General features: G+C 41.3%; 5 protein-coding genes across 6 annotated transcripts; 2 read left to right on the top strand and 3 right to left on the bottom strand.

The window, feature by feature from the left end:
* The first annotated feature begins 368 nt into the window (after window positions 1-368).
* On the top strand, window positions 369-6,106 carry LOC143290112 (uncharacterized). Its single transcript, XM_076599400.1, has 3 exons — window positions 369-1,649; window positions 4,698-4,817; window positions 5,138-6,106. Exons 1-3 carry the CDS (start codon window positions 369-371, stop codon window positions 6,104-6,106), a joined length of 2,370 nt encoding a protein of 789 aa, XP_076455515.1.
* Window positions 6,107-28,531: 22,425 nt separating this feature from the next.
* On the bottom strand, window positions 28,532-45,097 carry LOC143290444 (ankyrin repeat and MYND domain-containing protein 2-like). The gene is made up of 11 exons (XM_076599878.1): window positions 44,955-45,097; window positions 42,375-42,439; window positions 41,062-41,200; window positions 40,001-40,174; window positions 38,563-38,648; window positions 36,964-37,172; window positions 35,650-35,785; window positions 35,192-35,317; window positions 34,677-34,749; window positions 33,783-33,872; window positions 28,532-32,870 (listed from the first exon to the last, which is right to left on the bottom strand). Exons 1-11 carry the CDS (start codon window positions 45,016-45,018, stop codon window positions 32,749-32,751), a joined length of 1,284 nt encoding a protein of 427 aa, XP_076455993.1. The 5' UTR covers window positions 45,019-45,097; the 3' UTR covers window positions 28,532-32,748.
* A 327-nt stretch (window positions 45,098-45,424) lies between these two features.
* Window positions 45,425-74,973, top strand: LOC143290443 (uncharacterized). Its single transcript, XM_076599877.1, is given in 22 exon segments — window positions 45,425-45,476; window positions 53,143-53,210; window positions 53,795-53,869; window positions 54,497-54,604; window positions 55,341-55,385; window positions 56,049-56,136; window positions 57,757-57,786; window positions 58,724-58,875; window positions 59,223-59,433; window positions 60,168-60,308; window positions 60,536-60,668; window positions 62,444-62,691; window positions 63,082-63,162; window positions 64,083-64,859; window positions 65,217-65,480; window positions 66,181-66,282; window positions 67,477-67,882; window positions 68,676-68,756; window positions 69,288-69,388; window positions 69,859-70,528; window positions 70,530-71,404; window positions 72,852-74,973. Coding segments are annotated over 21 exon segments (4,815 nt in total). The 5' UTR covers window positions 45,425-45,476; window positions 53,143-53,149; the 3' UTR covers window positions 73,018-74,973.
* Window positions 74,974-77,712: 2,739 nt separating this feature from the next.
* LOC143290442 (zinc phosphodiesterase ELAC protein 1-like) lies at window positions 77,713-92,466 on the bottom strand. Of its 2 annotated transcripts, none has more exons than XM_076599875.1 (9): window positions 92,241-92,466; window positions 90,685-90,800; window positions 88,918-89,106; window positions 87,807-87,901; window positions 85,689-85,784; window positions 84,813-84,912; window positions 81,950-82,130; window positions 80,052-80,146; window positions 77,713-78,785 (listed from the first exon to the last, which is right to left on the bottom strand). In XM_076599875.1, exons 1-9 carry the CDS (start codon window positions 92,323-92,325, stop codon window positions 78,663-78,665), a joined length of 1,080 nt encoding a protein of 359 aa, XP_076455990.1. In that variant the 5' UTR covers window positions 92,326-92,466; the 3' UTR covers window positions 77,713-78,662. The 2 variants fall into 2 exon arrangements, with proteins under 2 accessions (XP_076455990.1, XP_076455991.1); XM_076599876.1 differs by lacking the exon at window positions 92,241-92,466 and adding an exon at window positions 91,592-91,907.
* A 16,543-nt stretch (window positions 92,467-109,009) lies between these two features.
* On the bottom strand, window positions 109,010-117,875 carry LOC143290189 (uncharacterized). Its single transcript, XM_076599505.1, has 4 exons — window positions 117,840-117,875; window positions 113,745-113,881; window positions 111,540-111,962; window positions 109,010-109,604 (listed from the first exon to the last, which is right to left on the bottom strand). The coding sequence occupies exons 2-4, from the start codon at window positions 113,866-113,868 to the stop codon at window positions 109,183-109,185; spliced, it is 969 nt and encodes a 322-aa protein (XP_076455620.1). The 5' UTR covers window positions 113,869-113,881; window positions 117,840-117,875; the 3' UTR covers window positions 109,010-109,182.
* Between the last annotated feature and the right edge of the window lie 13,072 nt (window positions 117,876-130,947).

Here is a 130,947-nt window from a genome sequence, read left to right as displayed (position 1 = left end):
ACACATACACACACACTGATCCACCCACCAGTATCACGTTTGTGATTATTGACTGTAAGTCTGTTGCAGCTTTTTCAACCATTTACTATCCACAATGATTTAGCAACTAGCATCATCAGAGTTCAGTTACTTTTCGTGATAGCTGCCCTCTGTGTTTGCAGGTTAAAAACAGAACTGTTGGACTGATGTGGACTCCAAGCTACCTCATAGTATCGCCTTGGTCGGTCATCCAGATAGGTGTCTCAGCCATCTGGTTGACTTGGCAGTCATAATTGTGTTGCTGGCGTGACGTCACCTGTCAGTTCTGTCCCATGCAGGGACCAGGTAGAGTTTTTTATTCCCTGCTGTTCTTTTCCTGACTGGCGCCAATGAGTTACCCGTGGTTTGCCGGTGCTCCAAACAGCGTGTCTGTGCTGGATAATGCTGCACAAAATGGCTCCCTCACACACTCCCCAGCAACGGTAGGTGGGGGCACTGACTCCCCTGGCACCAGTTCCCATCATGCTTCAGGAGCAGCCAGCAGTTTCCCGTCGACGTCACCATACTCTGCTCTGAACACCACAACTAGCCAGCATTCTTCAGAGTCTCACTCTCAGTCACCTCACGGGCTGTCCCACAATAACCCTTCCTCTGTTCTTCCCTCCTTTGGGGAAAACTCCCTCCAACAGCATTTGTATTCAGCATCTGGTCGCTTTGGTCCGTTCTCTAGTGAAGGGGTGTCGTCCTCTGATCAGACCTTTTCTTCTCCATTTGGAATGTCATCTCAGATGTTGTCTCAGCCCTATTCAATGCGATCTCAGGCCTACCCAGGAATGCCTGGGTATGGTGACAGCGGTCAGCAAGACATGTCTCGGCTCAATGCGTACAGCACATCCCCATATAGCACGCCTGGTTTGGAGAACTATTTTAACCCATTTGAGAGTCGGCCAGGAGCTAGCCAGTCATCAGAGTCTATGTTTAGTGCCACAGACAGACTAATGAAAGCAGACCCCTATGAAAATGGTGTCCCCAGACCTCCCACCAACCCCTGGTCACAGTTTGGGGCTGACAGTCGAGATGGGCTCTACCTCCAACCAGGATACACCTCACATGCCATGGGTCCGTATGGGAGTCCCCTGGGATCCATGTTTCACCCCAACCCTCACTACCGCCCCATGGGCTATGACAGCCCACATTTCAAGCCTGACATGACAGATCCCTATGGTCTTGCATCGTCAGCAGTGGGTCCCCGGTTTTCCCCACCCCAAATGATGTACAACCGAGACAAGAAGTCACCCAAGAAGCCAGACTCCTCTCCAATTCCCAAGCCTGCTACGCATGTGGATGATTCTCCCCCTGTGCCGAATAAGGCAGCCAAGTACTTTTCTGAGAGAGGGATTTTTGTGTTTCACCCTCCTGACACAGGACCGGCAATTGGGCCATATGCCAGTATGATGATGAGTGTCGCTGACCGCTATATAATGTGTCAGAAAATGTTGTGTCAGAGATTGTCTGATGTTGACCTGCCGCCCAAAGTGACTTACGTCTACAACCCTCTGGAGTATGCCTTTGAGACGCACTACAAGTTTGTGAAAAAGTACTACAACTCCTCAAAGAGAATCCTCTTCCTGGGAATGAATCCTGGGCCATTTGGAATGTCTCAGAATGGGGTGAGTTGTTAAATTTATAAAAAGTTATACATGTGTGCAAATTTGTGCTCAGTGACACATTTGTCTTGGGTAGTACTTCTCGTTGGTACAATGGTAGTACTTGATTAAATATTGACTGATTATTTGTTTAGTCTCTGTCTGTTGCTGTCAGAAAACTTTTGTCTTTGTTGAACTGAAAGCATAGATGAGAAAAAGGGGCTGATTTTTTTTTTTTTTTTTTTTTTTTAACTTGAGTCTAAATAAAACAGTAAAACAAGTTGTTTTTCTGTGCAGCTGAATGACACTTGATTAGTCATTGATAAAAAACTTAACATGTTCAGAGTTAACCTGTTCTGTCACTGTAGTGTTCATCATAGTATATTGTATGCTTGGATCAATTCAGTAATTGCTGTCATCTTTAGTTAGTTTATAGATTTCTCAAACTTATAATTATTAGTTCTGTGGAGACCATTTTCAAGCATTTTCACTCATAAAATTTGTGACAGTAGCCCCCACAGTTGATTAATTATTTTCTAGGAATTTGGTTATTTTCTCTTTATTATATTAGTTTTGTTACTGTTGTGTTGCACTCTTGGTTTTTTTTTTCTCTCTTAAGGCTTAAGTCCTGTTATTTTACATGTAATGATGTTATGATCTTTGGAATTGTATTACTATCCATTTAGATAGTTCATCACTTGTAGTTCATTGGCATGTTATTGTGATCATGTCTTTAAGTTATGAATTACTGTACAACCTCTGAATTCTTTTTTTTCTTTTTTTTATAGTCTTGTCTTGATTGTGTAGTTTTTGATTGTTTTCTATCCCTTCTCTAGTTTATATATATATATATATATATATATATATATATATATATATATATATATATATATATATAATCATATATTGTTTGAGTGTTGCTTTTCTTTGTTGTTGTTTTTTATTTTTGTTTGAAAAAAATGTAACCCATATATTGATATAAATTATAATATACAGGTCTTAACATTTTTTTTTAATCCTTTTGGAAAGAAAAAACACAAAAGGAAAGGAAGTGTACAAAATGGGGAACTCCAGGCACATCTCTTGGGCTTCTGGATTTTAAGATTCTGTAACACATTTTAAATTATGTTTTCCATGATTCTGTGAGGTATCTGGTGAGTTAAAAAAGATTGTTTTAATTTTTTTTTTATAAATTATATGGCCAACATTAATTATTTCAGCTCTTAGTTTTACATCAAGTTGTCAGATAATCTAGTAATGGTGATGTCAGAGATCTGTCATGAGGTGTTACAGGTCCCATTAAAAGAAGATAGTGATAATTTGATATTTTATTGTTTTTTTTGTTTTTTTTAAATAGACGTTTTCATCAAATTATGCGAGATTCCATCACTTGTTGAGAATGAATCATCTGTGTGTGTGTGTGTGTGTGTGTGTGTGTGTGTGTGTGTTCATCATGTGTGTCCTTCTGACTTCTCAAATATTTTTTTTCACATTTTTCCTTTTCCTGTAATTAAATGTATTCCCTTTCTGTAATAGATGTAGTAATAAGCAAGGACAGGTTCACAGTTGGAAGAATAGGCCATGCCTAAAAATAAAATCTTAATCCTTGAGTGCGGAATGTTTGGAGTTTAGACTATTAGAGTTTCTCTCTGTCTCACAGTCTCTGTCTCCCTCTCCTTACCTCAATGCCTGGCATGCTTCACACTTATCTAGTCAAAGTCATAGTCAGGTTCAGAGAAATGGTGATCAAGAACACAAGGATTGAAAAAATACTAAATTGGAAAAGCTTTTTGCATACATATATATATATATATATATATATATATCTTTCTCTATGTATATATAAATTTGTATTTCTTTTTATCACAACAGATTTCTCTGTGTGAAATTCGGGCAGCTCTTCCCAGGGAGAGCGTGTTGCTACACTACAGCGCCACGCTTTTTTTTTTTTTTTCCTGCATGCAATTTTATTTGTTTTGTTTTTTTCCCATCGAAGTGGATTTTTCTATAGAATTTTGCCAGGAACAACCTTTTTGTTGCACACGGGACCTCTGTTTATCATCTCATCTGAATGACTAGTGTCCAGACCACCACTCAGGGTCTAATGGAGTGGGAGAAAATATCGGCGGCTGAGCTGGGATTCGAACCAGTGCGCTCAGATTCTCTCGCTTCCTGGGCGGACGCGTTACCTCTAGACCAACACTCCACATGTATGTAAATGGTATATATCACATTTAAAGAAAAAACTAGACGAGAGTACGTTAGTAGCAGTAAATGGTATATTATGATATATTGTATTTAATTATGAATAAAGTCTTGCATGAGACTGAGAATTTGAATTTCTTCAGTTAAACTTAAAGTAGGACTTGATCCAAGAGTGCCAGAATGGTATTGCATTGTATTATTATTCATTGTTACAATAGATTTATCAGTGTGAAATTCCTGGGAAGAGCATATTATCACAGTTCAGTGCCACACAGTTGTTTTTTTCCTTTTCCTTGTAAAATTTGTTTAGTTTATATTGAGGTGTAAACCTGTTTGGTGTGCAGGTGCTCTTAGAGAATACTGTAATTTGTAAATATGCAGGGTGTGCAGATTCCCTTTGGAGAATATATTGTACATTATATATGTTGGATGTGCAGGTGCCATTTGGAGAGTATTGTAAACATGTTCACTGATCAGTCAATCAGTTGCCCTTTGGAGAGTGTTTTAAATGTGTTGGGTATGCAGGTGCCCTTTCAAGAGTGTTCTAAACCTGTTGGATGTGCAGGTGCCCTTTGGAGAGAATATTGGATTTTTTAACATTTTGTGCAGATGCCCTTTGGAGAGTATTGTATTTTAAACCTTTCTTTTTGGTGTGCAGATCTGTGCCCTTTGGAGAGTAAATTGTAAACGTGTTGGGTGTGCAGGTACCCTTTGGAGAGTATTGTAAACCTTTCTTTTGGGTGTGCAGATATGAGCCCTTTGGAGAGTATTGTAAATGTATTGGGTGTGCAGGTGCCCTTTGTAGAATATTGTTGTTTTGTGTGCAGGTGCCCTTTGTAGAGTATTGTTAAGATGTTTGGTGTACAGGTGCCCTTTGGAGAGTGCAACATAGTGACGGACTGGATGGACATTGATGGGGAGGTGTCCAAACCTGTGCTGGAACATCCCAAAAGACCTGTCATGGGCATGGAATGCAAGAGATCTGAGGTAAGTGTTAAATCAAATTAAATCAAATCATGTTGTTTATGAATATAGCCCAGCTAACCACAAAGTGGCCAGTTGAAGAGAACCCAAAATAATGTTAATACAATAAGAGGTCATTGAAGACATATGACATATATATATATATATGAATTTTTGTTGTTACTGTTTTCCAGCATAATAGTTTTGATTGTAATTCATTAAGTGATCAACTTATCATTTTTAGCACTTAAAATGTTAAATTATGCAAATGACAATTAGGCAGATCACTTAACTGTAGATTTTACCATTGCACATTGTCTCCATTTTGCTGTGCACATCTCCAGGTCTCTGGAGCTCGCTTCTGGGAGCTGTTCCGCCGGCTGTGCCCCACAGCGGAAGGCTTCTTCAAGAACTGTGCCATCCACAACCTCTGCCCCCTGGCCTTCATGACGGAGACGGGCAAGAATGTGGCCCCGTCTGACATGCCGGTGAAGGTTCTGCGACAGCTGGATTCACTGTGCGACCAGACCTTCCTGGACGTGGTGGCACTGTTCAAGGTGGAGCATGTGATCACCATTGGCAAGTATGCCTACACGTGTGCCCAGAAAGCGATGACGTCACACAACGTTCATGGTGTTCAGCTGCACTGTATGATGCACCCCAGCCCAGCCAACCCTTCGGCCAACAAGGGCTGGGCCGACATTGCTGAGAACCAGCTGCGGGAGTTTGGTGTCTACAATATCATCGCTGTTAACCCACAGCCGCCGCCTCAGCCTCCACAGCCTGCGCCCCAACCCCAACAACAACAGCAGCAGCAACAACAGCAACAACAACAACAGCAGCAGCAGCAGTCGCATCAGCAGCATCAGCACCAGCCGCACCACACCCCACCACATCAGTCCCAGCATCCACCGCAGCCGCCACCACCACATCAGCCTCCGCAGCATGTGCCGCATCCTTCACACCCACAGATGGCGCCACAGCACCACCTCCACCAACCTGGGCCTGCACCCCATCACATGTCCCCCCACCCCAGCGTCCACGGTTACTCTGGCAACCCATACGCGCACCAGCTCTCTCACCCCCACATGGCCCACCATCTTCCTCCCCCTCACCCCAGCACTCACTATCCCCTGCCACCCCACTCCCAGCATTACCCTGTGCCTCATGTGTTACAAAGCACAGGGGGCATGAACCCTGTCCCGGTCGGTATGGGGGGTGGGGGGGACATGATGGGGGACGGCAAAAGGACTCATGACATTATGGCCGATGCCAACCACAGTCAGAAGCGCACCAAGCTGGAAGAGGCATGATCCCTTTCTCTTTCTCTCTTCCTTCTTCATTCATTGTCTGTTGCATTTTGGTCATTTCTTTTTCCCACAATCCGTCACACACCTCTCATTCAGTCATTGGCACCTGTACATTTTGTTTGTGTTATTGATTGTGTACATGTGCCTGTGTGAGTCTTAGTGTCCATCTTCTTCTGTTGCTTTTATTCATTTCATCAATATCACTGTGAATGTCATTTCATCATGAATACAAGCATAGAGCCTGTGAAAGTCTATTGAACAGTGTCTTTGTCTTATATTTCACTTTTAATTTCATATGTCTGTGTTTGACTTGATTTCGAGTCTGTCACAGTGTTTTGTCTGTTTGTCCTCTTCTGTCAGTCTGTCTTCTTTAAATAACTGTATTTTATTTTTAGACTCTGTTTTGGAGTGTCTGGCTATGTATTGTCCTGACATACCTTTTGGGTAATTTTTGATTTGTGGTACTGGATCTTCTGTATCATTTCAGTTTATAGTATAATTATACAGTATGTAGTTCCAAATTTTTGCTTAAATAGATCTTACACATAGTGTATAATTTCAATGTTAAATACACAATTTGACCTTTTAAAGTAGATTTTACTTCAACAGGGTAATTGATTCTGTCATTTGTCTTGCACACAGATCAGAAAAAAAGCAAATGACATGTTATTTTGATACTCAAAAATTCAGATATCAAAAACATTTTTTTCTTTGTTGTTGTTTATTTGAAAGTTCACTCAATACATCAAGGATAGTAAAAATGAAAAGCCTGTATCAGATGTTTTACTCAATTATACACAAATCAATATGCTTTTTTGTGTAATATTACTAGTAACATCCAACTTTATTATCAAAATCAAATCACAACTCAGTACTGGTGAAAATGGTAAATTATGAATACATATGATTATGCACTCACTGTGAAAACATGAACAAATGGGAGGCTGTTGTAAAACTGTAACTGTATTATAACTTAATAAAAGATTTTTAAAAAGAAAGAAAATATTTCTTATAATGCATATATTTAGTACATTTTATTGAATACTTATTTGTTGTATGATTACATCTTTGTTTTATTTTCTGATCACTGTGATTGGAAATGGACAGCAGATCTAGTCTTGATGTTATCGATTTATTTATTTATTATAATATTATTGTCATTATTATTATTGTTATTTATTTATCATTATTTATTATCATTTTGTCAGCTACAAATTACAATAGAACTGTCTGATTAATTTGGAAAGAAAAAATTACTGCATATGGATGTGTCCTCTCCTTTCTCTCCACTATCTCTTCTCTTGTCGTTCATCATTTCATGTGTGAATGTAAAAGTTTATTCCTCACACTGTAATTACAAACAAAAACCAAGGCTGAACCGCTCTTCTCACGACTCCTGTCTTCTCATATCATTCATTTGTCATTATTTTGTGGATGTAAAAAAGATTTTTTAAAGATATTCCTTACACTGTAAGTATAATACAAACAAAAACCAAGGCTGAAAGTTTGAGTACATCTACTTCTGTATGTTCTTTGCTGTTCTTCTGTGAAAAAGAGTGTGATCAATGTAAGATTCAAATGCTTTAACTGGTCACCTTGTTCTGGTTATGGTAAAAAAAAAAAAAAAAGTTTTAAAGACAGAAATCAATAAATTGAAATTCACATAAATTTAGATATCCTATCCATAACTTCATTTTTGTGATTTATGTGTATTCTGTTTCTGCTGTTGATTTTTTTCTTATAAATATGTCCACCTCCCCCAAAGAGTTTTGCCTAAGACTGTAGTAAGAGTAAGAATATAATGGTGGTTTAATCTGTTAACTTAATGACTTGTTCTTTGGAGTTCTATTCCAGTGGATAGAAGATGATTTACGTTGCACATTTATTGACTTATTGTTATCATTTCTGGGTTTTGCCCTGTTATAAGTCGTAACGTTTGTTAATTTCATTTCAGTGTGTGATGCTTGTGTGATCACTTCAACTCCACGAGTCCATGGTCACTCTTAAGCAAATGGTTCTCTTGCTGAGGATGTGTTCTGTAATTTACTCACTATATTGTTGTTATTTATTTATTTTTTTAATGACATTACATTTTTTCATATAACAATGGACACACACACACACACACACGAAAAATAATATGAAGCAAAATAAAGTAGATTTCTTGTCAGCAGAAACAAAAATTGGAAAAACATGTAAAAAAGATGATATTTTAATCATTTGTAAATAAATGTTGGTGTAGGTTGTTTTGTTTCTTTCTTTGCTGCTTTGTTTTGTCCAGTTTGTTCCATGGTTCATACACATTTCTTTGTCTTCTTAAGAATTTGTTCCCCCCCCCAAAAAAAAAAACAACAACAAAAAACAAAAACAAAAAAAATTGCCATGCCTTTTTTTTAGTTCATAAAAGTTTTAAGAAAGGATTCAGGTTTGTAAAAATATGATACGTCATTGTGGCTCTCTGAATAACTGAAACAAGAAATTATCAATGTGCATCATTTTTGTCAGTGCTAAAGCACACTAAGGCTGTCCTCCACCAGAATTGAAAGTAAGATTGTAAAGAAAGAAAAAAAGATTCTGATATAATTTTTCTTTCCGAAATCACTGTTCTGATCCACGAAGATGGCACTGATTAAAGCAAGGAGCAGAAGCAGGAACTCCGAATATGGTGCCTTTCAGGGTTATCTTTTTTTCTCTCCCTTAACTCTGTAAAGAGTCACTAGGCTGCTGCACAGAAGAACTGTTCACCAGATTCCTCCTGGTCTGTCGGCTCTGTGTCATAGTCTGGGTCTCTCACTCTCTGCAAATGGTTCCCACATTTTTTTTTTTTTTTTACAGTGTTGTCAGTTGATCAGTTTTTTCTGTGTTACTCTCAAGGTTATTGGATTTTGTGTTACATTGTCATACCACTGTGGGTTTTTGTTGTTGTTGTTTTTTTTTTTTAACCATTTGATGACAGCAGATCTTCATATGGTCCAGAATGCTGCATAATGGTTTGGCACACTTATATGATTAGTGTATCTCATTGTTTGCTATGTTGAGATAATGTTTTAACTTACAGTTATATGCTCCTTTATAATCTTTTTATTTTTAAGTGATGCCTCCTCTCAGTTGATGCTGTTCATAGCTTTGTGAAGTGCAGAGCCAGTCTTTGTTCTGTATGTATACGGTATTGTTTTGGAAAACTCGTGAGTTCAAGGCTACTTAATTGTTACAGTTAATGTATTATGGTCATTGTTTTATTTAAAACAGAAACCACCAGTTTGATTAACTGTATTACATATTGCATATACTAACGTATTGCACATATTTTGTCACAGGAAAGCATATCTTGTTGCAGACAGGAAAAGGGAAAGGAACTATACAAAAAATAATCATACAGTTAATTTCAGGACTCCTTAACATTTTTTGTTTGAGGCCAATACTGCTTGGGTCTCTGAGGTAAATCTTAGCCGCTTGGTGCACAGGTTGCAGGAATGGAAAATGGCTGCTGGAAAAGAGGGCCCACAGAAGGGAGGTGATAATTTTAAGGTCACTGGCTGCTGCTGCTTTTTTATTTCTCTGCCTGAACGGAATGGAGGCACCATAGCAGAATCGGCTATTCATTGGGGCTTCTGATCCAGGGTTCACCAGTGAACAGGGTTCAAGGCCCCGTTTCAGCTTGGTGTTGTTTCCATGGGAAAGGCACTTGGAATGATTTTCATCACTCCACCGAGTTGTGGTTCTTGACTTGGGTTGAGAAAGATTAAAACTGTGGAAGGAGAGGATTTGGTCCCATCTACCCATGCTGGGTTCTAGACACAGTGGATGTGAATTCACTGCCCCAGTGGCTATAGAAGGAAATGGGACTATTAACCTTTAACCTTAATCCTTACCTTAATAACCTGAGTAGTATTTTGCACAGGACTGAAATCAGACCCCTGCTGGAGTCTGTATAAGTGGGTCTTAGTAGGTATGTCAGATAAACATTTTAGGGAAAAGATGCCCTGTCTGTGATGGTTGACACAAAGTAGGAATGGAAGAGAAAAAGACATTATCAAGCAGGTAGAAAAAAACTAGAGACTAAAAAGTAGTGGTTTTTTTTTTGCCAACCCAGGCATTTACTTTCTCTACACTTACTTTCTGCCCAGTATGCCATCTGGCATGTGGTGGTGTGTGTCCATCGAGATCGATGATGACCATCGTTGTCATCCAGCTGGGGGATGGGGGCAGGGAGGTGGTGGGGAGGTCGGGGGGGGGGGGGGGATGCTCATGAATCTATCTGTGAGTGCGCAGATGGCTGAATAGTCCAATCTGCGCACGAAATGTTCGCTGACAGTTGGGGCAAACAAAGACAGGCATATCATTGCCAGGGAGCTTGTTTGCCCGTGACTTTCTGGCCTGCCTCTTCTGAACAGCTGCAGCAGTCCTGTTGGCCTCGCACAACTTGGCACCTTTGTGCACAGCAGCGCGCCATTTGTCACGGTCCACTGCAGATTCCTCCCAGGAGTCAGGGTTGATATCAAACGCTTTCAGAGAGACTTTCAGAGTATCTCTGAAGCGCTTCTTCTGACCTCCGTGTCATCTCTTCCCTTGTTGCAGCTCGCCATAGAAGAGCCTTTTGGGCAGCCGATGGTCTGGCATGTGCGCCACGTGTCCAGCTCAGCGAAGCTGGGACTGCATCAGGATGGTGAAGATGCTGGGAAGGGTGGCTTTTGCAAGCACCTCCGTGTCTGAGGTCCTGTCTTGCCACTTGATGTTCAGTAGCTTCCTTAGGCATGTTGTGTGGAAGTGGTTCAGCTTCTTGGCATGTCGTTGGTACACTGTCCAAGTTTCGCAGGCGTACAGTCGTGTGGGGAGAACTACTGCTCTGTAGACCTTTAGTTTGGTCTCAAGACCAGTGCCTCTTCTGTTCCAGACATTTGCATAGAGTCTACCAAAAGTTGCGCTTGCTCTTGCAATCCTGACGTTCACTTCATCGTCGATGGTCGCATTTCGTGACAGTCTGCTGCCAAGGTATGTGAACCGCTCCACCGCACTGAGTCTCTGACGGTTGACTGTGATGTTGGGCTCAACGTGGGGTTTCCCTGGGGCTGGCTGATGGAGAACTTCAGTTTTCCTCATGCTGATGGTAAGGCTGAAGTTCCTGCTGGCAGTGGCAAACTTGTCGACTCTTGAGTTGCATGTCAGCTTCAGATCCAGCGTTGAGAGCACAATCATCAGCAAACAAAAAGTCTCTGATGATGTCTGTCATGACCTTCGTTTTTGCTTGAAGCCTTCTGAGGTTAAACAGCTTGCCATCTGGTCGGTACTTTAGGCCGATTCCAACATCGCCATCTCTGAAGGCATCAGTAAGCATTGCAGAGAACATGAGGCTGAACAGTGTTGGAGCCAGGACGCAGCCTTGCTTGACACCATTTGTGACAGGAAAAGGAGCAGATGTTTCGCCATTGTCCTGGACTCGAGCCTGCATGCCTTCATGGAATTGGCTGACCAAGGAAATAAATTTCCGAGGGCATCCGTACTTGGCCATGATCTTCCACAGTCCCTCTCTACTCACGGTGTCGAAGGCTTTGGTGAGGTTGACATAGGTGGAGAACAGATCAGCATTTTGCTCCTGACATTTCTCTTGCAGCTGCCTTGCAGCAAACACCATGTCGGTGGTTCCGCGCTCTTTCCGGAATCCACATTGGCTCTCAGGCAAATGACCTTGGTCAAGGTGTGCTGTGAGGCGGTTTAGTAGGATCCTGGCAAGTATCTTGCCTGCGATGGAGAGCAAGGAAATGCCCCGATGGTTATCACAGGCTTGCCGGTTCCCCTTTCGCTTGTACAAGTGAATGATAGATGCATCTTTGAAATCCTGGTGGATCGTCTCTTCTTTCCACATGAGTGAGTACAGCTGATGGAGCTTCTCAGTCAGCACAGTGCCTCCATCCTTGTAGACCTCTGCTGGTATGGAGTTTGAGCCAGGTGCTTTGCCACTGGATAGCAGACGGATTGCTTTCTGGGTCTCGAAGAAGTGTTGGCGGATCATCCAGTGCTTCGTTGATGGGGACTTGTGGGAGACGGTCTATGGCTTCATCATTTATGGAGGAAGGGCGATTTAAGACATATAGGGCAGTAATGAAGAAATGCCACTTGTCTGTTTTTGGACAGCCTCTTAATGGTTCCCTAGGTGTGCTTCAGGGTCTTCGAGCTCTCCTTCGACTATTCTGTACCAGGTGTTCTTTGGTTTTCATCTCTTGTGTCTACCTTCTGGTATCCAGTGAAGGGCTGTCTGGGTGATTTTACCTTGCTCTCTTCACATGGTGTGTCCACTCCATTTCCACTGCCTTCTCATCATGATGGTCTCCATGTTCTCTTGATTGCACTAGGCGAGCAGTTGTTGATTAGTGACAGTATTGGGCCAGAAGATTCACAGGATTCTTCAGAATCAAGTGGAAGGTTGGCAGCTTCCATCTTTGTTAGATCACTGTCAGTTATCCTCCAGCATTCTGAGCCATTGAGCAGTGTGGAAATTTTCCCCACTCTTTTCCCACATCTTTGTGCGCACATCTTTAAATGTAATTCCAGCCCTCATAAATCTTTTGTTCCCACACTTACTCATTTTGGACTGAATTATATTATCATGCACATTTTTAGTTCATTGATTTATTGTGTTGGTCCTGTTTTGTGCAAAACTAAAAGATCACATTTTCAAGATTCTGTTATTGGACCCTGTCAGAGGTGCCTTGGCAGAGTTGATAGGGCATTGGACTTTAGGTCCTATGTTCACTAGTGGTCCGGAGGCTCTTTTTTGCAAGGTGTTGTGTCCTTGGGAAAGGCACTTTTCCCTGATTTTCCTCAGTCTACCTAGGTGTGAATGCCCTGATGGCTGATGAAGGGCTTTAGTTTCACTCACCCTACCTAGGTATGAATTGGTACCAGACTGTAGCGGAAGAAGAGGATTGGGTGTCGCCCTGGACATAGTAAATATGAATTTACTGCCCCTATGGCCATAAAAAGATATTGGGCATTTAACTTTTACCCTGTGTTGTGTGAAAGATCATGTTTTGTGACAGGGCTCTGTCAGTTAGCATCCATTCATTTGAGTGAGCTGAGGTTGGGAATTTTGTGACATTCTTTCTTCCCTCTGATCTGGTTCAGGGTTTTGCCTTCTTGGCAGTTTTCAGGCCAGCTTTTGTTTCGCTTTGGCCCAGCTCTGCATATTTCTGTTTTCAACACTAATGTCCAGTTTATCTGCTGATTGAAAGAACACTGTATCCAAATCACAAGGCAAATTGTGGATATGATTTTTTATAATGTTAATTAATCTCTTAGTCTTTGTCTATGACAGTCTAAGACTGAATGGACACTTTTTTTTTCAGTGCTTCAGAATTTTTTTTCCATATTGGATAGGTGTTCTGCTGACTGTGAAATATAGCAGTGTCTCTAGGGGAAACTCTTATTCAGTGGTTGGAATGGTTTTTAAAAAGATGATATACACATAACCAGAACAAACAATGATAGCGATTATAATTGAAATATTCACCTCTCTCCTCTCCTCTCACTTTTATTTCTTTTGTAGGGATTCTGTTAAATTGTAAGATTATGAATGATTTCATGCCTGACCAAAAAAAGCCAAGTCAAACAGGATTTTTTATTTTTCAAGTCTGTACTTAAAACCTACGTACCAATGGTTCACCGTTCATGTTTTGTTCCGTATGGCTCATGATGCGGACTTTGTTATAATCATGCAGTGTTTGTGCATGCATTGTGTTTCGTAATTTGTGTGTGTATGTATCTGTCTTCATCAGTATGTGTGCTTGTGTTTGAATATATATATATATGTATGTGTGTGTCTGTGTGTATATATATATGTCTGTGTGTGTGTGAGACACATTCCATGCTGTTTCAGCCTGTTTATCATAAGTAGGCCTTGGATATACCATCTTAAGAAAGAAAAAAAAAACACCCAGAAAAGTTATATGAACCAAAGGAAAGTGATATTAAAAGAATAAAGACAAAATGAACCCCCCCTTCCCCTTGATCTTGCTGAAAATGGAAGCATTTAATGAGGGTACTTGTTAATTTCAGCCTATCAAGCAATCAACTGAAAGGTTATTTTTGGATCTAGACCCTTCAGTCGCAATGAATAAGACAGAGTCACACATAGTAAGGTGATAGTCATATTTTGGTTTCTCATATGTTTGAAGCTCTTCTGAAGCCCATCCGAGGTTTCAAATTTGTATCATCTGTCACTTCTGTTATTTTTGACCAAGGCTTATATATTCAAGCTTTTCAATCCATCAGCTTCTTACACTTGTTTAAACTAGTATTTTTAGCTGGTGTTCCACCAATCATTAGTTGCTTTCAGCTAATTTTAATATTTGAAAGCTGTCAAACATCAGAAACTGATGTTCAGACCAATGTCTTCTCAAGCTCAAGAAAACCAGTCTTAAACATTCTGTTAACCTATCAAGGCATGAGAGCGTGTTTTGCTGTTTGTGGCTGTGTGTCGTACATCCATGCAGGCAGGGTGTGTCGAAGGCAGGCGTGCTTTGTTGACTTTGATCTCAGTCATCATTTTGGGGAAGAATCTTTGCTTTCCTTTCATCATTGTGTGTGTGAATGTACACATGCACACATGTGTGTGTGTGTGTGTGTGTGTGTGTGTGATGTTATGAAATCCTTTTTGATATGATGAAATATCTTTTTTTTTTTTATAATGATAAGTAATCTTTTTTATGTCCCTTGAGACTCAAAAATTTTTTTTAAAGACCACACAAAAGGGCAACTCAATATTGCGTTATTACATACAGTCTGTATGAATAAAACGTTACAGTTTTTATTCCATGCTTGTCTATGCATGGAGAGCACAGGAAAGTATACTGGATTGGTATCAATCATGTTGACCTCAACCACATTTTTTAACCAATGAAAGACACTTGAACTGTCATGTGTTGTGTTTGTGAGTGTGTGTGTGCGTGTGCGTGTGCGTGTGTGTGTGTGTGTGTGTGCTGTTTTTGCCATCTGTGTAATGTACATAGCTGTTGTACAAAAGCAACTTAGTAGAACTGTGTAAGATTTGGTGTTGCCGCCGTTTTCTTGTGTTTGAATATATATGTATATTGTGAATATTGTAATGCATTTCTCTTTTTTTTTTCTTTTTTTAATTTTTTTTATTCAAGTCCCAATTACAATGTTTGAGGTATTGGAAAATCTTTAAGTCCCGAAACAGAGCTCTTTGGGAGCTGTGAAGGTGGATAAAGAGCTGTAGCCTTCAGAGGCTCCAAGACTTTGCATATTGTGAAATGATTTGTTTGTGAACTAATTAATTAATATTGTGTGAGTGCTTGTTGACTTTTTTAATTATTAACCAAGTTTTTTTTAAATGTGTAAGCTTGAATACCTAACAAAATTGAAGTCAAAATCCATGCTCAAAGGCAGCTGTCAATCCCATATGCTCGTGTATAAAGAGTGCGCAAGGAAAGAAAATATTAAGAGGGAAGGAGAATTAAGGGATATGCCATGATGAGTTAGGGGGGTGAGTAAGAAATGTTGGTATTTGGGGACATCGCTGGTAGTGGGTGTGAAGGTGCAGGAAAAGGGAAAGGAAAATGGATGGGAAGTGGAGAGGGAGAAGGTTGAAGTGGATAGATTATTATAAGCTTTGCTGCAGTTTTTCTGATGACATTTTTGTTTAGTTTTGTTTTTTAATGCCAAGATGATGGAGTGATTCTGTTAGTGTCACATTCTGACCAGTGCTCAGTTAGATTTATTTGTTAGACAATGCAGAGGCATTTTTGTTGTTTTTGTAACTTTTTTTTTCAGAAAAGGTAATGTTTGCATTTAGTTGGAAAAAATATAATGTGAAGCAAGTATGCAGATATTACATAACTGAAAGTCAGAAGAGGTGATTCTGGAAAAGTGGAAACACTAGTGGTATTCATCTGTATGAAAATGGTTGTAGACTTGTTTATGTGTTTTCATTTGCACACTTAAACCAGTCATAACAGGTGCAGAATTAGTTGTTCTTTATTTTTTGTTTGCCAGACATAGTTGTTTATCTGTTCATTTACGTTGAGAAAGGGGATTCAGACGAACTATTACTATGTCTAATTTTTTCATTTAGGCAATGGCTTAGGGACTGTTTTGTTCCCCATTCTCTACCCCTGTCCCCCTTCTTGTAGCATGGAATGTGCATTGTCCGCTTCATGGCAGTATGTTTTTATTTGTTTTACTGGAATGATGATTTTACATTTGTTTTACAAGCACTATGATTTTATACAGTGATACACCAATGAATAAATCATGAAACCATAAGGGTGACATTTGAAAATTATTTTTATTTCTTTGAAATATTCATTTACTTCTTATTTTATTTATTTATTTTTTTCTCAAGGCCTGACTAAGTGCATTGGGTTATGCTGCTGGTCAGGCATCTGCTTGGCAGATGTGGTGTAGCGTATATGGATTTGTTCGAACGCAGTGACGCCTCCTTGAGTTACTGATACTGATACTGATTGGAAATCCGAGCTTCTTTTTTTGCTTTTTGTTTTTTTGCTTGGTTTTTATGCTTCATAATTTAGCAAGTTTATTTCTGTGAAATACATCACATTGTCCTTCATGTTAAGAGTGAGATGGGGTTGATGATGGGGAGGGTTGGGAAGGGGAGGTAGATTGATAGGGGAGGAGGGTTCAAGTACTACATGGTAACTTCCCGTTGGAAAGGGTTCTGTTTTCATATGATGGACTTTTCTTTTTTTTGTGTTTTGTTTTGTTTGTTTGTTGTTGGATTTTTTTGGTTTTTGTTTTTGCTTTTTTGTGATGCTGTGAATAAATTTTCTAGTGCTTGATTAAAGACCTCCTTTGGTGTCAGTAAGGTCCAAAATAGGAGCACTGTGATTGTGACAGACAGTATTCTTTGACCTCCACCCCCAGCCCCTCCCACTTGCTTCCTTCCCTCTCCAACTGCCCCCTCCCTCCTTCGCCCATCTTCCCTCTTTACCATGCTGGCATCTTGTTCTGAGTCACTTCCATACCTCATCTTCTGATTCCAGCTCCCCATGTTCCTCCACTCCACTCTGTCGCTGTTTTGAGCTGCATTGATTTATTCATGTGCTGCTGTGTTAACACTGTGTCTGTTGTGCTGTGCAAAGTATTTGGTTGGTGGACTGTGTACCTGTACTGGTGGTCTCTCCTCAGTTCTGCTTTTCCTTTTTCCCTCAGGGCTTCTGGTGAGCTTGAATATCAATCCCTCTTGCTTTGAAAATGGTAAGGAAGTTCTCCTTTTTCATTGAGCACATCTCTGGGGCATTCTAAAATAAAAAATTTGAGAGCGAACACATCAAGTGATAAAAAGAGTGGAAAACATGTATTGGAGACTTAGTCAAACGTTAGGATCATCAGCTGCAAGAACAGTTCTTTTCTTTCATCACTTCTTGGCACAAGAAACCCAAATGATTATGACTAAAAGGTATGCCTGCCTTTGAATGTGTGTTGCAATGCAGACCTGGTTAAAATGTGCAGTATCGGAATGAGTTGTACGGAGCCGTCTGGGGTTGGTTAAAGAGACCCTGCTACCCCATGATATCTTCAACTTATCAGAAGCCCTGCGCCCTGACTGCAAATTGGCACTTCTTTGTTTTTGTGTTTGTGAGTGAATGCCGGTTGACTGGTTTGTTGTTCTGGTATCTGAATATTATCATTGTCAGAAAATTAGTCCCAGAGTATTTGTCTCAGATCCAGAATGTTGTGAAAGCGAAATGATTGTTAAACTGTCCCTTCACTGTCTTACCTTCCTGCCATCTCCTTCTGAATTCCCTTGGCAATAAGACATTTTATCAGTGGAGCATTTATTATATGACTGCAATTTATACCATGTTGTGAGCATTATCATGTACATTGTGTCTCTCACATGTCTTGTCTTTAGTCTGTGTGTTTTTTCGTGGTGAAGTTAATGTATGTTTTACAGTCCTGATTTGGCTGTGTGCAGTCAGCTGGACTATAAGCAACAATGTCAAATGTCAACCAAGTTTTAGCAAATTTATTCTAAAATGCTGTGCATGTGTTTTTTTTTTTCCAGATTGCCTTTGTGTATATAGTATCTTTTTCAACAGATAATTTTACTTGTGTGGATGTAAGTGTGCTAGATTCCGTCTTGCTACCTCTAAAAATGTTTTTGAAGTCATTCCTAGATAAGTCCATGTATTGTGACAAATGTTAAGTGTACCTGAAAGTTGTACTGTTGTTTAAACTGTAGGTATTTTATGAATATAACAATAAGGTGATTCACTCATTTTTTATCACAACGGATGCCTTCCGTCACTCCGTCACAATTTTTTTTTGTGTCTGAAATTTATTCTGTGTTTGTGCAACTGCAATAATCCTACAAAGTTTAAAGGGAGCATTGCAGTTATCGGTTGTTGTTTTTTCTCTCTCTCAACTTCTGTGTGTGAAACAATAATTCAAGGGAACAAAATGGATTTATTTCTATTTTGTTTGATCTTATTTATTTTTAATGCATTATTAATGTGACAAATGTTTGTATGTGTGTTATTTTGTGATGCATAGGAATCATAAAATTTTGTTACCTCTATTCTACTTTTTTGACATGTACCCTGTTTTGTTTTTTAAAATCAGCCTCCCTGCTAAAGTAATGATGGAGATGTATATTTTCTGCCGTTTGTTTTCCAAAAAGTGAAAATGAATGTTCTCTTTTTTTAAATGATCTGACCAGGGTATGAAAAGTTAAAGGCATTTGTATCAGCAGTGGTACAAAATGTTAAAAGTGACAAATTGTATATATAATGTATTATGTACATGTACTTATTTGTGTTGTGACAAAACACACCATAAGTTTGGCTTTGTGTGCTAATGGTTGTGTGGACAGATCTGTGTCGTGTGAGCAGTGGCTAACTTTTTGTTTAATTTTTCTCCCAGAGACTTATCTGTGTGCAAGAGAAATAACATTTATTATTATCTATGCCATTTTCACATCAGTTGGATTTTAGGATTTTACTGTAACCACCATCACTTGTGTATGTTGTATAGAGAATCCATGTGTGTGGACTCCTTTGATGATCTCTTGTTCACTTTGACCAGAGCTTGTTGGGGGACTCAAAGTTCTCAGTTATCAGAATTTATGGAATGTAAACCTTTATTTTATTTTATTTTTTATTATAGCAGTCCTGGAGTAAATACTTGGTTGTGCAAGCACTACTGACATCCATTTGTATAGACATCTTTCTTTCGGGTTTTTAGTTGGGTTTTTTTTTTCTTAGCTACATTTGGCAATATGTCCAGTTGTGATTTTGTCTAAAGTTCTGACTATGAAAAAAAAAAATCCAAACCAGTTTACCTCTGTCTTACTGTTTCACTGTCTCTTGGTCTCCGTCTTTTTGTCTGTCTCCCCTCCCCCTTCCCTTTGCTACAGCCCTCTCTATCTTTCACCAAGTTATGTTGTTACGTTTGGTTTTGACTTCATATGATCATTACTTTTTGTGAGTGGAATGAATGCTATAATTATTGATTATGCAATTGATGTGTATTGTAGTCTTTAAGGATATTTTATTCATGGCTTTAATGTATATTTTTTTCTGATCATTTATGCTCAAATTGAATCAGTTATTTCATGTACACAGGCTTTTTTTTCAGTTGTGAAAGTGGCATTTTTTTCTTCTCTTTACAGATCGCATTTTGGTTCTTTTGTGACTTGGTACAGCAATAGTGGGGAAACCAAATAACTCGAGTTTGATTTGTCCAGTGGACCAAAGCAGCATCCTTTTTATTTATTTATTTATTTATTTATTTTTATCCTTCCAATGTATTGTTTGGGTTTTTTTGTTTTTTTTTTTTTTTTTTTTTGTATACCTGTATGTGTGTATGTTCATCTTAGTTTCTTTCCTTCTTTCTTTCCAGGAGTGTTTTCCATGTGTTCCCTCCTTCCAGGCAACACCACCATAGTGTTGTGCTGTATCTGGAAAGAAACTGTCTTCCTATTTGTCTTCATTCCATTGATTCCTCTTATTACAATAAGGCCCATACTTTTACTGTTTTCCAGATGCCTGACTCGTTGTTTTGGTCTGTCCTTCTTTTTGTAGCCACACTTTCCATCGTTATATGCACGAAGATTATGCGCAAAAAAACAACCTCAAGACTGTCTCATATTTGTTGTGTTTGACAGTTTGTCTTGTTTTTGATCAAGGCTTTTGTGGGTCACAGTGTTCACGTCTGTTTCATCTTTTTGTCCAAAAGTTATAGAATGAATGACATGGAAGTGTTTGATTGATAATTTGTTTTCAAGGTTTACAAGGATGCTTTTTTCCCCTTTCTTTTTAAAAGAAATTATTATGAATAATCAGTGCATTATGGAGTGTTTTGAACTGTTGATGTGTGTACATGCGCGTGCGCGCACGCGCGTGTGTGTGTGTGTGTTGGCCAAAGATGAAATGGAAAGTTTGTTCTCCACCTCATAATGTCATTCACAGTACTTGAATCCGCAAAAGGATTTTTTGAAACGATGCCTAGAGCCAATCTCCTCTAAGCAGAACCAAGATGTGTACAGTAGGAATAGCCAGGCAGCAGTATTTTTTCCATTATTATATATTTTTGAAATGATGGATATGCACGTTTGAAAAAAAAAGAAAAAGAAAAAAGAAGCCACATGCTGTTTTGTTATCAGCAGAATTATGATGAGTGGGACTATTGATACACCATACACAGATTTTTTTCTTTTATCATTATAATGATCGACAGGTCCTACTTGCTAAATCTTTTCCTCCCTGTGTTTTTTTGGCTTTTTGTTTCTTTTTCTGTGAAAGAGTGTGTGTGTGTGTGTGAAAGTGGAAATCAGAGATGTAATGTTTAGTGACAGTAGTACATCAGTGTAAAATTTGGTCGTGTACCTCAGTGTAATGTGTGGTGATAGTACATCAGACCATGTGGCAGCATGTCAGAACTTAAAGAAGTGGTAGAGTTATTTTTGGAACAGTACAGGGCACAGGTTTGAGCTTTCAGCTGCATTCTCATGTCCGGCGTCACTAAAGTCTCCATTGTTTGTGAGGGACTTGCACCGCAGGACGCAGAGTTTATATTGTTTTAATGTTGTGTTTCGGGAAGGAGGCTTTTTTGGGGGAGTGGGAGGGCTGGGTGGATGAAAAAATGTCATAATGATACTTCTGGCAATATCTCACCATTTGTGTTGACAATGAATCTGGTAAAGGTTATTAATTCTTTTATTCTTCTTTTTTTTCTTTTTTCTTCCATTCCTCTCCCTATCCTTTACTTTCCCGTCACTCTGCCACTCATCACCCCCCTCCCCCTACCCACCCCACCATTTCTATCTTGGCCTTTGTCTCTTCTGAAGAGTTGAGTTTGATGACCTGTTGGCTGATGCCCATAAGATCAAGTTGTTCCAGTTTTGGGTCTTGATTCAGTGAAGGTTGTGGGCTCAAGGGGGTGGGTCCTGGATGACTGTTTGGGTGGGAGGTCCATCTGGTGTTCTAAGGAGGTTGTCTGTTCTGTTTATTTGAGCCTTTTGTCTCTTTCACACCACTCACCCCCTCCCCCCCTCCCCCGTTTCTGACTCTCTTCTCCTCACCCACTGTCTCTTTTGATTCTGCCCCGTAGTCACTCTGTACCTCAACTTTTTCCCTGTCTCTCCTCCACCCACGCCCCGCTCTCTGTCTTAAACCATATCTTTCTCTTCTTTCCTTCTCTCCTCCCCATGCATCTGTCTTCTCTCTCTCTCCCCATCCCTCACCTGTACTTGGCTACATGGGATTAATAGGGATGATCAGAAGGAAACAGTCTTTGGGTATTGATAAAAGAAATAACTTCACTTGTATTTCAGGTAGTATGGGGTACACTGGATCTACTTTTGATCAGGAATTGTTTGTTTAGAGAAAGGTACCTTGGATTTGTCAAGCACTAATTTGTAAACATATATTTATTATATAATGGAACCCTTGGATTTACATACTTATCACTGGCCAGAGTGCTGTTCATTCACATTAAATGGGGACACATGAATTACACAAGTTGTCTGATACTGGTATGTGAAACTACGTTTGTATCAAACTGGGGTACTTTGAAGTTGATCTGCCATGACATTGGTCAGTGAATTGTGTTTATTTATTCATTTATATTCATTTGGGTGGGGCTGAATTTGTCTAACATTGATCTGTGAAGTATGTTTCTTTGTATTACACATGGATATTTGGATCTGTATGATGTCAGTGATAAAGTGAGTCAAAGTGTGTTCATTGATATTATAAATTTGGGTGTCATAGATCTGTCTCACATTGGTCAGTAAAACTGTGTTCATTTTGTCATTGTGGGTCAGTTAAAGAGCCAGTCCATTTCTTTCCTTTTTTCCTTAATGTTGAGGGGTCTGGGGGGCAGGAAGGCTGGTAGTGGTAGTTGTTGGCAACCAATCCCAAAGATTTATGTTAACATTTTGAGACATATTTCCTGAACCAAGTGTGTTAATTGGTTGATGTACCATATGACTGGGGCTGGCATGGCAGTTGGTTAGGTGTTGAACTACAGTGTTAACCAGTGTTCACAGTTTGAGGCTGCATTTGGCTTGGTGTTGTTTGGGGAAGGCGCTCTGTTCAAATTTTCCTTACTCTGATTGGGGAAGTTTAAAACTGTGGAAGGAAGGAAGGAATAGGGCCCTGTCTACCTCAGCCCTTGACAAAGTGGATATGAATACACTGCTCCAATGGTCATAAAGGCTGTAGGTCCTTTAACCTTTAAAGTTAACCTTTCAAAATGTTCATGCATGAACGTCCACAAAGAAAGAAGTTCCAGTATCTCAGGCCTTGTTTTTATTCGTTCCCGTCCTAGCAGTCAATGTTGCTCTCAGCCATAGTGACTCAAAACAGTTTTGGAAATATTTACCATGATGGGTTTTTCCTACTATATTGTGTCAGCTGATGACGCTCAGCATTGTCCAAAGTGTCTTGCTGGTTCCTCAAAACACATTATGAGACATCAGAGACTAACTTGTTCAGGCTTCATTACTTTCTAACTTGTGTTAGCCCTTTACCCACAAAGGAACAAAGGCCATCAATGACTCTTCAATCAGACACAGTCTCATGGCTGTCCTTTCTGCATGTGTCCAGTTGGTCCTCTGTCTCTTTAGCTCTGCCTCAGTGTCTCGCCTCCATCTGTTCCTGGGCCATCCGCTCTTTCTTCTTCTCCCCTTTGGGTTCCAGGTCAGAGCCTGGCACATGATTCTGGAGATGCTAGATATATGCACGGTCTCCAATGCATGTCATTATTCTGTGGTCCATGCCTGTTGTAGACATAATATGTCCCTGTGTGCCGAATTTTGTGACTCCACAAACATCTTTGGTCCAGAATTCTGGTACTCGCAGTTTTCTCTGAAGTGTTTTCTTACTTGGAACTTACTTGATCATTTTGCAGTCATCTTATGAAAGGTTTTGAGGTACAATGTGAAGAGTGTGAAGAGTTAAGAAAATTTTCTGAAAACAGCTGAACCCAGTGACTCGCACAAGTAATATCTGCACTTCTGTTTACATTGCTAATGGAGATAACCATCGCACTGATTTGAATTTATGTACTTTGGGGATAGTATATGCATTGCACTTCTGATCCAGTGATTTGGTACAGTGTATTATCCTTGGAAAAAACACTTATTTTTCCCCACTCCACCCAGGTGTGAATAGGAACCTGACTTTGGTTGTGGAATGTTGAAATGGTACAAGAAGAAGATAGGGCCATGCCTTCCTATGCCCAGTCCTAGACTTTGTGGACATGAATTCACTGCCCAGATGGCCATAAAAGCCTATGGGACCTTTAACCTTAACCTTTGAGGGGAGGGGGGGCTGGCGGAGGGGGGCGGGGAGGGGGGGGGGTGAAAGTATGTACTGATAATCAGGTGAGATGGGATAGGAAGAAGGAATCCAACTTGTATAACACAGGAAATTATCTCTGTATGAAACATGTAGCTGCAAGAACAAAACTGTTGTGATGGACTACATTTTTGTGTGTGTGTGTTGTTTTGGTTTTGGGTTTTTTGTTGTTGTTTCACGTTTTATCTCATTATTTTATATTGTATTTACTTCCTCTCAGTGTTCTTGTCTCTTTTAAAAAAAATATTTATTTATATTAATTTAAACAAAATAAGATTGGATTTGCTTTCCCACAAGGAGAGAGCAGCACTACCATTTAACCCCCTTCTTCTCTCCCCCCATCCCAGCCCTTGTCCCACCAATGTGATAGAATTTTCAGTTCATTTAGCAACTTTAGTTGCTGATATTTTCCAGTGTGTGGAATGGAATGAACGAAGACCATCTCCCATTTCTTTTACTTTAAATACCAGGTTCAGATTCACCTCCTTTGCGATTTAAAAAAATATATTTCTTTACTTTAAATCACTGACTGGCAGGGCTGTTTGTTTGTTCTGTATTCAATCCGGTGTTGAGGATACCCTCCATGGGGATGTCAGAGGCTCTTTCAGTATGGGTAGCATTGCCATTAAATTCTGTGCTGGAAAGATACACTTTTCTTTCACTCTCTTTGTTTCTGGCCTTTTCCCTTTCCATTTTGTCTCTTGATGTTGAATTTTCTCCCAACCTGGTCTATCACTTTTTTTTTTCTTTTTTTTCGTCTTTCTGAAAAGCATTGAATATTTTTTTTTTTGGTCTTTTTCTGTACCTAATAACTGGGCTTTCTTATTTTTGTTATATTCTTTGGTTTGTATTCCATTTTTTAATATATAAATTTATGTATTATGTATGATTATGTTTTGTTGAGGATTTTGTTTTAATCCTATCACAAAAAAAGAAAGAGAAAAAAAGATTGGATGCTAAACATCATGTTTAAGGTTTCTGTGCACGAATATGACTGCACTTGTACCGAATTTTCTTTTCCAGGTGTGTGTGTGTGTATGTGTGTGTGTGTGTGTGTGTGTGAATTATTTTTTTTAATTTTGTTTCCCTTCAGGTTCTATGGGATCAGATCTGACAAGTGCTGATAGGGCCCTGTGTGGTTGGCTGGGCAAAAAGCATCAGTGATGAATGATTCAGTGTCAAGGCTTCTGACAAGGTCTAGCTATGACAGCAGGGTGAAATTCATACAATCAAAGAGTCGGAAAAAGTGGAAAATGAGAGAACCATTTTCGGGGCTTAAAAAGTCTTAAAAGGGTATGATTTGCCCTTCAGGGTGTGGAAAAGTCTTAGAATTTTTATGCCACCTTTGACAGGTACCATTCTACAAAGAGTTTATTGCATTGTTGAAAAAAAAAAAAAAAAGAAAGAAAGAAAAAAAGAAGAAGAAAAAAAAACAAAAACCCACCACCACCATAAAAACAGAAAAGAAAAGAAAAAAGAAAAAGTGATGAAGATTGGACATAGATACCAGGATATCCACCGACTTCTTTCACAAGTGGTGTCACAGATGAGGTTTTGATTCAATTTGGCTTCATGGACAATTTTTAGCCTGGTCTGATGAAGGTCTGGAAACAGTATGGAATTTCTGTGTGGTCACATCGCATCTGTGGGACCCCCCAGTAGTGGTGACACTGAAAAGTGGCTGATTCTTGGTCAGTTCTTTGTAGGGAGTGGGAAGGAAGAAATACGCAATTTTCAGGGCTGATGGTTTTACGCATACACATTTTTATATAAAAAGATCACAAGTACGCAAAATGTTGACAGGATATTTTAAAACAAAAAACCCCACTGGGTGTGTTTCTACAATTGATCACTGTTTTCAGGCAATCCTTGTGGTATGTCAGGGTATTACATACTGGCAAAAAAAAGTGTAGAGGGGCAAGGCTTTGATCAGCTTTTTCTTAAACCTGAATATATGAAAATGCTAGAAACCATGATTCTGTTTCTTTTATGCTTTGGTTTTTATAACTCTTTATTCAGAAAACTTTATATATATATATATATATATATTGACACCAGAGAAACAGCAGGCCAACAGCTTATATTGTGTTCAATCATGTTTTATACATTCTTTTTTTTTTATGTGTGATATCTGAATCAACATGTAAGGTTAGAAAGGAACTACTTTTTATTATTTAAAAAAAATTTTTTTTTTTACATTTCCTGTTAATAGGTAAATAGTTATTGCCATATGTTTAGAAAAAAAAAAAAATCCCCACTACCACCAAGAAACAGGCAAATCCTTGCACTGGATTTTTTTTTTTTTTTTTTGGGGGGGGGGGGGGGGGGGATGTTGAATGGACTCAAACCATTCCCTTTTTGTTTCTCCTTTGGAATTAAAAAAAAAAAAGAAAAGTAAATAAACAAAAACATGGAATATCTAGGACATTTTGTCTCCCTCCATCCCTATATATACCATTCACATATATTCCATGACATTTGATAGATATATATATACTTAAAAGAAAACCTATCACACACCCTAACATACATGCAAGTACACACACACATTTTTACTTAAAAAACAAAACTATCACACACTCTAACATACATGCAAATGCACACGCACACATGTGCACACACACACACACACACACACACACACACATTAGTGTATTCACACAAAGAAACCAGTTGAAAAAAAATGATCACATGGTGTCAGTGGAAAGAAAATCGTGAATCTCAAACTGAGACATCTTTTGTTGAGGCAGATGGGGTACACAGTTCATTGTCAATCATCAGGTTCTCTTGATCATTTCGGTTTTGTTCTAAGACGACAGTGAACATTTGTCATCCAAAACATGGCATCAAAGGTATGTTGACCACATTTGGGTCATACATTGATCTACAGAAGTGTTTGAAGAGAGGGGCATTGCATTTATTTTTATATGTCTGTTTCTTTCTTGGGTTTTGATTCATTTATTAGTGACTGTGGTTGCAATACATGGAAGTTTAATGGAACAGAGGAAAGACCACTTTTATTGATTATTACTGTTTAAAAAAAAAAATATATTGTTCATCTTAATTGTGTGTGTTATGGAGATTTATGTGTGTGTGTGTGTGTGTGGAAAGAATGATGAAGGTGTGGTGTTTGCTTTTTAAATAATGAAAGGTTACATTCAGTGTTTTTTTTCTCTGAAGAGGCATATATATTTTTTTCTTCTTAAGTTTTATACATAATTGGAAGCGTTTTAAATTGTTCTCTACAATAAACATAACCTCAGATAGGATGTGTTCAAGGAGTGATTGTTAACAGGAATTCTATTTTCCTGACCAAAAATGCCTGTTTGTGTGGATATTTTTCCTCTCTCTCTGCCACATCAGTCAAGGATTTTTCCTATTGGAAAATGCCAGAGTATCTTTTCTTTCTTTTTTTTTTGCCATGTTAACAGGGGTTTTCCCAATGGCAGAATATTGTGATCGTGTCTATTTTCCTTTGTCTTCACTTCGCTGTGACATTGCTTCTGTTCTGTGCAAGGGTTTTGTGGAGCTATGCGATACCTCACCACATAAAAGGTGTGGTGGAGGATATTTCTCTCATGTGTGTTACATCAGAATGTTGGTTTGACATATGGTGTGTGTGTGTATATGTGTGCACATTTACAGGGGTCAGTTGTTATTATCATGTCATTATGCACTTGTAGCATGGAGAGATCTGAACCCAGGCTCTTGGGCCGTGTAAACTACCTGATTGCAGGATCGACGATTTGGAATCTCGTGAATTTCTGATTTTTTTTTCATTTTTTTTTGTTTTTGAGACATGTGACAATGATCAGTGTCTTTTGCTGGTGTTTTCTGTTCCTAGCTAACCAGTTGATGTAGATAATCTTGTTTGGTTTTAATTTGTCAGACTGTTCCCCAGCCCGCCTCTTCCCCAAATGAGTGGTTGTGTGTTGCTTTCCCCCCTGTTTAATTCTCTTGCCTGTCGGTCTGTTTACCTGTCGGTCTCTCTCGCTCTCCGAAATGACTTTTGTGCACTTCTAGAATGTTGTAGTTATACCAGTGAATGTCAGAATTAGTTTTACAGTAACTGTTAGACAATAACTTTACAAACTGTAACGTAAATGATAATAAAAAAAAAAGAAGAAGAAAAGAAATGGATTTAAAAAAAAAAAAAAAAAAAAGAGAAAGAGTGTATGTGTCAAAGTGTGTGTGTATGAATCACAGTGTGTGAATTTTCAGGGACAGCTTTCTCTGTCTGTCTGAATCTTTAGTACATGACCCTGTGCAGTTGGCTGGACTGAAAGCAACGAAGTCAAATGACATGGGTGAAGAACTCTACGTGTGTGTACTGCTCTCTGCTGCAGGAGCTGTACTCTTGAAATTCCAAACTCCACATGGACATTGTATGAAAGAATTATTCTTGTCTGTCTCATTAAAAAAAAAAAACTTCTGACAAATCACACTACAGTTCTGAATTAATTGTCTTGCTTTCTTTCTCTCCCAGACATGTTCAAACCCTAGGCACCACGATCACCATATCTATCCACAAGTGGAAAGGAAAAAACCCCCCAAAAAACCCAAAATAAACCAACAAAAAAATGACAGGTGAATTTCACAAGATTTATTTCACTTTCATAAAATAACACCAGTCCAAGAAAAAAATACAACAAAAAAACATATCAGTTTCAGGCAAATCACAATACAGCAACACTGACTTTTTTTTTCAATTCTGACAATAGAACTTCCTCTGTAGAAGTCTGAATCACCAGGGCAAAAAAAGGATTTGAAATAAGACTTAATCACCAGTACAGTATCCCTTTTTCCTTTTCTTAAAACAAGAGAGGTAAATGTTTAAGGGTACAAGATACCCACTTAATCAAACAACACAGAAATCAAAGGCTATCTTACAACATGACCTTTTTAATCATTTAGTTGCAACTAAGACCTTCAACCTTGACTTTTCCATCATGTCCAGTCACTGTACAAAGCAACAGTGATAACGAAATGGAAAAATCCAAGCTCAATCAAACTTCTTCCACATCTCCCCCCATAACGCCATGTTGTGACCTTGAACTCTAACCTCCTGATCTTCATTCTGGACATCAATGTTACCGTTTTTGCCATGACCAGTCAATGAACAAAGTCTGACAGAGACTGAATACAAAACCATTTCTCATTCCTAAATCTTCTCTTACAAACATCATATACATTGCAGCAATGTTGTGCTTCACAATTAATTTCAATATAGATCATGCTGTCATCATGGTTGCTCACTGTACCAAGTCTGAAAACAGACTTTGCTCGATCTTTTTTCTACTTTGGCAAACAATTATGACCACCACTGAACTCTCACCCTGTTTTCATCATCACAAAAGGCATGACTGGAAAGGTCTTACTCATACCTACCATTCCCACAAGTTTGGACCCTAAAACACTTGTTTCTGCCAAGAAAATTCCAATGTTAAAGTTTACAACAGACAACCAAGACTGGGTGATGACAGACTCACCTTGAATACAAAAAGTGTCACAAATAAGGATATACAACAGTATCAATGAAAGATAAAACAAAATAAAACCAATGACAATAATACACCAAACAGATCATTACCAAAAGAGAATACTCAAGAGGAAGAGAGGTTAGAGGTCCCACAGCCTTTTAAGGCTAAGGAGGCCCATTCACACCTGGATGGAGTGTGGAAAATCAAGAGTAAACTGACTGTCCCAAGGATAAAAACCATCCAAAATGAGGCCTTGAACCCTGATAACTGATGAACACTGGATCACTTAGTCTAACAGCTTACCGGCCACAGTGCCCTATATTTATTGATACTCAAATTAGTCAAAGCAATAATGATACAAAACACAGCATAGTCAAATGATCAAGACTACTTGACAATCACTAACAAAAATAACATAGCAAGGCTTCTTTGGAGTTGGAGCAAAAAACAAAACAAAAAAAAGCAAGCTATAAAACTTTTTTTTTAAGTAGATGAAAAAAAAATAAAAAGAGAGCATAATATCCAACAAGTTTAACTACAACAACAGAAAGTCCAAACAGTACAGGACCATGTAATGGAACAAAATAGTATTAATGAACAGTGGAGAAGAAAAGAAAGAAGTGATCATCTTTCAGTAAAGGATGATCTGACCAATTTTAAAGAATACTGAATTAAATAATAATTCCAACAAAACCTCCAGAGAAAAAAAGACAAAATATATCACCATACATCTAATCTTCAGTGTTTTGTAACTGGGACAGAAAAACTTCACATACCTTTCAGATATATATATATATATATATATATATATATATATATATGTATGTGTATATATATATATATATATATATATATATAAACAAATAATAAATCCATTTTTGGCCAAGTCAGAAAACATAATTCCATTTTTACAACTTCATCCAGTTCAAGTCTTCAACACTTGCTCAGATTGCTTTGAGGAACTTGGCCTGGTCCTTACTCTTGCACACCATCCACACAAATGTGTATGTGCCACACCCAAAATGATTAAACATTCACTATTCCACTCAAAGTGTTGAAACCAGTTCAATTTGAAGCTAGCAGATCGAACATGCAAAATTCAAGATCCAACCAAGACCTAAATAATTGTCATGAGTATCTAGTGACAAAGAAAATGGAACTGCTTTGCTTTCAGCTTTAAAATGCTGTTTTTGTTGTTGAAGTGTATCAATGCCACGAAGCCTTCTGAATTTTGATTGTAATAGGTGTTGTCATTCTGGTAGTAAAAATCAATATGACATTTCCAACTGAAGCAAAGAGTGTGTTCCGATCCTTAAACTGTCATATCATGTATTTTTATTGATTTACATACCAGCTGATGTACACCTGCTTCAAAGGCACAACTTCAACTTGCCTGTGTGTGACCAACAGTTGCTATTGTACATGCCAGAGGACATAATGGGCGGTGAGTGTGTGACAACAAACTCGCAAAGTGCACTCAAGAAGGGCAAGGGCAAGGCCTCATTCTTACCCTCGCTTGAGCACCCCGAGCTGCGTGTACATGCTTTTAGAGACAGGCAGGAATGAGACTCAGTAAGAATGAAAAACACACACAGGGGACCATTCACTCCATGACCAAGCCAACAACATGCTTCCTCCATCTAAATGGAATCCACAAACCACATCGCAGCAGTTGTGAGGGCAGCAAGAAGCTGAACCCAGAGCTGTACCTGAAGTGGTAAGCATTTGACAACAGAAGTATGCTAACAATAAGATGCCTGACAGTAACAAGTCACTTTCATTTAAAAGCCCAGTGTGCTTCACTAACGCATACAGCCTCTGCTTCGGAGCAGGTCCAATTCGCCTATCACCATTTTGCCAACTCTTGATCGTGTGGCCACCCTCATCAGCCTTGCCAGAGTTTGACTCTTTCCTGTTTTGCCTCTCTCTCTGTGTCAAACACACACACACACACAGTCTTGTTTTGCCTACCTGCCACTGATGTTTTGCTTAATCAGTCTCATGCACTCTAAGACAAACACATACACAGAGCAACTGAGTACAAAGGCAAAATGAGAACTGGGAATAAGCAAATCGAAATCATGGGTACACACAGAGTAACCAAGTACAAAGGCGAACTGGGAATAGGCGAATCAGAATCACTGGTTTTGTAATACATAGGCAAACTGGGAATATGTGAAACAGGATGATACCTCTCTTTCTTCAGAAGCCCTTCTGACATTCCCTCCCTAACTTGTGAAAACAATCTCTTCTGGTATGTCTGTCACACATACACTGAGTGCGGATAGATAAAATAAATGATTATTTCCACCATCACTTCTTATACTTCCAGTGCTGTTTTTAAATTCTTCAAATGTGTTTATCAACTGGCACTATGTGTTAAAACAGTCATCATATGCTGAGCAAACCTTACATATGACTGAAATAAGAAAAGGCAATTTTTCCACCTCAAATTATGTTTAATCTAACAATACTTACTGTGATCTTCTGGTGAACCTTAAACATGGCTGATATAATAAAACTATACATTCTTTTTTCTTCTAAACAAAAGAATAAGTAACAGATTGATCTCTGTTTGACTAGACAAGATTACCTCTAAAAGAATTTCCTTCACGCGATAGTATTATCCAAGTCCTGATGTTTCCCATCCTCCTGTATATATATATGCATTTCTACAAACACATTGCAAACCACCACATGACACTGATACTGGAAAAACACTGAACATTTAAAATTATACCATAAAAAGTATATATCATTCTGCATTCAGAAATAACAAGAACACTCAAAATTCCCGTCAGTGCAGGACAACAAATGAAATGGCAGTCATGACATGTTTTTCTTTGCAGCACCCTTGTATTGCCTGTAATCTGTTTGCCATTCAGTCCAAATCATATGATTTACATGACAGTCTCAGCCCAAATTCCCAAGTCCATCCAAGTCAGATTACTTGCAAGATAGAACCTCAGTCTCAAATTCCCCATTCCATCCAAATCCGATGATTTGTACAGCCTGAATACCCAATTCAGTCCAAATCAAATGATTTGTACCAAAGGATCTAAAAAAAAATTCCCGATTCCTTCCAAATCATCAGATGGTATACAGACAGAATTTCAACCCAAATTCCCCTTTCTGTCCAAAGCATATTCTTCGCAAGACAGAATCTCAAGCTATGATGCCAGAAACATTCTGGCCTGAATTTCTGTCCAAATCAGATGTTTTGCAAATAGGATCTCTAGTCAATTCAAATCAGATGCTTTGCAGGACACAAATCTCAAGCTACAACTTCAGAAACTGTGATATCGATCTACTTGTATCCTGGCTGTCAGGAATCATTCACACCATTCTCCCCAGACTCTGAAACACCCTCCTTCTTCTCTTCAGACTCTGGAACTCCATCCTTCTGCTCTTCTGTAGCCTGCCCATCCCCCTTCTCACCCTCCTTGTCTGAAAAAACAAACAAACAAAAAAACAACAAAACAAGAATCAGTTCTACCTGTTACATATTCATACTGCTACTAAAAATAATGCATACTGACGCTCACATGTCCCAAACAGGGAACTTGAGGTGTTTACAATGAATGTTTTATATATATTTATACATGCATTATTGTACGATATACCATTCACGAACATGGACACACACACACACATTAGAAGTCCGAGAAGCACATCAGTCAATATGTTCGAAGGCAGTAAGGAAGTGGTGCGTTTGAAGAGACGATTTTCAGTGCATGCATGTTGGCTATGTTTCATGCTTCCGTTATCCACTGAACAATGACAGTGCTATCAGTTGTAGAACCTTTACTGTGTATATTTGATCATCTGCATGTGTACACATACAAATGGAATTAAAGCATTATTAGCAGGATTGCAGGTGAAATTCAGGCTGCTCTCCCCAGGGAGAGCATGTTACTACAGTGCATTGCCACTATTCTTCCCCCCACTACCTCCTCCTCCGCCTGCAAGTGCATTTCTTTTTCTGTCAGTTTTCTATGCAGAATTTTTTTTTGTCCTTTTTGCCAGGGACTACCCATTTATTGCTAGGGGTTATTGCTGTGGGTGCATTAGGTGCATGCTACAAAAGGGACCTCAATTTATCATTTCATCCGAATGACCAGCATCCAGACCATCACTCAAGGTCAAGTGGACGGGGAAAATAATGGCAAATGTGGTATTTGAACCTGGCCATTTCCTAGATGGATGCGTTACGAATAGGCCACCACTCCAACTTAAGTTAAAGACTCTAACCATTCACCTATTGCACCCTCCACAGTTAATGATCAATTACTTTTTTCCGTTATCTTGTCACAGACATGCTGGTTTCCCAACAGGCATGGTGGTGTGTTATGTACTTACCAGTCAGCTGAGCTTCCTTCATTTTGGCTTCCATTTCTGCTCTCTTTTTCTTCTGTTCTTCTTCTTCTTTCAGGCGCTTCTGATATTCCTCTGGATGAAAAACACACCGCTGTCATTGGTCAGATGGTAAAGGCACAGATTATATACACGGAAAAGGCAGACAAACATGGTAAAGGCACAAAATAAACACTAGGCACAGAATAAACATAGAAGAGGCACAGAATATAATAAACATGGTAATGGCACAGAATATTCATGGCAAAGGTACATACAAAGTAAATAAATATTGAAAAGGCACAAAATACACGTGGTAATGTCACAGAATTAACATGGAAAAGTCACAGATTTTTCATGGTAGGCACAAAATCAACATGGAAAAGGCATAAAATCAACACAGTAAAGGCACAAAATAACAATGGTAAAGGGAAAAAAAATATGGCTGACATATTCAGTCCTAGATTTTTCTCTTGGCTTTTACATCTTAACTTACTGGTCGACATATATTGTTGGTAATTGTGTATGCATATACCAACATCCCACTTCTTTCTCGTTAGCTTGCTGCCATTTTGTTCTCTTCACATCATCAACATCATCATCTTATGTTACTTTAGTTTTCTTCTTAGATTCAGAAAATTGCTGCCATTTTGTTCTCCTTTCATTATCATCATCTTTTTATGTCACTTTCATTTTCTTCTAACATTCTGAAAACCAACAAAAAAACCAATAAAACACACAAATCAAAATAGCCCCCCCACCCCCTCCCTACCCTTTCTTGCATGGTATAAAATATAGATTCCCCCCCTTCCCCTCCCTCCCTCTTCCCCCCAAAAAGGAAAAAAGGTGGGATGTGGGGTGGGGGTTCAGGGCGGTGGGGGTCAGAGAGGTTAACAATACCTCCAATCTTCTTGCAGAACTTCTTGTGAGTAGACCAGTGCAGCTTCTGACAACTCTGACTGCAGTAGTTAGTCTGCAAGACACAAAAGCCAACACGGAAATCATGTTCACACAATAATACTAATAACAATGTTAATTTACATAGCATCTATTCTCTAAATAGGGCTCTAGGCACCTACATAAGAAATGCATGGCTCAACGCTCGGCTTATATCTGAGACTGACATGCCAACAGCAAAGTGAGAGGTGTATATCAACCGTTTATCCACTGCAGAGAGAGTGAGTGGGGATGAAACTTGGGCAAGACAATCAAATTCTAGCCCAGACAGTCAGGACAGCAACTGCCTCCTCTCCTGTCCTGACAGTCTTAGTCGGACACAACTATCATATATAACAATGAATTATTTCCACAGAGTGCACATCTTGCAAATGAAAATCAATGCGCAATACACACTCCTCTCTTGCAGAATTGATGCACTAGCACCACACACACAGAAGGCTGTTGAGACTACTCACGTATTTGCAGGCAGAGCAAGTCTTGGTGGCTTTGGGTTCTCCGCAGGTGGTGCAGGCATTGTCGTCCTCAAAGGTAGGGCCGTACAGACCCGCCACCATCACGCTGAGAGCCGACGAACCCTCCCCCTGACAACATACACACACACTAACACTCTTTTTTAAACTCTGTGCAACTGAACAGTGTAAAGCTTATTTGTACCCCAGCTGGTTCTTACCCTGGGGGCAAATCTGGCCCAGGGGTCATTCGAGGCTAGCCCAGTAAAACCCAGCAGTGGGGTAGTCTGAGGCTATTACAAAAAACAACAACAAAAAAACCTTAACAAAATCAAACCCAAACAAAACAAACTAAAACCAAAGGTTCAGAGGCCACTACACATAGAACCCCCCCTGCCCCTCCCACCCCAAATCCACCACCCTCCCCTTCCAACAACTCAAATGTCAGCAGTCTCCTTACTCACAATTTTGACGGGTGCAATCTGACGCACGAGGTTCTGCAGCAGCTGAGACTCAGGGTAGGGGAACTCCTTCAGTGCTTGACGAATCAATCGATCCTGCTTCTCTGGAAACCCGTCTTCTTCACGCCCCTTCACGAAGCTGTTCACACAACAACAGTTTCAGTTTCTGAAGGAAGTGTCACTGGGTTAGGACAAATCCATATGTGCTACACTACATCTGCTAGGCAGATGCCTGACCAGCAGCATTACCCAACACACTTAGTCAGGCCTGGAGCATATGCATATATATGTGTATCTATCATAGTGGATTAATATTCTTCTCCAGAATTTTGCCATAGGACAACAATTTGTTACCATGGGTTCTTTTTTAGTTCACAGAGTGCGTGCTGCACACAGACTTTAGTTTATTGTCTCAACTGAATGACTAAACAGTTTTATTTTCCAATCACACACAGAGGAAGGGACGAAACTGCAAATCAAATCCAGACCCTAACAGACCTGTTTTGGCAGATAAAGGTTAATCATTCTGCCACTTTCATCACTTAACAAACAACATTTGGTATGAGTACCATTGCCCTTCACATCCATGGGGGCAATGATTCATATTCACAGTATCTAGGGCTTGGCTGAGGAAGGTGGGGCCCAACCATCATCTCCTGCCTTTTTAACCTTCCCCAACCAGTCAGTACCCCATTCAGAACTCATTCATACTAAGTGAAGTGTGGAAAATCAGAGTAAAGTGCCCTTCCTAATGACACAACACCATACTGAAACAGGGTCTCAAACACTGATCTCTGGATAAGAAATCCAATGTCTAAATAATTATATAATAATTATCATTTGTATATTTACTCATCAACATTATTCTTAAAAAAAAAAGACAATAAAATGCGGAACCGAACAATGGAGATTTTTTTTTTCAAACCCAAGCAAAACAAAAAAAAAAGATTAAAAAAAATAAACAACAAAAGAACCTTCAAAACAAAGAACCACAAGAACCTCTTGGCAACAGAAAAGAACTCTTCGGGAGGAGGAAGGGAAGGCTTCAAAGTAAAGAACAGGGAACCTATGGCCAAGACCATTCTGCAGGGAAAAGTGCAGGGAGCAAGGAGAAGAGGAAGGCAGAAGGAGAGACCTCAAGAGTGGATAGGTCAAACCCTGAGTCAAACAGTCAGAAGGATAGACAACCACAAGGGATGGAGGAGGCTGGCAGCCAAATGTGTGGTGCCTCCATGGTCTACTAGACAAAGGAATATATGGATAGACAGACATGAACCTCTTGGTGACAGACTTCAAAGTAAAGAAGAGTACTCAAACCTCTTGACAAATCCATCGAGGGTGTCCTCAGAGTCCTTCATGGACTTGCTGGCCAGACGTATGATGGCGGCGTAGTAGTGGCACTTGATGGCCTGCATGTCGTTGGTGTCTCGGGCCTTCATGTTCTTCTCCACAATCAGGTCCAGCACCTTGCCCACCTTGTACGACTCCAACACCAGCTCTCGATTCTCCTTCAGGTACAGCGCCACCTGCCAACAACTGACGTGTTACGTGTGAATGAACAGCGCCACATGCCAACAGGCGTTGCGTTATGTGTGAATGAACAGCACCACATTCCAACAGGCGATGCGTTATGGGTGAATGAACAGTGCCACATGCCAACAGGCGAAGCGTTATGTGTGTGTGAACAGTGCCATCTGCCAACAGGCGATGTTATGTGTGAACAGTGCCATCTGCCAACAGGTGATACAATGTGTGTGTGTAAACAGTGCCATCTGCCAACAGGCGAAGTGTTATGTGTGTGTGAACAGTGCCATCTGCCAACAGGCGATGTGTTATGTGTGTGTGAACAGTGCCATCTGCCAACAGGCGGTGCAATATGTGTGTGTGAACAGCTCCACCAGCCAACAGGTGATGTTACATGTGTTTGAACTGCACACAAGGTAGTGCGTGTATGTGTGTGTGCATGTGTGTAGGGGTGCTTCTGCACGCTGGTGTCAGGTTGTGTGTTTTTAAAATATACTTTTTTTGAATCAGCATGTGTGTGTGCATCCATTTAAAGGTGCTTTTGCACACCAGTGTCAGTGTGCATGTTTTAAAAATATTTTCAAAGCATTAATCAATTACTTTTAACTTTTTATTATTGTTATTTAATCTTATTTTCATCATTCAAGTATTTGTTGTGAACATTTTTACATCATCATTTTTCTTGTTTTACATAAACCTGGTGTAGGGTCTCAAGACATGGTTAGTGAACTGACTTCATGTGAAGATTAGGCATCAGCCTTTCTTTCTTTCCTTTTTTGGAATGCGCATTATTATTATATCAACCCGTCCGCATGATCCACACCTCCCTGAAACCGAGACTGAAATCGACAGGCAAAACAACAGTCACTGCCGTTTTCAGTTTTTCTTTCATATATGCGTCAAAGCATGCATACTGATCAATATAATTACACCACATATGGGAATAAAAAATAAATAAAAAAAGAAGCAGATGCCTGACCTATGTATGCTGCTCAGGTCTTGAGAGCCTGCCCTCAGCACTTATAAAACATTTCTGTTCTGCCTGCCTTCATGATGATCGTTCTGAGGCTGCAGGTTCTCAGGTTGACATTCAAGGCTGGTTTCGAAACCAGGGGAATATGGGTCCAATTTTAGCAAGGTTTTTTTCTCCAGGCAATGCCAAAAGCCAGACAGGCTGACCAGCATCAAGACTTCGCCTGTATGCAGTATGGGAGGGACTGTCATGAGTGTACTTGTGTGTACGTGTTTGCATGTTTGTGTGTGCACACACTTGTCTGTGTATGGTTTACTTGATGCATGTATCTTTATAAATGTGTAACCTTTTATTGTAACTCCCTGCCTGATAGATGTGAGCATCAATCTGCTTTATTACACTACTGTCCTCATTATTACCTTCACAGGGTTCAGGTTGGTCATGTTAATCAGCATGAGTAAAGGTGTCAGCAGTGATGGGGGTAGCTTGGGTTCTTTCTCGAACCCTGCAATAACATCAAAGGAAATGTTCTAACTAAAATTACGTTTAAGTAACATACTTACCGTGACCCACTAGTGCAGACTCCGGCAGGGGTCTGACATTCCTGTCCTGTGCAAACTACTATCTGCCTATGTGGAGAAAACGAAAGTAGCTACGGCCGATAACCTCCCAGAAGTAGGTAACCTTGTGTTTTTTAACAGCATGCACACACAAGACACACACAACACATACATTCACATTTCTTCACAAAAAATTGAGTGATCAAAATGTAGTTCTTACAGTGTACTGCAACAGCTGACATGCCAGTTGTGTTCTTTTCACAGCAGTAAAATCACAAACTCACAAAGGTTTTTTCATCAGTCAACACAAGCATAAAATTCTTCAGAATTAATCTCTGACTGCTTAGTTCAAGTTTCATGACAGTTAAAGGAAAACTTACAAACACACACACTTGCACAATTACTGGGTCTGATTTATCTGTCAAAATCATTCCCATAGACTGGGTTTGCTGGGACATTTGACAAGAAGGTATCAGACCTGTACAGTTGTTTATTACAGACAATTCAAGCCCAGTGATAGCTTCAACAGTCCATGAATAAACATGACCCCTACCTCAAATAAATGTCCTCTTCACAAACATCTAAACCTCTGCACTAAATATTTCTCACAATTGTTTATATCCCAGCACAATGACTCACTCTGTATTGTGACATACTGCTGCCCTACAAACTTTTAACAAACATGTGAAACCATGACAAAAAACAAACAAAAACCACCCTACTTCACTTTAACTTTCCAGCCTGACCATTCACTTCACACTAATTTTAACAAATAGGTATACAGCTTACATGATTTTATACCCAAATAATCTTCACTCTGCAAAACAGCATACAAACACACCTAAATTTTCACCCTTTTAGCATGATCATTCACTACACATAGATTTTAATTCATAGAGCAAATTACAGACCTATATAAAGCTGGCCTGATTTTATACTCAACATCAAATGCAGTAATTTACCTTGCGCAACACTCAAACACACTCTGTTGCCCTGTGCAACAGTGAATGATTCCTGCTCATGTTTGGCAACACTCAAATACTGCGTTACCTAGAGCAACAGTGTAGGTTTCCACTAATTCCAGCTCATGTCTGGCAACACTCAAATACTCTATTACCAAGAGCAACAGTGTAGGTTTCCAGCTCATGTTTGGCAACACTCAAATACTGCATTACCTAGAGCAACAGTGTAGGTTTCCAACTCATGTCTGGCAACACTCAAATACTCTGTTACCCAAAGCAACAACGTAAATTTCCAGCTCATGTTTGGCAACACTCAAATACTCGGTTAGTATTACCTTGAGCAACAGTGTATGTTTCCAGCTCATATCTGGGGAAAAAGTTGTTGATGGCTCGCACACACTGGTGCTGTCCAACAAAGGCCCCCATCTGGGCGGCCGTGCGGTTGACGGAGTTGGTCTGGTCAGTTTTGGCTCCAGCCTCCAGCATCATATTTGTCACCTCCACGTTTCCTGACATGGCAAAAATGGTGGCTTTGTTTTCAGGTCTGGTTCACATCTGTTATTGTCAATATCTACTTCATGCAAAACTTACCTGCCTGTATAACTAATTTTCATTTGAATGTTTAAAAAAAAAAAAAAAAAAAAAAAAGCAGTGTTCTCCCATCCAAAACATCCTAATCACTGCTGATAACTCAAAAAACAACACACACATACAAACCCACTATAGACCACTAAAATCTATATTATCTATCATCACATAATCATCTCTGAACATGCAATGAGAACTGCCATGCCCTTCACATCCATGTTTCTGTTGTTACAATCCTGCATTAAACTGTGACTGTCGAAAAGTTCTTCCTCAGAAGTAACATGCTCTCATCTGTTTGGTCTTTCATTCTTTGTGTTCCCATCAGTTAAACATCTCCAAAATATATCATGTTGAGCTATATACACTTATTGTTTCCATGCAGAGAAAGTAGACTTGGTCACACACACATATCATTAGCTGTAATGGCTAACACACTTGTGACTTCAGGGAAACAAAAAAAGCATTGTTCCTCATCAACAAACCGCAAACATTCCTGTGGTTGAAAACAAAACAGATAAACACATACAAAAAAAAAAAAAAAAAGACATATTTTGGTGACAAAGAGTCATTACAAAAGCTTTCACTTGAACAACAATTAGCTGGCAACTGATGGGAAGACTGTGGAAGTATGAACAGGGAAAAAAGATCTTATTTGACGAATGCCTCAAGTTGAGTAAAAACAGCAAATGGAAACACACTGTATGTAAAAACATCTCTTTTATATTTTCACAGACAAAGCAATGATCTTTGCAGTTCACCATTTGGTAAATCATAGGCAGTATGAGTTGTTAGCTTTGAGGCCTCTCACCTGACAGTGCACAAAAGTGCAAAGTGGAATAACCGTTTTCATGGAAATATGCATTGACATTGGCACCATTGTCCAGCAGAAACCGGCAGACGTCCGCTCTCCCTTTGAAACAGGCATGCTGGAGAGGGGTCATTCCAGTCTGCATAGAAACCACACAAAGGCGCCTGAATGAAAAGGAACGCTCCATCAGACGACACACCAACATATTTATCTAAATAAGATGAATTCTGAGAGGAGGATGTATCCAGATGATGATTTCTGAGAGTGGGATGTATACAGATTAAGTCTGTATTTCCAGGATTTTTACTCCATCCCTCCATTAAGCTTTAAGCGGTTGTCTGGGTGCTAGTCTTTCACATGAAATGGTAACTGAGGTCCTGGGAACAGCATGGATGATATTGATACTTATATAGTGACTTTCCTTGGTCAGAGACCAAGCTCTAAGCACTTTACAATCACAGAGTCATTAGCACAACAGGCTGCTTACCTGGGTAGAGCTGACTGACAGCTGCCTTTGGATGTTAATCATTTGTTTCCTGTATCATTCATTCAGTGGCACACAACACCTACTCAATTAGACATGTAACTTTTTATCTGTATGAAGCTCGTATTTTTCCCTGCTTTCAAACAAGTTTGCTAAAAAACATTCATACACTAAACCTTTCAGCACATATGAAGTCAGTCTCCTTTTTAATTTAAGTACACAAAATTTTGTAATGTTTGGGCTCCGTTCAGGCCTGCAGGACAGGTTTTATTTTATTTTTTCATTAGCAACTAGTGATTTCCTAGCAGTTTCTGGTAGGCTGATAGGGCTGGGGCAAGGCCAGACACAAAAGTGTTATGTTTAAAAGTGATGGCCTAGAGGTAACGCGTCTGCCTGGGAAACGAGAGAATCCGAGCGTGCTGGTTCCAATCCCGGCTCGGCCGCCAATATTTTCTCCCCTTTCACTAGACCTTGAGTGGTGGTCTGGACGCTAGTCATTCGGATGAGACAATAAACTGAGGTCCCATGTGTAGCAAGCACTTAGCACATGTAAAAGAACTCACGGCAACAAAAAGGTTGTTCCTGGCAAAATTCTGTTGAAAAATCCACTTCGATAGGAAAAACAAATGAAACTGCATGCAGGAAAAAACACGAAAAAATGGATGGCACTGTAGTGTAGTGACGTGCTCTCCCTGGGGAGAGCAGCCTAATTTTCACACAGAGAAATCTGTTGTGATAAAAAGAAATGCAAATACAAATACATTAAACTACATAAGAGTTATCACTGCAAATGAAAGTATCAAGAATAAACTTTGTATGCTAAGCTCACCTGGTCCAAGCAGTCAATATGCACATCTGGCTCCTTCAGCAAGCTGGCAATATCCTGTGTTGTACCTGAAAAAAGATAACTGATGCTTCAGGTGTGGATGTGTACAATTTTCTCCTTTCAAACTGGACAATGACTTACTCAAGTTACTGCTATTGTGCTGGAATACTCGAAGTGAAAAAACAATTTACACCAAAATAAACAAAAAGACACACACACAAAATCAACCAGTTTTTAATGCAACTTTACAATGAAATCAACATGAAAGTTCAGCTAATGCTGGAGATTCAGTACCTTTCCATGACTGGGAAATTTATTACTTTTCTGTATAAAATAAATTAAATAATATAAAACATAATAATAATAGTACTCCCCATATAATGGGCTCTAAGCGCTTCACATGAAACCAGTACATATACAATAGCGCATAATAGCATACCTCTGCACATGAAAAAACAACACATATCAATTATCATGTATATATATCTACTACACCGAGACAGTTTCAGTGCAAACTTCAGATCTATATCATATGAACAATCACACAGACACACACAAAAGATGCCGTAGTTGTGTAATTAAAGATGGTTTTAGTAAAGGGTAAAGTGGGGTGGGTGGTAGGAGGAAGAATGCGAACTGAATTAACTATGCTTTATTACATCTAAAGGCCTGTTTGAACAGGTGAGTTTTCCAGTTTGTAAAGAGGACAGTGCTGGAAAGTGACAGAGATCCAGAGGAAAAGAATTTCAGACAGACGGTGCTTGATACTGAAAGGCCCTCTGGCCAAATGTCTTTGAAGGTTTCTGGGACTTCAAGCTATTCAGAAGACCTGAGAGAACAGGAATGGGTGTAAGTATAAAAGACAGAAGATAAGATGGGGGAGATCTTTCAAAGTAGCAATAAGCCAATATGGCAGTTTTATGCTGAATTATGTACTGGTCGGGTAGCCAATGAAGTCAATGTAAGACTGGGGTAATGTGATCCTTTTTTCTTTTTTTTAAAATTTATTTCTGAAAATGATTCTTGCAGCACTGTTCACAATCATTTGAAGGAATGACAGTGATGACTACAAATCAAAAGGCAGACCAGCAAGTAGTGAATTGCAGCAAGTAGTGAATTGCAGTGCTCAATACAACATACGTAATTATGTTTAAGAAACAAACAAGCTGAGTGGTTGCTTCAATAGTTAGATATGGTTGAAACTTGAATGGTATGGATTCTCCTCAGTTGGATGTTTGCAGTTTTACATAAATTACTGACACGGCTGTACATGGACAGAACAAAATAAAAAAAATGTACCCAAGTTTCTGACAGAATTTTGAAAGATGATATCAGCATTGCATACAGGGAAGGTATTGTCTGAAATGTGTCTAAATGCAGACTTACAACAAAGTATGGCTTCTGCCTTGACGTCATCAAATTTAAGCTTGTTTTTCAGCATCCACTCTTTTTCAGCAACAATGCATATCTCAATCATTTAGTGGAGGATAGCAGAAGAATTTAGGGAAAGAAGTTTTAGTGAGTTGGGTGTCATCTGCAAACTTGTGAAAATTGCATCAATGTTGTCTAATGATGTTAAGACAGTGGTTGAGTGTACAGACTAATTACAAGTACAGTAAGTATTACTACTGGTGAGATAATCACAGACAAATAAATGTAAATACTTCAAGTCATTGCTGCTTAGCATATCCCAACAGCTTGCCAAAGCTGTAGACAAAAAAAGTAAAACTTCATAAACCCAGAACCACACCCCCCATAAAAAGAAAAAAAAGAGTATAAATCATATGCAATACATAGTAACATACCAACAATGGCAGAAAAAAAAATATGCATACACAAATTTAGAGCATCTGAATTTTTGTGTAAGCCCTGCATGTCACTTTAATCCTCCCCTTTCCAATTTCCCACCTCTCATCCCCTAACTAGATCCTGTGTGGTAGTTTGGGATCAGTCTTTTGCATGAGAACTGAGATGATAACTACAGGTCCCTGTGCATCTTTCACTGAGCCAACACAAAAGTAACCATGGCAACAAGGACTGTCCCTGCTGAAATGGGGGAGAGGGGGGGCGGGGGCGGTTAAACTTAAAACTCAAATGAGATTACTACTGATTTACCCCAAGTATCAAAATAAGAACTTGTTCTGTATTCATTATTGCACTACTGGTATGGAAGAGCTATGTTAAATAGTATAATAATTTTGGCGACTTAAAGAAGGTTCGAGAAGAATAACAAGGCGAGAGGTAGCTGCATTTTAAGACGAAATACGAAACAAAAATCATGACGTGTGTTTTACGCAAATCTTTATTATTTTCTATGGCAGCCGGTCCGAAGATCTAATGCACATTTAAGGGAAGGTGGGTTAACTGAATGGAAATAGAAATAGTTTCCACGCTGACAATGCGAATGAGAACAACCCTTTTCTGGCAAATCTGGCCATGCTTTCCTCTGGACGTTCTGGAACCGAAAGTCGTTTTGTGTTCTTCTAAACACTGGAAAGCCAAAAACGAACATACACGATTTACCAGTGCATTTATATAGAATGCAAGCTGTGATTCCAGTCTTACAAAAAAATTGGCAATTACCTTTTTCGACGGCATCCATTAATTTCTGCTCAGATTCACTGAGCTCCCCCTTCTTCGGCGCCATGTTGAAGACAATGCCAATGCCATGCGTTGGGGGTCTCTAGGATAGGTTCTTTCCTTCGCAAACGAGTCTACTTTTTATTCCTTTGTAGACCACCTTTGTATATTCTACATACAACAGATATCTTGTTTTAAAAAATGAAAGCAAATTAAAAAAAAGGACATGCTTTTTGCTTACATGTTCTCTGGATTGAGAGTATACCAGAAGATTTCATTGACATTTTGAGGGTGTGACACCTCTCAATAAAGACTTAAAAAGATTCGATCAACTATAAAATGTTGAATAAAAGCAAAATAAAAATATTATACAGTCATCAATGTAAACTATTCATTGTTAAACATCATACGTCGATTGAAGTAGATGAAAATCATAATAATCTCCAAAGACTTTTTTCACTTTTACACAATGGGATCGTCCTAAAATGTATCTACATCCGGCCCGGCTAACGCCGATGCTTGAGGGTAAAGTTGACAATGCAATTTTGGTTTTGAACGTTGCATACTGTGTATTGACCAGAACAGATTTACAGTGACTTTAAAGGTGGAAGTGTGCATATTTTAAGCATTGGTGTGAGTTAAGAAAATAACTTGTCGATCAACGTATTTCGGTATGGTTTTTCTTCAACTACCTTTTTAGTATCGATCCACGATGGCATTTTTTTTTTCGGGTTACATCAGGTATATAGGCCAACATGCAAATTCAACCGAAAAGCCAAATTCAGCTATAGAAAACAAATTATCGGAATGGGCAGTTCGCGATATCACGATTTACTGAGAACTTGTGGTGGGGCTTCTCTTGCTGTGCCGGTTGTCGGCCATGTGAGTTTACCGGAGTTACGCGACTTCGGCCAATGAAACCGAAGTTCATCAGAGGAACTTCGGGGATCTGTCCATGAGCTAATCTTGAAATATTCCCCTTTTAGTATCCAGATTTCTGTGACCTATTGAAACGAACATTTTCGTGAGTTTTGCAATGCACCTAAAGATGACATGTTGCGTGTAACTTTTCATTAAGGCAACGCGAAATGACCCATATGACGAACCGACCCTTGCCATCTCAAGCCGCCATGTTTTTGTTTTCCATTGCGTTCCATTGCGTTATTTTCCATGCCAAAATAGTTGGACCGAACGCAAGCCCGCGCAGCTGAGACATAACACTAGTATTTCCATGAGATACTAATGTCTTTGGCTGAGGAACACCCAAGTCAGTCATCCCATGTCGCGATTTCCGCCGCGGTGCGCGCTGAGAGTAGCTAGCGAAGCGGTCGGGCCGTGTGTGTTAGTGTGCGTGCGTGTGTATGTTTTTGTGTCAGTGTAATGCCTGATAGGGTGGGATGGGAAGAGGAATGAACTCCTTGCATTACTTTCAGAATCGAATAATCATCATCTTTGCGTTCGACAGCTACGCAGTCAGGGTCGAAGTCCGAGGGATGCCACAAACTCGGACGTCCGGTGAAGATCGGCTGCCGCCCCCCAGAGCTTGGTGTTGAGGTCAGCACACCCAGGCCAGGACTGCTGCCGCATCTTCTCATACAGGGGGCAGTCTTGGAGAACATGGGATGGGGTCTGGTCAGCCTGGCTGCAATCACATAGGGATGTGGCTGCCACTCCAATCCTCTTCAGGTGTGCTCGGAGGCCACAGTGTCCTGTGCGAAGGCGGTAGATGGTAGTCTGGTGTCTTCTCTCCAGTGTCCTGATGGGATCTTGGTGTGCCTGGTAGCCTCCGTTCAGGGTGACCCAGCCTCTTCGGAAACTGCTGCGGAGGAGAGTTTTTGCTTCCTCATACGTGGCAGGAATGGTTGGCTGTGTGAGCTGGCTCACTTCCTTAGCAAGGTGGTCTGCACGCTCGTTGCCTGGGAGGCCTACATGTGCAGGCACCCACTGGAGGGTCGTTGGGGCTGTTTGGGTAAGGGTTGTGAGGGAGGCCTTAAGGGACTGGATCAGTGGACCAGGATCAGGAGAGTCAAGGGCCTGGAGTGTGGACATGGAGTCAGTGAAGATGGAGATGCTGCCAAAGGGCTTTCCACAGGAGGAGAGGAATTCTGCTGCTGTTATGATGGCCAGGACTTCAGCTCTGAAATTGGAACAGAGCTTTCCTCCAGGGAGTGCGATGCTGGTGTGCTCTCCATCGGGAAATCTGACGTAGACACCACTGCCTCCGTTGTGCGTGGCTTCCTCCGCTGATCCGTCCGTGTATATATGGGTCCAGGAGCTTGCTGGGTAGGACTCCTCTATCATGGCCAGAGTCAGGATCTTGAGAGTAGCTGGTTGCTGGTCTTTGGTGGTGATGCCAGGAACTCTGAGGCTGATGGTGGCCTCTATCTCTTGGTCAAGCCTCCAGTCAGGCAAGGCAAGGTCAGTGCAAGACTCCCCTTTTGCCGCCAGAACATCGCTGTGCTGTGCTCAGTGCTTTATACTGGTGGTTGAGGCTCTGACGTTTGAGACGGTTCTTGGTGGGCTGCTCCAGTCTGTGGTGTAGGTGATGTGAGGGCAGTCTTCTGAGCTTCTCTCCCTGCATCAGGACTTTCAGGTCGCGTCTTCTCTCCAGGGGCTCAACGTTAACAGTTTTCTCCATGTCATGGATCGGTGTGGACCTAGTGGCTCCAAGTATGAGGCGTAGTCCCATATTTTGGACTTTGTTGAGCCGGCTCTTGTTGGTCTTGGAGGCTGTGCCCCATGAGGTTGAGGCATACTCCATGGTGGGTCTGACCGCTCCCATGTAGACCCTGGTGAGAAGCCTGCGGTCTGCTCCCCAAGTTGTCCCGGCCAGCTTCTTCAGCAGGGCTAGCTTGCGGATGCCTCTCCTCTCCATCTCCTCAATCTGGGGCCTCCAGGTCAGGTGGGTGTCCAACCTGACACCAAGGAATGTTGGTATATTCGTCTGGGGCAAGACCTGTCCCTGGAGCTTCAGCTTGACTTGCTCGTTGGCGGTGGAGAGAGAGAAAAGTGTTGCGTTGGTTTTTGTGGTGTTGAGCTCAAGACCCCAGTCTTCTGTCCATGTAGCGATATTGCTGACGACTTCCTGAAGCCGGTAGGAGGCCGTGCTGGTGTGTTCAGCGGATGTCCATACTGCCAGGTCGTCTGCGTGCAGACTGTTGGAGACGTGCTTTGTGATGTTGTCTCTGATGTCGATGATATACAACAAACAATTTTGGGGAAAGCACTCCTCCCTGGGGGACACCCTCACGTAGCTTGACCTTTCTGCTGTGGAAGCCAGAATTGAATCGAATCTGAATAGGTCTTTATTAGAGTACTGCGGTCACAAGGGGGGGGGGGGGGGGGGTACATTAAAAAAGTACAAACATGAGCAAGTCCTATAGAAAAGAATCATTATACTGTATCTGTATACAGTATAATTTTAGAAACATGCATATCAGTATACTTATTAAAAAAAAAAAGAAGTTATATAGTAACTTGTGTATGCGCACACATATGCACATTCACTCACACTCACACACACACACACACACACACTGTATGTTTGAGCATTTCTCTCTCTCTTTCTATTGGTTACTAGTAATAGATCGGAATTGACAATGCATCACTTAGGATTCAGAAGAGTTTGCACAAACAATTTTAATCTGTCCTTAATGTCATGAAACCCATGGAAACAAAGTACACTTTGTTCTTAGCTGCCCAGCATTAAGAAATATATGCCAACTGTGTATAGATCCCACAGACTTATAATGGTGGACTAAACCTATTGCCGCACAACTGAAGCAACACAGCCGCTATGTTGTTCCCGGAGGTTGCGCACTGGCAGTGCAGTAAATTGTGTGTGTGTCACTGTCTGTTCTGCCTCTCTTTCTCTTTCTGTGTGTGTGTGTGACCACATTCCAGGCCTGTGAAGCAACACAGCCGCTATGTTGTTCCCGGAGGTTGCGCACTGACAGTGCAGTAAATTGTGTGTGTGTCACTGTCTGTTCTGCCTCTCTTTCTCTTTCTGTGTGTGTGTGTTTGACCACATTCCAGGCCTGTTTATGACTTCCCTTGTCTCTTTGATCATTGCGGCCTCGAAGCCTGCCTCTCCCTCTGTGTGTGTGTGTGTGTGTGTGTGTTTTCTCTTTGAATGTGCGGAGGTGAAAACAAAGGACTGACCACCTTCTAAAAGGCCACTGAAGATGGTTTTATGACCATCCCTATCTCTGTGTCCATGGCGGTGTCTCTTCTTTCTCAATGCAACAGCTGGATGTTTTATACACACATACACACACACTGTCACTGGCACACACACACACACTTAGACACATAGGAATGCAGTTAAACCACACGAATCTTGACATGTTCACACACACACACACACACATTCCATGAGAAAGTTAAACATTTCAAAAGATTTAAAAATTCGGCTTATATAGGGACAGACAGACAGACAGAAACAGTTAGGGAAGAAAGGAGACAGGGGAAGAACGGGGTGGACAAAAACAAGCTAAAGTTCATTGAAGACAAAACTGAACTCCGCCGTTGGAGACCTAACTGATCTTAAGGCAGCAGAAAAGGACCCAGTTACATTTGGCCCTGTTTCAGTAGCATTTCAAACATGAGCCAAATACCTGGGTGTATATCTCGATCAAACCTTGACCATGAATGACCAGGTTTCATTCTTGTGTCGCTCATGTAATTGTAATTTTCATCTATGAAGGCTAGCCTCAGTCAGACCCTACATGACAGAAAAATATGGCTCAGTTGGTTTCCTCTTTTGTCCTGTCCAGACTGGATTACTGCAATTCCACTCTTGCAGGTTTACCATCTTCCTCCATCAACAGATTACAGAAAATTCAGAACAATGCTGCACGACTGGTTCTTGCCAAAAAGAAATCTGATCATGTTACACCTCTGCTGAATCGGTTACACTGGCTTCCGATTGAGTCCCGCATTCACTATTAGTTAGCAACACTCGCCTTCAAACATTTTGACAGGTCTCTTCCATTGTGTCTCTCCTCTGTATTGGAAACATATGAACGGCACAGAACATTAAGATCCAGTTCTGAAAAGCTGCTTAAAGTTCCAAGGACTAATCTGAAATGCACTGGAAATAGGTCTTTCAGAGCTCAGGTTCCCCAAGTGTGGAACTCTCTACCTTCATCTCTTAGAAATGCCTCTGATCTACAGTCCTTTAAGTCAGATCTGAAAACTTACCTTTTCCGTAAGCATTTTTGTTCTGGGCGGAACGGTTAAACCAAGGTATGCCTGTTAACAAGTATCTTTGTACTAGTATTTTTGTAGTCCTGTTTTAATGCATTGTGTATTTTATGTAGTTTTGGTCTTAGATGTGATGGCATTTTTTCTATCTTGTTATTTTTAATGGGCGTGTGTGTGTGTGTGTATACATGCATACATGCGTGCATGTGTTTGTGAGGGTACAGTGCTCTGGTACGTGTGTGTAAGTGTGTAGGCATGTTAGTATGTCCGAACAGAATTCTGTTAGAAAATAAGAAATATCTTAATGCTTTTGCAATTTTGTTTTTAGTGCAGTTGATATTTAATGTCAGCGTGTGTGTTTGTGTGTGTGTCTGTAAGGGAGGGACATCTATATATATATATATATATATATATATATATATATATATACGTGTGTGTGTGTGTGTGTGTGTGTGTGTGTTCTATGAAATGCATTTTGTTTTAATCTAAGCCTTATTTGCTTCATAGCTTTTATAATCTGATTCATCTCTTAAGTGTGCTTTTTCATTCATATGAACACACACTGGATGTTTTCCATTGCCAGATAGCAGTTGATGTGTTTTTTAAGGCATGGTATGCCTTATAGTCAACTGGATGATGTAAGGTGCTTTGAGCAGCATTGGTGCTGGATATTGTGCCATAGAAAAACTATGTATTGTTATTATTATAATAATTGATATCAAATCAACAGTATCAATGCATGTATAGAAAAGTGCTAAAATATCTTTAAAATCTACAACAAGCACACAAGTCTTTCCATATAGTTATCATTGAGAGCAGACACACACACACACACACACACACACACACACACACACACACTCACTCACTCACTCACTCACTCACTCACTCACACACACTCTCTCTCTCTCTCTCTCTCTCTTTAATAATTAAAATGTCCTGAACTGATACAGTAGATTACATGTTTGAAGTGTCAGTGCTTTTCTCGTTTCTCTTTTCCATGAAACACAACAAAAGAAACTTAACATGATTGCATCCAGTCATATCAATCTACAGTCAACGATTCTCTGTCTCTGTCTCTCTACCCCCCCCCCTCCCCCCAGCCCTCCCCCCACCTCTCTCTCTCTCTCTCCCTCCGCATCTTCACAAGTCATTGTTTCAGTCATTCAGGTTGTTTGTGAGGAATTCTGAAAGTGGCAGAGAATTGTGAAGAAAACATTAGCTCAAGAAATTGCAAGTGCATCCCAGCATACACATATTTGCTTACAAGTACTTAGGGCACAAATACGCACACATAACATGGCATTCATGCGCACTCGAGCATGTTTAATGTAAATACATATTTCTTGCAATGCACAACGTATTTCAATTTAGAATAAGTGATGTGTTTTTTTTTCTTGTCTAATCACTTTTAAAACTTTTCTGTTATCTTGGACAGTTATACCTACGTGAACAGATAAGTGCACACACACACCGTGACACACACGCGCGCGCGCGCACGCACACACATTATACACAATAAGAAGAAGAAGAAGAAAACAAATTTTTCTTTCACTACACATTGTAGAAATAAACAAATAATCAAATGGAAAAGGCTCTTCTCTTTCCGATGAGATGATATTCCTTTCTCTCTTTCTTCCTTCGAAGGTTTTCTGGAGCAATTAATGGCAGTACAACACGGCATGTTCTTACTTTCGCTTTCTCGCTCACTGAAGTTGGGCTAATAATGGCTGTCGCGTGCGAGGGACGGTCGCTTCAGGCGATCACGCACTGAGCCTTAGGATGGCTCGGTCCGCTCTATATACATCCGTGATAAATCCTACTGTAAACATATGCATCTCTGTTAATTCTGTCAATATTTTTGTCAAGCGGTACTAATGATTTAACATAATTTTTTTACTTTTTGTATGAGGCATTCACTGTGATTTACACTCACAGAAACCACTAGTAATAAAGTAGTATTAATTAGTAAGTAGGTCATGAATGAACACATGCTATAATCTATATTTGTACTCTTTTGTTTATGTTGATTTACTGAATAGTATTGATTTCTGTGTTCATGTGAACCCTTTCACTTGGGGCTGAGACCATAATCTGAATTAATGATTCTGATTATCTCTCCCGCATATATATATGTATATGTGTGCACATGCACACACACACACACACACACACACACACACACACACACACTCACTCACTCACTCACTCACTCACTCTCACACACACACACACACACACAATCAAAATGAACCTAGACAGTGTACTGAAACCATCAACCTCTGCATGGTGCAGGGGAATACAGTTTTTAAAATGGCGATAGATTAGCATGGTACACTACAGACTCTTCAATTTGAAATAACATGTGATTGAATCAACCTTCAGATGAAATGGAACAGATACATAACTGAAGAGTACACTAACTTAAGATTTTGCGTCTATAATATTGGTCACTGTTGTTTTAGGTATTGGAAATATAATCCAAATGATAGGGATCACACTTACTAAATGCATGCATCATTGCTGATGATTTTTTGGACCTAGCAAAATGACTAATATTTGACTGTAACATCCCCACCTGCAAAACTTCTGTCAACATACAGAAGAGGAAAGAGTCCAAATAACAGGTGCAGTGTTTGGCTCTTATTTTTCATACAAAAAAATCATTAGGATTAATCACAAAAATGAATAAATCAACAATCAAAGTAGGCAGTTCATTTTCTTGGTAAATAAAAGTCTTACCCTTGCTTTGGAAAACAACAAAACAAAACAACAACAAAAAAGACTTGCTTTGGGAGTGAAGCTGTTCATACTTTATTTTTTTACCATTTTACTTTAGTTACATATGAACCTGAAGTGTCAAGATATATGTGTTTTGAGTGAAGCGAATAATGTTACCTTTTTTAGAATTCAGATTTAAAAACTGTTACAGTTCATATAGTTATAGTAAAGTTGTCATTATATCAGTTGCTTTGGAATGTTTCAGGTAAAATATGGCAGTGCCAGGATTCCGACCCCGTTGTTTCTTTGATATCAGCATTGGAGATCAGCCAGGTATGAGTATCGGTGTTGATACTGGCTTTTCAGAGACCTTTTATTGACCGCTGTTTCTAGTTGTTTCGTATCAAGTCTTATATTCTGCTGGTCTCCACACTCCCTTTTCTATCCCTCTCACCCTCACACACACACACACACACACACACACACACACACACACACACACACACACACACACACACACACACACAAAACAACAAAACACACTCAAACATGCACACACAGAGATTTAGTTGTGTGTCTTTAAAAAAAACAACACACAAATGTGTCATTGAAATTCATCATACACACATTTTTCATACCATCATGTGAAAGTGATTTGATGTTAGTAAAATAAAGAAGAACCTGTTGCTCACTACTGAGAAGAAAATTTCACTCAAACTATCAAATTACCAATGTTGAATCTGAAATTTCATTTTGCTTGTGTGCATTTCTTGTAGTTATGAGACTAGAATAGTAGTAATAAAAACAAAATTGTGCTGTTAACGTGAAGAAAATAAGTCAGTTATACACTGTAATTAAGATAAGGTCGCATAGTTTAGCTTTTTCATCATGCTTTTCTGCCTTGATTGGTCTTTCAGGGGGAAGAATCATCTTCGAGCTGTTCTCTGAAGAGTGTCCCAAAACCTGTGAAAACTTCAGAGCATTATGCACAGGTATGTACAGCTCTGTTAAGGACATCTGCCTTAGCTAATGTTGCCATATTTGCTTTAAGAATTGAGGTGGCTTAACAATACTTTTCAACGGTTATAATCGGTGTGCATTTTTTATTGTTTGAATACAACATAAAGTGCTCATGTGCAGAAATCCATTGGAGAATTAGTAAATTTAAGCTGTGATGGTGTCTTCAGAAGAGGCATCTCTCCCTTGCTTTCTCCCCCCCACCCCTGCCCCCCCAAATCCCCCACCCCACCCCCCAACCCCCTCATTCCCTCTCTCTCTCAAGTTTTATTTTTAATCAACTGTCTTTCACACCTAGACTTTGTTCACATGTCACACTGTCCACATCCTATTTATCAAGATAAAAACAGTGTTAAAAATAGATCAGGACATGACAAAAAAGTATTATGTCAAACATTTTTGAATGTCTACTGAAGATTAGTGAAAGACTCATTGCAGAGACTCATTGCATGCAGACTGCACATCCATGTCTTCTGTGGACATTTATATATATTTTAATATATATTATTTTGCTATGGTTAACAGTCTTGTTCGCAGTAAAGATAGGATCAGAAGTGCTGAATATTTGAGCTCAGCATTTGTTGTCTGTCTGCTGTTCACAGGTGAGAAAGGCGTAAGTGACAAGACAGGAGAAACCCTCCACTACAAGGGCGCCCCCTTTAACAGAGTCGTCAAAGATTTTATGATCCAGTCTGGCGACTTTACTAAAGGTATGTGCGTCATTCAACTCATCGTTGGCCCTTTGTTAAACCCCATGACTGCTTCTGACTAGTATGCTTGTTAGTGAAGGGTCACACCTTACTGAGCTCAGTTCTTATATCACTCTTGGTAGCTATGAAGATGCCAGCTTTTAACCCCTTGACTACAGATGATGGGTATGATTGTCCGGAAAGGGCTGTCACCTTACTGACATGAGACTGAAATTACACGTCAGGGTGTCAGTCACCGTTCTCTATCTGGAGTTGTTTTGGCTGGGTTTGTTTTGCTTTTGATCAGCAGAATTAGTTAAACCATTTAAAAGTACACAAAGTTCAGCAGTCAAGGGGTTATGTAATATTTTATATCTAGATTGTGCACTGTATTTAGGGTTACAACCATACAGGCCAGGTTGTGGCAGATTCTTTTGAGAAAAAAAAGTGGGTTTTTTTGTGTGTATATGCATGTTGAGCTATTAACATTTTCAAAGAAATTGTATTATGTTAACCATTGACTTAACTGAGTTGATTGTTTTCATTGGATGTGTGTACTTTACTTCTTCTGTTCCTACATGTTTGGTTTGAGTGGTGATTGTTTTGCAGTTTGCTGACTTGGTGAGATTTTTCCTTCAATTGATTAGTTGTGGGTTGATTTCAAAATCATTATATTTGTTTTTGAGTAAAAACAACAGATTCTGTAACTGTAAAAAAACCCAAAAACTAACTAATTCTTTTCTTCATTTTCTTGCAGGTGATGGGACAGGGGGAGAGTCAATATACGGAGGGCACTTTGCTGGTAAGTGTGTATTTTTGTACCTTTCACAAGTTTCAGAATGTAACATCTAAATTTATGTTAGTAATTCTAATAGTATCCATCATTATTATTGTTCCTTTGTGTTGTTCATGTACACTGTGAAGGAAATGAATGATCCAGGAGTGAAGGTCAATGAATTGTATTTGATCGCTTGCCCTCTCCACCCCTATTGTTTTTCCTGCTGTTGTTTTTCTTTAATTTCAGACATTTAATTTTGACTTGCAATTTCAGTTGCCTGACTTGGTATCAATCTAATCAGACCATTTGTGATGTTTACTTATCTATTTCACCGCAAACTTTCTGTGTGAAAAACACTCCCCAGCACCAAATATCTTACATTCAGCGCTCTCAGTCACACAACTAGGTTCATGTCAAAACAACACGATGGATTTGATGAGTTCAAATTTGGTCAAGGGGCAAAGGATGGTCATTGTTTTACTGCACAGGAAACTGACTGCAGCTGTTAAGCTTTGTTACAGTGTAATAAATGGTCCTTTTAACATGACTCCTTGATCTTGACTGAAGTTGTCTATGGCAGGGAACTGTCTGGTCAACTAAAGTAGCCTATGCAATGAAAGTTAAGTTTGTATGTGTGCACCTACATTTGTGGTCATGTATGCATATGTCTCTGATATCTTTTTCCAGATGAAAATTTTAAGTTCAAACATGACAAGGAGTTTCTTCTTTCCATGGCAAACCGTGGAAAGGACACCAACGGATCTCAGTTCTTCATGTGAGTGTGTGTGTTGTCTGTGTTGTGTACTGTTCCATGTCTTGTCTTTTATGAATATCCATTTAATTTGTATGGAAAAGGAGGAAAGTAACTCATGATTGTGAGGAGTGTCGTTCATCACATATTATGGAAGTATGAAATGTTGTCACTGGTGTGTTCAAGTTTCTCACTCGCTCTACATATTTGTGCTTATGTGGAAGTTTCTGTGATGAGATCTGTTTGCTGTGAGATTTTGCAACTTCTTTGTTGCTTGTTACATGGTTACACCATTTTTGTGCACTGTTTAAAAATGTAAGGCGCTTTTGAAATTCAGGTGGTTTTTGAGCATTGAGAATAAATATAACTAGCTTTTTGAGCAATTATCTTTACAAAATTTCTGTCCCAAATGCAGTCTAAAATTAATAAGAAGTCAGAACTGACTTGGTTTTGAATACTGCATGAAAAAGCAGGCGTATAACATAACTTTAATCAGTGATTCACATGTAAACTTTTCTTGGTATGTTTTTCATTTCTCATTGTGTACTTAAGAATTTATGGAAATTGCCTTTTATTGTGAAATATGTTTGAATCATTTATCCTATGATGTTAAGAAGAAAAAAAAGTACAGTTGCATTAGATGTGTCGTTGAGCTGACAGGTGTTGATGATTTTGACAGAAATTTTGGATGAAAGGTAAGTTAAAAGAAAAAATGTGACGTTGAAGCTTGACGAGGATTTTACCATATTGTGTACTTACCCACAGAGCCGACCGGCCAAAACACAACACGGGAGTGGCAGGTAACTGGATCGGTCGGCCTGGATGATTGAAAACTGCTCTGGATGATTCTGGTGTCGGCCATTCTGGAGACTTGTTTGCCATTTTGTCATGCGCAGTGGGCGAGAAAAGAAATGACGTCTGTTCTCTGCTCAGCCCTTCATGTCCACGTGGCCCTCCCCCCCACCCACAATGGCCCCCACATGTTGTTATTGTGTAATTTTTGTAGTACATTCTTTTGTGCAGATTCAGGGAAAGGGGAAGGGTGGGTGGGTGGGCAGTGGCTAAAGAGTAGGGCTTTGCTCCATATTTCAGTGGGCTTTTATTTTTTTTTTGTGTGGCTCTGGAATCTGGAGTAAAGCCAAAATAAAAGTTTATGCAGTAGTCTGAAGAGTGGTGTCATGGAGATAGCATACAGTTTATGCTTTAGATTTTCTAAAATAGTATTGATATGTTAAAAAAAAGAAAAGAAAAAAAAAAGAAGAAGAAAAAGAAAAAACCGTGTGAGCCACAGGGATGTTTTATTGTGAAGACCAAGTGAAACGTTTTCCAAATAAAGAGCATATTCTTGTAAAGTAGCCATAGAACAGCAGTGGTTGATTGAAAATGTAGAGAAAAGTATCCACTTCTGTTGATGTGCAAAAGGATAGCCTTAATGGCATGTTAAAAACATGATCTGCTAGAAATTTGATATGGAATAGGCATATTTTAAGTGAGAAAAATGTCACAAGCTCGTGTCATATTGCACCAGTTTATTTAAATAAGCAAAACAAAACAAACAAAAAGCAAACATAAAAAAAGCAAACAACAACAATATGGATTTAGTCTTAATGAATATATTATCTAAAAAGTCTTTCTGATTTTCAGAACGACAAATGCTGCTCCCCATTTGGACAAGTGAGTACACCTTATATTTTGATGTTTGTTTTTGTCTCTTTAAAGTGAATTTCATTTTGAAAGTAAAAACAGACTGCCTTGATTGAAATCTAGTATAACAATATTTATTAAGAATGGGCCATTTTCCCCCTCCCCCCTTCTCCCTGCCTTCGAACTGCCCACCCCACCACCTCCTCCCCACTTGCCCTCCCCTGCTCCAAAGCCCCCTTCTCTCTCTCTCTCTCTCTCTCTGTCTCTGTCCCTCTCTCTCTATTTCTGCTGATATATTTGTATGAGAATGTTTTAGATGTGTGGGTGGGCAGGTGAGAGGGTGAATTTCTATAAGTATCCTTTACATGAAATACATCTTCTTGTTTTTGGTAATGACATATGTTGGTTTACATATTGTTGGTGGTGATTATTAGAATGGTGTAAGTAGGTGTGTGTTTCAAATGGTAACTATGTGGAAAGACTTAGTTATCGCTGTTTGTGCATTTGATGAACTTTCCAGCATTTTTTTTATTATTTGAAAATCAATATATTGTCAGAGCCAGTCATAGATTATGTGTATTGTTCACAGCAGATTTTGAACAGTAAGTAAATACATGTAACGTGTCTCACAGGTCTTTTCATTTGTTAATAAACATTTCTATTTCATAACAGGATTCCAGAGTTCTTTTTTTGTACTTCTTTAAATGTATTATTGAAGATGTTTGGATCTTCTTTTATATGATAACTTCCATGGTGCTGTGGCTGGGATGATGATGACATGCTGCCTGATAAATATGCAGTTTTGTGTTAACTTATGTGATATATTATCACAGCTAATAGTCACACACACATGCACGCACACACATGCATGAATGATGTTCCCACATCTTTTACCACATCTTCTTCCATACGCCCTATTGCTTCATCAATTGGCTGTGAAACCCTCACATTTTCCTGTGTTGTGCAGTGTCCATGTGGTGTTTGGCCATGTTCTGAGCGGACAAGATGTGGTGAAAAAGATTGAACAGTTGCCGACTGACGCTCGCAGTCGCCCAGAGGTGGAGGTGAAAATCGCCAACTGCGGAGAGCTAGTGCTTCTCAAGAAGGGCAAGAACAAAGGTGAGTTTCGGTGGTGTTTTGTTTTTTTTTGTTTTTGTGTGTGTTTGTGTTGAAAGAAAGAAATGGCAAATAGTGTTCACTGCATTTTATTACATTAAAAAAAAATTAGTTTCCAAAAAAAAGTGCTTTCTTGTTATTCTTAAGAATTGGCTGTAGGTATTTATTTTTTTTATAAAGTATGAAAGAATATATTAATAAATCTTGATAACAGATGTGTTGCATACTTTGATTCTGGGTTGTTTATTTGAGTGAGTTTACACCTGCAAGTAGGTATACGTGTCAAAGATGTGTTTCAGGTAAAAAGAAAGTCCCTGTCCCATCTGAATCTTCTTCCTCCTGTGTTTCAGGTAAAAAGAAAGTCCCTGTCCCATCTGAATCTTCCTCTTCCTCCTCCAGCTCGGAGTCGGAGTCAGAATCATCAGAGGAGGAGAAGAAGAAGAAAAAGAAGAAGAAGAAGCACAAGAAGAAGGACTCCAAGAAGAAGAAGAAGAAGGACAAGGATAAAGACAAGGAGAATCGAGGAAAGAAAGAACCTTCAGAGGAAGGAGAGATTGAAGAGTGAGTGAAAAGCTCGTTGGTAGGACTGATGGTTAGGAAAATGGTTTTGAACTGGTTGGTAACTGGCGTGAATTGTTAGGGCTGAGACTACAGGAGACCAATCATTTTTCTTGTATGTGGGAGTGTAGAGAGACATAATCTTACTGTGTTTTTTGTTGTTTGTTTCTTTTTTCTCTCTCTCTCTTTCTCTCTTCTTTACTGTGTGACTGATTTTATAGTAGATCAGTGTTACTTTGCTGAAGTACATATTAGACTGATGTGCAGTTGCCCTGATTTTATGATAGTTGTATGTCAATTTGCTGAAGTGCATAGAACATTGATGACATTGGAAAATTTCAAGAGTTGCAACAAGAAGAAGAAGATGTGAACAGAATCTTTGTGTGTGAGAAAGCTTGTGTGCACATGTGAATGTGTTCATGGCGTTTGATTTATAATCTCGGCAGTTTGAATATTTTACTTGCCCTTGGATACTAAATATCTCAGGAGACAGAAGAAAGGGAAAAAAAATGTTCTGGGAATCATTTATTCCTTGTTTTATAAAACATTTCTTGTTGATAATGGCTTCCTATTTACCTGGTGGTGTTGATAAGTATATTGTTATATTTATAGACTATTCTTGTTTCCCTGCAGTACCAGTGGTAATTTCTTAATGCAAATGACTGTGCTTACCTTGTGGTTTTAATCAATATATAAATTCAAGCATTGTTTTCATTTTTGTTTCCCTGCGGTAGCAGTGGTGAGATAGAGCCAGAGAAGGAGAAGGTGCCAACAGTGTTTGCTGAGATTCGTCCTGATGAGATTCCTGACGTGCCATTCCAGAGGTTTCTGTACCGTGGCAAACAGGAGGAAGAGGTCACAGCAGCTGGAGATGCCAAGTAAGATTTCCTTTCTCCGCCCCCCTCACATTGTTTTACGTTTCCATTTTGATTATGTTTTTGTCATAGCAGCTGGAGATGCCAAATAGGGTTTCTTTCCTCACTCTCTTTCCATTCCATTTTAGTTATTTTTTGTTTGTGTTAAATTGGGTTTTGCTTTCTTACAGTTGGTCTTTTTGAACATTATTTTCTTCAACCTTTTGACATTATTTTTTCTCCTTTGACAGAGAAACCAATCGGGAGAGACGGAGATCATCCCAAGACAACCGGCGACGTTCAGATGACAGACCATCATACAACTCACGAACCCGAGTCATGTATTCTTCCACTGGGAGACGCATCAAGGGCAGGGGCAGTATTGTGAGTGGTCCATGCCATTTTGGGGTGATTTGAATCGTGTTATGCTGGGTTTTAGCCTAATCACTTACAGTTTTACAGAAACTTTGCAGGTATGGCTAATGTGTTCTGCTGACAGCACTTCACTCAAAGAACTATGGAGATTCAGAGAAATTGTTCTCCAAATGAAATATTGAAGTTTGCTGAATACTTTTATTTTCTTAATTCACAGGAATACATCCTTGCCCAAACCAAATAGTTGTTGACTGGATTCTAAAGCTTCCTGTGAGATGATAAGTTGTGTTTTTTGTGTTTTTGTTTTTGTTTTTATGCCCCATTACCTGCATCATTTCAGTGGTATTACTCCCTCTCCACTCATTCTGATTTCCCTATACACAGCCAAACCCAGGTTTGTCTGTCATAGTCCCCATGTCAGCAGTGCTAAGGGAACTTTCAGGTTGCCTGTAGGCCACACACCAGAGGAGACCCTGCTCTGCTGCTGAGTCTCTTTGATGGTATTAAGTAGTGCCAGCTCTTATTAACTCACTCAGTACGGCCAGTCCTCTCTTCTCCTCTACACAGACCCCTCGGATGTCCAGTGGGTGTCTGAATGACCGAACCTTTAGCTTCTGTCGTCAGAACTGTGGTATTCTTTGTCAGCATTCACCTCTTCAGTATAAGGGTGTTCCGCTTGCAAAATTTTGATGATGGTAATTGGGATGAAACGCTGTTAACGTCGTCTCTTTCGCCGTTCGTATGGAGAGAGTTAAACATACTTAAGATACCAAGTACTAAGCCCCCTACTGATGACAATAATTAGTCACAGAGCCAGACTGAGCAAATGTTCCTCAGAGTGGAGACCACCACCACATCCCTAACAACAGACCCCCATGAATCTGCTGGCACCGAAGACCTTGACAGGACTCAAACAAGCATGGAAGTGCAGGGGGATCAAAACTGAGGTCACCATGAAAGCAGAGCATAAAAGGGCACAGAATTTGTGATTAAAGACTTTTTTTTTTAATCGATGATGGAGGAGGATGCTAGTTTTGAGGTCCATATTAGGTAAGGGACTACATGATAATTCTATGCTTCCTTTCATTATTATATTTTTGGCGTTATTCAGGCATTTTCTTAGCTGCTATTAGTGATGAATGATATGGATACTTATGTAGCACCTATCCTCAGTCGGAGACCATGCTTTAAGCACTTTACAAACTTGGGGTCATTTGCACAACAGGCTGCCTACCTAGGTAGAGCTGACTGACAGCTGCCATTGGGCGCTCATCATTCGTTTTCCTGTGTCATTCAGTCAGATTTCAGGCTTGAATGCATACACACTCAGACAGACATAAAACATTTTTTTGTGTATGACTGTTTTGTTTATTTACCCCACCATGTAGGCAGCAATACTCTGTTTTTGGAGGTGTGCACACTCGATGTGTTCTTGTTTCCATAACCCACCGAACGCTGACATGGATTACAGGATCTTGAATGTGCATATTTGATCTGCATGCGAATACACATGAAGGGGGTTCAGGCACTGGCAGGTCTGCACCTGGGAGATCGGAAAAGTCTCCACCCTTTACACAAGGCGCCATTACCAAGATTGGAAACCGGGACCCTCAGACAGGAAGTCCAACTCTTCAACCACTTTGCTGTTTTGCCCATCTATAAGTGGTATTGGAACTAAACTTGGTAGTATGTTAGACCTGAAAAAGCTTCCTACTAATTCCAGTCGCCCACATGATGAATACAACACACTCAGTTTGTCATGATTTTTCATTAACTTCTTCCAGAGATTCCGCTCTCGCAGTCGGTCGCGCAGCATCACACCCCCTCACTGGCGGCGGGAGATGGAGCGCACGGTGAAGGGGAGAGAACCCACAGAACCCCAGGCAGAGGAGAAGTGGATGAAGGGGGAGCTGCTGCAGCAGCAGGAACGACCGTCGGCAAAGTCACGCCTGGGGGCACGCATGGACATCGACAGGGAATCGGCCCCTCTGGGGAAGCGGTTCGAATCGGAGAAGGAGGAGAAGGAAGAAGGGTAACTGTTGTTTTTTTTGTTTTGTTTGTCTGTTCTTGCTTGAGGCAGTTCTTGTGGTACATTTGTATCAGCTGCTAATTTTTAGGTGTTTATGTTCTGTTCATGCTTGTTCTGGTTTTGTTTCATGAGTTTGTTGCTGCAACACTCACCATACATACACCCAGCACACATACAAAAATATGAAAACTGCACACATAACACACAGCATAATTTTTGTTGTTGTTTTTTTTGTTTTTTTAATTTTTTATTAAACACTGATAATGATGGGCATTTTTTGATGACAGATGAAAAATAACAGTCAGACTGGGCATATTTAATAAGACTTTTTTTTTCCTCTTGACAGTGTTAAATAATGCACCAGTTCGAAATACTATTATTTTCATCACACAGGGAAGAAAGTGATGAGGAAGAGGACGAAGAAGAGGAGGTGGACAAACAGAAACACAAGAAAGACAAGAAGGAGAGCAAGAAGTGAGCACCTAAATTTGTCGTGTTGTAAATGTGTCACTTAGGATTTCAGTCCAAGCATTGTGATTATAATAATGTAGGAAGACTGCTTGATTTATTTTGATATGTTGGATCATCACTGAGTCAGAGGATGGAGTGTGGAATATTAAAGCTTTTTATTGTTTGAAAAGGCATAGTGCAAATAGATCATATAAGAAAGTGAGCTGTTTCACAGTTGAGCGGGAGGGTCTGTTCTTGAAATCATTTATATCCATCAAATACAAAAGCAGATTTTCCGATTAAAAATATCAGATACAAGACCTAATCAAACTTTCAGAAATAGTTTCATAAGCACTAGTGTTGTTGATGAGATCTAGTTCGAATATGACTGACATTCAGCATAAATGCTTCACAAGCTGAATTGTTGGATACTTTACTGTTCTTACTTCTTGAGTGTTGAAAATGACATGTGGTATGTTATCTCTTCTTATTTGGCAATGATTCATGTTTGTGATGTGGCTTGATAGAACCAATTGATTCTGTTTATTTACTGTTGTCACTGTCACTGGTGATGAGAAACAGAACCTTGGTTTCAAGGAGGTGAGTGGAGGGTATTATATTGAACCAAAGAAGGTTTGGGTGCAAGCATGGACCAGTGACTTGAAAATGATAAAGTTTTATATATTTGATGAGTATGGCAAATTCCCTAACATTTTTGTTTGTAGGTGTTAACAGTTATGTCAAAAAAAAAAGAAAAGAAAATGTAGTTGTATGAATTATCTTTCCATTGACACTTGTCTAACCCTTAAAACGTCTTAAATAAACAAAACATTCCATTACAGACCATTTTGTGATGATCTGAAGTACTTTGCTGAGGATTCTACATGTATTACATTTTCTGACAGCAGAAAAATTATGCTTTTATTGTTGTATTTGATTTCCAGGCATAAAAAGCACAAGAAAGATTCCAAACACAAGAAGAAGCACAAGAAAAACAAGTCCAGTAGTGAGGAGTCGGACTCGGAAAAGGAGGAGAAGAAGAAGAAGAGCAGCAAAAAGAAGGAGCATAAAGATGACTCCAAGAAAAAGAAAGAAGTGAAGAAGAAAAACTACCGAAAGAAGAACCTAAGCAGCAGCAGTGACTCTGAAGAAGAGAAGGAGAAGGAAAACAATGAAAAGGAGAAGAAGAAATCAGAAAAAGGCAAAGACAGTAAAAAAGAGGATTCCCGATCAAAACACCGCAATCGATCCGGATCATTTGACAGAAAGGACCAGTCAGGAAGCAGACGAAGGAGCCGGGATGATTCAAGGAGAGGCAAAGAAACGAACAATCGCCGGCAAGACTATGCCAGACGGAACCGATCCCCAAGCCCTGAGAAAGCCAGAAATGGGGAAGTAAAGAAAGCTGGACGGAGAGAGAGGGATGACTCATCTGACCAGGACAGGTCACGGGAAAGGCGCAAATCCAAGTCCAGGTCTGTGTCAGAAGAGCGAACCAAGGACAGGAGAAAGTCCAGATCCAAGTCGTACGAAATGAGACGGTCGAGGTCTGTTTCCAAGTCGAAAGATGCCAGAAAGTTGTCCAGGGGTGATGACTCTCGTCGTCGTTCAGGATCGAGAGACGGCGCTGGGAAGAGAAGATCTCGCTCCAGGTCTGACGACAGGCGAATGTCACAAAGAAATGATCGTTCTCCTGACAAATACCGGTCCAGAGATGACAGGTAAGATGTCCCTTTTTTTTTTCTTCCCCCCCGCCCCCCCCCTTTTTTTTTTTTTTTTTTTTTTTTGCCCCCTTCATGCTTTTCAAGAAAAACAATATTTGTAAAATATTGTAGAATTATGTGTATGCCACTGACTCATATTTTTACAAAATTGTGATTGTCTTTCTGGTGTCCAAGAGTTTTACACATTGCTACACAAACATTCAAAAGATTTTGCTTGTTTGAGTTGCTGGGAACAATGATACGCAAGTTTTTATTATGGTTGAAACTTTGAATGGTTCACATCAGACATGTCTTTTACCTCTCCAAAGACACAAACCCATTTTTACTTTTTTTATTTTTCAACATGATTTATAGAAGACGTTCTCGTTCTCCTGACCGAAGACGTTCGCGATCTCCTGAGCGACGCCGGCGATTTTCACCAATTAGACGTGGAGGGTACAGTGGTCGACGGGGAGGAAGTCCCTTCCGACGAAGGAGCCCCGTTCGTCGGGATTCCCGTCGCAGTCGCACCCCGCCGTACAAACGTAGGAGGGGCCGGTCGTCCAGCTCTTCTGACTCAGAGTCTGACAGAGATCAGCATCGCCGTGCTGCTGCGGAGAAGAAACTGAAGATGTTTGGGTAAGGACTGGAGTGTTTTGGCTAATTTACTTGAGTGTTTGGACAAAGACTGGAGTGTTTGGGTGAGGACTTTAGTGGCAAGGACTGGAGCATTGAGGTAGGGACTGCAGTGTTTGGCAAGGACTGGGGTGTTTGGGTAAAGACTTAGTGCTGCAGTGTCTTGATAAAGACTGGAATACTTGAGTGGATCCACTAGTGGTACAAGGAGGCAGGTTGTTTGAGTGAGAATGATAAACAAAGCTATGCTTTTTCCAACTGATTGTGAACCACTGGTATAATGTCACAACAACAGAATTAGATCAGAAAGAGCTTACAGAAAAACAATGAGTTATCTTTGCAGTCTTGGCTTATTCTACCTTCATTATTTTTTGGTGCACCCTGATTGACCTTTTTTCCCCCTTTTTTTTCATAAAAAATTCCAAATATAATTTTATTTCACTGTTGGTGCTCTTAAAGATTGAAGTTGTGTGGCAAAAGGAAGATCATCCCAAACAAGTTGTCAGACAGGACCAGAGGTATCGCGTGACAAAGGTTACCTGAAAAAAGTGCATTTCTTGTGAAATAAGATAGAAGATGGTTTGTAGGCTACATCAAGATGGATGTCTTGTTAGCAGAGTGTGAGATCATTTGTAGTATATTGGGTCACTCTCTGGTATATGGTTGTATGAGGTTACATTAAGGTGTATCATAATATTTTCAGAGTGCCGTTGGTTCGTAAGTCAGAGAGCCCTCCCCCCACCCACTGGAAGCCTGGCCAGAAACCTTTGTTCATCAAATCTTCCACCAGCATCAATGCAGAGGAGTGAGTTTTCTCAACTGTCTTGTCTCATAGGTCTACTAACATAGGTATTATTTTTGGGTGATGGAAACTTGTGTCATTGTTTGACATGTGTTTGTTAGTGTTTTATGTGTAAATGTGGGGTAAGTCATACTTGAAAGCATGTATATTTATGTATGTTTAACTTTCATTGTCAACACCAAGAGCTCCCTGTTCTAGGAGGTTCAAGCATCAGTCTACATATTAAGATTATAGATATCAATGGAAATGACTAAAATCAGGTTTGGGGGTTGGAAGGAGCAGGGTTGAGGAAGGGGTCAAGAACAAGTAGTTGACTATTAATGATGAGATCTTGGAACTTTTATTTGTATTTTGTTTCCCCTTTTTCTTTTCCTTTTGGGACTGAGTGGGGAAAAGGGCTCAGGGGTCGGTTTGGGTTTAGACTGTACACGTAATGGAAAAGAACAATGGTGGTTTTCCTCCTTTTGTGTGGATTTTTGTTTTCCATCTTTCATACACCTACCCACCTCTTCCTACACACATGCAGACACATACATACACACACTCAGTCACTTATTCACTTTCTCCTTCCCACCTCTTCTTTGTACAGTGATGATAATCACGAACATACTAACTTACAACTCCCAGTAACACATACCTCATATGTGTTTGCCACCCCCTGCACCTCCCCCCCCACCCCCCCACACACACACATCCCCAGGACAACTGAAGCATCCCCATGCCCCCCACCCCCACCCCCCTCCACACACACACACACACACATTATCCCACTCCTCCTCCCTCATGGTACACTGACTCCCAATGCAGTGGTTTCTTGTGGTAACTTGTTCACTAAAGAGAGAATCTGAGGGTGCAGGATTGAATCCCACACTAGTCAGAATTTTCTTTATCATGAGACTTTGTGGTGGTCTGGATGCCAGTCATTCATATGAGATGATAAACCAGGTACTGTGCAGATCGTGCACTTAGTGCACATGAAAGAACCCATGCCAACAAAAGAGCTGTCCCTGGCAAAACTCAAGAAAAATCCACTATGATAGGAAGACACATGCACTTGCAGACAGCAAAAGGAGAAGGAAAAAAAGTATGGCGCTGCTCTATGGAGATGTAGGGAGAGCAGCCTAAATTTCATGTAGAGAAATCTTTTGTGACTAAAACATAATACAATTCAGTTCAATACATGTATGTCTGTAACAGGACGCACAAGGCCCCAGCAGCAGAAGTCCCTGTGCTTATGACAGGACAGGCCCTGCAAGACATCAGTCTGCCTGAGGGGTCATCCACCTCCCCCCTGCCCACCTCCACCAACACCAAACCCAACATGGAGAGAGCAGCGGAGGTTGTGTCAGAGAAGCCCAAGATCCTGTACAATCTGGATAAGGAGGAACCCATCACCCCTCTTCCCGTCAAGCCCCCACCCACTCATGGCCGGGTTGGAGGGAAAGAGGGTGGTCGGAGGTCAAGGTCGTCGTCCAAGAGCTCCAGGTCGTCCCACAGCTCTGGGTCCAGCTCAAGGTCAAGGTCCCCCTCCCCCAGGAAGAAGGCGGCACCACCGTCCAGCGAGTCGGAGTCCGATCGGAAGAAGGAGAAGAAAGTGGTGGAGGTGAGGGGTTGTTGTTGGACTGGGAGTTGTGATTTCAGTAGATGGCAAATTCTCTCTTTGATCTGAAGATGGAAGATATGTCAGGGAATGTTTCTTGCATATGTGTTGTTCACATAATAGTCGATCACATACTGACTTGCCATATGTTTGGAGTCCCCACATCTCTGACCTGAAATCATCGCTAGTGTCAACAATTTTAACCGGGCCATTGCCAGAGTATGATTTTTGTTTTCCAAATCTTTGTTGAACAGTCCAGTTGGTTTTCTGTAATCGTTGTCAGTTACTTGTTCTGAGGATGTCAGAGTGTCACATAATGTTACTATGTGTAGGTCTAAAATCTAATATCACTTTTATTAGGAAGATGTAAAATATAAGACTACATGAAGGTCTGAAGTGACTTTCCCAAGAGGGTGATCCTCTGAGTGCTGCAGTTGGAGCACTTCCGCATTTGCTGAAATCCATATAGACAGGGCACCAAAATAGCACTGAAAGACTACTGACATAATATAGGCTGTTTCAGAAACCGCACCAAAATGACAGTGCAGTATTCTGACTTTGCCTGTTCCTGCTGTGTTTCGATTTGGCATGGATCCACTCAAAGCTTATTGCAAATAAAAAGTGGTAGTTGCTCATTCTACTGTTAAACATTGGAAATGCAGACACACACACACACACACACATATACACATACACACACAGTGACATTCACACACACACACACACACAAACGAATGCAGAAATGTATTGATTGCACTGTTGAGTTCAAGGATATATTGTGTTGAATGATTTTCAGGAGCGGATGAAGTGGCAGCCACCGCCCGAACCAGAAGACATGGAAGTCGATGATGAATCTGTTCCTAAGCCACCTGCAGCTGTAAGCACTTTCTTCTGTTCTATTGCTTTTATCTTTATTTGTTACTGGTGTGCCCCTAAGAGTCAGTGAGGTGTGAGCCGAGTGGGGAAAGCGAGAAACCATTGCTAGGTGTGATGCTGTGATGAACCTCCAAATTATCCATTTTTTTTGGTGAAAACATATATATAGATAGATAGATAGATAGATAGATAGGGAAAGTCATCAAAACCCATCAGATCATCTTCATCTTGAGTAAAACATAAAAAAGTGTGCTCTTTGTTAGTGTGTATGTGTTTCCAGTTGATGTTTATCAGAGTTCAAGGTGGCAACATGGTATGGTGGAAAAGATGTATTTGGCTAGCGCCTTTATGGTAAAATTGTTCAGGGCTTGGGTCTTGGTTTTGTTGCTTGAGGGGGTGCCCAGTGTTTAACCTTCACTGTGTAGTTTTGTTCCATATTAACTTTCACTGCGTAGTTTTGTCCTGTGTTTCGATTTCACTGTGTAGTTTTGTCCTATGTTTCACCTTCACTGTGTAGTTTTATCCATGGCAGGTGCCTGTGGAAAAGAGGACGGACAGCCCCACTGTGCACATCAAGACCCCACCGCTGCCTCCCTTGGACCAGGTTGCTGTGGCAGCTGCTGAAATGGCCAGGTAAAATACATTGGAAAAGTAGGTTAGGAGAAATAATGGCATGTCTGAGAGTGCTTACACCATCCTGATGACTAATGTTTTGTAAGAAGAAAGATCAGGGGTTTTATGACTGAAATTAGAAAATAAGATGAAAGTACCCTGAACTGGAAAGCGATTCTTTTGGAGCAAGAATGAAAGTTTTGTATGACAAAAGATTTTGGGGCCCACCTGTCAAAAGGGGGAGAAGTAAGCAAAAGTGTTAATTATTACAGAGATATTTTGCAAGGGAATATATTGCTGTCTCAAACTGTACTTCTGTTTTTCTTTTCCTTTCACATGTGTAAAGTATGTCTGTTTTATTTGGTAATGTTTTTTACCCTGACATTCATTAGATGTTAGTGTTAAGCACGGGATATCAGTGGTGAATCTATGTGTTACGTTTTTAAGACAGACGTGTGTTGATAACAACCACCAATGTGACGTGTTCTCAGGAAAAGGGAAGAACTGAATCGCGCCAGTGCCTCCAGCATCCCTCTGCCTGTGGAGGGCGTCAAGCCCCCGCCATCAGCCCCTGTGCTGGAACCACACTCCCCCCAGTCCTCCCCTCCCCCACCTCCTGCCCAAGGGGACAAACCAGGCGACCAACGCAGCAGACGCGACAGCAGCAGCAGCAGCCACAGTTCCTCACGTTCCAGTTCCAGCAGCTCAAGGTCAGGGTCGGAGTCCCCCATAAAGTCCAAGAAGGCAGCAAGGGGAGATGTTCAGGAACCTCCTGTGGATCTGGCCAACCAGATTCCCCTGCCTCCCCCCACCACCCAGGCCCCATCACTGTCCGAGGCGACAGTTGCCCCTGTAGAGAGGGCGCCTCGGTCCAGGTCTTCCTCCTCCTCCTCCTCTTCCCGCTCCCCGTCCCATTCCAAGGAGAAGGCTGCGGTCACGACCAGTGTCCACGACAAGCCTCCAGAAGAGGAGAGTGCCAAGACCGCCGGCAAGGAAGACCCCCCTGCTGCTCCCAAAGCTCCGTCACGTTGGGACTCAAGGCCACCCCCTGCCCCTGTTCCCCTCCCTGTCCCCCCTCCTGACGACGAGCCATCAGAGAGGAAGGAGGTGGAAACTAAGAAGTTGTCCCCAGTGAGGGATGGGGGCGATAAGGTGAAGAAACCGCCCCCTACCAGAGAAGGCAAGAGCTCGCAGCAGCAGCAGTAGCAGCAGCGACAGCGACTCAAGCAGCTCTGGGTCCAGCAGTGACAGCAGCCAGTCTTCAGGAAGAGGGGTGAAAAAGGGGGCCAAGAAAGCAGCACCCCCACAGCCTAAGGCCAAGTCCCCCCCGGAGCCCAAGAAGAAAGGCAGCAGCACCAGGTCCAAGTCCCGTTCCCCTTCAGCCCGGAGGCGGAGCCCCGCTGGGGGTCGTGACAGGCCCAGGACAGAACGGTCACGGTCAAGATCAGGTCGAAGGAGTTCAAGGTCACCCAGAAGAAGTGGGCGGTCTCCTCGAAGGTCTCCTTACAGAAGCTCCCGCCGGTCTCCCGTTCGCCGGTCTCCAGTCCGAAGACGGTCGCCTCGCCCTCGCAGATCTCTCTCCCCTCTCAGGTCGCTGTCATGGCGATCCAAGATGGTGACACCCAGGATGATATCGCCACGTCGCAAGCGGTCAGATAGTCCTCGAAGGTCAAGGTCACGGCGCAGATCTCGATCCAGGTCACCAAGAGCAAGGAAGTCGTCGAGATCCAAGTCACCACGCAAGAGAAAGTCCCGGTCAAAATCACCGCGAAAGAGGAAGTCCCGATCAAAATCGCCACGAAAGAGGAAGTCCAGGTCGAAATCACCACGAAAGAGGAAGTCCAGGTCCAAGTCACCTCGTCAGAGAAAGTCAAAGTCTCCAACTCCTCGGCAGAGGAAATCTCGATCAAAATCTCCCCGACAGAAACGCTCCAAGTCACCAGCTCCAGCCCGGAAGTCCAGGTCAGAGTCGGTCCAAAAGGCCAAGTCTCCCAACACCAGGTCGTCACGAACTAAGTCTCCCGCAGAGAAGGCTGGGTAAATAGCGGTTTTTTTTGGGGGGTGTTGGCGATGTAATCCATTCATTCTTCATACTGATATTTATGGCTGTGTAATATTCATGTAGGTGGGTTAATAGTACTTCATTTCTTTGGTTCATCCATTCAGTCTTCGTTCAGATAATTTTCATTGTTGTGTAATATTCATATAGCTGGGTAAATAGTACTTCTTTTCTTTGGGTCATCCACTCAGTCTTCGTTCAGATAATTTTCATAGATCTGTAGTATTTATAAAGCAGGGTGAATAGTACTTCTTTCTTTGGTTCATCCATTCAGTATTTATAATGTTCATAGCTGTGTAATATTCATAAAGCTGGGTGAATGGTACTTGTTTTTGGTTCATCCATTCAGTCTTTATACAGATAATGGCTATCTGACACAGCTATTCACATGATGATAACAAGAAGTTTGAAGTTGGGTTTGCAAACCTCAAATCTTAAAAACAAAAAGTACATACATCACTTTGATTTTGAGGCCCTCTTCTAATGTCTCAATCCAAGTGTAAAATGAAGCAACAGAGGTTAAAGTCTGCTTCAGTTCGTATACACAGAGCCGGGTTCAAACGGAGTCATGGAAATCTGGAAAACTCCTGGTAAAATGATGTACAATTTCCAGGGCTAGAAAAGTTTTTGAAAAATGTTTTGCCCTTCTTTTCTTCAGAGTCTGGCAAAGTTTGAGAATTTTGATAATAAAACCTTTGACCAGTATTATGCGACAAAGAGCTTAATGCATTGAATAAAATAAAATTAAAAGAGCAGTCAGCAAAGAGCTACAAATTGAAAAAAAAGAAAAAGTGATGAAAATTAAACATTACAAGGATATCCGCAAATCTTTTTCAGTTCAGAGGTTTTAAGCAAACAACTTTTTAAAGTTTTTCTTTGCAGTTGGTATAGTAAATTTTCAGTTTGGTCATGAAAAGATATGGAATTTAGTTTGGTAACATCTGTGGGAACCTGTTAATTAGTATCATTGATTGAATTGAGGAGGAAAGTAGTAGATTGATTAAGATGCTTCTCTGCCAGTACAGTGTCGGCGAGGGTCCTGGCTTGAATCCTGGTCTTGCCCTTTCAATTCTCCTAAGTTTGATTGGAAAAATTGGAGTGTCCAGTATTTCGGATGAGATGCTAAACTGAGATCCTGTGTGCAGCACGCACTTGGTTTACTGAAAAGGAACCCATGGCAAAGCAAGTGTTGTCTTCTGGCAAAAATCTGTTGAAGAAATCTAATCTGATAGGTACACAAATGCATGTACTCAAGGCCAAAGTGTGTTGGGTAATGCTGCAGCTAGGCATTTGCATAGCAGATGTGGGTAACATACATGGTTTGTCCAAATGCACTGACGTCTCCTTGAGAAACTGAAACTGATTTATTTCAGTCCCGTTCAGAGTGATGAGAAAAGCATGGTAAGCATTGTGATAATGTTCCAGACGAGGGGCCCAGAAACCAGAGGGTGTGGCCACCAAACGACCTCGCAAGCACTCCTCTTCTGACAGCAGCGACAGCAGCAGCAGCAGTGACGCCAGTCCAGAGAAGAAGCGAACCAAACGGGCGTCGTCATCGTCGTCGTCTTCATCATCATCTTCCAGTGACTGATTCAATGGTTGTTGAATATGGAGACTGTTTTCCAAGCTTGCTTTTTTGATTTATAAGTTGTAAGGAGTTTTGTTAGGATGTAGTATTGAACAGTTGTCATGGAGGTTTGGTTAAGGTATACTATTGACGAGTTGTCATTGATGCTTGTGTTCTTGTTCTTTTCTTGTTGAAATCTGTTAAGTAGGTATTACTGGATAGGTCGAGTCAAACTGGGAACTTTGTTACAGGTCTGTAGACAGAATTTCACTTTAGTAGTGTTTACTTCCGCCCCCTCTTCCCCACCCCACTCACTCACACACACAGCCACCATTGACAAATACATTGAGTAGCTTTATACCCAGTTCCTTGGTCGACATTTATACCTTGTTCTTCGAGCATGCATGTAGGATTTTATTGATGTCAGATTGTAATATTTCCAGATAATTTTTTGAAAGTCAGAATGATAACATACGCCTCAACCACACAATTTTCTTGAGTTATTTTTCTAAAATTGATTACACAGTGTTTCAGTTCTCAGTCAATGTTTTCGTTATCCAGATGAGTCACCGACACAGAAGAATTTCTGTAAAATTTTGGCCGACTAATAATTTATTATAAGTCTGGCTGAAATTTTTGAGAAATGCATTTCATTGTCCAAAATTTTAATGGAGAAAAGTAAACATGATTATTAGTCAAGTTGAAATTCCATTTGAAGGTATTTTATCACAAAAGCAAAAATGAATAGAGAGTTTAGAGACTTGGCACTTATATTCATTTTTCTGTGTGGGAATTAATATTTCAGTTTTCTGTGTGTTGGTCAAAGACCAAGTTGCTTTTCTACAGAAGATAGTGAAATTACCTTTTTTATGAACTCCTTTTGTTTGTTCTTTCATTCTTTGTGTCAAACCATGTTTGTTCTGGATTCATTTGCTTTGCTTTCTCGAATTTTTTCTCTCATTATTTTGGCATAGGTGGTTTAAATAATGCTGATGTTGATCAGGGCCAGTATTGGTCACATATTGATAAATAAAGTGAATATTATATGTGAAAAAACTTGCTGTTACAGAATTCTTGGTATTAGGTGTTGGATAAAGAGGAGGGTACCAAGCATAGAGATGCCAACTGTTACAATTTCACTGTATTTTATTAAGCCCGATCGCAGTTTGTTCCAACGTTAAGCCAACATAAAAATTGTTCCGAGAAGTTCATTTTCAACTGCATAGCATGGTCACATGCTTTCCTGTCATAATATTACCCATACGCTCTAGACCAATCCATCACAAGGCTAGGGCAGTCACTGACTTTGGTCTCATGTGATGATGCTCAGTTAACCGCATGCATTTTTACATTGAAACAGCATTGAGTAGACCAGTCAGCTTAACTGTATGCCCAAACAAGAGAGAATGTGTCTGAATCAAATAGCGTCTTGGTCAAACAGCGTCTGCCCGGTGGATTAAACTATGGATTCCCAGCCTGGACATAGGAAAAATCTCAAGAATGCATCAGGACATTGACTGACACTTACTACAGTATACCTCTCTCAGGTGACCTGAGAAATATAATCAGAGCACCAATAAGAAGAGACTGGTCTTTGGAAAACTGACCTTATGTAACAATTACAAACAGCCTCCGGTAGCAGTTAAACCATGTTGCAGGAAGGCTTAAGTGTTAGTATGCTTTGCAGAAATAAGTATACATTTGCTGATGTAGTTCAGTGCCTGAGTGTTCCTACCAAATTTCCTGACTGTTCCTACAAACTCTTGACAGGGGTTGGCATCTCTGTGAGCCTGGCCAAATTCTGCATCTTGATCCTTTTATTAGACAGGAATAAATAACATTTCACGTGGAGTTATCACATGACTGAACAAAAGTCTGTGTTATATGTATGTTTTAAAAATGTTTTTGTATACCATCAGTGTATTGTAGAATATCCTTCAAAGTTCAGTACAAAATGGGTGAGTGTGCAAAAAGATATTAATAAATCAGTGAATGCACAGAATGAACTAAGTTTTGCACGTAGATAAACTGCAACTTTCCCCTCCAAATCACCTCCAGTTTCATAAACAGTCTTTGGAGTTGATGCTCTGGTTTAGGAAATCTGACAAAGAATTTACATACGTACAGCCAGTTCTAAGAGAACATATGTGCATGCCTTTGGCAAAGAATCGGTTTGAAGGTTAAACAGATCTTAATTATTATTAACTTTTTCTTTTTTTTCCCATCCTTCCATCTGCACCATTTGTGGCATTATTCAAGTTGCCTAAAACGCAACTTTACCCAAGCTTGTCTGCCACAGTATTATCGCCAGTAATCCACAGGGACTTAGGATAATAGATTACTAATAAGCCACACACCAAAGGAGACCCTGTAAATCTTTATTGTAATTGAACTTGGAAGTTCATGTATACATCATCACCAGTTGGCATATACACTCCCACAACATGCATGTTTGTCACATTGCGCATGCATTCATGTTTTTTTGGTCCTTTCTTGTTAGAATGGCTTTCTACTTTGACCCTCATCAGTCTGCAAGTGTACATTAGTGTTTCAGTAACTGCATATATATTTGGGCACTTCCCAGTGCTGATTCGATTAAAAACAAAAAAACACCACCATCCAAAAGAAAAAAGATGTGTGAGGCATGGGAGAAAAAAAAAAGCAAATTCAAGTAGTGCTGAACATGCATATATCCCACTGCCAATTCAATTTAAAAACAAAACAAAAACAAAAAAAACATCACCCCCTAAAAGAAAAAAGGATATGTGTAGGCATGGAAAAAAGCAAATTTAAATACACATACTTAACTGACCCACTAGTACAGACTCCAGCAGGGGTCCGACATTCCTGTCCTATGCAAACTACTATCCGCCTATGCGGAGAAAACGAAAGTAGCTACGGTCGATAACCTCCCGAAAGTAGGTAACCTCCCCTTTGCCCCCCTGATATGTGTAGGCATGGAAAAAAGCAAAATCAAGTAGTGCTGAACATGCATGCACTGCATCTATCACACTCACAAAGGGTCTGCCCATTGCTGAAGTACTGGCATTTACATCAGTTTTGAAGTTTGGATGCAAAGACCTGCACACATTACCAGAGAAGAGGAGAGGGAACTAAGAATACCATGACAGAACATCACAAAGTTAACTGGAACCAGTATAAAAGGTACAACCCATGACCCGTATGAAAAGTCTGTCTATGGAACCAGGACATAACCCACAATGGACAACCAGGACACAAGACCAGATGGACTGCATACCCAAAGGAAACCAATACTGCACCCACAAAAACGGCCAGGACGTCACCCCAAGGCCAGAACAGCCAGACTTCATCCCTTAGACAAACAGGACTTCAGTCTTGGAATGCCAGGACAGTCAGTACTTCACCCTTGTAAACCAGTCTGGACAACAACACCCTTCACACAGCCTGGACATCACCCCTCTTCAGACACCCAAGACTTCACCCCTCTTCAGACAGCCAGGACATCACCCTTCAGAAAGCCTGGACATCACCCCTCTTCAGACACCCAGGACTTCACCCCTCTTCAGACAGCCAGAACCTCACCCTTCAGAAAGCCTGGACATCACCCCTCTTCAGACACCCAGGACTTCACCCCTCTTCAGACAGCCAGAACCTCACCCTTCAGAAAGTCTGGACATTACTCCTCTTCAGACACCCAGAACCTCACCCTTCAGAAAGCCTGGACATCACCCTTCAGACATCTGGATATCACCCCTCTTCAGACAGTCTGGACATCACCCCTCTTCAGACACCCAGGACATCACCCCTCTTCAGACACCCAAGACCTCATCTTTCAGGCAGGTTGAACATCACCCTCTTCAGACAGCCAGGACATCACCCCTCTTCAGACACCCAGGACTTCACCCCACAGCCTGGACATCACCCCTCTTCAGACACCCAGGACATCACCCGTTTTTAGACAGCCAGGAGTTCACCCCCAAACACCAGCAAGAATTCACCCCTTTTGGAACTTCACTCCCCTTTTAACAGCCATGGTTCCCCACCTAGAACACCAGACCAACCCGCCACCCAGCCAGACATCCAGTCCCCTCAAACAACACAACCTTCAAGTCTAAACCTCAACCCTGAAAAGAACTCTACCATAAACGCACCAACCAATTGGTTGTAAAACTAAACACTACAACAAACATGTTCTGGCTTCCCAAACCCAGAGGCCATGACCACTAACAGCTCTGCCAGTCAATCCTTAGACTCCTCACACTTCACATGAATTCAACAACACTCGCCAACATGCTTACATACATAAACACACATATATACACACACAATCACATTTTTATGCTTTTGGGCAGAAACTGGAAACCAATGGAAATCTTGTATCTTGATTTTTCAGATTTTTACATTTCTGGATCTCTAATTTATTTATAAACACTACAGGAAATTCTCAATGCTCCAGGTTTAAATGAGTATGAAAAAAAAAAGGAAGATAAAAAGGGCTAAAAGTCCTTTTTATGGCCCAGAAGTGCAGTTCATTCATATTCACTGTGATACCCACTAGACTTGATCCAACAAATGAAATTAAAAAAAAAAAAAAAATCATTGTGCAAAATTTGATAGAGATTGTGTACAAAACCTCTCTCAGTAAAACAAACTTTTCAACATCATATACCATACTGTTTACTCAGATGCATAAACACTGGGTTATTACATAGACTGTTCACAAATGCAAGTAAAAAAAAAAGAAAAAGTCCCATGTTTAGTATACCACATTTTACTAATAATAGTGTGTACTTATATAGTACACAATCCGGAAACGTACTATGTGCTTGACAGAACAAATGACTTCATACATAAGAAAATATGCACACCTAAATATGACTTGCAAACACAAAACACACACACACATAAGCACAGAATGCATACTTACATATAAACATGCATTCAAACATGTATGAATGTACTAGCCCCCCTGCATATACACACACACCTGCATATATGAACATACACACACTAAAAAAAAACACCACACAAACACACAAATTATATTTACACACACATATGTATACACATATAGTTAAGCACACCACATACCCAGGAGTAAAACTTTTTACTGTCTGGATGGACCTGCCACCACAAAACTCGTTGCTGCGAGAAGAGGTGAGTTTTGAGGCCAGCTCTGAAAAAAAAATGCCCACATGTTTTAAACGTGAGGTATCCTGAGAAGCCCAATATCAGAAGAGTGTAGCTGGCAGGACAGTACAGACATGGAGGAGTTCAAAACGATACTGTGGTCCAGACCCACTGACTGCATAAAACTTCAGAGTGGATAGCTTTGTTTAATCAGAAATGGGCAATCAGTGGAGAGATTGAAGGAGAGGTGAAACATGGCCAGATTTAGAAGCTCTGCAAATGAGTCATATAGCATGATTCTGAATTCACTGAAGTCTGTCTAACAGATATTTTGGAGGGCTGGCTACAACAGAATTGCAGTGCAAGGTAATCCATTCTTGAGATCATAAGAGTGCACAGGAGTGTTTGGGTTGCATCAGTACAGAGACAGTGCAAATAGAATTGATCGAATTCCAGATGTGCAACTTAAAAGATGTTTGAAATGTGCTGTTGGAAGGAAAGAGACTAGTCTGTACATCTGCTATTGCAAGGTTTTTCACCTTGAGGCACAAACTGCCTCAATCTTTGTGAGATTCACTATGAGTCAAGCTGAAAGTCATGAGATCCTCGGCACACGTGACGCGGTTGCCTAGTATTTCCTGGGCCTCGCTCAGCAACACCTGCACCGATAAATCTCCCTCCTGTACACACACACACACAGAAAGAATATTTACTACACATGTTTTATTATCTATACATACATAAACATTTTAACTGTGATTGCCCTTGGTTGTTTACTGAGGTTTTTGTGTATGTGTGCTGGAGTGTCAACGTTGTTGTACCTAGGGTAAAACTATAACACTTTATAGGTCTTGAAAATTATGTTCTTTTAGTATTAACCTTTTGGGTGCCTCAGGACAGAAATTTCTGTCTCTTCTAGTGCACAAAAAAGTGTCCCTGGACGGCAGTATCCGTCTGCATCATTGTAGAAATTTTCTTACCACAAAAAATCATCAAATTCATGTGAAATTGTCATGATTAGATAGTGTGTTCATTTTCCTTTCAGAAAAGTATAGGATTTTTTTTTCTTTCAGCAGTTCGCATGCGAACATTTTCTTTTAACAATTATCCCCTCCATGACCAAAAATCACTTGGCAAATACAAGTAACTGAGCATAAAACAGGATTTGCATTGAAAGGGTTAATAACTGTGCTTTTCAGATCATTTTACATGTTTCACTTCATCTAATGTGTTTATTCAGTTCATTTTAAGTACTGGATTTGTAAAGTGCTTGAGCTTGTTTAAGCTTAAATTGTAGCGGTATGTGAAAATAAAGTATTATCATTATTATTAAAAATATCATTATCATTATTTAGTGATGTTTCAAACAAAAACAAACAAAAAAACAACAACAAACAAACATGCAAAACATCAACCACGGTAAGAAACAATCGAATCCACATTTTCAGTTCAGTCATTCTCACTTGCTACCATTCCATCACAAAGATCTTAACCACAGAGAGAAAATGTGAACAGAAATGGCTTCATTAGGATGAATACTATAGAAACTCCTGACTGTAAAGCTGGAAACCTTGAAGTGATGACCAGCAGGCATGGACGGTTTCACAAACGCATTAGGTCAAACTCTAAATGCAGATCAGACATCTGCCTCTACATCCGTCTATTTTTTTTTAAATTTCAAAGCAGATGTATAGTATGAAATGTGGTATTGTACATATGGATCAGTCCAAACACTTTGATGCCTCCTTGAAACTGAAACTGTCAAAGTGTATACTCCCACGTTCGCTTGAATGTACGACATCGTTACCCCTCCATGTAGGCAGCCATAATCCATTTTCAGACTGTTATCCCACAGGTTTCAGAAATCTGTGGCTCAAAATCTGGAGGCGCATTGTGCGTTAAGGGTGTGAAATTTTTGTTTTTTTTTCTGATCTCTCAGCGTGTACCTTGAGGTCGTAGGATAGAGGCCTGTAGCGATGACTGTAGTGGGTGATGATCAGTCGCTTCACTCCCAGCATTTTAGCCAGCTCTGCTGTCATCTCTGCACACAGACACCAGTAACACTCAACACTCCAACTCTGGTCCACACTAGTTTTCCTCTCTTTTCAAAAAAATTTTTTTGAGACAACAGCTCAAGGGGCATCGCCTCAGCAGAGGTTTCTAGCAAGCCATCTCCACATCCAAAAAACGTAAGAGGTGAGCCCTTCACCTAGTCATTCCATTCTGTACAGATTGGTCCAATATCACAATATAGTATGTGTACCGTAAAGTTCGGTCTATTGAGCACACTGGTATATAAGTCATACCCAATAAATTTTGGAAAAAATTGAACTTTATACATACATAAGCCGCACTGGCTTATAAGCCGTACTTATTTCCGGTACCAGAACACATACTGATACTACAGAAAAGCTGTCATTACTGTAGGTTATGAAATAAACACAAGTGGGAACAACACAAAGAAAAGCAAGCGAAAATACTGCTAGTGCCACAAAAAATTATAAATAAACACAACGAAAATAAGATCCATAATTTAGGGTAGTCAAATTTATTCAATGTCATCCTGCTCACTGAATCCACTGAAATCTTCGTCTTCAGTGTCCGAGTTGAAGAGAACCAGCACAGCTTCCTCCGCCATCTTGTCACTGACTTCAGCCTTGCTTTCACTTCATGAACATGAAGGTGGAGGTCACTGCTGGTTCATCGCTTGCAGTGTCATCTGCTAGGTCGATCGTCTTCAATTTGAAGGCTGCATCATAGGCATAACATTGCGTTTTCGGCATGATGAGGGTGTATGCTTAAGCAGAGTAGAACTGAATGCTGATCTGAAGGCTTTAATGTGTGCGGATTTGATTTATAAGACGTGAACAGTTAGCACACTATCCTGAAGCTCATCCAAAAATTCATGGACAGAAATCATGATTTTGGTGAGTTGAAGGGCAGCTAAGAACAGATGAGAACGTGACACTCCCGGGATCGTTAAAATCCTCAAATAAGCTGCATCATTGTATAAGCCGCAGAGGTTGATGCTGGAGTAAAAAGTCGCGGCTTATAGACTGAACTTTACGGTAAATAACCCCTGACTGCCGAGCTTTAGTGAAAAGAGATCAGTGTTACATGATTACTAAGTGCAAGTGTGCTCTTCTTCTTCATCTGTACATCGGTTGCAACTCCCACGTTCACTCATATACATGAGTAGGCTTCATCATGTATGAACATTTTTACCCTCCTGACCCCCATGTAGGCAGTCATACTGTGTTTTCAGAGGGGTGGTTTTTGGGGGTGCATGGCAGGTATGTTCTTGTTTCCATGACCCACCAAACGCCAACATATTGCATTCTGTCACAACAGTTTTTTTTCTGTGTGAAATGGGCTGCTATTCCCAGGGAGAGAGCATCGCTACCGTTTTCTCTCTCCCTTTTTTGTGCCTGTAAGTGTATTACTGGATTTTTCCCAGGAAAGACCCTTTTGTTCCCACGGGTACTTTATTAAGATGCACTAAGAGCATGCCACACAAAGGACCTCGATTTATCATCTCATCCAAATGACAAGCGTCCAGACCACTGACTGAAAGTCTACTGACGTGTGTGGGATTTGATCCTGAACACTCAAATTCTCTCGCTTCCCAGGCGGATGCGTTACCACTAGGCCACCACTCCACGACTCACCATGACCCACAGGTGTGATACTGGCAGGGGTCTGATTCCCCGTCCTGTGCAAAACACTGCTCAACTCAGACAGAGAAACTGAAGAAAGCTGCTGTTAGTGACCTCCCTTACCATATTACCTCCCTTCAGCACACAAATCTGAACAAAATAAGAGGTATACGTGAACTGTCACTCACTTGGCGTGGAATGTCCCCTCTCTATACACAACTCATGATTGGCATTCTCTGAGGTGGCTTCATGGACCAGAAGGTCAGCATTCTGGGCCACCTTGAGCAGCTGAGAGGAATCGCTGGAGTCGCCTCCCACGGCCACCACCAGACCTTTCAGCGACTCTCCCAGCACGTCTTCTGGACTCACCTGAAACATCGTCACCCGATTATGTTGTGCTGAGTTGTGCTGTACTCTTGTGTTGTGTTGTGTTGTACTGTGGTATTGTGCTGTACTGTGTTGTGTTGTGCTGTGGTATTGTGCTGTACTGTGTTGTGTAGTGTTATGCTGTGTTGTGTTGTAATGTGGTATTGTGCTGTACTTAGTTGTGTTGTACTGTGGTACTGTGCTGTGTTGTGTTGTACTGTGTTGTGCTGTACATGTACTGTGTTGTGTTGTACTGCAGTATTGTGTTGTACTATGGCATTGTGCTGTACTATGTTGTGCTGTACTGTGTGGTATTGTGCTGGACTGTGTTGTGTTATGTTGTGCTGTACTGTGTTTTGTATTGTGGTACTGTGTTGTGTTATGTTGTGCTGTACTGTGTTTTGTATCGTGGTACTGTGTTGTGTTATGTTGTACTGACTCTGTGTTGTGTTGTACTGTGGTATTGTGCTGTACTGTGTTGTGTCATACTGTCATGTTTTGTTTTATTGCACTGTGTTATCTTTCTGTTTCTTTTCTTTTCTTTTTTTTTTTATTATATATTATATATATATATTTTTTTTTTGCTGCATTATTCTCACACCGCCCCATACACAGCCATACCTAGATTTATCTGTCACAGACCAAGCATCATCAGTCTACAGAGAAACATTGATCTTAGGTCGCCAGAAGGCCACACACCAGAGGAGACTGTTCTGATTTAATGAGCTTAAGACATCACCTACTAAGCCCCTGACTGACAACAATAAGGGCTTAGTCGGAGAGCCAGACTGAGTGAGTGTCCCCCCAAGAGTGGAGACCGCCACTACATCCCTCCAACAACAATCACCCATGAATCTGCCGATACTGAAGACCTTGACAGGACCCGTACCAAACACAAAGAGCATGGGATCAAGAATGAGGTCACCATGAAAGCAGGCATGAAAGGCCACATAATCTGGGGCTTTATATTGATAAAGGAGGACGCTACAGAGGTCCATTTAGGTTTGGGACTATGTGGCAAGGCTTTACGCTGTGCTTCCTGTCACAATGATATGCCCGCTTTAACCAGGCTCAAGAAATACAGACACATGCAGTGTTGGTAAGGAAATCAGAGCAACACCCCCAAACATGCATCTGTGAAGTGGATGCTACTTAACAGTTAACTATGTTGTCCCAGTTTTCCCATTTAAGCCCATAGCACACTTAACTCAAGGTAGCAGCTGGCTGTGGCCTGAAAAAAATCCACCTTCACTGGGACTTGAGTCATCTAAGCCATCACTCTGTGATGCAAACCACTTCACCACGGCTGCAGGTGTATTGTACAGTACTGTGTTATATTGGACCTTGTTATGTTTCATTGTAATGTGTTGTGTTGTGTTGTGTTGCGTTGTGCTGTATTGTGTTGTGTTATACTGTGTTGGATTGTATCATATTGTACTGTTTTGTTGTACTGTATTGTATTGTGTTACTTATTGTCACAACAGATTGCTCTGTGTGAAATTTGGCCTGCACTCCCCAGAGAGAGGGCATTGCCACACTGCAGCTCCATCCATATACTTTTTTCTGTGTTCTGCAAGCAAGTGCATTTACGATCTCACACAGCAAACAGTATAGTGTAAATAAATGTGCTACCTGAACTTCATCACTACTCTGTCTTTTTTAAAAATTAATTTTATTATTTTATTTATTTATTTATCTATTTTTTGAGTGCCCTATCATCAGCATCGTTTTAGTGGTATTACCCCCACATCATCAATTTCTAGTCCCCCTTACACAGCCACACCCAGGCTCGTCTGCTGCAGTTACCAGTACCGCCAGTCTACAAGGAATTATCAATGTTGGGTCCATGCCAGGAGGCCCCACACCAGAGGAGACCCTGGCCTGCTGCTGACTCACTTTGGTGGTGGTCAGTTGTACCTGTTCTGTTTCAACATGCCTTGGACACCACTAACAAAACCCCCTTACACACTGAAAACAATAATTGCTTCATCATGGAGTCAGAGTTTCTTGTGTGAAATTTGTTGTTGTTGTGACAATGACAGTAAAAAAGAACACCCGACATAATAATGAATGAAACAGATATAGAGAGGATGCACAAAAGACAAGCTGATGACAGCCAGATGGTCACAAACCCAACTAAACAAAACACCCCCTGGAACTGAGTTTGCTGGAGAAGTGATGTTGTCTGTTGTGGCCCTGTGTTCCTAAAAGAGTTTACAGAAATACAAGGCCCTGTTTTGCTCTAAGAGTTTACAGATATAAGTTGCAAGTCTCTTGTCAAACAACAACAACGACAGAGCAACTGGTCTTAGCAAACTAAGGCCGCGGCCTGACACATACATTGTGCGTATGTGCCGAAAGGGTTCAAGCCACAGACTTGCAAGAGGCTGGGTGCTGCTTGTATTGTATGTGTAGGTTGTGGGTCACTTAGTGGAAGAGGCTGGGATGTGACTGATTTAGGTGAACTGCTTTTAGCAGAGGCAGAGTCTGAACTAAAGGCTGACGATATGACAGCTGTCTCTCTCACACACACACACAACACACTCACACACACACACACGTGCACACGCACAGACACACACTACTCACACATACATTACAGACACACACACACACACACACACACCACACATGAACATCGCACACACGCACACACACACACACACAAAGTAGAAAAGCACTCGCCTTAACACCGCTGGGTAGGGTCACAGTCTCTCCAGCCTTGATGCGGCCATACACTGGACCTGGGGGCACTCCCAGCGATTTCAACTTTTCCACGTCCAGTCTGTCACCACAGGCAACATTCAGTAATGTACAGTCATCTGGAGGGTTATACACTAGATACACAGAGTTTACATCTATCTCTCTCTCTTACCAACGCACAGTCATAAACACACACATGCATGCACACTCACACACAGTAACACTCCACAGACTGACACTTACACAGTCTCCACAAACTCACACACACACACACACTCACACTCATACACTCAAACACATATACATTCTCATATACACAAACACACAGACACACACTCGTATGCAGATGCACGCACACTTATTCACTCACACACACATACCCAAACACACACACACACACACAGTGATGATGATGCTCTTCTTCTTCTTTGTTTATGGGCTGCAACTCCCACATTCACTCGTATGTACACAGTGAATTTTTATGTGTTTGACTGTTTTTACCCCCGCCATGTAGGCAGCCATACTCGAGGGTCGATGATGATGATGACGACGACAATGATGATGACAATGATGATGATGACAGTGGGACACACACACATACACACACACACACACACAAATCATGCGAACAAACATTTCATTTACACAAACGGCCTGCCATCACACATGCATGACACACACACAAAGTACACACACAACATTAGAAAAAAACAACAGCAAAAAACCCAGCAACTGTTGCTCTATCAATACTGAAAAGAATATGTTTAAATACACACACACACACACACACACACACACAAACACACACACACCTGACACACAAACATGCCAACACACACACACTTTGTATACACATACCTGCCAGGCCTGTCATGTTCTTGGACAACAAAGGCAAAGCAGGGCACGCGGTGCTGAACCCACACAGCACGGACCATGCAGCTGTTGTCACTGACACTGTAACACCACCACTGTCACTGACACTGTAACACCACGACTGACACTGAAACACGACGACTGTCACACACAACTTGACATCACGCACCGTAACACCTCAACTGTCACTGACACTTAAACACCATGGCTGTCACTGACATTGAAACATCATGACTGTCACTGACACTGTAACACCACAACTGTCATACACACCTTGACATCACACACTATAACACCTCAACTGTCATACACACCTTGACATCACACACTGTAACACCTCAACTGTCATACACACCTTGACATCATGTACTGTAACACCACGACTGTCATACACACCTTGACATCACACACTGTAACACCTCAATGTCATACACACCTTGACATCACACACTGTAACACCTCAACTGTCACTGACACTATAACACCACGACTGTCATACGCACCTTGACATCACACACTGTAACACCTCAACTGTCATACACACCTTGACATCACACACTGCAACACCTCAACTGTCATACACACCTTGACATCACACACTGTAACACCTCAACTGTCATACACACCTTGACATCACACACTGTAACACCATGACTGTCATACACACCTTGACATTATGCACTGTAACACTTCAACTGTCACTGACACTGTAACACCACGACTGTCACTAACACTGTAACACCACGACTGTCATACACACCTTGGCATCACACACTGTAACACCTCAACTGTCATACACACCTTGACATCACACACCGTAACACCTCAACTGTCATACACACCTTGACATCACACACCATAACACCTTAATTGTCACTGACACTGTAACACCACGACTGTCATACACACCTTGGCATCACACACTGTAACACTTCAACTGTCACTGACACTGTAACACCACAACTGTCATACACACCTTGACATCAGGCACTGTAACACTTCAACTGTCACTGACACTGTAACACCACGACTGTCATACACACCTTGACATCAGGCACTGTAACACTTCAACTGTCACTGACACTGTAACACCATGACTGTCATACACACCTTGACATCAGGCACTGTAACACTTCAACTGTCACTGACACTGTAACACCACGACTGTCATACACACCTTGACATCACACACCGTAACACCTCAACTGTTATACACACCTTGACATCACACACCGTAACACCATGACTGTCATACACACCTTGACATCACGCACTATAACACCTTAACTATCACTGACACACCACGACTGTCATACACACCTTGACATCACACACTGCAACACCACGACTGTCATACACACCTTGACATCACACACTGTAATGCCACGACTGTCATACACACCTTGACATCATGTACTGTAACACCACAATTGATCAACATACCATGAACATGAAAGTCGCATGCATCATGATATCATAGCAACAGTCACTGACAGGAACCGAGGATGATGATCCATTGTGCCATCTTCGGTGCAGAGCTTAGGTCTGGTTCAGAACACAATAGGTCCTTTGACATCTTCACCACAAAAATCAACGGGCCTTTTTCAAAATTAATGGGCCAGGAAAAACATCCCTTTCTTCCTCCACCACTGGCAATCCTCCATTCCCCCTCCCCCACCATACAATGTGTTCTTTTTCATTTGTAGATTGTGTGTCACATCATTTTGTATATATATAATATATATATAGTCCTGATGGGCAGCCAGTAGATGTTATGTATTTGGATTTCTTCAAGGCTTTGGATTCATGTCTACAAAGGGGTACAAACTAATAATTCAAGTAACACACGCACACACACACACACGTGCGCACACACACACATGCACACACACATACAAACACACACACATACTCACAAACACACACACACACATGCACACACACACAAACACAAACACGCACACACACACACACACGCATACACACACATACTCACAAACACACACACATACTCACAAACACATACACATACACACACACACAAACACACACACACACACACACACACACACACACAGTCTCAGAGGCAGGGGTTTTACCTACCAGGTCCACACCTGCTGCTCATCGCACCTGATGACGGACCCCGGCACTTCGTTAGGATGGACAGCTGCATCGGGAGAGTCATCGATTGGCCACTTCTGAAATTCAATGACCTAGGGTTTTCTTTAAACAGTAATGATACACAGGGCCGATGCATATTACATTAAAGCTCAAACACACGCAAACACAAACACACACACATGCAAACACATACAAACACACACACACAAAAGGCTCCAAATAAGTTAAAAAAATCTCTGGAGTCCCAGGGACCATTGAATCTCAGATTGTCTTCCGAGGGCAACTCTTATACTGCACAGTCTAATCCAATCTGCATAGCTAAACATACACATACAAAGGCTGGCTTACCATATCTTCTCTTCATAACCATCTACATATCTGGGCTAAAGAGTGGTGACACACATACATATATGCATACAACAACACACATACATATCTGCATACACCCACAAACACACACACAAAGAGTGGCGAATGGAAACAACAACACACATACATATTTGCATACACCCACACACAAAGAGTGGCGAATGGAAACAACAACACACATACATATTTGCATACACCCACACACAAAGAGTGGTGAATGGAAACAACAACACACATACATATTTGCATACACCCACACACCCACAAACACACACACAAAGAGTGGCGAATGGAAACAACTAACATACATATTTGCATACACCCACACACAAAGAGTGGCGAATGGAAACAACAAACATACATATTTGCATACACCCACACACCCACACAAAGAGTGGCGAATGGAAACAACACACATACATATTTGCATACACCCACACACAAAGAGTGGCGAATGGAAACAACACACATACATATTTGCATACACCCACACACAAAGAGTGGCGAATGGAAACAACACACATACATATTTGCATACACCCACAAACATCACACACAAAGAGTGGCGAATGGAAACAACAACACACATACATATCTGCATACACCCATACACCCACAAACACATATACCTACACACACACACACCCTGCCACCCACCAACCCATACACACACACACCACACAGACCCCCCCCCCCCACGCCACACACGCACCTACACACACACCTCAGGGGGCAGCTGCTCTGGCACCAGTTCCAGCTCATGGACCACAAAGCTGAAGCCCAGTTCAGCGTGAGAGTGGCCCAGACTGACACGCAGGTAGTTCCTCAGACCCCGAGGACCGTAGACCTCCACTGGTTCGGACCTCTGGTTGTTCTGACTCACAGTGCACATCAGCCCTGGAAGTCCAAACACCTGTCCACACCAGTCTGGGAGTTTCAGTGTCAAGGAGGCGTAAAAGCGTGCAAACTAATCCGCATATGCTACACCACATCCACTTTGATCCTTCGACTGCTGCTGATGAGTATACTCATCAGTCAGGGATGTGACAGGCACCCAAACAAAGAAGCTTACTGTGGCTAGTGTTTAAGGTACTTCTTTTTCGTTCGTGGGCTGCAACTCCCACGTACACTTGTATGTACACAAGTCGGACCCTCAGATGGAAAGTCCAACGCTATAACCACTCGGCTATTGTGCCCATCATCTAAGGTCCCTGGTGGGGTGCAGGAGCAATGCCCTCCTGAGGGGGATGGGGGTGGTGAGTCTGGGGAACAAAGCCCCCCTGGCGCTGACAAAAAATTGTTTTTGCAAACCCAGGAACTGTGCAGGAATTGCCACTGTTTCACTATTCTGCAGGAGTCAATATTAACCCCCCCCACCCCCTTTTTTTTAATGCACACACACACACACACACAAGTTTCCTACAGGATGAAACCCTGAGAGATATTATGGCCTTCTGTCTGCAAACCTGGGAGACATTTAGCAATTATCAAGGATCAAGTTTTTTTTAATGTCAAAATTATATGTGAAAAACATACCAGCACATAAGGCCATGGACACATTGGTAAGCTCCTGAACACTGGAGTGTGTCTAATTTTGCTGGTGTTTTCCTTATTCAAAGCGCCGTCATTGTGACAAGAATCTCTCAATCTGATCAAAATGACATCGTAACCGACTCCAAGATCTAAGTAATGCAAAATGTTTGTCACAACAGTTCACTGGATCAACACAGTACTGATGAGAAATGGGCCTTTCATTGTTGCAATGAATGAAATCAAGAAGGTAACAATACTTTATTCCCGATTTTGTTGTCAAATACATCGGCAGTAGCATCGCAACAGCCGCTGTAAGTGACATCACATCTATATCTTACCCCCTGCCACATTTCCTCTTTGGATTTACACAGATCTCGGGAATACATCTGAATAGCCTCTGGGCTTTTTTTTTTCTTCTCTACATTCATACATCCAACTGTCAGATGCACCTTTTTTTTTCTTCTTTTTTTTTTTAATAAATGAAAAAGCACATTTATGCCAAGCTCTCATATCTCTGCATTTACAACCAATGCACTTGCATATTGCAAAGGACACAAAAAACACACAAAAAATGTCATATATGAGGATTTTCAAACATCACTTAAATTGGTTGTTGTTTGTGGATGTGATTTTGTTGTTGTTTTAACCTCTATGTATGACAGTGTGTACACATATGCAAAAGTGTGTTTGTATGTGTATATGTGTTTGTGCATGCATTTGTGTGTGTGTGTGTGTGTGTGTGTGTGTGTGTGTGTGTGTGTGTGTGAATATGTAAGTGTTGTATGACAAGTTCAGGCCATGAATATGTGTATACTTAGCAAGAACTCCAAATAATATGAAAACAGCAAAACATACTCCAGCACACAATCCAGTATTCCATCAGCTACAAAAGATAAAACTTAAGTCTCAATGTCACACAAACAACACCTGACCAACCCTCAGAAAACTATGTACCCACATGATCACCATGGAGATGGGTGATGAAGATTTTGCTAATTTTACCGATCTTCAGGGAACTCTTCATCAGCTGGATCTGCGACCCTTCCCCACAGTCAAACAGCCACACACTGTCCTCTGAAATGAGATATTCAATGTTGAATTGGTATAACATTGTTTATATGTTTCGTGGTTTTAAGAACTGATGGTTATTCAGCCCATCCTGAAATGGCCACTTTGTGGTTGGCTGGCTGTGCTATTGTTTGACATGATTTGATCTGATGTGCTGATGTGACACAGCACACTTTTTGAACATCTACAATATCAGTTCAGTTTTAAAAGTTACTCAAGGAGGCGTCACTGCGTTCGGACACATCCATATACGCTACACCACATCTGCTAAGCAGATTCCTACCAGCAGTGTAAACCCAAGGCAATTAGTCAGGCCTTGAGATAAAAAGAATAAAGAAAAAAAAATACGGGAAAAGAAAAAATAAAAGGAAAAAATTAAATAAAAAGACAATAATGATAACAAATGAATAAACAAATAAACAAATGAATGTAAATAGACATACAGACATGCACGCACAAACACATACACGTACACACACATGCATAACAGATATACAGCAAACATGCAGTTTCACAGACATAAAAGCACACACAAAAGTGCACAGGCCCAACACTACATATAAAAGCACATAAGCCTTGACACACAGACACGCACACGCACACAATATACAAAACTCAAAAGCACAAACTTTTTTTTCTGTCAAAAATAAATATATCAGCACACCTTTTGAACAGCTGTGCAGAATTTCCTCCAACAAAACCGCACATTTTTGGACACTTATGCAAATCTTCTTTTCTATGTAACATTACCAGTTGAAAGCTGGTTACATATCAACAGAATTACACAATTGACAGACCTGGAGGAACATGTGAACAGTTCTTCTGAGAAACCCCCTGATGACGTCAGGTGGCTGAATGGATAAGACACTCATCTGCGAATACAGTATCCGTGAGGGTATGAGTTTGATTCCCGCTTTTGCTCTTTCTCCCAAGTTTGACAGGAAAATCAAACTGAGTATCTAGTAATTCGGATGAGACAATAAACTTAGGTCCCATGTGCAGCACATACTTGGCGCACAGAAAAAGAACCCACGGAAACATAAGTGTTGTCCTCTGGCAACATTCATTAGAAGAAATCCACTAATAGGTGCAGAAAATATACATGCACTATATACTATTTACATTTAAAAACTTTTTTTTTTCTCAAGGCCTGACTAAGCGCGTTGGGTTTCGCTGCTGGTCAGGCATCTGCTTGGCAGAGGTGGTGTAGCGCATATGGATTTGACCGAACGCAGTGACGCCTCCTTGAGCTACTGATACCGATACTGATATGGCCAAGCAGTTGTGGTGCGGTTTTATGGATTTGTCCGAACGCTGTGACATCTCCTTGAGAAACTGAAACGGATACGGTAACTATAGGAGATCGCCGTGTTACTGGACTGCCTGAGAACAAAAATTAGAAAATCTAATCTGAACTAGTCTGAGTACTATTCCGACTCGACTCACTGTTTGTGAACCGCAAAGCTGTACAAGAAACGCATCGTGTTGGAGAAGGATATGCAGATGCTGTTCCTAAAAACGTCAGCTCCATATTGCCCGAAAGCAAATTCGGTTCAGCAGTTTTCTCTTCGAGTGCTAACCCTTTCGTCACGCCATGTGCATTTGCATTTGAATAATAACGTGGCAGTGCTATTTTAAGGATTTAAACGATTGCGTGGTCCATCGGAAATGAAAAATGCGGGCTTCAGGGGAGATCATTCAAAGTAAAACTTTCTTGGGTTGTTGTCCTTGAAAGAGAGAAAAATACAACTTTGGTCTGGGTGTCGTCTATCATTCCCCAAAGATTATTTATTGATACCTTCTTTTTCTGTGGAGCAGGTAGCCGACTTAATCATGCTGCAGAAACTACTATAATCAATGTATTGAACGGATCACACACACACACACACACACACACTACACACACACGCACACAGTGCTTACATGTAAGCGAGTCAGCCCGATACTCCCCCGTGTCGATACTCCCCGTGTCGATACTCCCTCTCACAAAGATCCAAAAACAGTCAAATACAGATGTATGTATACATTTGTGACTGATAATGCTTTCTGCTTGATCAAAGATATGTTGTGGAATGATGAATGTGTTATGTGTTCTCTTCATACCAGCCGTCCGCCTTCAGAGTTGAGCAGCGACTTGTGTGTTGGGCCCGCTGTTGTGTGGAGTGGACTCAGACTTTTTCATCGCGACTCAGTGTATCTGCGGGGAAACGCTCTCTCTCTCTCTCTCTCTCTCTCTCCGTCTCTCATTTTCTGTTTCTCTCTTTCTGTCAGTTTTTTCTCTCTCTCTTTCTCTCTCTCACTCACTCTCCGTCTCTCGGCATTTTCTGTTTCTCTGTCTCTCCCCCTCTTTGCATCTCTCTCTCTGTGTCTCTCTCATTCTCTCTCTTCACTCTGTCAGTTTCTTTTTCTCTCTCTTCTCTCTCTCTCTGTCTCTCTCTCACCGCCTCCGTCTCTCATTTTCTGTTTCTCTGTCTCTCCCCTCTCTGCCTCTCTCTCTCTGTCAGTCTCTCTCTCTCTCTGTCTCTCTCATTCTCTCTCTTCCCTCTGTCAATCTCTCTCTCTCTCATTCTCTCTCTTCCCTCTCTCTCTCTCTCTCTCTCACTCTCCGTCTCTCATTTTCTGTTTCTCTGTCTCTCCCCCTCTCTGCCACTCTCTCTCTCTCTTTCTTTCTCACTCTGTCTCCCCCTCTCTGCCTCTCTCTCTGTCACACCATCTCTGCCACTCTCTCTCTCTCTCTCTCTCTCTCTGTATCCCTCTCTCTCTCCGTCTGTCTCCCCATCTCTGCCACTCTCTCTCTCACTCTCTCTCTCTCTATGTCTATCTCTCCCGACCCCAGTCCTTTTGTATTGTGGCCCAAGGCCGATGTACATTAAAACAGTTCTGAGTTCTCTCTGTATCTCTGTATTTCTCTCTCTCTCTCTCTCTCTCTCTCTCTCTCTCTCTCTCTCTCTCTCTCTCTCTTTCTCTCTCTGTCTCTCTGCCTGCACACACACACTTATACACAAACATATACGTTGTGTGCATCCCGCTGACACACAGTAAATACATTATTCGGTGAACACCACACACACACACACACACACACACACACACACACACACACACACACACACACACACACACACACACACACACTGTTTCGCCGCGATATGAGATTCAGTATCGATGATGGTTTTAATGTTAATCAATGTAATTTGTCACAATTTACAAAGAAAACCAAGAAGGACTTTATGGAATAAGTTCAAACTGGAAAGAAAAATACCACTGAAAAGAAATAGGTCAGTAACAGAACGCCTGTAACGCTAGGGTACATTTTAACTGGTCATTCTTGATAGTAAAAGACTGAGTGATATAATATGAATCTCTACAAACCTAATCTTAGTCAAATAGGACACTTTTTTAATAACAACATATCATTTTTGTTCATCACACACTTTCTCGACAATATAAAAACAGTGTCTTTTTTAATCATATCCTGGTATATTCATACCGTAAATCGTTTTTGGCAGACAGGTATATTTGGATGGCAAATTGATACAACTTTCGGGAAATCATTTTGAACCCCCCCCCCTCCTCCCGCCTGGGTAAGGGGTGTGTATGTGTGTGTGTGAGGGGGCGGGGGGAAGGTTATGGTCACTTGAAGGTCTACCACCAATGACCGCTGACCATCAATGACCATTGCTGACCCCTGACTGTCGCTGACCACCAGACCACCACTGGTCACTGACCAAGGCTGACCTGGGAGAACATAATGATGATGATGATGGAGTCTCCCGTCGAACCGACAGATGAACAGGCAAGCAGGCTTATCTGTCGGTGTGTACCCTCATATAGGAGAAGAGGCCGATTCTGGATGCGCAGCACTTCCCACAGGTGTTGCAAGGGAAAACGTCTCCAGAAGTTGAGCCCTGCTTCCTTCGCTCACGCTTCTCCTTAATGGCCAGCGTTCACTTGTTTTCAAACGTCTTTATGCCACTAGAGCACAGCATCCTCCAGCGAGAGCGGTCAAGGGCATCAGTTTCCCAGGAAGCGATGTCTATGTCACAGGCTTTGAGGTTTGTATTCAAGGTGTCCTTGAAGCGCTTGCAGGGTCTTCCAAGTTCGCGGTGGCCTTCCTTCAGCTGGCCATACAGTAGCATCTTCGGGATCCTGCTGTCTGTCATGCGGACAACGTGTCCTGTCCAGCGTAGCTGGCACTGGATCAGCAGGCTTTCGATGCTGGGCGGGCCGCTCCTCTCTAGGACCTGGAGGTTGGAAACCCTGTCTTGCCACTTTATGCCGAGGATCTTTCATAGGCATCTCTGGTGAAACTGCTCAAGTTGTTGAATGTGACGGCGATACGTCGTCCATGTTTCACAACAGTACAACAATGTGGTTTTGATTTTGGTGCTGAGCCTGATGCCTTTGTTGTTCCACAGCTTGTTGTTGAGTCTGCCAAAGGCGGAGCTGGCCTTGGCGATGCGCAGCGTCACTTCTGCATCAAGGGCTCCGTTGCTGCATAGGGTGCTGCCTAGGTAGCAAAACTTGTCGACTGACTTGATCTCTGTGTCATCTTGATTGCAGGTGGGGGGCAGGCACTGGCGTTCTGGGAACTAGCTGGTTGATACATGGACTCGGTCTTGCTCAGGCTGATGGTGAGTCCAAAGCGCCTGCAGGAGGTTGAGGACCTGTCCATAATGAACTGCATGTCCTCATGGGTGTGTGCAGCAAGCGCGCAGTCATCAGCGAAGAGGAACTCTCTCAACATTGCCCCAAACACCCTGGACCTAGCGTGGAGTCGCCGCAAGTTGAAAAGATTGCCATCTGTGCGAAACTGAATGTAGATGCCCCAGTCACAGTCTTGGAAGGCGTCAATCAGCATGGCAGAGAAGAGAATGGAAAACAGTGTGGGTGCCAGGACGCAGCCCTGCTTCACTCCATTTACCACAGGGAACGGATCTGACATGTCAGTATTTTCCTGTACTCTTGCCTGCATGCCATCATGGAATGACGCAATCAGCTGGATTAGGGTCTCTGGGCAGCCGAACTTTAGGAGGATCTTTCACAGACCACGGCGGTTCACCGTGTCGAAGGCCTTAGTCAGGTCTACAAAGACCACGTGGAGCTCCTTGTTCTGTTCATGGCACTTCTCTTGCATCTGGCGTACGGCAAACACCATGTTACATGTTCCCCTGCCTGAGCGGAAGCTGCACTGTGCTTCAGGGATGACAGTGTTGGAGACATGGTCAACCAGTCTGTTCAGTATGATGCGGGCGAAGATCTTGCCGGCAAGTCTTTGGTGATGGGAAGGCGGTGGTGTTCAGCTTCCTAGGGGGTTTCTGCCTGGCTGGCTGGAGCTTGCGTGCAAGTCTGATGTTACTGCGTGCAAGGCGATGGTCCGACCAACAGACTGCTCCTCTCATGCAGCGTGTACTGGAAACATCACCTCTGTCCCTCTGCCGGACAATCACATAGTCCAGCATGTGCCACTGCTTGGAGCGGGGGTGCATCCATATGTTCTTGTACTTGTCCACTTGTTGGAAGAGGGTGTTGGTGATGGTCAGTCCATGCTGCGCGCAGAGCGAGAGCAAAAGCAGTCCGTTGGAGTTGCACTTGCCAGTGCCGTGCTGTCCTTGGACTTTGGGCCATGAGGAGAAGTCCACGCCGACGCGGGTATTGAAATCCCCAAGGATAATTAGCCTGTTCTTTCTGTCTACCGCTGAAATGGTGCAGCTGAGCTCCTCATAGAAGGCTTCTTTGATGTCATCAGAGTTGGTCATCGCCAGGACATAGCAGCTGATAACTTTGGTGAAGCAGTCCTCGGACAGCTTCAGACGCAGGGTCATCAGCCTATCGTTTATCCCACGTGGAAGGCTGTCAAGCTGTCGTGCAAGTTTGGTTTGTATGGCAAAACCCACGCCTGAGGTTCTTGGGGTGCCTTCTGGCTTCCCAGTGCAGTAGAAGGTGTAGCTCCCTCCAACTTCCTCCAGCTGGGTTTCACTGGCAAACCTGGTTTTGCTCAGGGCTGCTATGTCCAACGTGTAGCGATCTAGCATTCAAGCAATGAGCGCTGTGTGCCTTTCTGGTCTGTCGTCTCTGTCCCAAAGGGTGCGAACATTCCAGGCACCCAGAGTCAGGGCATGACTCCTGGTTCTTTTCTTCTGTTGTTTTCGACTGCTAGTGTTGGATGTCCAAGTAGGTGCGGTTTCCTACTAGGTACTAGGTGAGGCAGGCTTTGTTTAGGGATCCTTTTATCTCCCCTTCCCTGTGTGGGTATGTCTAATTCTTCATCAAGATCAAAATCTCTGTTCAGTCTTTAGGATATTGTCTTATTATGCACGGAATACGATATATCTAATAAACAGTGAGTTAAAAAGACACACGTACATGAGCAAATAAACATAAATCTATTTACATCACTCCTCACCACTCTCTTGGTGTGTCCTACTCTCCCTGCCACCACCTATTCCCTGTCCTACCCCACCTTTCGTACTCTACCTTCTCCATCCCACCCCTTGTCCTACTCTCCCTTACCCCCCTCATAGTTTCTTCCTATCCCCCCAATCCCACCCTCTCCTACTTCCCCCCCTTCCTCCACAGCCTAACCTCTTCCATCTGACCTGTCACAAAACTAACACAGACAAACACACACACAAAAAAAAAAGGAAGAAAGACCACACATTTTCCTCCAAAGAACAGAGGAGTAGAGTTATTGGGTGTGATCCCCACAGAGATCGCCCTAACTCAGAGCTAGTTTCTGCCAACATTTTTTCCTACAATGCCACCCAACCAAACTAAAATATTCATAATGACCTGGTGTGTCCACTTTTAGCAAATTTAGCGTATTTCCTTCTCTCAATTCTTTTCGTTTCCCGAACATTTACTGCTTTATCAATGATACCAAAGCCCTATATTCATTTCATACAATGATCTTGCATAATTTGATACGGCATGATTACCATATTTTCTTGGTTTTTCACCCTTTTACGAAAACAAATCTTACATAATTATCTTATTAACATAAGACGTTACACGACAAAAAGATAAGGTGTGATACATCACTAAAGTTACTCAGCTGCTCTCAGCGTGTATACTCATGAGCAAACAATGCTTTACCATCGTGTCAAACCGCATGTTAAGTGGAAAAATCAAATGCTTATGTTGTTTGGGTAAAAAAGCCAATGAGTTTAGTTGGAAATTACTGCCCTTGGATTAACAGAGGGAAGATCCACTTTCACTACCCTTTGTGCCAATATTCAACAATCGACTGTCATATCCGTACTCACCATCCCACCTTCCTGTCTTTCTCTGTCTTATTCATCATCAAGATCAAAATATAATCTGCTCAGACTTTGGGATATTGTCTTATCATGCACGGAATTGAACATATCTAATCATCAGTGGCTTAAAAAGACGCACGCACATAAACAAATAAAAATCTATCTCCAAGCCTCTCTCACCCCTCTCTTGGTGTGTGTGTGTGTGTGTGTGTGTGTGTGTGTGTGTGTGTGTGTGTGTGTGTGTGTGTGTGTTGAGAGGGAGGGAGGAATGGAGAGAAATATCTATGTATTTATTTGGTGCACGTGTGTGTGTGTGTGTGTGTGTGTGCGTGCATGCGTGCGTGTGTGTGCGTGCGTGTGTGTGTGTGTGCGTGCGTGCGTGTGTGTGTGGGGGGGGGGGGGCGGGGGCGGGGGGGTGCGTGTGTGTGTGTGTTGAAGTCACTTATCATTCAATCCCGTGCATGACAGGACTTTATCCTTAAGACTGAACACAGGAGGTGTAGTCGGCACTTAGGGGGAACAGGGTTAGAGAGAGGAAGAAAGAGATGGGGGAGTGAGAGGGGCAGTTGGAGAGTAGGGCAGGGTGGAGAAGATTGGAGAAAAGGAGGGAGGGTAGAACCATGTGGGAGATGGGGGGAAGGGTAGGACAGGGATGAGAGGGGAAAGTGGGAGGGGGGGGAGGACAGGAGGAGATGGGGCAGTTAGTAGGAGAGAGAGAATGTTCGTGTGTTTGTACCAAGAGATAGGAGGTGAGGAAGGAATGGAGAAAGATGTATATGTATTTACTTTGTGTGTGTGTGTGTGTGTGTTTGAAACGGTAGTAAATTTGGGACACTAGTTTACCACCTTAACATTCTGCTTTGTGTTCCTTCGAAACCAGTATACATATTGTTGGTCCTTATATTCCTTAATAGATTGTTGATCTGGTGCAGAAAATGTGAGGAGAGACAGACAGACAGACAGACAGAAACAAAAACAGAAAATGAAGGAGGGAGAGAAAGAAAAAGATACAGAGACAGAGAGATAGACAGAGACAGAGAGAGATACAGTGAGAGAGAGAGAGAGAGAGATACAGTGAGAGAGAGGGGTGTGGAGTTTCAAATGAATTGTATAGTTAAAATATCATGTAAATCAATTGGGGAGGGAGGGAGAGAGACAGACAGACAGAGACACAGAGAGATACAGAGACAGACAAAGACAGAGACAGAGACAGAGTTGAATATATCATTGGACTGATGTGGAATTTAGAGAAGAAAGAGTGCGGTGAGTTCAAAGAGAGAACTAACGATCGAACGAAAATGTTTTAATAAACTTTGGCTGTGGACCACAATTCAAAACCAGGGGACTGGAGGGTGGCACGGGAAGGGGTGTTATGATACTTGAACAGCATCACACAATTTTATTCTGTTCATGGACGTGACATTTTACTAAATTATGTCTGAGTAGATTGTTTCTCCTTTTGATCACGTGGAAAATAAATTTTGATACTTGACAATTCATCTGCTTGTTGTTTGATCGGAGAAGTGTCCTTGGAAACATATTTAAACAGTCTTGAAGAAATTCATCCGCAAATCAATGTACATATAACAAACAATAAATGGTATTCAGTTTCAGTTCATCCTGGCAAAAAGGACAGAGAGAGGGGGGGAGAGGGAGAGACAGAGAGAGAAACAAAGAAAGAGAGAGAGAGAGAGAGAGAGAGAGAGAGAGAGAGAGAGAGAGAGAGAGAGAGATGGATGGATAAACAGGCAGACAGATGGTGATGCTGGTATAGAGTTTCCAATGAATAGTGCAACTGTATATAATGTACACTGTATTTCCATTTTATTGTGTTTAATTTACTATATTCCTGACACAGCACTTTCAGATTAAAAATATTCATTAATCACTTCAAACACCCAATAATCAAGCTTCTAGAGTGTACACATGTGTAGGCATTAGTCTATGAAAGAGTCCAACAGATATTCAGACAGGTATTTTAATTATGTGTATTTAATGTGGTATTGTTAAGTTAGAGAGTGCGTTTTCAAAATTACGTAATATATGCTCTTTGCATCGTTACTAAGCCTCATATGAATTTTGAAAATGTGTGTATTATATGCCGCAATATGTTATAGCTCGCATGCAGTGTCGCCGGTGCAGTTGATCTTTTGGTGTGTCTCTCCTGGCATACATTGCCGGCGACAATAATTAAGTGCATGGCGACAATATGTGCCGCAACATGTGTAAGCCTCGAGTTCGTGTGTGTGTGTGTGTGTGTGTGTGTGTGTGTGTGTGTGTGTGTGTGTGTGTGTGTGTGTGTGTGCGTGCGTGTGTGTGTGTGTGTGTGTGTGTGTGTGTGTGTGTGTGTAAGTGGGTGCTTGCGTGCGTGCGCGCACGGCGGCGATCGCACCCTGTATTATCTGGCCATTATTCTTTGCCATTGTGTTATCTCCAACACTTGGCTGCATCATAAAACTTACAACTTTTGTGTCTGTTGTGCTCACTGTGTCGATGTGTGTGTGCGTGTGCGTGTGCGTGTGTGTGTGTGTGTGTGTGTGTGTGTGTGTGTGTCTGTGTATGCTAGCGCGTGCATTTGAATTATGTATGTGAATATGTATGTGTGTATGTGGGTGGTGGGTGTGTATGTGGGGAATGGGAATGTATGAGGGTGGGAGGGGAGGCGTCAGAGGGTCCGTGTGTGTGCGTTTGTGTGTGCGTGTGTGTGTGTGCATGTGTGTATGTGTGTGCGTGTGTGTGTGTGCGTGTGCGTGTGCGTGTGTGTTCTTAAATGTGGGTCTTTGTCTTATGTGTGACGTCTCCTCATCGGCCCCTTCACATCTGCATCTGGGGTGGGGCGCTCCAAGACGGGGCTATGAAAAGGCCATACAAAGTTGGAAGACTGGTTAAGGCAGCGGGATCAAAGCATAGTGCGGCGGCTTGGCCAAAGAATGGGGGGCCGAGGGGGAGGGGTGTGTGTGTGTGGGGGTAAACTTTACTGGTTGGTGATAATATATCGAGGTCCAACAATGTCAGTGTATGCACACGCGCCGTGTGTGTGTGTGTGTGTGTGTGTGTGAAAATAATCAATAAAAACGAAACGAAAATATATGTTTTAAAAAAAAATGCAACGAGCGGTAATTGCTACACACAACTGATTAATTGCCTTCTTTATTTTATGTATTACAAATTATGTAACATGAATTATCCGTGCTACATCTTACAGCAGCAAAACGCTCTGTGTGTGTGTGTGTGTAAAAACAATCAATAAAAAGAATCGAAAACATGAACAATCCATGCAAACACTGACGTATAACCCCACCCCTCAAAACCCTATGCCATAAATAAATCATACAATTAATTAATATCTTTTTTACCTGTTTATATGTTGCTAATCGCATTACATTATATTGGTTATTAATGCTTAATCATACCGATTCAAATCTTTAAGATTAGTCAAGTTCGCTTACTATTATCATTAGCATTTCGTTCTAAGGATGTTTTATTGTAATCTCAATTCTTAAGCAAAATTTCACCAATTATAATTATCCAACACACACACACACACACACACATGAACAGTTACTTTTCCCTCACCAGTAGCCGTCTTCCCCCCCCCCCCCTATCTTTGTCAAATAACACTTATGGCTAAAAGACGCTAAATTGAAAAAGACACGTGTGTGTGTGTACGGGGGAGTATCGACACGGGGGAGTATTGACACAGGGGAGTATCGACACGGGGGAGTATCGACACGCTCCCCATGTAAGCACCTGCCATTGTGATGCATGCACATAATTATACACAGACACAGGCTGAACTCATTCTATACTGCCAGATGACTTCCTTCATTATACTCTCTGTGCTGGCGGTTTGTTTATGTTACAAGAAAAATATGTAGAAAAGAATGCAATTACATACAGCAGTGAAATTTTGTGATAATATAAAGAATAGAATGGACTAACATTTCGCAAAGTTTCAAAGCACTCACTTAATCATTGACTGATTATCTCTTTTTTTCTTTTTTTTTTTTAATCTGTATTTTCACAACTGACATAAAGGGGGTGAGTTTTTCTCATATGACAGAAATTTTACAAACGTGGTCTTTTGTAACCATAGACACTTCCTAGTTGTAGCAATTGAATGGGCAAATGCGTATGCACAGTGGATCAGACCCCTGCCGGAGTCTGCACTTGTGGGTCACGGTTAAGTATGTGTAATTAAACCACTATAGAATCAGTTTGCATTCGACTTTGAGCCACAGTACTTGCGGAAGTTGTACCACAGTAACGAAGCGCTTTACGCATGAGGTACGCTATAGTGTACCTTAGTATAGAAAGAGTTACTTACCAGCACATGCACATATATATATATATATATATATATTTGTGTGTGTGTGTGTGTGTTTGTGTTTGCAGGTACACAAACACAAACACTCACAGCTTATAGACACCTGTCATTGCGCACACAGATTCAGACACAAGCGCGCACACATGCACAAACACACACATTTCTTCTTCTTGTTTTTTTTTATACTCTGTTTATTGCCAGAAACAAAACTAGATTGTGTTCACCTGCAAAGGGTAAGGTGTGGTCAGAAATAAGAGAGTGCATCAATAAACATACATCAAAGACAGAGAGTGACACAGATTGATAGCAAAAAAATAATAAAATAAAACAAATAAATAAATAATAGATAAATAAAATACAATACTTCAAAAATAGACAAAAGAGTGGCATATCATATAATATATAGCACATCAATCATAGCAAACCAAGCAGCACATATTTCAAAGCAAGCAACCAAGCAGTTTTGACATTCTTTGGAACAACGAAAAAAATATATACTAACATAACTTTGCATACATCATGAATCAATGTTCTTCAACCAAAGCCACTGAACATAAAGTGTGCAAAATCACTGAAAATGATTTGTGTGATAAATCTGCATAAATACAAAATAACAATTAACAAAAATTTTGCCAGCTTCCACAATCACACACACACGCGCGCGCGCACATGCGCATGCACACACACACACACACACATAATCATTATCATAAGCTTCAACCACTGATGTTTCAATACCATGTCTATGAAATATTCCATCTCTCTTAATCTTTAGCCTTGCCAGCATGGTACCTCTGAACGCTTCCACTCTCTTCCCCTTCCCTCAAGAATACTCATGCAATTTCCAACACTGTTGCAATACAAGATAACGATGTTGCAGTAATAAACTAAACAACTGTTTGCTTTTTTCACAACCGGGTCAGTCATTCTGGGTGGCAATTTCACAACCAGTAGTAATTTTCACAACCAGAATTTCCTCCCAGCAAGCTGACTTTCCACAGCCTTTTAGGTCATCAGGGCAGTGAATTCATACTCGCTGTGTCTAGGGTTTGACAAAGGCCACCTCTAACCTTCTCCAACCAAGATCAGGTGCTCCTTCATAGATGGTTGGAGTGAGGACAATCAAAGTGCCCCTTTCCCAAGGACACAACAGCATGCCGAAACGGGACCTCAAACCCGGCTCACTGGTGAACACAGGATCAGAAATCCTACGCCTAACCAACTCTGCCATCGCACTCCACTATCTGTTTATTGTTGCTTAAAAGTCTAGCTGACTGCACAGGGCAGTATCAGAATTGCCAAACCATACAAATGCTCAACCTCATCAACACAAAACTGTCAAATCTACACACACACACACACACACACAAACACCACCACCAAGGCAAACCCCCCAAAACACAGTTCATGACAAACTATCCTAACCATTTAGCTCCATAGGGCAAAAAAGACTAGGCCATGCTGATGACGTCAGCCCTTTCACTTGATTCATCATCCCCAGATTAAAAAAAAAAAAAAAAAAAAAAAAAATCACCCCAGAAGAAACAACAATACTTCAAAGTCATACAGGTAAATAAGACTGCAAAATGGACAGCTAGTGCCCATCTCAGTGTTTACAATTTCACTATCTAGTCACCAGAACAAATCAGCACAGACAGTACATCATAGACTGCAGAAAAGAGAAAAAAAACAACGTGTCAAGGCTTGCTCAAAAAAAGAAAGGGGAATGCACTGGGAAGGCAGAAAAAGGTGACGACAGTGAAGGATGGCACTCCACTAATGGATGGAACCTACTGGGTGGATTGTAACACACTGCCCATTGCCCAAACAAACAATATATTATTTTTAAAATGAACTATAAACATGAAAACAAACTTTGGAATGCAATGGCTCATGTAAAGATGTTAAAAACTCAATGCCATCATCACAATAACATTACAATTTACATTACAATTTGAATTACATTACAATGTACCTTTTTTCTGACAGAAGTACTGAAAATGTTCACTCAAGAAATGCATGTGACTGAAAAATACCAGTTGACACAAAATATTAAACAGTTGGTGCTTGCAACATGTATGCCTTGGAATGACTTAACTGCAAGGAAGCGGCTCATTGAAAAGAAGGAAAAAAGGAGGAAAAAGAAAAAAGACAATGTTCTGGCCCATAATCACTGGTACAAATATGTATTGAATTCCAAAATACTCAGCTAAAACAGCTGATTACTGATATGAACCTACTACATACATTCATAAACTCCCTTTAACAATCAAGTTAATAAAAAGAAAAAAAAGAAGAAAAAAAAGGACTACATGAGCACACAAATACACATATATATCTACACACACACACATACATTATTGACTTGAGATATTCTTGTAATAAAAATTATGTGAATATTAAGTGCATTATATGTGTGATGAACAATAAAGACAATATAAAGGTTTGAACTGTTTAATCAAACGACTGATGTACAAAAATTTAGCCATCAGCTGATCACTGAACAGGAGGAGAAAAAACGACAAAAAACAGGCAGCAACAGTGTGCTAAAAAAGTTACATCTCAAATCAACAAGACCAATACGTGTTACACTGAAAATCACAAAGTGCAATGACAAGTTATACACAGATTACAGACAAGCTCTTCCAATCTGAACAAGCAAAATTACATTTTGAACAAAAGCCATCAGTAACACCGACAGGCGTTTCATCAGCCAATAATGTGACTTTAATCCAGCCAAAAGCACAAATCCTAACCAGTCAGTTCTAAATTACTGCGTTTCTGTCCGTTAAATTCAACTTTGATCCAGCCACGTACAATTCACCATTTCGTTATTCTACAATTCACCATTTCTTTATTCTGATATTCCACTTTTTTTTTCTGGTAATGAAGTAAACCTAAGTATACTGGAGAGAAAAAGAGGAGGGAGGGTGGGGAGTGTGGAAGTCACAACAAAGGATCCTTGGAATCCTTGGAAGACATGGAGAATTGGAAGCAGTGAGAATAGCAGAGGGGAAGGGTGTTGGGGAAGGGTAGGATGATTAGGGAGAGACATAAAAAATATAAAAAAAAAAACACAAAAAAAACCGGTGTGGTGTGGTTGGAACAAAGTATTATTTCAATCTGTGTGCTTGTGATGATTTTATTTTTGTGGATTGTTGTTGCTGCTGTTTTATATTCATTCTATTGATTAAACTTAAGAATACAATCACAAACATTGTATCAAATTTGTATTTTCTGAGAGAAAAAAAGAAGAATTTAAACAAACTGAAGGTAAATACTTATAAGAATACATCAGCAACCTTAGGTTTTTCAGCAATAATATTCATATCAAATAGTTTTCAAAACAAATCTGACAAAATCAAAGGAACTCAGCAGAGTATACAAAAACCACAGCAGAGTATACAAAAACCAAAGGAATTCAGCACAGTAATAAGCATCAAATTTATTTACATCAGCTGAAAGAGATTCTCTGTACAGAGATTCATGATGTTATTTCCTTGCACCAAGACTTCTAGCACAACTACAACAATGAAAAGAAAGTCACCAGCTAATTTTTTTCTCCTCAGAAAACAGTGCACAATGTTTCATTACATTGCTAAAATTATATTGAAAATATATTGACGATGGGATAAAATAAGTGAATCAGTAACAGTGTTACACACAAGGTACCATAAAAAAAATTGAAGAAGAATAACAAGGTAGAACATAATGCAGAAAGCTAAAATATCTGTCTGAAAGATGTATTTCAGTAATAAGCTATTCGCTGGGTATCATTTCTCCATCTGAGAGAGCATGAACAATTTTCACGTGGATTTGTGCCTAAGAATGCTAACAATTTCAGTTTCAAGGAGGTGTCAAAGAGTTTGGACTGATCCACACACATTACTCCACATCTACTTTGAAAAAACAAAAAAGAGCAGATTCCTGACCTTCACATAAATCCAATGCGGTAGGCCTTGAGAAAACTACCAACAAAAAATGAACTCTGACAGCAGACTTGAAACTGAACTAACAGATATATCAAAAACAGATCTGACCCAAGAAATATACCAAATTCCTCTGAAAATGGTCAGCTGCATTAACATTAGAAACAGATAAAAATTCATGGGGACATCAAACAAGCATATACCATGAAGAAATAAAAAGTTGTATTTTTCACACAAGGATTAAAAGAAAACAGACAAGTGTCACCGGTGGACAATCACAATGTCTCCATCTTGATTATGTGTGAAAGGTTATTTTGGAAGGTATAAGATGATAGTTACTTAGCAAACTCAATGATCGCAAATTTAATTGGCCAAGTTTTGGATACCTAATGTGCAAACTTAACAGTGATAAATTATCCAAAAATAAAAGAAATAAAAAAGAAGAAAAAAAAGAAGAAAAAATAAATGACTTTGAAAGAATGTGACATAAAGGCTTCAAACCAACTTGTCTAATCAGAAGACTTCAATATTACAATCCGACAACAGACAAACACTTAAACATCAACAACATTGAGAGAATTTGACACAGAGTTACAAATTTCAATACCAATGACACTAACACAACAAGCAATGAAGACACTGATTTACACCATTAACATGAGTTTTAACTTTACAACCACCTCACACAAACTCCGAACAGTGACTTTACAACAAAAACCTCACAGTGATGTACAACTACTAACAAGTCATATGGCAAAAAAAAAAAAAAAAAAAAAAAAGAGCCAGAGAATGTTAACACTTCCTGACAAGTCAATACTGTCACACTATCACCTAACCAAAGCTACAGGACACAGGAGAAATTGGCCAAAACAGAAGGATGAAATTCATTAAGACTGCTAAAAAAAAAAAAAAAAATTAAAAAAAAGAAAAAAAAAAGTAGAAAATCCATGGATACAAGGTCAATGCCTCCACAGAAATGGAGAAGGTGCTGGGAATTTCTAGCGGTGCTGACATGAATTGTACATTTAACAGAACAGCCTGGAAAGGCTGAAAGCTGAACTTTCAATGTGTGTTCCCAGTACAAGATTCCAACAGACATGACCAGGATGACTGCTAAGTCTATAACATTTACACATGAAGAAAGTTTATAAAAAAAACACACTTTAGGTTGTAAAACAAGACTCACTTTCGATACAAGGCATTACTCTTATCAAAAATGAGTATTGTTTTTACGATCTACAGTTTTTTTGTGTGTTTTTTTTTCTTTCTTTTTTTTATTATTTTTTTTTTAATAAACTTTCTCCAATTGCAATATTCCATACATTTCCACACCTTTTTCTAGACAGACTGAACATATTCCACACTAAACATAAAGACAAACTGAATCAAAGATGAAAAAGAATGGTTGATCGATTCAATATGATTCAATGATTATTTTTAAACTGTTTGATTTTTAAATGCATTAAGCTTAGTCAAATGGTACTGGTCAAGGATTTTATTAAAACTCCAAGACTTCTCTTTACCCTGGAAGGCAAACCATGTTTTTTTTCCTAAGACTTCCCCAGCCCTGGAAATGGATCGAACATGTTTCCATGACTTTTCCTGATTTCCAACATGAACCTTGCAAAAATGACATGCCATCTGTATAATAATCTGATTGCATGAACATATTTTTCCAACAGATGAGAGTAAAATTCTGATTACATGAACAGCTTTTTTCCAACAAATGAGAGCACATCTCAGGGCCAATGTTTACTTTACAAACAATGATAGCTAATACATGTATCGAGACAGCTGAATGTGCAACAAAACATGCAGACATATTAAAACTTTTATCATGGCTGTAACGCCTTGTGGAATTTTCACTGACTGACTTAACGTATTTGTTTACTGGCACTGATGAATGACAATGCTGAATGCTTTACAGAAATATACAGACATCTACACAAAAACCAGATCACTTCTGTCAGTAACATCAAAACATCCCCCACCGTAGAAAGAGCTGGATGTACTTTTTTGTGCTTTTTTTTTTCTCCTTTAATATTTCTTTCTGTGATTTTGAGATATGTTTTCTATCCTGTTTTTAATTTTCAAAACTACCTTCAAATCAGACAGACAAGTGATGTCTGAGAAGGTAGTACCTTCTAAAAACAACACCAAAAAACCCGAAAAAACCCAAACTTTTAATGACATCCAAAAACTTTAAAAAAATATGCTAATGTGAAATCCATTCGGGGCTTCTGATTATCACAAAAAAATACACACCCCTAATACTTTAAAATTGGAAAGAACACAATGCATGTACATGAAAAGGGTCCCTGGGACATTCTAAAAATGTCCTGACTGAACACATAGAAAGACTGAAAATCCAGTAAAGGAGCTTTTGTCTGCCAGGATCATCTATTACAAAGAAGAGTTCTTTCCTTTCACCACTAACTGTCCCAGAAAACCAGACATTATCACAAGAAGTGAAAGGTATGCCTTCTGTTTTATGTGTGTAGCAATGTAAATTTGAAATTTGATCAGAATGTACCACATTAGAGTGATCCTCTGAAGTTAGTCTGGGACCCTCAAGATTTTCTTTTTTCTCACCTTCTGTGCAGTTATATTTGCATGAAACAAATTACCCCCCCCCACCCTCCATCCCCATCCAATTCCCCCTACTCACAAGAATTATGGTGAGAGGTTTAAACTTATCAGAAGCCCTGACCTAGATGTGGGAGATTTAAACATTTCGCCATGATAACAGTAGACGGTGTGACCCTCGACAGACTAACAGACTGAGAGGGGAACACACTGTTTCACACTGCCTTATCGACAGACAGACAACGGAACACACTGTCTATCGACTGACAGACAACCGAACACACTGCCTAATCAACAGACAGACTGGGGTAGACCTCATTGCCCATAGTGGCCCACACCTTCAGCTTTCTGTAGGCCTGCGGGTGCTGCCGCTGACGCCAAAACGACACCACCAATTTCACGATGAGGGCCATGCTTCCCAAACCTGCCATCGCCATCACGGCAACAGACGATGTCTGCTCCGCGTCAAAGTTCTTGCTCAGGATGCCAGCCAGCGTCCAGATGAAAACGGCATAGGGGGAGAAGGTGAAACGAGAGTAGCGCTCAAGGAAGGTGAGGTCGACAACAACAAAAGTGATGTACAGTCCACCGATGATACCAAGGCACACGACAGCGGTCATGGCCTGGCTGAGGGCAGGGGCCAGGGAATAGGCCATGACACTGCCCATGTTCAGCACTGATGCCAATGTGGTATATGCTGCGTACATTCCTGCACACACACAGAAACATGGGTGATAAGTAGGTTCAGCACTGATGCCAATGTGGTATGTGTTGCATACGTTCCTGCACACACACACAGAGAAAAACAAGGGTGATAAGTAATTATAATGATAATCATATATATTCAGTATTTAACATATAGCACCTCCCATGAAACAATACATAATGTACAAGTGGAGCTGCAGCTTGGTGGTAATGCATCTGTCTAGAAAGCAAAAGAATCCACTAGACCTTAAGTGGTGGTCTGGACACCAGTCATTCAAATAAAGACAATAAACTGAGATTCTGTGTGTAGCAACTAGCATATAAAAAAGAAAAAAACACACAAAAAAACCAGCAAATTAAATGGTTGCCCCTTGCTTAGTAACAGAGATGCAGAGAACAAGAATTTCAGACACAAAGAGCTTGATGCTGAAATGCCATTTGATAAAAATGTCTTAGAAGAAAATCTGGGGACTCAAAGGAGTTTTTTCTCCAGATCAGAGAGAATGAGTATTATCATGATGATTGTGTGGCTTCATGGATGAAGATTTAAAAAGGTATTCTTCGCCTGGTGTAGGCTTGCTGGTGACTGAGTCCTATATGGGACTGACATGTTCTGCTACAGTGACTGCAGGGAACGGTCTAGGACAGTGTCTCTCTTTTTGTGGATCTCCTCTATTGCAGAGGCCAGTGGACATTTCACCGACCAGTATCATCTTGGGGAGGCAGTGATCTTTCACCCTAGCAACGTAACCAGCCCAACTGTATCTTGTGCAACAGTACCTGATTGCTGGAGCAATATACAGGGTTGGTGAATGGTACTATTCTGGGTCAACTACTGGAAAATATTATATATCTATGATTTATACATCAATACTGTCAATTCAGGTCAGGTCAGGTTATTAGATCTGCTACTGGTAACCTGTAATCCAGTACAACCTGTTCAGGGTCGGGTTGCCGACGACTAAACCGGCACTCCCACCACTCCCTTCTGGGACTGGTGAGGCGGGTGGCTAGACACCCTTATGGAGATCCATAAAAGGGCGTCGGCTCAGGAGAGCCACTGACGGCCATCTAGCTCCACCGTGCTGTGTGCATGCCACACGCAGTTGGCCCCCGGGGTGTGTCTACCCATGCATGCGAAGTCTGGATCCGGCAGAATCTGCGGAAGAAACCTATCGGTTCAACGGAGAGGAAGGCGGTTACAGCAACGCACTGTGGAGTGCAGAGAGCAAGATGAGACACCGAAAGGATATCTTGGTCATCCACTGCATCCGTGCTCATCCTCCAGTCGTCTCGACTTAGTCTTGCCACTGGAAATTGGTGGACCCGGACGAGAGAGTGAGGTCGACGTTGCGCAACTCCTCTTCACTTTAAACAAACTCATCGCGCAAGTCATCAGTCATCCAAAATGACCTATGGTCATCATCGATCTCGATGGACACACCACCACTGTCAATTCAAATTTAAATTCTGTCTGTCTGTGAATCTTTTAGTCCCCTTCAATACTGTAAACTTAAACACTGAAAGTCACTAACCCAGTCAATCAGTGTGGAGTGGTGTCCTGGTGGTGATAACACCTTAATTAGTTAATAGGAAGTGAGTGAATAATGGTCCAGCATGGACCATAAATTTTCATCTCACAACTTCACTAGACCTTGAGTCCTAGTCATTGGGTTAAGATGATAAACCAAGGCCCAGTGTGCAGCATGCACTTAGCACATAGAAAAGAACCCACAACAGCAACAGGGTTGTCTCTAGTAAAATTTGGAAGAAAAATGTTCTTTGCAAGTAAAACAAATACACTTACAGTTACAGACCAAAAATAAAGGGGTGGTGGTGCTGCACTGCGCAGACACGCTCTCCCTGGGGAGAGCATCTTGACTTTGACACAGAAAAAGTCTGTTGAGACAATTTAATTCTATCCAATAATCACACTCACCCATCCCATTGAAGACAAAGACGTAGATGAAGTTAATCTCCGCCTGTCGTCCCTCTTCCTGCATCTCTTCCCGGAAGCTGTCCAGAGTGCCATACACAGTCAGCAGTGCTGTGATACCTGTAATCGTCGTCAGAGTCAAAAAGCTGAAAGCCATCAACAGGTTCTCCGAATCCCAGGTGAAGAGCCAGAGGATGTTGCAGACGTAATTGATGAGGACGACAAAGTAGAAGGAGGGGACAAGGATGCAGGGGGACACGTAGCCAGGCGCCCCATTGACCCAGCGACAGATGCTGGTGACACCATATACCAACCACACCGCCTGGAAGAGGTAGATGAGGCCCCATATGGAGAAGGTCCAGCCTGCCGGCGTCAGCTGGATCTCAAACTTGGCAGACACGTTGCTGATGGAGTTTTTGAACAGACCTGTCCCAAAGGCAAAGGGAAACAAATCATCTGTCACTGCGTCATGCCCGAATTTCAACACAGAGATATCTTTTATGACAAACAGAGTAATGCATGTTGTTTTTAACCCCTTGACTGCTGCTGTCAAGTAACTGTATGCTTATCACTGACGGGCTGTCACCTCACTGAGCTGATACAGAGGTTTCAGCTTCCAGGTGTAGAAAAGTGTGCAGATTAATCCATATAAGCCACAACACATCTGCATAAAAAAAAAAACCCAGATGCTTGGCCTGAGCAAAAAAACAACATGCTGGTCAGACCTTGAGAGCCTTCCCTTAAATCTACAATACACAAATACTTTAAAACATAATAAAATGAAAGATACGCATCAGGTGAATGATTTGAGATAAAATCAGAAAGTAAAGCAAACAAATCACTGCATAAGGATTCCATTCGATTCATGTTGTTTTACACCTTGACTGCTACTGATGAGTATTCTTGTCACTCAAGGCCTGTCACCTTACTGGAAAAAGACAGCTTATGGGGCAGGATGTCAGTCACCTTCTATGTTTGGATTTTTTCCTCTGCAGAATGCATTATGTTTGTTTAGCAAAACTAATGACACCACTAAAAAGAACACAAAAAGAAGAAACTATGCCATCTTAATTTCGTTTTTCAGTTTCTCAAGGAGGTGATACTGTGTTTGGACAAATCCATAAATGACACAACACATCTGCTAGGCATATGCCTGACCAACAGCACAACATGCTAGTCAGAACTTGAGTGCATACGCATTTATTTGTGTAACTTTGTGGGTGAATTTCTTCCACAGAATTTTACCAGAGGACAACACTTAAGTTGCCATGGGTTCTTTTTCAGTACGCCAGGTGCATGCTGCACATGGGTCCTCTGTTTATCAACACTTATTGTTGATCTACAACTCAAGAGCCTGTTTCAAACCAGAATGAAAATAATAACTGTTAAAAAAGTGCAATAATAATAATGACGATAACAAGAACACTACTACTCCCACCACTACTACAAACAATAAAAATATTATCATTAGCAGCAGCAGTAGCAGTAGCAGTAGTAGTAGTAGTAGCAGTAGTATTATCATTAAAGGTGAATCTTGTTTGTAAAAATAAAAGTAAAAATGAAAGTCTTTAACAAACTGATCATTCACACACATACACACAAACTCCTGAGAGTGAGAAGGATCAATTCATTAAAGTTATAAAAATTCTTAACAAACACTGCAGTAGTACCAGAACCATCCACAAACCAACCTGTCCACTCGTTGGTGTACATTCAACAGACCCCAAACTCGTAGCACCTGTTCTCAGGAAGATGGTGTGAATCCATCAAAATATACAAGCAAGTTCATCTTTTGATTCTGTGTGATATGAAATTTCTTCTATAACCTGTCCACTCACCTCCACTTCTTCTTCTGCGTTCACTCGTATGCACACGAGTGGGCTTTTACGTGTATGACCGTTTTTATCCCGCCATGTAGGCAGCCATACTCCGTTTTCGGGGGTGTGCATGCTGGGTATGTTCTTGTTTCCATAACGCACCAAACGCTGACATGGATTGCAGGATCTTTAACGTGCGTATTTGATCTTCTGCTTGCATATACACATGAAGGGGGTTCAGGCACTAGCAGGTCTGCACATATGTTGACCTGGGAGATCGGAAAAATCTCCACCCTTTACCCACCAGGTGCCGTCACCGAGATTCGAACTCGGGACCCTCAGATTGACAGTCCAACGCTTTAACCATTCGGCTATTGCGCCTGTCACTCACCTCCACTGATTGCTGGGTTTGCAGCCATGGCGTTGAACACCAGCATAGTGATGAAAGTTCCAGACGTCAGCAGAATGAGGAACACAAACACCGGTGTGGGTTTTACACTGCTCAGCAAGACCATCTTGAAACCTTTTCTGCGGAAAAAAACAAAAGAGAAGATTCCTTACTTGCAACTTAACAATATTCAGAATACTTAAAAGGCATAGGAAATCATGTCAGTGTAAGCTGTTGTGCGTTATAAAGCATTAATTTCATGTGCACCTGTGCACACACATAAGCTTGTAGATCTATACACAGAGCTGATGGTATGTTAGGTCAGTTACTATTAGTTTGTTTATTTCACACACACACACACACAATGTTTCTTTTTTTCTTTTTTTTGGGTGGGGCAGTGGGGGGTGGGGGTGAGAACACACACACACACATGAATACAATGTACAATACATAATTACATTACATATACATGTATACAAACACAGACTTTGTCAAAATATAATGTGGTTCACCTTTGGACATCATAAAGCATACCCAACCTAGAATTTTAAAAAAGAGTTAAAACAACAAAAGCACAGACACAAAAATCCTTTTTAAAGCACTGATCATCTTTTTGCTTTTACAAATTATAAAACAAAAACAAAAATGTATCAGACTCCTGTTAAAGCTTTCTGCATAATATTCTAACAAACATTTGTCATATGGGGGGTTCTGATTTCTGTTTATTGAATTTACTGTAACCTAACCTATGGTCGGCCTATGGTCTGACATTACCCACTGATGTGGCAGCCAGATGGTCACTTATCTCGTGAGCATTTCGTAAAATTGGTCAAACCAAACAGGATTTTGTAAATTTCTCTTATTCTCCTCCAAAACAATCATGACTGCAGTTTCAAACTCTGAAAAATATCAATCTATATAATTATTACTGCTGTTGCTCTGCAGTACTACAATGAGTAGATGAACATTGTGAAAAAAAAAAAAAAAATCAAAACTTGTACCAGACCAGGGAACTAAATGATGTGTGTTTACATGGTTGCTTGTGTATTGAGATCTGATGTCTTTCAGTTTATTGCTTTGCTTTTGTTTCTGCCTTTTTGTGTGTGTGTGTTTACTGGACTATAGTGTGAACATTTACTATTCAGAACAGTCAGCTTAAGTTTTTTTTCAGCATTGCAGAATAAAGTTTAGTAATGACTAAATTGTATTCTCCATGTTCATCATGACATCAGCACACGGTCTCTACAGACTGTCTCTCTCTCTCATGCACTCAGACATACAGTCACACACACACACATATCAACTTTAAACTATTTCACAAGCCAACAAATGATGGTCAAGTACAAATTCAATTCCAAATTTTCGGGGTGTTGGGTGATCTGATAGTGGCACGAAAATAAGGGGTTGTTCTTCCTGACCCATTTATTTTGAAAATGACCCATTGACTTTTTGGTGAACCAGTGAAATGACCCATGGTGTGGTGACTCAACCAAACCTAAACTCACACACACACACACATACAGACACACACACACATACCCATCCCACATAAGAACACAAACCTGAAGATGGTTTCTAGAGTTATTGAAAACACACTGGAGAAGACAATGTAAGCCAGAAAAGCACTCTGCTCCTTCTCTATGACTCGCTAAAAGTGAAAGGCTGGCTCAAGTGTACACACTGTGAAGTGAGGTATATCACCTTACAAAAGTGACATACAGGTCATGGGATACTCCCTCATTATGTTCTTCATTCAGACACTGCAGGAATAAGCTTGTGTTCCCACAAATGCTCAGTCAACCAATCCCTTTTGTTGTTGTTGTTTTTTGTTTACTTGAAACAGTTTCTTTTCAAACCCAGTTGATAATCTCTCTGTAAGTCATGCCTCTCTCTTTCACTCCTCTCTGTCAAGAGTTTAAAAAAAAAATCAACACACACACACACACACACACACAATCTATTGCAAATTTTACCAAGATCCATGAAACTTTTTGCTGCTGACAAATATGTTCATCAATTGTGGGCTGTCACCTCACTGAGATAAGAAGACAGAGCTTACAGTTACACTGTATGTCACTATTCTTTATTTTAATTTCTTCCTTTTGTGAATGCATAACTTTTGACCAGCTAAACCAAGTACACCATTAATAACCTGAAGATGTCTTGTGGAGCGATGGCCTAGAGGTAACGTGTCCGCCCAGGAGGCAAGAGAATCTGAGCGCACTGGTTCGAATCCCAGCAGAGTCACCAGTATTATCTCCCCCTCCACTAGACCTTGAGTGGTGGTCTGGACGCTAATCATTTGAATGAGATGATAAACCGAGGTCCCATGTGCATCATGCACTAAGCGCATGTAAAAGAACCCACGACAAAAAAAAGGGTTGTCGCTGGCAAAGTTCTGTAGAAAAATCCACTTAGATAGGAAAAACAAATAAAACTGCCCGCATGAAAAAAACAAAAAATGGGTGGTGCTCTCAGTAGAGTGACGCGCTCTCCCTGGGAAGAGCAGCCCAAATTTCACACAGAGAAATCTGTTGTGACAAAAAGAGTAATACAATACAAAGGAGAAAATTATTTCAAATCATGCCTTCAGTAAACAACAACTTTAAAACCACATAGACTGAAGAAGCTGGGAGGGACATAAGCAATGTGATTTCATTTGATTTGCAGGAATCTTGTCAGCTGCTGTTACTGTGGTGACCCAGTGCTCCCAGTTTGAAGTATGAAGTAAATAAACTTACAACTTAGATAAACTTTGAAAAAGTAAATACATGTATATCTAAGTTTCAGTTTCAGGGAGGTGTCAAATAATGCAGACTGACCCATATGCTAGATCACAACTCGATTTGCTTAAAAATAAAAATAAAAAAGAGCAGATGCATGACCTATGCATTTATAAACGCAGTAAATAAGTAATGCTCATCAGGCCTTGGATTTCATGGGAAAACAAGGATCTGAAAGTTACCTTTGATAAACTACTTAGCTTTGACTAACAAAAAAAAAAAAAAAAAAAAAAAGAATATGTAAAGTAAAGCAAATGGCTTGAATGATTAATAGAACATGTCTAATTTCATGATTTTCTTTACACAAGTAAAGATATTTTCTTGGGACTCCACTGAGCAAATGTTAAACCTGTTTTAAATGCATAATAACACTGTCTAGTATCCTACTAAAATGACAGTCAGTGGCAATAGGAAAAAAAAAAAAAAAAAAAAAAAAAAAAAAAAAAAAATTGTCAGTGATGATCAATAAAACTGTTATATCATTCGAAGAGTATTCTGTAAAATCACTGAGAACACTCTGTGGGATCAACAGGAAAGATCTATAAAATCACATTCACTGGAAGAAGAAATTTATCTGGTGATGTTAAAAAAACACATTTTAAATAATAATAGCCATGTGACACTGAAAAACTCACATTCTTGATGTCCACACAGGAAAGAACTATAAATTTTGAATAGAAAATAACAACAACACTTTCTGAATCAATGTTAAAAATCAACAATGCTAATACAACAATATTAACTGTCCAATACTAACAGATCTCAGAAAAACATCACACATATCTGCACAATGTATGATCATACACACTTCCGGCGCTTGAGATAATGAGAATGTACAAATCACTGATGATTTTAACAATCTTCTGCTGGACACTGATCAAACAACAGCTGCAAAAAAATTGATGAATATGAATGATGCACGAATGCTAATTTATCGGTGAATTCAACACACACCGATATGTTATAAATCACCAACAAAGTGATCTTATTTACCATAGGATGCAAATTCTGACAAGCGGCCTCTGGGCATATGACCGCAAATCCCTTACTAGTGCTACTGCTACAACTGCTAACTAAAATTTACTTTATGATTTCGACACATCGAAAACGTCTTGTCTCTTACTCTTAGTCGAGACCAGTCAGTCAATGCAGTCGCGCGACTGGCTCAGCTGGATTTTGAAATGAATATTTAATCAGTTTTACAAACTGTTCAGACTTATTCCGTCTCTACACAGTCATTTAACTCAAGTGCCCTAAGGCGAACATCAAGTCAGACGAATGGTTAAAAACAAAATTTGTCAGAAAATTTACTTACCTTTACGAACCAACGCAAAAAAAATGATGCTTATTACCAATCTGTCATGAGTGGGTAACTCCAATCGCTTGTTTTTCAGAAATATTGCAATTTTCTCCCCTGAAAAAGGTGGCAGAATGGTTAATCTTGATGCTCATTTGCAAAGATTGAGATCCGTGAGAGGCTGGTTCGATTCCTGCTCTCGCCCTTTCCCCCATGTTTGACTGGAAAATCAAACTGAGCGTCTAGTTAATCGGGTGAGACGATAAATCGCGGTCCCGTGTGCAGCACGCAGTTGGCGCAGTGAAAAAGAACCCATGGCAACGACTATGACTGTGTTGTCCTCTGGCAAAATACTGCAGCAGAAATCCACTCTGACAGGTAAACAAATATGTCTATAGATGTCGGACAGATCCATATACGCTACACCACATCTGCCAAGCAGATGCCTGACCGGCGGCGTAGCCCAACGCGCTTAGTTAGGCCTTGAGAAAAAAAGGTGAATAAATAATAGATAAGCGTACATAAATAAGTAAATAAATACATAAATAGATAGATAAATAAATAAATAATAATTATAATATGAAAAAAGGGTAATAATAATAATAATACTAAAAAAATAAATAAATAAATGAATAAATAAGACAACAATGATGATAAATAAGCAAATAAATGTAAAACATGAAGACACACGTTCACACATACACCCACACATGCATAACAGATATGCACCAAACATGCAGTTTCACAGATATGAAAGCACAGTCAAATACACATAAACGTACATGAGCCTCAACACACACACATACACACACACACATACACACTACCCTGCACCTCCTCTACCCCCCTCCTCCACACACTCATTTCTAGGCTACCTATCGCAGCTTCCACGGCACACACACACACACACACACACACACACACACAGATGGACACTTACTTGTACAAGCACACACACATACGCCCATATCCCCCACCCCCAACCCCCCACACATATATACAAAGATATATATATATATATATATATATATATATATATATATATATATACACCCGCACGTTCCAATATCCCGTTGCTCCCACAGTGTAGGCATGCATACGCTCACATACCTCATCCTCTACCCCCCCTCCCCCCGGCACCCCCACCTCCCCCTCACACACACACACACACAAACATACGCGCATGCACAGAACTCTCCTGACACTTGTGTACACTTACACCCTTGCGCATGCTTGGTGGTGTGTCCATCGAGATCGATGATGACCATCGTTGTCATCCAGCTGGGGGATGGTGGGAGGGTGGTGGTGGTGGGGTGGGGGGGAGGATGTTCATGAATCTATCTGTGAATGCGCAGATGGCTGAATAGTCCAATCTGTGCACGAAATGTTCGCTGACAGTTGGGGCAGACAAAGACAGGCATATCATTGTCAGGGAGCTTGTTTGCCCGTGACTTTCTGGCCTGCCTCATCTGAACAGCTGCAGTCCTGTTGGCCTCGCACAACTTGGCACCTTTGTGCACAGCAGCGCGCCATTTGTCACGGTCCACTGCAGATTCCTCCCAGGAGTCAGGGTTGATATCAAACGCTTTCAGAGAGACTTTCAGAGTATCTCTGAAGCGCTTCTTCTGACCTCCGTGTGATCTCTTTCCTTGTTGCAGCTCGCCATAGAAGAGCCTTTTGGGCAGCCGATGGTCTGGCATGCGCGCCACGTGTCCAGCCCAGCGAAGCTGGGACTGCATCAGGATGGTGAAGATGCCGGGAAGGGTGGCTTTTGCGAGCACCTCTGTGTCTGGGGTCCTGTCTTGCCACTTGATGTTCAGTAGCTTCCTGAGGCATGTTGTGTGGAAGTGGTTCAGCTTCTTGGCATGTCGTTGGTACACTGTCCAAGTTTCGCAGGCGTACAGTAGTGTGGGAAGAACTACTGCTCTGTAGACCTTTAGCTTGGTCTCAAGACTAATGCCTCTTCTGTTCCAGACATTTGCATTGAGTCTACCAAATGTTGCGCTTGCTCTTGCAATCCTGACGTTCACTTCATCGTCGATGGTCGCATTTCGTGACAGTGTGCTGCCAAGGTATGTGAACCGCTCCACCGCACTGAGTCTCTGACCGTTGACTGTGATGTTGGGCTCAACGTAGGGTTTCCCTGGGGCTGGCTGATGGAGAACTTCAGTTTTCCTCGTGCTGATGGTAAGGCCGAAGTTCCTGCTGGCAGTGGCAAACTTGTCGACGCTGAGTTGCATGTCAGCTTCAGATCCAGCGTTGAGAGCACAATCATCAGCAAACAAAAAGTCTCTGATGATGTCTGTCATGACCTTCGTTTTTGCTTGAAGCCTTCTGAGGTTAAACAACTTGCCATCTGATCGGTACTTTAGGCCGATTCCAACATCGCCATCTCTGAAGGCATCAGTAAGCATTGCAGAGAACATGAGGCTGAACAGCGTTGGAGCCAGGACGCAGCCTTGCTTGACACCATTTGTGACAGCAAAAGGAGCAGATGTTTCGCCATTGTCCTGGACTCGAGCCTGCATGCCTTCATGGAATTGGCTGACCAAGGAAATAAATTTCCGAGGGCATCCGTACTTGGCCATGATCTTCCACAGTCCCTCTCTACTCACGGTGTCGAAGGCCTTAGTGAGGTCGACATAGGTGGAGAACAGATCAGCATTTTGCTCCTGACATTTCTCTTGCAGCTGTCTTGCAGCAAACACCATGTCGGTGGTTCCGCGCTCTTTCCGGAATCCACATTGGCTCTCAGGCAAATGACCTTGGTCAAGGTGTGCTGTGAGGCGGTTTAGTAGGATCCTGGCAAGTATCTTGCCTGCGATGGAGAGCAAGGAAATGCCCCGATGGTTATCACAGGCTTGCCGGTTCCACTTTCGCTTGTACAAGTGAATGATAGATGCATCTTTGAAATCCTGTGGGATCGTCTCTTCTTTCCACATGAGTGAGTACAGCTGATGGAGCTTCTCAGTCAGCACAGTGCCTCCATCCTTGTAGACCTCTGCTGGTATGGAGTCTGAGCCAGGTGCTTTGCCACTGGATAGCAGACGGATTGCTTTCTGGGTCTCAAGAAGTGTTGGCGGATCGCCCAGTGCTTCGTTGATGGGGTCTTGTGGGAGACGGTCTATGGCTTCATCATTTCTGGAGGAAGGGCGATTTAAGACACTGTTGAAGTGCTCAGCCCAGCGTTCGATAATTTTCTCCTTCTCGGTGATCAAGGTATTCCCATCTGCACTGAGGAGGGGGGATGATCCTGAGGATGTGGGGCCGTAGACTTCTTTTAAGGCATCATAGAGCCTCTTCATATCGTGCCTGTCAGCATATCCCTGGATCTCATCAGCTTTGTCACTCAGCCACTTATCCTGCATCTGGCGTAACTTTTGCTGAACAGTCCTGTGGATGGCATCGTACGCATCCTTTTTTGATGTGGACTTTGGGTTGCTCAGGTAGGCTTGATGCAGACGGCGTTTCTCATCCAGAAGCTGCTTGATTTCATCACAGTTTTCATCAAACCAGTCTTTGTGCTTTCTGGTCATGGGTCCCAGGGTCTCTGAAGCTGTACTATAGATCAGCTCACGCAGGGTCCTCCAGTCAGACTCCACATTCTGGTTGTCCAGAGAGGCGGATTCCAGACGATCTTCCAGCAGCTCCACAAAGGACTGTTTGATGGTGATGTTTTTCAGCTTAGCGATGTTGAGCCGTTTTGGAGCCTTCTGGCCTTGGGGGCGTCTCTTGGGCTGGATTCGAATATTCAGCTTCGAGACTACAAGGCGATGGTCTGTCCAACACTCGGCGCTGCACATGGTCTGTGTTACACGTACATCTTGCCTATCCCTTTTCCTGACGATGACATAATCGATGAGATGCCAATGCTTTGAGCGAGGGTGCATCCATGACGTCCTGTTACGGGTAGGGAGGCAGAAAACTGTGTTGGTTATCAGCAGTTCGTGCTCTGCACAGGTCTGAAGCAAAAGCAATCCATTTGGGTTGCAGTGGCCCACACCGTGCTTTCCAATCACTCCATCCCAGGAGATGTAGTCAGAGCCAACTCTAGCACTGAAGTCCCCAAGAATGATGAGCTTGTCTGCTTTAGGGATAGCAGCAATGACAGAGCGAAGGTCCTCGTAGAACTTCGCCTTCACTTCATCCGGGTTGGTCATGGTTGGGGCGTAGGCACTGACAATGGTGAGGTGCTTCTGGCCAGATGCCAGTGGGAGTTTCATGGTCATAAGCCTATCGTTGACTCCCTTTGGGATTCCAGCTAGCTTGCTGACAGGTGCTGTTTTTACTGCAAAACCAACGCCAGCCTCACGTCGCTCTTCGCTTCCCCGTCCACTCCAGAAGAAGGTGTAACCAGATCCTCGTTCACAGAGCTCGCCTTCGCCTGCAAGCCGAGTCTCACTCAAGGCTGCGATGTCAATGTTGTATCTGGCGAGTTCGGGTGCAACTAGTGCCGTTCTCCTTTGGGGTCTGTCCGCGTTATCTCTGTCCAGGAGAGTCCTTATGTTCCAAGCACCAATGGTGAGAGGAACGATCCTTGTTTTTTTCTTTTCTTTCTTTTTGTTTCGACCGCTGATGTAGGGTGATATGGAGCAGGCAATTTTTAGGGCACCTTTTCTAGCCCCTTCCTCATGCCAGGGAGGTGAGCAGTGCATTCCTAAAGAGGGCTGTCCAGACGCTCAGACGGCTGCCAAGCTCCATCGCTGCTCCTGTCGATGAAGAACGACCCTATGGCCTGAGCCGCCTGTGTGCAGGTCTGCGGCTGCGACTGCCAGTGTACCCACACCTGTCGTTTCGTCGCTCGCCTGTCGCCACAGGACTTGGAGGTGATGAAATGATGAAGGATGAAAGGTCATTAAGGATGACTGATGACTTGCGCGATGAGTTTGTTTAAAGTGAAGAGGAGTTGCGCAACGTCGACCTCACTCTCTCGTCCGGGTCCACCAATTTCCAGTGGCAAGACTAAGTCGAGACGACTGGAGGATGAGCACGGATGCAGTGGATGACCAAGATATCTTTTCGGTGTCTCATCTTGCTCTCTGCACTCCACAGTGCGTTGCTGTAACCGCCTTCCTCTCCGTTGAACCGATAGGTTTCTTCCGCAGATTCTGCCGGATCCAGACTTCGCATGCATGGGTAGACACACCCCGGGGGCCAACTGCGTGTGGCATGCACACAGCGCGGTGGAGCTAGATGGCCGTCGGTGGCTCTCTTGAGCCGACGCCCTTTTATGGATCTCCATAAGGGTGTCTAGCCACCCGCCTCACCAGTCCCGGAAGGGAGCGGTGGGAGTGCCGGTTTAGTCGCCGGCAACCCGACCCTGAACAGGTTGTACTGGATTACCAGTAGCAGATCTAATGACCTGACCTGACATACATAAACGCACTCAAACACACAGACGCACACATACACACAAACACACACATACACACACGCACAGAGGCTGCCACTGATTGGCCGCAAGAGGGATGGGAAAAGATCTCTGATGCCAAGAACGTGGCGTCTAGTGTGTTGCTCAGTCTATTGTATTTGGAAAAGCCCACAGAGACTCTGTTCCGTTTTGAAGAAATTTGCGCAATGTTGGTTTGGAAACGATGCCGATATTTGTTTGATTTGCAAAGCATCGTGCTCTACGGCCTTTACTGTTAGACTAACGGCCGCTCCCTCTCTCTGCTTTTACTTCTTTGAGGCGATCGATGGTGTGATGGCCTTGTACCTGTTCTTTTTGATATTCTTTGACTTTTCTGAGGATTTCCGGTTTTCCTATATGTAGGCCGCTCGTTGGTGTTGCGTTACCAGCAAGTCTGTCAGCTCGCTCGTTTCCCTTAACACCTGCATGTCCCGGGCAGTATGACCATGTGAGTTTTTTAATCTGAAAGTTGCGCATTGCCTTATGCCACTCTGGGCTTCCCATTCCGTTTTCAGTTTTCTGTATGAGGTTCATTGAGTCGGTTAGAATCATGGCATGTTGGTTTCCGGGCGTATGGATGGACGATAGCCACTGGAGGGCATGTGTCACAGCTTCAACTTCCATCGTTAGGCTAGAGGTTGTGACTTTGTATACAGCATTCTCTTCCCTAATTGTTTTTCCATTATGTTTCACAGTGAATCCCCAACCGGATTGGTCTTTGGTGACTGAGCCATCTGTGTATATGATGATGTCCTCTTCTTTACTGTTTTCTTCTATGAGTAGCTTCACTTCCGCATCAGTTTTGCCCTCTGGCCATTCCCGACAATGTCTTCCTAGAGTGGGTGACGGCTGCCTTTTGGTTCTTTGACTGCGTCACGCAGTGGGTTTTGAGGGTTTTCTAATGCTTAACACCAGTGACTTCGTTATATTCATTGCCGGAATTCACAACTGATTCCAGTCTGATATGTTCGCTTCTCCATCTTGGCTTGTGGGCCTGACTGCATTCAGCAGTGTTTCAAAGTCATGTTGCAACTCTGATGGCGTTATGTTTGGGAAGGGATGCATTTTCATGAGCAGTTTACGTACTGTGTGGCGGAGTCAGAATCTGCTACTGTTCATAAGCAAACCAGCTGAAAGCTTTATATTTTCTTTTCTGTATGATGAGAGACAGATACTTGACTGAGAGAGAGGTAGAGAAAGAGAGAGAGAGAGACTGAGACAGACAGACAGAGAGAATACGAACTGGGAAAGGAAAACCAATGTATGCAACAGAACCATTCAGTGATTTTTGCATTGTGCTCTCAAGTCACTATTAAAAGCTGAGATATATGACATTGTAATAACCATCGTAGATATGATGGAGTACCGAGAAGGACTGAGCTTTCACAAATGCGGTGTGTGTGTGTGTGTGTGTGTGTGTGTGTGTGTGTGTGTGTGTGTTAATGACGGTGAGCATGTGTGTGTGTGTGTGTGTGTGTGTGTGTGTGTGTGTTAATGTAAGCATGTGTGTGTGTGTGTGTGTGTGTGTGTGTGTGTGTTAATGTGAGCATATGTGTGTGTGTGTGTGTGTGTGTGTGTGTGTGTGTGTGTGTGCATGTGTATCTGTTCCAGCAAGCATTTGTGTGCGTTTTTGTGTTGATGGACGGATGGATGAATGACAGATGTATAAAAAAAGAAAAAAAGAAAGAAAAATGAATAAAAATGAACTTATTCTATTGGCGAATGTCAACAGTTATGCAGGCGGCTAGTGCACAAATATACGCACATATGCACATGCACATGCACATGCATGCGCGCGCGCGCGCGCACACACACACACACACACACACACACACATGCAAGCACAATCAGTGACACATTTTTCTCTGAAAATGTGAGATTTCTTTCATATTCTTTAAAAAAATCATAATATACACAGCAGTACGACCATGAAAACAATAATGCACATAAAATCACGGCAAGTTCACAGTAAACTGGTTCAGCTGGTAAGCAGACACTGGAAAAGTACCGTCTGTTAGAACATCGGTTTGTTTGCGCGCGCGCGTGTGTGTGTATGTGTGTGTGCCGGTGTGTGTGTACCTACCTACGTATGTGCGTACGTACGTACGTGCGTGTGTATGTGTGTGTGTGTGTGCGCGTGCGCGTGTGTGTGCCGTGTGTGTGTGTGCCATTGTGCCGCGCGCGTCCGTGTCCATGTTTGCATAAGTGTCTCTATGTGTATTCCTTTTCTTGTACTTTCAGGTAGTATTAGTGAGAACGAACAGTGAGGAATAGATAATAAACCATCACAAACCAAACCAATGAAATGGACTAAAATATATAGAAATGTCGATTGTGCCTTATGAAAGCAGCAGAATATAAAAAAACAACAACAAAACAAAACAAAAAACCAGTCACCTGCACCAATGAGTTATATCATAGCACGCTCAGTTCATTCATTTATTAATCTGATTACATTGTGAAGCTTGGACGAACAAATTGCTGGCATGTACCATTTCGAGAAAAAAAAAAAAAAATCATGAACTGATAATATAAACAATACAGCGTACACTTATTTGAAAAAGGCAAACAAAATAAACGTTGTTACACCATATGTCATTGAAAACATACCATATACGTCAACAAATGTAAATTACTCAAAATAGACTGCAAAGGTATTATTGTGCACTGCACGCACGCACGCACGTACGCACTGGCACACACGCACACACACACACCCCAAACAGCCGGACCGAAGATTTTTTTCTTCTTCTTATAAAAACACATAGGCTATACATGTCAGAACCCCCCCCCCCACCTCCCCAATACTGACTGAAATCCCCCTCATGGTGACAGCAATAGTCGAATCGTGCAACAGATCATGGGAAGGCTGAGGTTTTGGATAAAACTGAGAACAGTTGGAACAACGTCCGTGTTATATTCTCGTGATTCATCACAATGTCTCCGTCTTTCTTCAAAACAAAAAGAAATAAAGAAAAAGGAAACACACACTTACACACACACACACACACACGCGCGCGCGCGCAGACACACGTTTTGTCACTGTAATTTCGCTTACTATACCACCCACCACACACGGTGAGAGAGAGAGAGAGATGGAGGGAGGGGTGGGGGTGGTGGTGGAGGGGTCGGGGAAGGGTATAACAAATGTGAAGTCCGGAGTGGCACTCTACGTTCCCTAGTCTCTATATTGTGCGCTCTCTCCTCCTCCTCCTCCCGTAAATCAGAGTCACTGTGGCGCCGCACAGAACTGTTCACCAGGTTAGATTCTTCAAGGTCTGTGGGTCCCTGCAAACGCCCATTCTGCAATACAGTTATTTCATCGTTTTTGTGTTGTTGTTTTTTTCTTTCTTCTGTATTCTTATCCGTCTCCCCACATCAATAATTCCTTGGATGAATGTTTCTGCAAGGCTGTTTGATGTTATTTCGTGGCCATACAAATGCAGCTTTCTTTTTCTTAACTGCTGTCAACAGATCTTCATATGGTCCATTGCGCTGTTTAACAGCTTGGCGCACTTGTGCACATCAGCGACTTCAAATCTTCGAGGAAAAAAAGTAGAAAAAGAAATTCATAAAAAACCCCTGACTACTCTGTATCCTTTGGCACAAACAGGATGGTATCACATTCCCATTTCAATATAGAATACAGAAAATTATGCGTATTTTCAAAACCAAACCACTTTTTTTTTTTTTTGGCAAAGGAGCGTGGGGATCATAATTTTGCACACAAACCCTTAAAGTGCTGCCTATATATACACTCCAAGGACACAATTTAAACATTCTGGTAAAACAACAACAACAACAACAAAAAACCAAAAACAAAAAAAACAACAACAACAAACCACACACACACACACACACACACACACACACACACTTCAGTTCAAAACACAACCGTTTAATTCTTAAAATATTTGACATGTAGAATGTGTTTTGTTTTTTTTTAATCCGAAAAACCCCCAAAAAACAAACAAAAACGAAAAAGAAGCAATAGCATAAATATTATGTATGATTCTCGATTAAAAAAAAAATACTAAGGCGTATAATTAAAATTTTGGCAATTTAAAATAAAACCTTTTTTGTTGTTGTTGCCATTTCTCACTTCAATTTGAAGCATTTGTTGATTTACTGGTCAGAATAAAAGGCGAAAAAAAGAACAAAAAACAACAACAATAAAAAAAAACCGAAAAAGACAACAACAACAACAACAAAAAAACCAACCAAAAACAAAAAAAAGACAAAAAAGACGGCGTTTGGAAATTATATTTCACAAAGCGAAAGCAAAATATATAAGCCACAGTTGCCAAAGACGAAACCAACACACAGACGAGATTTGTTACCAAACGAACTGTATCAGTGTATGCCTTGAGCTGTTTCGCTGGTATCACAGTAGTGAAGTGGTGGTGGCCAAGTGGTAACGCACCCGGCAAGGAAGGAAGCGAGTGCAGTCCACGGGTTCGAGTCTCATTATTATACAGAACAGGAATTTTATTCCCCCCACTCCTTCAATAGACCTTGAATGGTGGTCTGGGTACAAGATCAGAATATTTAACACCAACGTCAAGTCAGTCATGCTGTACGGCTCAGAGACATGGCGCACTACCAAGACCAACAGGAACAAACTCCAGACATTTGTCAACAGATGCCTGCGCAACATTCTGAACATCAGGTGGCCTGAAATCATCTCAAATAAAGACCTCTGGGACAGAACCAAACAAGCACCCATAGAAGAAGAAATCAAAAAGAGAAAGTGGGGGTGGATAGGCCACACGTTGCGCAAGTCACCACTCAACATCACTCGCCAGGCACTTGACTGGAACCCCCAAGGCAAACGCAAAGTTGGCAGACCCAGGCAGACTTGGAGAAGAAGTACGGACACTGAAGTGAAGGCAGCCGGAATGACGTGGGCCCAGATAAAGAGGATCGCCCCAAACCGTGTCCGTTGGAGGAGTGCTGTTGCGGCCCTTTGTTCCCGAGCGGAGCTATAGGCATAAGTCAAGTCAAGTCAGGTGGTCTGGGTACTGGTCTTTTGGAGGCAATAATTTTTTTTAAAAATCGAGCTCCCGTGTGCAGCATGCTCACGTAAAAGACCCCGCGGCAACAAATCAACTTTGACAGTAACATTTGCAGAAAAAAAGAAAGAAACCAAAACAACAACAACAACAACAACAAAAAACCTGAAAAATAGGCGGTGCTACATTGTGCGACGTGCTCTCCTTGTGGATTTCAGACATACACAGACAATCATATTCCGACTACGCACGGGGCACTGCCGCCTGCGAGACCACATGTACCGAATGAAGCTGTCACACACTCCTGACTGCCCGTGTAAGACAGGCCCACAAACCCCGGAGCACATCCTGCAGGCCTGCCCCCTGTATCAAGATGCACGGACGCAGCAGTGGCCCTATGGAGCCACACTGGCAGAAAAGCTCTGGGGCACCAAAGAAGACCTCATCAAGACCACCACCTTCATTTCCAGCATAGGACTGCAAGTCTGAGACCATGATCACGGGGAACGCAGAAGAAGAAGAAGAAGAAGAAGAGACATACAAATCAATCAAGTTGTGACAAAAAGTGATACAATATGTTACAAAACAATTATGAACAATACAGTACGGTGTGTGTCACTTCTGCCAATAAGTTTATATTTTACATAACGCTGTACATACAAACAACAACAGCAACAACAACAATATATATGGACATATACATACATACATACATACATATTATAATATTTATATTAGATATTTATATTAGATATTATTTTTAGATAATTATAATAGATATCTCTGTGTGTGTGTGTGTGTGTGTGTGTGTGTGTGCGGTGTAGGCATATGCATTTCAGAAACGAACATTGATCGTTTATCAAATTCTCAAATATCTATACCATGCTCATTTTGTAATAATCCTGTATGTAAATGAATTAATATGAGAGTTAAAACTGACTATGAATGGACATGACAAGTCATATCAAATCATGCCCACTATTACTATTTTAACTCTCTCCATACGAACGGCGAAAGAGACGACGTTAACAGCGTTCCACCCCAATTACCATCATCAGTTTTCAGTTTCACTTTCTCAAGGAGGCGTCACTGCGTTCGGACAAATCCATACACGCTACACCACATCTGTTGAGCAGATGCCTGACCAGCAGCATAACCCAACGCGCTTAGTCAGGCCTTGAGTGCATGCTTACATATTTGTGTACCTATGAAAGTGGATTTCATTTTACGTAATTTCGCCAGAGGACAACACTCTCGTTGCCATGGGTTCTTTTTCAGTGCGCCAAGTGCGTGCTGCACACGGGACCTCGGTTTATCGTCTCATCTGAAAGACTAGACGCTCAGTTTGATTTTCCAGTCAAACTTAGGAGAAAGGGCGAGAGCGGGATTCGAACCCACACCCTCACGGACTCTCTGTATTGGCAGCTGAGCGTCTTAACCATTCTGCCACCTTCCTCCTAAAATGCTTGCCATCATCAAAATATTGCAAGTGGAAGGCTCTTATACTGAAGAGGTGAATGTTGACAAAGAATACCACAATTCTGACGACGGAAGCTAAAGGTTGGGTCATTCAGACACCCACTGGACATCCGAGGGGTCTGTGTAGAGGAGAAGAGAGGACTGGCCGTACCGAGTGAGTTAAAAAATGGTTTCACCAATTGCAAAAAGTTTCAACAGAATGATTTCTCGTTTCTCTTTTAAAAAACACACAAAAAACCCTATTAAATTCTCCAAGAAAAAAAGAAAAAAGAGAGTAAAACATAAAACAAACATACAGTACCATGAGTAAACTTGGACTGACTATTTCCAGTTTTCACACAATATTGGTGGCATTATCAGCCATGCTCCGGCTTTTTCAGGATATTGTTTCTGATTGAATTAGCACATAGCACGATTACCCCATTACAGCCCTGCTTAACTGCCTTTCATTTCATTATTTAAAAAATATATATATTCGTCTGATTATCATCATAGTTTTATGTTTCATATAATGATTCTTCTGATTATGATACAGTTTTATGTTTCATATAATGATGAGCATCCGGCACATGGAATGCAAAATGTTGCCATCAAAATGGATAATTATCAGTACAGAACGGCAGTAAATGGGCACAGACTTTCCAAGTGGGGTGTTGGCCTAAAGTTAACGCATCCGCCTTGGAAGCTAGAGAATCTGAGCGCGCTGGCTCCAGGCCCACACTCGCCTTTTATTTTCTCTCCCGCCACTAGGACTTTTGATTTGTGATCTAGACGCAAGTCATTCGGATGAGATGATATACCGAGTGTCCGTGTGCAGCATGCACATAGCGTACGTGAAAGAACCTGCGTGAACGAAAGGGTTGTCCCTGGCAAAATTCTATAGAAAAATCCGCTTTGACAGGAACACAAACAACAACACTTGCAAGCAGGGAAAAAAAATGGCGGCGCTCCCAGGGGAGAACAGTCCGAATTTCACGCACAAAAATCTGTTGTGACAAAAGAGTGATACAATACAATATAATGCAATACAATACAATACAATACAATACAGTAAAATTTGCGTGTTCAGAAACACTTTTGCTCCATCAATCATGGCTGAAAATATATTCCGGATCTTGTGGTGATCTTCTCTGTGTCACACAACACACCAACATCCCTGGTTAGTGGGACTGTTTCAGTCAGTCAGTCGAGTGTCTAGAAGGTACAGTTTCAGTTTCAAGTTCCA

The sequence above is a fragment of the Babylonia areolata genome, chromosome 15 (genome assembly GCF_041734735.1).
Source record: "Babylonia areolata isolate BAREFJ2019XMU chromosome 15, ASM4173473v1, whole genome shotgun sequence".
Classification (NCBI taxonomy): domain Eukaryota; kingdom Metazoa; phylum Mollusca; class Gastropoda; order Neogastropoda; family Buccinidae; genus Babylonia; species Babylonia areolata.
The sequence above is the reverse complement of the archived record's forward strand: the minus strand, read 5'-3'. Positions and strand labels throughout refer to the sequence as shown.

Bases quoted from the DNA above. Each gene is read 5' to 3' on its own strand.
- LOC143290442 (XM_076599875.1), bottom strand. From the start codon at position 92,325: ATGGAGCTGACGTTTTTAGGAACAGCATCTGCATATCCTTCTCCAACA. The intron at 87,902-88,917 runs GTGTGTGTGTAG...ATTGAATTTCAG, and splicing joins CAGAGCAGCTGCCCCCTGAG to AAGTGGCCAATCGATGACTC. The intron at 78,786-80,051 runs GTACACGCTGAG...GTGTGTGTACAG, and splicing joins CTCTATCCTACGACCTCAAG to GAGGGAGATTTATCGGTGCA.
- LOC143290112 (XM_076599400.1), top strand. From the start codon at position 369: ATGAGTTACCCGTGGTTTGCCGGTGCTCCAAACAGCGTGTCTGTGCTG. The intron at 1,650-4,697 runs GTGAGTTGTTAA...TTTGGTGTACAG, and splicing joins TTGGAATGTCTCAGAATGGG to GTGCCCTTTGGAGAGTGCAA. The intron at 4,818-5,137 runs GTAAGTGTTAAA...GCACATCTCCAG, and splicing joins TGGAATGCAAGAGATCTGAG to GTCTCTGGAGCTCGCTTCTG.
- LOC143290189 (XM_076599505.1), bottom strand. From the start codon at position 113,868: ATGGTCTTGCTGAGCAGTGTAAAACCCACACCGGTGTTTGTGTTCCTC. The intron at 111,963-113,744 runs GTGAGTGACAGG...CCTTTGGGACAG, and splicing joins AAACCCAGCAATCAGTGGAG to GTCTGTTCAAAAACTCCATC. The intron at 109,605-111,539 runs GTGAGTGTGATT...GTGTGTGTGCAG, and splicing joins CTTTGTCTTCAATGGGATGG to GAATGTACGCAGCATATACC.
- LOC143290444 (XM_076599878.1), bottom strand. From the start codon at position 45,018: ATGGCGCCGAAGAAGGGGGAGCTCAGTGAATCTGAGCAGAAATTAATG. The intron at 42,440-44,954 runs GTAATTGCCAAT...ATCTTTTTTCAG, and splicing joins AATGGATGCCGTCGAAAAAG to GTACAACACAGGATATTGCC. The intron at 38,649-40,000 runs GTAATACTAACC...ATGTTATTGCAG, and splicing joins AACATACACTGTTGCTCAAG to GGTTCGAGAAAGAACCCAAG.